At 38.0% G+C, this 118,586-nt stretch overlaps 5 protein-coding genes, 4 long non-coding RNA genes and 1 other non-coding gene across 20 annotated transcripts in view; 4 read left to right on the top strand and 6 right to left on the bottom strand.

Annotated features, from left to right (window-relative positions):
* The first annotated feature begins 26,482 nt into the window (after positions 1-26,482).
* LOC112186844 (auxin-induced protein 15A) lies at positions 26,483-27,499 on the top strand. Its single transcript, XM_024325383.2, has one exon. The coding sequence runs from the start codon at positions 26,813-26,815 to the stop codon at positions 27,110-27,112; it is 300 nt and encodes a 99-aa protein (XP_024181151.1). The 5' UTR covers positions 26,483-26,812; the 3' UTR covers positions 27,113-27,499.
* A 563-nt stretch (positions 27,500-28,062) lies between these two features.
* On the bottom strand, positions 28,063-28,165 carry LOC112191101. Its single transcript, XR_002932821.1, has one exon. It is a non-coding gene; the product is annotated as a U6 spliceosomal RNA (small nuclear RNA).
* Positions 28,166-38,873: 10,708 nt separating this feature from the next.
* Positions 38,874-39,918, top strand: LOC112184252. The gene has a single exon (XM_024322519.2). It carries the CDS (start codon positions 39,358-39,360, stop codon positions 39,916-39,918), a length of 561 nt encoding a protein of 186 aa, XP_024178287.1. The 5' UTR covers positions 38,874-39,357.
* A 12-nt stretch (positions 39,919-39,930) lies between these two features.
* LOC112190665 lies at positions 39,931-42,641 on the bottom strand. Its single transcript, XR_002932509.2, has 5 exons — positions 42,423-42,641; positions 42,267-42,329; positions 41,460-41,511; positions 40,831-40,910; positions 39,931-40,716 (listed from the first exon to the last, which is right to left on the bottom strand). It is a non-coding gene; the product is annotated as an uncharacterized LOC112190665 (long non-coding RNA).
* A 988-nt stretch (positions 42,642-43,629) lies between these two features.
* On the top strand, positions 43,630-86,297 carry LOC112190663. 2 transcript variants are annotated; one of them, XM_040514447.1, is made up of 7 exons: positions 43,630-43,817; positions 83,656-83,768; positions 84,255-84,972; positions 85,245-85,393; positions 85,472-85,528; positions 85,812-85,892; positions 85,992-86,297. In XM_040514447.1, the coding sequence occupies exons 3-7, from the start codon at positions 84,929-84,931 to the stop codon at positions 85,997-85,999; spliced, it is 339 nt and encodes a 112-aa protein (XP_040370381.1). In that variant the 5' UTR covers positions 43,630-43,817; positions 83,656-83,768; positions 84,255-84,928; the 3' UTR covers positions 86,000-86,297. The 2 variants fall into 2 exon arrangements, with proteins under 2 accessions (XP_040370381.1, XP_024185902.1); XM_024330134.2 differs by lacking the exon at positions 43,630-43,817 and adding an exon at positions 83,283-83,345.
* LOC121051650 lies at positions 59,973-61,204 on the bottom strand. Its single transcript, XR_005806368.1, has 3 exons — positions 60,982-61,204; positions 60,608-60,658; positions 59,973-60,191 (listed from the first exon to the last, which is right to left on the bottom strand). It is a non-coding gene; the product is annotated as an uncharacterized LOC121051650 (long non-coding RNA).
* On the top strand, positions 82,168-84,039 carry LOC121048973 (transmembrane protein 45B-like). The gene is made up of 2 exons (XM_040513395.1): positions 82,168-83,345; positions 83,898-84,039. Exons 1-2 carry the CDS (start codon positions 82,759-82,761, stop codon positions 84,037-84,039), a joined length of 729 nt encoding a protein of 242 aa, XP_040369329.1. The 5' UTR covers positions 82,168-82,758.
* A 436-nt stretch (positions 86,298-86,733) lies between the features above and the next one.
* LOC112190664 (disease resistance protein RPV1-like) lies at positions 86,734-95,038 on the bottom strand. 10 transcript variants are annotated; one of them, XM_040514439.1, is made up of 14 exons: positions 94,352-95,038; positions 91,923-93,033; positions 91,482-91,766; positions 90,058-91,379; positions 89,833-89,951; positions 89,504-89,675; positions 89,222-89,299; positions 89,106-89,139; positions 88,932-89,027; positions 88,438-88,712; positions 88,264-88,333; positions 88,046-88,130; positions 87,756-87,958; positions 86,734-87,603 (listed from the first exon to the last, which is right to left on the bottom strand). In XM_040514439.1, the coding sequence occupies exons 1-2, from the start codon at positions 94,600-94,602 to the stop codon at positions 92,121-92,123; spliced, it is 1,164 nt and encodes a 387-aa protein (XP_040370373.1). In that variant the 5' UTR covers positions 94,603-95,038; the 3' UTR covers positions 86,734-87,603; positions 87,756-87,958; positions 88,046-88,130; positions 88,264-88,333; positions 88,438-88,712; positions 88,932-89,027; positions 89,106-89,139; positions 89,222-89,299; positions 89,504-89,675; positions 89,833-89,951; positions 90,058-91,379; positions 91,482-91,766; positions 91,923-92,120. The 10 variants fall into 10 exon arrangements, 9 of the variants coding, with proteins under 9 accessions (XP_040370373.1, XP_040370375.1, XP_040370379.1 ...); XM_040514441.1 differs by having other exon boundaries at positions 88,438-88,673; XM_040514445.1 differs by lacking the exon at positions 88,046-88,130 and adding an exon at positions 87,989-88,028 and having other exon boundaries at positions 87,756-87,910; positions 88,131-88,333; positions 88,932-89,139.
* A 1,640-nt stretch (positions 95,039-96,678) lies between these two features.
* LOC121051649 lies at positions 96,679-97,606 on the bottom strand. Its single transcript, XR_005806367.1, has 2 exons — positions 97,178-97,606; positions 96,679-97,030 (listed from the first exon to the last, which is right to left on the bottom strand). It is a non-coding gene; the product is annotated as an uncharacterized LOC121051649 (long non-coding RNA).
* A 17,756-nt stretch (positions 97,607-115,362) lies between these two features.
* Positions 115,363-118,586, bottom strand: part of LOC112184095 — a 6,236-nt gene continuing 3,012 nt past the window's right edge. The window contains exon 2 of the long non-coding RNA XR_002930009.2: positions 115,363-115,711. This is a non-coding gene — a long non-coding RNA (uncharacterized LOC112184095). The remainder of the gene's footprint in view (positions 115,712-118,586) is intronic.

The raw sequence follows: 118,586 nt of genomic DNA, 5'->3' as shown, positions 1-118,586 counted from the left end.
TTGTAAATGAGGCGCGAGTTCTTAATTGTGTATTAAAGTTCTATATTTTGTAATTAATACTTTTCTTGTGTAAATCTCATCATCCATGAGAGAATTACTCGTTTGACAATGCATTTTACAATAGATTACAACAATTGAGGTATAAAGTGGTAATTATGGTTGTTTTTATGATAATTACATGAAATATGATCCATTTACAAAAAAAAAAAAAACGAACCACTTACCAATGCTACAACAAATGATTTGTTTATATGGTAAATAATCATATTAGACCTAAAACTTTTCAAGTCCTTATTCTTGTAATCCAGTTGTTCTTTTTGTAATTAGAGTCCTTTGTTTTGTAAATTATATCATCGATGAGGCATTTTACAACAAAAGACCACATTGGACGTATTTAATGATAATTATAGTTGTAATAAAAGTAATTATTATATTTACGATATTCATTACAAGTTTTAGAACGATTTACGTATAAAAGAATAAATGAGTACTTAGTATGGTAATTTTTTTTTTTAAGTACACATGTCAAATTATAATTGGATAACCTGTTGACCTGTACAACAGGTTTCACCAACTAATTTAATTTAATATATATTAATTAAAAAGTTGATGTATGACAAACATCAACACACCTTGGACATCCCAACACACCATGGTATGTAAAGAGTTCGTAGTTGTTGTACTGTACACACCAAATTTGAGAAATATGATTCATTCTACTTATATATCTCCGATGAATATTTCAGTGAAAGTTTTATGTAGTTTAACAAATTGTGGTGTTGCTTAGAAACCCGAGTTCAGGTGGTTCTGGAGGTATTTTCAAATATGCTAATGGTCAATTTATTGGTGCCTTTTCTTTTAAAGTTAATGTGCCCAGTGCAGTTGATGCTGAGATTTTGGCTATAATTGAAGCAATCTGTGTGGCATGGGTGAGGAATTGGACTCACATATGGTTAGAAACTGACTCCATGCTCGTGGTGAATTATTTTGACTCTCCAAATTTAATTCCTTGGAGGCTCTGTAATCAATGGTTAAGTCGTCTTCATCAGGCTCATCAACTCAATTTCCGTGTTTCTCATATCTATCGAGAACGTAATGCAGTTGCCGACAAACTTGCAAACTATGAGGGGGCGATTTGGTGGCTTAATTAACATCCCGTCTTTTATCAAATACTTGGTTGTTCATGATTTATCCGCAACAGTTCTCTATGGATCATCTTAGTTTTGTATTATTTTGGGCTCATTACTTTTGAGTTCCTCCTTGTACTTTTCTTTTGTTGGCATTGCTAGCTTAAAAAATAATAATAATAACTTATAAATAAGTTTTGCTTAACACTTTGCGTGAATTTAGTGAAAGTTCGTATGTTATTAAAACATACTATAGAGTCGTGATGATTAAATTTTGTAACTTACAAATTAGTTTCTTATAAAACTCGTGTGAGTTTAATGAAATTTTTCTTGTGGTTAAACAAACTAATATGTAGTGTCCCTAGCTCTTAACTTTTTTTAAAATATACATGAGTTTCTTTGAACTCCCTTGAATTTAGTGAAGCTTAATTATTAGTACGTAGTTCAACAACGTTTCTAGCTATTTATTTCCCAACTTAAATGAGTTCCTTTAACACTCATGCAAATTTAAGGACTCGTTAGCGTAAACAAACTATTTTGTCCTCTCTTTGATGCTCTCTTGACTTTGGTGAAGTTTATTTGTGGTTCAACAACTTGTAACATTTATTTCTCAACTTAGATGAGTTCTTCTTACAATCATGTGAATTTACGTAAATATCACTAGTGTAAACATACTATAATGTCCTCTAACTATTACTTTTTACAATTAAATATGAGTCTTCTATAAATTTAATGAAACTTATAAGTAGTCTAACAATGTTATGTCTCTAACTATTTATTTTCATAACTTATAAATGAGCTTCTTTTGACACTCACATGAATTTACTGAAATCAATCTACAGTTAAAGAAACCAGAGTGTCGCTATCTATTAACTTTTTCTGATATATGCACCAGCTCTTCTAATGCTTGCGTGAAATTTTGTGAAATATTCTCCCTAGTTGAATAGACTTAAGTGTTTTTCCATAAATTAAGTATGCATTTCCTCTAACGCTTCTCTGAAAATTGTGAAAATCTTAACTGTAGTTCAATAAACTTCAATATAGCTTGCTAGTTATTTATTATGAAAACGGACGCATGCATTTTCAGGGAAGGTTGCTTGAAATTAGTGAAAAGCTTGTCCCTAGTAGAGTTTCTTTCTATCGGTTTTGCCGTCTTGGTATATATAAATATTACTCAACTTTCAGTACATTAAGTATCCCTTGTTTCCATATATAAGCTCTTTGCTCATAGTTACAATTTTTTTGGTTTTTTCTGAAACTCACATGAATTTAATGAAGTCGGTCTTTAGTTAAACAAACTAGAGTGTTGCTATCTATCAACTTTTCATGAAGTATACATCAATTTTGCTAACATTTGCGTGAATTTTTGTGAAATATTCTCCTTAGTTGAATGACTTTAGTATTTTCCGTAAATTAAGCATGCATTTCCTCTAACGCTCCTTTGAAAATTGTGAAAACCTTATCTGACGTCGTTCAACAAAACTTAAATATCGCTGTTTGCTAGCTATTAATTATGAAAACTGATGCATGCATTTTCTGGGAAGGTCGCTTGAAATTAGTGAAAAGTTTGTCCCTAGTTCAACAAACTCTAGTCTTACTATCGGTTTTGCCGTCCTAGTATATATAAATACCACTGAACCTTCAGTACATTATGTATCCCTTTTTTACATAAGCCCTTTGCTCATGGTTACCAATTTTCTTCTCTCTTCGTTGGAACTCAAATGCAAAATTGCATACACACCTCTAATCTCGAGCACATACCCCAAAAGCAGTATTGTAACATCACTATCGCAGAAATTAACCTAGTACTCGATAGAAATGGATGGCATGGGAAAAATCGAAGGGTGGCTATTACCGATCCCAATGGGAGGAGACATGGGAAGAGTTGCCGGGGCACTCTAAGGAGCTGTCATAGCTCTCCTTTTTTAGCCCAAGGTAAAACTTCTTTGCTTCTTATAGTTGCTTTCATATTTGTAGTCAATTTCTTCAAGTGATTGATCCTATTCCATGAAAAGAAGTTTGGTATATTTGTTAGTTATTTTTCCTAGTAAGCATTCATTATGACAACAACATTGCCTTTCAATTTTAATTATTCTTGCAGAGGTGTGGGGGGGGGGGGGGGGGGGGGGGGTTGGTGGTTTGTGTTTGTACCATATGACGATCTGCAATTAGAAGAGACATGATTTGAACTCAGGCCAGTTGATTTTTTATTTTTTTTACAAATATCATATGATTTATGCGAGCATTAAAATGTGCTAGTTTTACATATCTTTACATGCGAATCACACATGTATAATATACGATTATATATAGAATACTATGCATATGAGTTTCTACTAGCTAGCTAGTAAATAGTCATTTTACGGTTTGAAGTTAATATTTTACCCACTTTTATTAAAATTAAACACCTGCAGAAAAATAAAAAGAAATACAAGGAGCAGAAATGAAATTGCATTTTTAATTCATCTATTCTGTGGTTTGGTATATATGTCAGATCATGATCTGCAGGTGAGGAAATGGGGGTATATTGTGGCCAGTAGTATGCCTTCACTTCGATTCACCGTAGTGCGCCTGACAAAACCATTAGGGTTGTTCAGAGAGGTGACGAACTCGATGTACGCGCTTCTTCTGTGAAATTTTTGGCACTTGTAGCCCATCTTGAGGTAGTTGGTCATCACGGGATACGACTGCAGAGAGATTATCAAGAACAAGCGTAAGGCTCCAAATCTTAGACAAGGGAGATAGCCAGCAAAATATGAAGATTCATTTTCCTGCTCTTATACTTCCAGTAGAATGCAACTTTAATATAGTTGTAACATGCTAACATGTGATGTACTATATTTTTAACTCGCTATGAAAATGCACAACTATCATTGCATCAAGACAGGCCCAATCTTCATGAATTTGAAATAAGAGAAGATTGTGAAAGAGAGAACTCATCAAGCACAAACCATGTACACCAACATGTTCTAATGTTCTATAGACAGGATATATTCTTTAATTCGTGCCTTAGTGTTATAGAGTTAATCTGAGTCGGTATTATATGAAAAATGGAAAGCTAGATATCTCCATTTTACTAGTTTGATATCATCCAAATAGGCACATGCATGAACACATGCAACTATAGAAAAATATATGGAGACTGAATGAATGTTCTCATTAACGTAAAGGAGATTATATACAGAGTAGCAATCCCTACAGTTAGCAAATTCCTATAAACTAGGGATACAATGAAGATACAGTAAGATACAGGGGAATCTCTTAATTATACTAGAAATCTATTACATTAAATACACAATATTCTCAACACTCCCCCTCAAGTTGGAGAGTGAATGTCAAGAACTCCCAACTTGCACAATAAGGATCTGAACTTATCTTTGCCTAATGCCTTCGTGAACACATCTGCTAATTGCTGTAAAGAACCAACGAAGCGAGTTCTGACTGAACCATCTAATATCTTATCTCGAATGAAATGACAATCCATCTCAATATGGTGTGTTCTTTCATGAAAAACAGGGTTTGCAGCTATGTGAAGAGCTGCCTGATTATCACAATGCAAGATAGCTGGTCTAGGAATAGGTATATGTAAATCAGCAAATAAATATTGTAACCAAGTAAGTTCACAGCATGTACCAGCCATTGCTCTATATTCTGCCTCCGCACTTGACAATGATACTGTCTTTTGTCTCTTAGTGCGCCATGAGATTAAGGAATTCCCTAAGAAGACACAATACCCAGTTGTAGATCGACGAGTAATAGGGCAGCCCGCCCAATCAGAATCACAAAAAGCTTTTAAACTTAAATCATTGCTAGAACTTAAAAGCAAACCTTGACCAGGGGATGATTTCAAATACTTAACAACCCGAAGTGCAGCTGCCATGTGAGGCTGACGAGGCTCATGCATAAATCTGCTAAGGACATGAACTGAATAGGTGATGTCGGGTCTGGTGATTGTGAGATATATAAGTCGTCCAACCAAGCGCCGATATACTGCAGGATCCTAAAGCAACTCACCTTTATTTGACAATTTGGATTCTTCCATGGGAGTATCAACAGGTTTAACACCCAAGAAACCGGTGTCTTTAATAATCTCCAACGCATATTTACGTTGAGATAGATAAATGCCTTTCTGGGAACGTGCGATCTCAATTCCAAGAAAATACTTGAGGTCACCCAAGTCTTTAATGCGAAAGCGAGCATGCAGAAATTCTTTGGTAGCACAGATGGAGTCTAGGTTGTTCCCGGTAATAAGAATGTCATCAACATAGATTAATAATACTGTGAGGGAATGACCAACCTTTTGCACAAAGAGAGAGTAATCAGCCTTTGACTGAGTGAAACCGGCAGCAAGAATGACTTCTGTAAACTTGGAAAACCATTGCCGAGAGGCTTGCTTCAAACCATAGAGAGATTTGTTAAGGCGACATACATAATTCTCCCCCCGTCGCCGAAGACCAGGAGGAGGAGACATATACAGTTCTTCGTGCAAATCACCATGAAGAAAAGCGTTATGAACATCAAGCTGGGGAAGAGACCAGTTATGACAAGCAGCAATAGCAAGAACACAATGAACAGTAATCATCTTAGCAGTGGGTGAAAAGGTGTCATGATAATCAATGCCAGCAGCCTGAGTAAAACCCTTGGCAACAAGCCGAGCTTTAAACCGTTCAACAGAACCATCAGCCTTATGTTTAATTCGATATACCCATTTACAAGCAATATGATGTTTACCAGGAGGGAGAGGAACAAGCATCCAAGTGTTGTTGGCGATAAGGGCAGCTAGTTCATCATCCATCGCCAACGAGGGTCAGAGACAACTTCAGTGTATGAGGAGGGTTCTGTATCCCTGCTTATCGAAGCCACATAAGATAAATGCAACGGTGAATACCGTTGATAAGAAAGGAAATTGCAAAGTGGGTATCGCGTACCTGGTGGAGGACTCGGCACAGAAGATGACAGTGGATGTGGGGCCAGAATCACCTGCGAGCAAACATAATCTCGGAGACGTATATTGGGGGCACGGGAACGTTGAGAACGGCGCAGGACAAGGTCATGTGGAGGATCGAGTTGGAGTGGTGGAGGTGCTGGATCGACAAGAGTAGGGGTTGGGGAGGGCGGTGCCGAGAGCGGGGTGGAGTCGGCAGGGCTGGGAGATGTCGAGGTCGAGGCCTGGGAATTGTCTGTAGGAGGCAGGGAGGTCGGGGCGGAGATGTGGAGGGCTGGAGCAGTATTGGGCGAGCAATCTGAGGGAGCGGGAGGAAGCGCAGTGGGATCAGATGGGTGGGTGGTGTGGGGCGCTGGAGGATCGGATAAGTGGGGTGGGTTGGGTGCTGTAGGAAGCGCTGTGGGAGGTTCAGTAAAAGAGGTGGTGTCGCTAATTGGGGTAGGCAAAACAGAGAGAGGGTCGAGTGGGGAAGAAGAATAAGGTTGTGGGTCAAAGTGAAAAGTTTCTTCCAAGAAGAGAACGTCTCGATTGGTGAATATTTTTTGGTTTCTAGGTCATACAGTTTGTAGGCTTTCTGTCCAACTGGGTATCCAAGAAAAATACATTTGTGGGCCCTAGGAGCAAACTTTGAGGGTGATGAATAGAGGTTGCAAAAGCAACGCAGTCGAAGACACGCATACGAGAATAATCCGGGGGTTTTTGATAAAGAATTTCAAATGGAGTTTCTTGTTTAAAAGTGGTGTAGGGAGTCGATTGATTGTGTAGGCTGTTGTAAGAATGCATTCCCCCCAAAATTCGATAGGTAAGTGGGATTGAAAACGAAGTGCTCGAGCAGTGTCAAGGAGATGCCTATGTTTACGCTCGACAACACCATTCTGTTGTGGTGTGTAAACGCAAGAATGCTGGAAGATGACGCCATGATCAAGGAAAAAATTCTCTAAGGAAAGGAATTCCGCCCCATTATCAGATCGAAGTTGTTGAACAGTGGTTTGGAATTGGGTTTGAACATAGGCGAAAAACTTACGAAGCAAAGGTTGCGTTTCACTTTTATGACGCATTAAGAAAACCCACGTAAAACGAGAGAAATCATCCACAATAGTCAAAAAATAATGAGCTCCATTAAGTGATGGACTTTTATGACGTCCCCAAATGTCACAATGCAAAAGAGAAAAACATCTAGAAGATGAAATTGAACTAGAAGGAAAAGGATGGCGAGTTTGTTTTGCCAAAGGACAAATCGCACACTTATGACTAGAATCAAAACGAAAGGAAAGTGGTTTAGTTGCTAGATATTGTAAACGAGCTGGAGATGGGTGTCCCAAGCGGCGATGCCAAAGATCTGAAGAAACGGTGAGATGACCAATGAAAGGGTGTTTGGAAGGAAGGATGGAAGTCAACGCCACAAGGTAATACAAGTCTCCTCGTCGCTTACCCACACCAATCATCATCCTCGTAGCCAAGTCATGCAAAATACACCAAGTAGGAAAAAAAGTTACCGAGCAATGTAAATCATCAATGGTCCTTCCAACAGATAGCAGATTAACATTGAAGGAGGGCACACAAAGAACATCTCGCAAAAGAGCACTATTAATTGTAATGGAACCCTTCATAGATATATTGGCCTTCGCACCACTAGGTAAAGAAACTGACGGTGTTGAAATATTCTTGCTAGCATTGGTAAATAATTTGGGTGAATTAACAATATGATCAGTCGCTCCACTATCGATGATCCATCGATCGGGAGTAACAGGTAACAAACCTGAGGCAAATTCAGAGGCAGAGGCTCCATTGGCTTGAGGAGTTGTTTGTTTGGGATTCAGTACGGCAATGACTTGAGTATACTGATCCTCAGTAAGATCAGGAAGTGTGGCCTGAAGCTCTTTGAAAGATGGAGTACAATCAACGTGATTGACAGAGGAATTGGTGTGTGGCACAGATCTGCTGCCTTGTCTTTCATTGCGTTTATAGAGCCGGTGGCCAGGTGGATAACCATGTTTCTTGTGACAAGTCTCCTCAGTATGGAAATATTTCTCACAATAAGTGCACTGAACTGGAGGGCGATTGTGAGAGTTGCTGCCTTGGTCACCTTGATTCAACGGATGTGGCCTAAAAGCATGGGTATTGAGCACAGCCATAGCTGCCGTATTAGATGGAACAAGGGAGGTAGAGCCGAGTTCACGCTGCTTTTCTTCTTGAGTTACAGAAGCATAGGCCAATCTAACAAAAGACAATGGATTCATTAATAAAATTTGACCACGAGTACCTGCATACGATTCATTCAATCCCATGAGGAATTGCATGAGTTTGGTGCGATCATTCTGAGCTCCACAGGTACAATTTTCTGCAGTATTGTATGAGGCGAGTTCATCCCAAAGTGCCTTCAATTTGGTATAATAAGCGGCAATGGACATCTGCCCTTGTTCAATTCTATAAATATCTCGTTGAACTTGAAAGATGCGTGGAGCATTTCCCAAGGCAAATCGTTCCCTGAGATCCTCCCAGATTGCATGAGGAGTTGTGCAAGAAAGGACCGAATCAGCAAGGTCTGGTTCAAGGGAATTAAGGATCCAGGATAGGACCATGTCATTGCAGCGTTGCCATAGGGCATGTTCTTCGGGCTTCTTGATTGCAGAAGGCTCTTTTATCGTACCGGTGATGAATCCGGTCTTGTTCTTGGCGCTCAAAGATATCCTCATAGCGCGACACCATGAATTGTAATTGTCACTAGTTAACTTTTTTGATACAAGAAGCAAACCAGGATGATCAGAATAATGGAGAAACAAGGGATTCGCAGTCTCATCAATAGAGGAAGTGCTGCCATTGGTAGCAGGAGAAAGAATCTCGTCTTCAAGGGCCATTGGAAGAGGAGAGATGACGCTGCTACTGGTGCGGCAGAAAAACTAAGGATTTTTTTACAGGACCCACCCCGGATTTCACCCTGAAAATCCGAAGAGGCCCTGCGGGGCCCACCTTAGAAGAAATTCTACCAAAAATTTGACAGAACTTCCCCCAAAAATGGACAACCCAAAACCTGTAGAAAAACAATGACACTTCTAAATCATCCATCCTTATTCTCCTGGAGCCACCCTGCTCCCTATATCACAACATCTCTCATATCACAAAACAATTCTGAAACTTAAGAATATTAATCTCAAGAGTTATCAGAGCAATCTATTTCTCAGGCGTACAAGAAGGTAGAATACAAGATAAACGACCAATACTTTTATAATGCGGAAGCTATGACAGCTATGCCTCAACCCCAAGTACGCTCGACCTCAAGCTAAACTGGCCTGCAAACTGGGCATTTAAAACCGAAGGGCCCAGGGGAAAACATTTAAAATCCGTTAGAGTGAGTGGACGAAAAATAAGTAATTTCAAATGAATAAGTAAAACTTAATGTTTTCCCAAGTTATTCTCTAAAACCTCGCATGCAGTAACAATCTTGAAAACACTCTTAATCATCCTCTTTACTGAAATCCCAATCACGTAACGAGAACATCTTGAAACCTCTTAAAATCTCATCCTCAATCCTTATAAAAACATCCTTTTAATGAGGCTCGTTTGATGACTAGAAATGACTGCTGTCTAGTCATCTCATGCCATCTAGGAGGGACTGCCACCCAGATGACGCATCGGAAGGGACTGCCAACCGGGATAGGAGGCGGTGGATAGATGGGACTGCCAACTAGCCACATGTAGTAGACGGGACTGCCGACTAACCACAGGTAGTAGACGGGACTGCCGACTAGCTACCTCATGTCATCTGGAATGGACTGCCAACCAGGTGACGCATCGGATGGGACTGCCAACCGAGCTGTAGTCTGGAAGGGACTGCCAACCAGACTATTACCTAGAAGGGACTGCCAACTAGGTAAGATACGCATGCGCCAAAACTGGCCTCCTTAATAAACTGAATAGCCTCCTCAAGAACTGAACATAACCTCTTTCAATCACTTGCTTTCGGAAAGAAACTCGATATTACCTCAATAAATCAATAATAATTCACCGAAAGCATAACTCAGTAATAACTCACTAACTCAATCCTCGATATCTCAATAAATCCTCGAAAGCATAATCACATACTCTATAATTCAATAATTGCTTTCGGAAAGAAAGTTCCATCTAACCCAAGTCTGATAAGTGCGGAATTCAAAACCCAATAAATCTCGATAAATCAATCATGCTCAAATATTTGCTAAATCCCTCGCACTCGTATATCTTCATAAAAACTGATATTCGAAAACAATAATTCTCATAATATTTTTCCGAATCAGTCACTTCCCGAAAATCATTTCCCAACTCAATAACTCATGAATGACTATCTCAAAAATCTACTAAAAGCCCTCGGGAAGGAATTTCAATACTAATCTCGTAATCCATAAATAAATCTCGATAAACTAAATCTCAAATATTCAAAACATAATTAAATCTCATTGGAAGAAAATAATAATAATACTGCATGCGGAATTAATTTAAAAACAAATGTCCACTCACAGTACTATTTAGGCGACCATGCATACGAGTTCCTTCGTCGAGCAATAGCTCGGTACATCGCCCTGTACACAATTATATTCCGTGAATAGTTATTCGACAAATTAATACGATTCCTAAAATCAATTCCTCATAATTACATCTCCACTTCTCCTTGGATGCAACCCAAATTATACCACTAATACCAATTCGTTAATTTAAAGGTTCCAAGGCAGAACCGAGAGATATCCGACGGTCGGATTCTCGTAATTCGATAATCGAAACCGTAAACTTCAAAAATTCATAATTAAATCCAAGCTTCTCCAAAATTCACCAAATTTCATATACAAGCTCTATGATAATTATAGAATTTAACTAGCTAAAAATTGAAATTTATAAACTACCCTAGCCGCCGCTACCGCCGCCCACAGTGGCGGCGCCGCCGCCACCATCTCCGATGGCCACCAAAATTTGGTAGTAGCACCTTCTCAACACACTGATTCAACTTCTCAACTACAACATTCCCAAATAACAATTAAAAACGGCCGAAATCGATCAATGAACAAAAACCCAGAAATCCTCAAGAACCCTAGAATTTCAATTCGTCGATTCGGCATCTACACACTAAATCGTGATACAAGGCCATAGGGGAAATGATCAGTGATGAAAACCGAACCTTCTATGGCGAAATGGGGACCGGAGGTGGCCGGAATCGCCGGAAATCGATGAAACCTCCGTTCGGCTACAGTGACCGTCCTCTTCTTCTCATTGCTGCACCTTCCACAGTTCATATTAGGCTACCAAACGAACCCAGAAATCAAGAGAATGAAGAGAGCTTTCCAACGACACCTTACACGTCAAAATCCGTCGCCGGATGGAGGAGATATGGCCGGAAGAAGGTGACGAGGTCGGAGAGGAAGAGAGAATCGGGGAGAGAGAAAGGAGAGGGCTCGGTAAGTTTCCGAAAATGGAAACTTACCACAGTAACTCGTCCTATTTATAGAAACTTACTATGAACAGTAACTTTACCATTTCGCTTATAACTTTTGCATACGAACTCCGATTTTTACGTACCACATATGCACGCGCTCGGTTTAACGTCCTCTACAATTTTCATGAAGGAAATTTTCTCAAATTTTGACCCGAAGAAAAAGTCAACTTTTAGGGCCCCCTAAAAGCATTGAAACGACAGTAAAAGTGAAAGTAAAAGTTGTTTACCGTCCAAATGACTAGTAAACCGGTGAATTCGGGTTCGGGACGTCACATTTTTATTTAACCTGCTCTGATACCATATAGAAAAATATATGGAGACTGAATGAATGTTCTCATTAACGTAAAGGAGATTATATACAGAGTAGCAATCCCTACAGTTAGCAAATTCCTATAAACTAGGGATACAATGAAGATACAGTAAGATACAGGGGAATCTCTTAATTATACTAGAAATCTATTACATTAAATACACAATATTCTCAACAGCAACATCACTGTGTGCAGGGTTACAAACAACTTCAGTAATCTTTCATTGATTAAATGGAAAGGGTTACAAACAGAGGAATCATTGTCTAACAATTCCATAAGCCATGGTGGCTAAACTTCAATACAAAAGAGTAGAATTCTCTTTTACAATGTGTTCTGCCATTTGATGAGCAACTATATGGTATTCCCTAGCTAGGCTGGGAACGAACTGAGGTGGTACCAACCGCGTGCATTAAGGCTGCGTCTTCTGCCTAGCTAGTGGTAGGTGAGTTAACCAATCTAGGTACTATCAACTTCAATTTCCAGAGGGAATAAATTCATATCAAGAGCAAAACCAATGCCGGCTTTTAATGCCTGCAATTGCGCTGCAAAGAGGGGAAAGAAGAAGAGCAATTGATCGACGTTCCATAAGCTCCCATCAATTCTCCCAATTCATTCCTAATTACCATCCCAAAGCCACTCCTTTTCTGTATTTAGTTTGTAGAAACCAGTTGTTGGAGGGCACCGGCCACTTGTAATTTCTGTCATTTGTTCGTCTCCTTGTAGAAACCAGGGTCCTTTGGGTTGTGTGATCTTCCTGGCCTGCTTCACAAAGAAGAAACCCTGTTTCTCACCATCGAAAAATATCCTCATACTCAAGCTCAGATTGAGCGCTAGCAAATTCCTCATTGTGAAAATGCTCAGAAATTTGGCCACTTTGGTAAAACAGAGGAAAGGGAAGTACTTGAAAGCAGAGTACTGAAAACAGAGGATGAAAACAGAGTGCTTTGAGTGAATGTGAGGAACTGGAGAAACTTGAGGTGGGTTTAATAGCGAAACCCAGGAGATGAAAACAAAAGGTGTGAGTGCCAAATGAGTGGTAAAGAGTGAACCTTAACGCTTATACAAACGGGTTTTCTGGGTTCAAATTGAACAAACTAGGTCAGTCAATTCAATCATGACATTTTTGAAACTGATTCTCGGGTCATGTAGATGCGGTTTAATTGATAGTTTGGAAGGACACTCCAGATTCCTGGGGTTCTAGAGACTGTTGCATGTGGCTTTTTCAGAGACAGTAAAGTTTTTCCAAAAAAGAAAAGAAAAATTGTGAAATCAGATAATGGAAAACAGAAACAGGTACAGTGAAAATACCAGAAAGAAGAACAGAAACCGAAAGCAAAGGAGTTAACTCAATATCATTGTAGTTTCAATAACACATAATTCAAGGAATAATCCCACTTTGTACTCCACTAAATCATCCAATTGACTAAAGACAATCAAACAAGATGGATACTTAACATATCCCTTTCATAAACCAACTATAAATATTAACCAACTTATAGAATTAAAATTGTGTAACACATCATTAACAAGATAACAATCACCATTAAGATGAACTATATAGCCTGATTAGCCTCCAAAAGACATTTCATCATCACAAAAAAGCACGTTTTGCAACTACGTCCTCGGTGATACCTAGGGCCTCCCCCACTTGACCTATTCTATATCCTTGCTCTTGCAAACCATACATTCTAAGGCCCCTATTAAAAATCCAAGCAAAGCATAACATACATACAGAAACGTATGGAGTAACCTGCCAAACCATGAAAAGCAGGGGCGGATGTAGATTGAAGGCTATCTAGGGTCAAGCCTAGACAAGATTTTGGGTTGAAAACCCATAGGTATATATGTATCTCTACCTTTCATACCAGCCCAAAGAAAAAAAAAATTATCCATCACAGCAGCTCACAGACTCACCGCTCGCAGCCTCAATGCCTCACACAGTCACACTCACTGACTCACAGCAACCTCAGTGCCTCACACAGGTTTTCTGACTTTCTCAAAAAAAAAATCCCAGATTCCCAGAGGCCAGATCTCCTCTCGCCCAGTCTGCCCAGATCGAGAGTCTCGCCTAGATCAAGAGGCTCGCCGGACGCCGAATCTGTTTGCTACGGTGCTACCAGTGGCGGAGTCGCGGAGAGAGACAGAGACAGAGATTCCATCATTTCCATGTTAGTTGAGCCGCTGAGGAGTGAGGAACTGCCGAACTGAGGATCTTGAATTCTTGATCATGGTCGGTCTCGGTGAGTCGGTGGATAGCCTATGAGGCTTTGATGAATTGATGATTGTATTTTAACTATTTTAAGTTAGAATTACCGACTGAATGACTGATGTCTTTGATGATAAGCTACTGGCTAAAAAAAAAAATTGTGCACTTCTAAGTAGCCTAGACAACAATTAAATCCTGGATCCGCTCCTGATGAAAAGAATGACTTTGCCTTGCTATGGGGCTATGGGCAGCTGAAGTGAAATGATACAATAGATAATTTAACTGAGACCAGGGTGGTAAACACAAAGTGTAGTAATGCATTCAATTTGCATCAGATAATAGACATCAGTTTTATTATCTATTTTTACCTGTATTTCTTAAACGTAAAACTTCTTTGCACAGCCATTGGTTATGAACATATTTCTACTACAAGAAAATCATTAGTACTATGCCTTTCGATTTGTTTAAATCCTAAAATCAATCAGTTCCAGTTATGTTCCCTGCATTGGTCTTGATAGGATTCAGGGTTCAAGTGAACTTTTAGCCGGTACAAACTAAAACTATCATAAACTTCTAGGAGATCTGAATAGATTAGTTAATAGAATATTCAACTAAAATTCAATCAGAGTGGTCACTCTGTGAACTGAAATGATTGCAATGGATAATAACAACAAAAGATCACTGGTAATATTGGTATGTGACTAATCATGTGAGTGTCCTGATTACTAAAACATTCTAATCCGGATAGGAAACGAGAGAAAAAAAACAGAAATCTGTTGTAAATATTTGTGGATAATCATGTAAATAGATGATGAGTAATAGGTGCCTATCTCTATAGATTGGTGATTGATAGGTTGTAATTGTAGGAGTGATTGGATTGTAATTAAGCATTACCCTTTTGTGCACACCATGTAGTCCTATATAAGGCTCCTCATGGTGAGATGAATAACACACATAATCTGATTCTCTGTGTCCAAACTCTCTCTCTCTCTCAAAAACTTTTTTGTTTTACAACACGTTATCAGCACGAAACTCTAACCAAAGCTGTAGCCAAGAAAAAACCCCCCCCCCTGCTGCAGCCTGTTTGCACGCCCCAAAACTTCTTGATCGGGACCTCAGATCAAAAACTTTCCTTCATCAAAGTTGTCCGTCTCTGCCTCTTCTATTTGCCCTCCAAATTTCAGCCCTATTGGAGTAGTTTTGAGACCTGTACACCATTCGAAGTGGGAGCTGTCCAGAAGAGGCGAATAGCTCTTGGATTGGCTGAGAAGACAACCTTCTCAGTTCTGCACACATAAACTGAAGATTTATCCATCCTTCATCAAGTAATGTTTTCCAAAACTAATTTTATATTCATGCTTCTTGCTTATTGAGCCTATTGATTGAATATGAAAAATCACCATAATGCATGAACCCTAGCAAATCCTACATGATTTCAAATCCTACATGATTTATTTACGTGGTATACGTATTTGTATATATTTGTTCATGTGTTTGGGATTGTTTGATTGGAAAAGAAAAGAGAAAAATTTATGGACTGCAACTATATATGTGTAGTACTTGGTCCAGTAGTACCAAATCAATATCAGTAACATCAATTCAACAAGAAAAAAAAAACAGATTATGCAGTTGCTGGAATTCGAACCCAGCTAAAATAGGTACCAACTCAACATGTTGTCCGCTGTACCACTATGGCAAGTTAGTATGTGTTAACACTAATTAGTATTAATTCTGCCAGAAGCAGATTTGAGGCCAATTAATTGGTGATTGATCAACCCGTGATTTGATTTTGATTGATTTTATCCAAAAGCAATTACTATAGTAATTTATGCTCATTACCACAATCACTTCATTATCACATTGAGACAATTCTGAATTATTGCCTGAATTATGATAGAAGAATTATGGGCTTCAATTTTGGTTACACAAATTTGAATCTGCCATTATAATTCTTTATGCTAGAAGCATTATGGGCTAAATTATTACGCGATTATTACATAAATATTGTACCAGGAGCATTTGCCAAATTTATTACCTGTACATAATGCCAGAAGCATTAATGGGATTTGAACCCATTTCCTTATGTATATAACCGCTGCATTAATTTATTTATGTTACGATTTAATAACATATATTGAATTTGGTTATGTTATAATTGTGAATATTAATAGAGGCTGAGTCAGAAGCTCAAATCAAGCCCAAAGTCATAACAACAAATTCGAGCCAGAAGCTCAGGCCCAAGTTGCAAGGCCAGAATAGAAGCTCACTACATGTTACCATGACAAAAGTTATGAATCTTCTCAAACTAGGCTCATCCAGTTGGATGCGATGTCTAGGAAAGGTTCAGATGAGGCCGTGTACTTAAGCGAGCCTCGCTCCACCTAAACCTCATCTTTCCTTACCTGGTCGTATTCAATTGGAGTTACCAAAAGGGTTGAGTAATAACTTTTCATTCCTTGGCAGATTAGCCTGAGCCCAGCATGCCCACTCTCCCTCTGCAGGACCTAGCAGCCCAGCAGGCCTCACATACTCTTTGACTAGCGCATGAAAGCCTACGTCACGAGCCCGCAGACTAAGCCCGATAGGCTTCACTATCAAGCCCACTCCTTTGGTCCATCAGAATCAAATAAAAGGAAAAATGATTTGATATTGTAAATAGATTCACCATATTTAATATGTGTAATTAATTGCCAGAAGCATTTATTCACATAATTGTGTGATAATTAATCTGTTATATTACTAGCATGCAATTAATATCTCAATTGATTTGTGATTTCCATTTAGCCAATTTGTGAGATATTATTACAATTTGCTCTATTCAATATCATTTTGTTACTTGCCAAATTTTCACATTAGAATATATGTGTAGAAAATGCAGGTATCTGATGAACCAGTAGTTCATACATAAATCGAACTTGTAGTTTCGATAATGCCATTTAAGAAACTTGAAGTTTCCTTCATAAATTCACCACACATGATAAAACCAATAGATTTTACATGTCTAATCCGATTTTTCATACCACGTTATAGAACCTGAAGTTCACATTACTTGTTTATGGATGATATTACCCGAAGCACTAATATTATTTGTTCCTTTCCTGTAAGAAATGTCAAATCTCAACATGTTTGACTTTGTTGCTTTGGATCTCCAGAAGAAACTATCTAAAGTGAACTCAAGATGTGAAAATTCATCTGACTGCAAAGAACATGAGATCAACAATCGATATTGACAATGTCGTCACTGAGGCTTTTCAGGCGAGTGCCATAATGTTCATAAAGAAACATATGGAGAGAGCACTCTAAGTTAAGTACCTGATTAAGAGGATACATAGACTCTTTGGGTTGCTCTGGAAGAGCACTTTCACCATCAGATGACCATTTTCTTGCTTGAAGCAAGACATGATTGGCAAAATAAAAAAACCCATATGACCGTCATCCACGTGGCCAAGGGCCACGTTGTGGGAACCGTGATGCCCTAACTCAACAAGCCTGAGTTGAAAGGAACACTAGTCAGGCCTGTCGCCACCAGAATCAGCATGATCTTTGTTATCGATGTGGAGGAATTGACTGCTGGTCCCGCACCTGTTGTGCGATAGCCGAAGCAATAGATGAGTATTACGCCGGTCGCGGAACTCGAAATACCAACTTTATTAAAGGGTCATTTTCTATTGATTCCACACTAGAGATCACGAATTTTCAGGCAGTTACTGAACATACCGAGGATTAGAACTCGAAGACATGGGTATAATTGGCCCCTTGTGCCATATCTATTTCATCTTAATGAATGAAACATCTTCGGATTTTGGTGATTTATGTTTTCAATTATTTTGGATTATAGAAATGTGGTTATGTTCGAATATATTTAATTCAGTAAACTTATTCATACATGTGATCCATTGAATTAAATAAATGAATAGGCATATTCTGTGGGGAAGTTTGTTGTCTGGTTAAAAGTGCTATTGGAGATATTTTTCAAACTTATTGTCTATTCATACCTCTGTGACAGCCGTATCAGGGCAATCCAACCTGATAGAGGGCTATGGCAAAGCCTACTTTATGTTGTCCAATGGTACTGAACTTACCATTAATGAGGCCTTATATTCTCCACGTTCCAGAAGAATGTTATTGAGTATTAAGGATATTCGAACCAACGGTTATCACGCTAAAACCACTGAGAAAAATGCGTGGAATATCTTTGTATAACCTCCGAGTGTGCAGCCAGAAGCATACATTGGAGAAATTGAAATCTGTTAGCTAGAAGCTAACTAATTCAAGCAACTACTTGCTATGGCATGACCTTTTGGGACACCCAGGTCAAAGTATGATGCACTGTATCCTCAACTCATCGTAGGTGCAACCCCTTCTGAATAAGGGTCCCGTATATAATGACACACTATGCCATACTCGTTAAGAATATTTAATACTAGACCATCATATGCAAAGACTAGTACATACACCACCATTTTTCTGCACAGAATGCAAGGGAAATTTGTGGACATATCCAACCACCATGTGGACCAGTTAAATATTAATGGTTTTGGTTGATGTATCGACAAAGTGATCACATGTTACACTACTGTCCATAAGAAAATACTGCTTTTGCTAAACTCTCACCCAGATCATGAAATTGAGGATTCACCACTCGGATTATCCCATAAAGTCTATAAGACTTGATAATACCGGAGAGTTTATATCGAAGTCTTTCGATGATTATTGCATATCCCTTGGGATTGATGCTGAACATATAGTTCCCTATATTCACACCCAAGATGGTCTCGCAAATAGAATCTTGGTAATGCGCACCAAGCTCCTAGTTTTTGTGTGGGGCTATGCAATCTTGCATGCAGCTATGTTGGTCTCGTTGAGGCCCACTGCTACCCAACCTTACTCGGCGTTACAGTTGGTGACTGGGTACGAACCTGATGTTTCGCACTTACACGCATTTTGGTATGCAGTCCTCGCGCCAATTGTGTCGTCACAACGTACAAAATTGGGTCCTCAACAAAGGATGGGCATACATGTCGATTATGAATCTCATCCATTATGTGCTCTTTCGAGCCCTTGACAGGCGATCTCTTTACCGCTAGATTTGCGGATTGTCACTTTGATGAGACAGTTTTCCCGCCGTTAGGGGGAGATAAGAACGTTACCGTTCCTGATGAACGACGTGAATTGACGTGGAATGTCCCCACTATGTCTCATCTTGATCCCCGAACCGCACAATGTGATAATGAAGTGCGGAGAATTCTAGATCTACAGAGTGTAGCCCAAAATATGCCAGACGTTTTCTCTGATCTAGCTAAAGTGACGAGATCATATATACCTGCTGCAAATGGGCCTGCAAGGATAGACGTCCCTGTAGGATGTGTCGTCCCAGATGGACGAGGTACGACTATGGCGGCTAACCAGTCATATGTCCCTGCCCAGAAGTGAGGTAGACCATTAGGTTCGAAGGATTCTTATCCCCAGAAGAGGGTAAACTTGGCACAAACGAATCCTCTTGACATCGCAATCTCAAACCGATTCATCTCACGAGATAAATCCGGATTATGGGTATGTCCTAGAAGAGACTATGTTGGGGGACGCTCCAACATTTGAACCCACTCCCGAGAATAGAGAAATCTCGGTAAATTTAGTGAGATTTGGGATTGGAATGAGATCATCATCGATGATATATTAGTATTTGCGGTGGCCACCGAAAATATAATAAGCGATGACCTCGAACCTTGCTTTGTTGATCAATATCAATGAAAAGACGACTGGCTAACAAGGAAATAAGCAATACAGGTCAAAATAGATTCCTTGACAAAGAGAAAGGTGTTTGGACCTGTTGTTCCTACACCTCCCTATATTAAACCCGTAGAATTTAAATGGGTATTTGTAAGGAAGCGTAATGAGAAAAACGAGATTGTGATACACAAGACTCGTCTAGTGGCGCAATAATTTTCTCAACGCCCTGTGGTTGATTACGAGGAGACGTATTCTCCCGTAATGGACGTCATAACGTTCCACTACCTTTTCAGTTTGGTAGTTTCCGAAAAACTGAATATGCAGCTTATGAATGTGGTCACAACTTATCTCTATGGGGATCACGACACAGAGATATACATAAAAGTTCCATAAGGACTTAATATACCCGATGCAAATAGTTCTAGACCACGGAACACGCTCTTCATTAGTTTTGAGGCGTTCACTTTATGGATTAAAACAATCCAGACGGAGGTGGTATAACCATCTAAGTGAATATTTAATCGGGATGGGATATGTGAATAATAAACTATGCCCATGCATGTTTATTAAGGAAACAAGTTCCTAGTTTGGAATTGTGGCGGTCTATGTCAATGACATGAATTTGATCGATACTCCTGAAGAGATCAAGGAAACCGCAAAGCACCTGAAGTTGGAATTTGAGATGAAAGGCCTTGGGAGAACAAATTATTGTCTCGACCTGGAGCCCGAGCACAGTGCAGATGAAATTTTGGTCCATCAACCAAATTACATCCAGAAGATGTTAAGATGCTTTAATGAGGATAAAAGCAAGCACACCCATGGTCGTCTAAAGTCTAGAGAGAACCGTATCGTCCTGCAGATGATAACGAAGAGATATTGGTGCCAGAAGTCCCATATCTAAGTGCAATAGGCGCATTATTGTACTTGGCTTAATTCCCTAGACAAGACATCTCATTCGATGTGAACTTGTTAGCTAGATATAGCTCTGCGCCAACACGCAGCCACCGGAATGGCATAAAAGACATTTTTCGCTACCTTAGAGGTACAGCGGATATGGGCTTATTCTATCCCTATGCATCAAGGAATGGATCAAACCCCCTTGATCCTCAGAATGATGCTCGCCTTGTTGGATATGCTGATATAGACTATCTATCAGACCCGCACAAGGCATGTCCCCAGATTGGTTATGTCTTTACCATTGGGAATACTGCAATTTCTTGGAGGTCTACGAAATAGACACTTGTTGCTACCTCTTCGAATCATGCTGAGATACTAGCTCTTCACGAAGTAGTATGTGAATGTACATGGCTGAAAGCCGTTACAAAGCATGTTCGAAGCACATGTGGACTGCATTCCACCACTGATGAACCAACCATTATCTACGAGGATAATGCTGCTTACATAGAGCAGATAAAGATGAGTTTCATCAAAGGAGACAACACCAAACATATTGTACCGAAGTTCTCCTTCAATCAGCAACAACAAGAGCATCAGAAGATTGAAGTTAAGCAGATTTGATCTGAAGACAGTCATGTAGACCTCTTTACCAAGTCACTACCAAAGTCTACATTCCAGAAGCATGTTCAAGGTATTGGTCTACGTAAACTATCTGAATTACCTAACATGTAATTTTCAGGGGGAGTCGAAATCAGGGGGAGTATCCTGAAGCATACCCACTTGACCATCGTGTACTCTTTTTGTCCTTCGTCCAGGGTTATTTTGTCCCACTGGGTTTTGTTACCTGGCAAGGTTTTAACGAGGCACATCTTTAGCATGGTCACCCCAATTATAGTACATCCTGAAGATGCTTTGATTTGACATATATGCATTTGCTCATCTTTTCCCTTCGACCACGGGTTTCTCCCACTAGGTTTACCGGGCAAGGTTTTGGTGTAGCAACTCTAATGCATCCCTCTCGTAGACATACTACCTACTTATGGTGCTGATAAGAAGACTTCACCTATCTCTAAAGCTGTGATACTGCCACTCCACACTCAAGTGCGTTGTGCTCTTTTTCTCCTTCAACCAAGATTGTTTTTTTTCCCACAGGGTTTTTATTACTTGGCAAGGTTTTTGACGAGGCAACTTAGAAGCGCTCAGCCTATGCAACACTATTGACATGGAATATCCAAGGGGGAGTGTTGTAAATATTTGTGGATAATCATGTAAATAGATGATGAGTAATAGGTGCCTATCCCTATAGATTGGTGATTGATAGGTTGTAATTGTAGGAGTGATTGGATTGTAATTAAGCATTACCCTTTTGTGCACACCATGTAGTCCTATATAAGGCTCCTCATGGTGAGATGAATAACACACACAATCTGATTCACTGTGTCCAAACTCTCTCTCTCTCTCAAAAACTTTTTTGTTTTACAACAAAATTAAAAGTAATAAAAAAAGCACCCTGAATTAAAAAGGACAACAGCAATTAATCCTTATGCTGATTCAAGGAGATATTTCTACATCTTTTAGTATCTTCTCAATTCTAACATACTATGTTCTACGTCTGAAGAGACATAAATTTCAACATATCAAAATGGACTTATACCTTTCTCAATTTACATACATCAATATGGTAGCCAACTCCTAGTCTCTAGTAACCTTACATTAACCAAGACATCATATTAATCCCTTAAAAACTGATTATCTGAGGTCAAGGGTGTAAAGCCTCTCTGCATAATAAAATGTATAAAATAACTCATCCTGTCATAAAGAAGATGGGACTGATTCAAAAACATGTTCTAATTTTTAAGAATATTGAGTAATCAATAATCCTAGATGATGAAGAAACAAACAAATCAGAAGCACTAAATAAAATAAATAAATAAATAAAACATTAGTTTCCAGGTTGTGTTAAAGGACATACACAACAAAACAGAGGTCACAGCAACTCCATATAACCAGACAATAAGCAAGCAATTAGTGAAAACAAATAGAACTATAGTTTTCATTAGTTATTGGGTGATTCTTTCAAAAGAATCTAATAGATGGAGTTCATTCTAATCATTAAAGAATCAATGCTCCTCATTTTCCCTACTGATTCTGAAGTATTTAAACCAGTACCTGTCCGATTTTCTCCTCATGCTTGACCATCAAAATGAACTTTCTAGACTGACCAAACAAAACCAATACTTTCCCAGGTTGTTGAAACCAGAGTTCATAAATTGTAGATAAAACAACAACATAATGCTAAGCTGGCTCCATACTCCCATTCAAGATATATAGCATGACTACATATCTTAGCACCACAAATTCTTGCTGTGACTTGTGACCAGCATTAATTATCAATGTTGGACAGAACTGTGTGTCTAGAGCCTGCCACTTATTTCCTGGATAGAAATTTTACTTCTGCTAGTCGCTTTGTTGTATTTTCTGTATAGAGTGTTGGGACGGCATGTTTCTACAATATTGGACAGAGTTTCATCAGTAGCATATATATGTGAAATTGATGGGAGGATACTAACTTACGAGAATGGCAAGACAAACCATGTGATTTCATGATTTCTCAAAAGCTAGTGACCCTCATTCGACCACTCATTTCATATACCTTCTTCACCACTTGCATGCTTCATGCATGTGGCAGATGATCGCAACCTCTTATCATAGCCCTGGCTTATCATTCAAAGTAGTTTGGTAGATGGATTGAAACCGGTGGTAGCCCTCTTCTTGTCTGCTTTATATGTCATTTCAGTAGGAAGACAAGCCCATGCGGTTTCTCACAAGCTAACGTTCCTACTGGAGCCCATGTCAATTTCCCTTCACCACTAATTTCATGTAGCAGATGATTTTCCGCATACCATTTCTCTATATATACACACATAATCAGGTTTATGAGCAAACTCATCAACTCCTCTCCTTGCAAACATCAAATTAAGATTTCTCTGTTTCTCAAGTCCTTTGAATTCTTTTCTTCCTTCTTTGATCACTTCAATATACATAAACCATGGGTTTTCGATTACCTGGAATTGCTAGCACAAAGACATCAGATATCCCAAAAGGCTACTTTGCAGTCTTGTTGGAGAGGAAAGATCCCACATTGGAAAAGTGACAAATAAAATATAACTTATAAGTGGGTGGATCTCACCCAATTGTACCGAGGCCTTTTGTGATTAAAACCCAACACCTATTGGGTGGTTAAGTTGGGACAATATCGGTACAATGGTGGGCCACGGGCCACGCTTGTCGCTGTTTAACATGGTATCAGAGCGGGTCCTTCTCCAATTGCGTCTCCACGTAGGCACGTATCATGAGCCCAAATTAGGGTTCCCTGTATTGCCATTGAAATTACCAAGTGTCCAATGAATGTGGGCCTTGGATTGTATTGACCAAGTCTCTGATATGAGGCTTGTGTCCCAATTTCCAATATGGGAATTGGATGAATGAATTTCACGTGCAGACCTAGAGCTAGGTTGCACGTGAGGGGGCGTGTTGGAGAGGAAAGATCCCACATTGGAAAAGTGACAAATAAAATATAACTTATAAGTGGGTGGATCTCACCCAATTGTACCGAGGCCTTTTGTGATTAAAACCCAACACCTATTGGGTGGTTAAGTTGGGACAATATCGGTACAATGGTGGGCCACGGGCCACGCTTGTCGCTGTTTAACAAGTCTATGTTGGAGAGAGCCAGAAGAAACGATTTGTGGTTCCAATATCATATTTGAACCAACCTTTGTTTCAGGATTTGCTGAAGCTGAAGAAGAATTTGGATACCATCATCCAATGGGCGGTATCACAATTCCTTGCAGTGAAGACACCTTCATTGATCTCACTTCCCGCTTAAGTGTGTGAGTAAACACTAATGAAGCGGATCTTGGGTCCAAAACATCCTCATTTTGAAACTCGCTGCTGAGTCAAGATGAAGAAGAGGCTTCAGTTGATATTTGATCATCCACTGAATCAAATCACTCTTGTGTTGAGGGGAAACCGACCTGCTGTATTCTTGAAGCTGCTTCTGAGCTGAAGAAAGATTTCCAAATTTTGAAGAAGAATCAAATCACATCTTATGAAGCAGGCAAATACGAACATTGTATATACACTCTAAGCAATTAGTCTAAAGTCCATGAGACTCCAAATTTTGAACTCAATGACAGTCAAGTGCTGTATTTTTTATCCTATGTAAAACTTTCTTGTTCTCTGCAATATATGGGAATGTGAAAGAATATGTTTCAATTGAGGATAAACTTTCTTGTCTTATTTTTCATTCTATCATTTATCTTCTTGTAGCGATAATTACCCAATCATAGCATATGTTGAAAAGGAAATAATACTTGATGATATAATGGCTTATATGATTTTTGATAATGGCATGCCTAATATCAGATGGTGTCTTCGATTAGGCACATCAAAATTACCATTACCAATAAAATGTCTGCAGATAGAGCCAGAAACTGTCAATATGGTACAGGATAATATCGCAGAAGATGAAAAAATAAGTTAAGAAAAGTAAAGAATACAATAGCTTTCTATTTTCCCGATAAAGAAAAGAGAAAACCAAACCTAGAAATACAAAAAGAAGCGAGTATGGAGCGGTTTCCATTGATCAAGTTGGGCAATTCATCTTTGATAGCATTTTCAAGTACAGATCAGCTGCATGACAATCTCTCAGAATTAAAATGCTAGTAAGGTAATGGTACCACAATTTACATTGATGATGTAAACTAAAGAAAATAAATGCAATAAGTATCCACATTGATATATTAGTATATTACTGTAATACATATGAGTATTGGTAAAGTTTTAGATATGATACTAGCCGCACAGAAATGACTAATTGTTCTACTTTAGTCAAATTTCACAGCTGAGTTGGAAAAAAGAAACTGCGATAATATCTAGAAGGTTCAGTATTAAATAGACGACTAATTTGAAGTCTGTTCTGGAATTTTGGAGTTGAATACATGGCTGGGAAGCCCAATCTTTCCTTTTTGATGAGATTATCAACATCTTTGAAGTTTACGAAACCTATACTAGTAAGCGTTTGGTCACATAAAAGGACTTCACATTCTCCCAAAGAAACACAAATATGACAAGGCTCGGTTTACATAGATGAATTCTTTGTAAAGGATACAAGCAGCTCAGAATGACTGGTTAGGGAAAGTTGGTTATGAAGTTGGTTGGTAACAAAATGAATAAAAAGTGCAGCAACACATCTATAAATAAGGGAAGATATAAACCATTATACACTAAATATCAGTTCAAATAGGAGTAGAAAAAGGATTATCTGAATACCACTCTTGAAACCCAAGTAATCAAAAGATTAAAGAATTTCCAGTTCAAACAAGGAAAAAGTACAAATGTGTGTGTGTGTGGATTTGTACCTGTAATGGTCCAAATTTTTTAATGGCAGGGTAAAAAGAGTCAATTAAATAGCTTGAAACTCATTTTTAAATCAATACTAGGGATGTGTTCTCTCATCATGGTTGACCATCAACCGACTTTTTTTGTTTGACTAGACAAAATGAAATTATTCCTCAGATTGTTGGAAGTGGAGATCAGAGATATCATACGTGACGCGGCAAAACCACATGCTAGGTTGGCTTGATCATCCACCATTTCTTGTCTGTAAAGAAACATTATTCACCAGTGGTCCAGTGCAACTCTGTATCATGGCTATTATGAGTCCTTATCTAATAGGTTTTATTAGACAGATACCTCACTTCTGGTCCCTGGCTCCCTGCGACCCTTCTTGTCAATCTTGTGCGTCTTCACAAGGAAGTAGGGAAACATGTTTGAAAAAAAAAAAAGACAGCAGCATATGCATCTGCTGGGGTATGAGTTAAGTACATGGCAAGGCAAACCCATGTGATTTCTTGATTTGAAACAAGCTAGTGTCCCTCATTGATGCCAATGTTAACCACTCATTTCATGTAGCAAATGATCTTCCACATACCCTTTCTTCATCTATATATGCACATATGAATTCATGATCAGTAACTCAACTCCTCTCATTCAGTAAACATCAAAGCTTTCTCTCTTTCCCAGATCCTTTCAAGTCTTTTTATTGTTTATCCACTTGGGAATATAGAAGCCATGGGTTTCCGGCTGCCTGGAATTGTTAGCCCCAAGAGAAGTCTTACCCGATCTTCATCGAATGCGAACAAGACAGCATCAAAGACCTTAGATATCCCAAAAGGCTACTTTGCAGTCTATGTTGGAGAGAGCCAGAAGAAGCGATTTGTGATTCCAATATCTTACTTGAACCAACCTTCATTCATGGATTTGCTGAGTCAAGCTGAAGAAGAATTTGGATACGATCATCCCATGGGCGGTATCACAATCCCTTGCAGTGAGGACACTTTCCTTGATCTCACTTCTAGCTTAAGTGTGTGACTGAACGATGAAATGAAAATGGGATCCAACTTCATATTAAAAAAGAATCCGAATTTCGGACATGCTGCTGAGTCATGATGAAGAAGAGACATGGCCATGATTGTCATTAACTGAATCAACTCACCTCTTCTGCTGAGAGGAAGCTTCTGTGGCATTTAAGCGGCAAAGGAGCTGAACTGAAAGATAGAAAAGTAATGAAGCAGACAAATGGCGGTATTGTATGAATCTTGTACAACAATTTCTGCAAAAATCTCGGTTCCAATATTGAACTAAAAGAAAGTTAAATTCTGTATGCAACCCATGTAAACTTAGCTCTTCCAGGATAACACTCTGGGAACAAATAATGTAGTCCAATTCTCATCAACTAGTCTTATTTTTGCGACACCATTACCATTAGTTAGTAACTTGCAGCAGACTTTCACAACAAATAATGTCTAATGGCTTACAACCTCTTGCAGCCTACAGTAAATTTTGACATCCAAATCATCCAAAATCAACAACGAGAAATACTTCTTCATTAACATACATGTGCAACATCCAAGACCGAACTGGTGTGTTTCTGATATTCGTAACCAAAAAAAGAGGGCTACTTGCAGGTTTTACAATATGAATAGGAAGAGTATGAATGCAACAAGTTGAACTAACCTTTTAAACCCAGGAATATAAACCCAGCAAGAACAAATAGTGATGTTGTTCAAGTAGCTCAGTCAAATGCATTAAAACAAAAACAAAAAAAGTTTATCTGATTACCATTCATCAAACCCAAGAATAAGGAATATTGAGTTCAAGCAAGCATCAGAAAGAGAAGAGGTTTTCAGACGCATTTCATCAAACAGGTGGTGTGGGCAACATCTCAATTTTTCATGTGCATTCATATATAGCCAAGGAAACGAAGAAAAACAAAGACCCAGACGACTACCTGGAATCAAAAACATGCAAAAAATTCCCAAAAAAATTTGGACCATTTCTCGATTTATGCGTGTCATCCTTGCGCAGGGGCCATGCTAATCTTCTCTGTATCGTTCCAATTTTATCGGATGTCCCCGAAGGGACGAGCTCTACTGCGAACCATTCGTATATGAAGAGCATTAGGTTGCCACTGTTTCCGGATGTGGGATTCTTATCACAAATGTTTTAAAACCGCACGTGCCTCACGTGTCCCGTCTCAAGTGCGACTCTATGCGTAAAGGTGAAAAAACTAATAAAATGCTTATACGTGAAAGTAGAACAGATGAATTGATTATACATGTTTTGAATTAATAGAATCCAAATTAGTGAAAAGCTTGTCTATTAGATGAAGGTCACATAAAATTATACAAGCTTTTCACTAATTTGGTTAATTGAATTTTATAGGGAAATAGATGAAGCTCTAAGACCTGGAGTATATATATGCTTTGATAGATGTCTGCTCAGCAGATGATCTTCAACGTCTACAATCCTAATTTAGAGGTAAACACTTTAGGCTTATTAGGGATAAAACATATGATCAGAATTTTGTTCGTGGCTCTGATTTACTTCATGTCCTTCGCAGAAACACCTTGGCAACCTTGAAGCATGACTACGAACTCAATTTCCAGTACCAGCGAAAAGTCTAAGTGAAGCTTATTCATATGGTGGGATATGCAACAAACTGTGCAACATATACTTGGATAGCTTCTGTAATAGGGAATGTGGTTAAACAAATAGGTAAAGTATATTAGTGTAGCTCTATTTCTAGTTATTTATTTCTTCTTTGGCCTGATATTAGAGTGACTTGAATTGACATCTCCATGGTCAATTATACATTTGTGTACTGTAATTTGATTTCAAAGTCGCTTATAATGTGCAACTTCAAAGTCATAGTATGCATTTATATTTTTCATTTGCAGTCTAAGAGTTAGTTTCTTCTAACACTGGTGTGAATTTAATTTAAGTTTTGCTAGTGGTTTAACAAACTATATATGTAGTGTCCCCTAGCTCTTAACTTTTATAAGATGTACATGAGTTTCTTTGACGCTTCCCTGAATTTAGTACTGAAGCTTATCTATAGTTCAACAAATACTAATGTCTCTAGCTATGTAATTCTCAACTTAAATGAGTTCCTCTAACACTAATGTGGAGTTAACTTTTGTGACTTATATATCAATTCTTCTAACGTTTGTGTGAAATTTTGTGGAAATATTGTTGCTAGCTATTAATTTTTGTAAATTAAGCATGTGTATCCTCTAACACTCCTGTGAAAATTGTGAAAACTATATCTGCAGTTCAACCCATTTCAATGTCACTCTTGGTTAGCTATTAATTATTAAAACGAATGCACGCATTTTCTGTGAAGGTCACATAAAATTAGTGAAAAGCTTGTCTTTAGTTCAACCAGCTTCAATGTCACTGTTGACTATCTATTTATTTTGAAAACGGATACACGCAATTTCTATGAAGGTCACATGAATTTAGTGAAACAAACTCTAGTCTTGCTATTGTTTTTGCCGTCTAGTCACTCAACCTTCATAATTTGGCACGTTTACTTACTTGGAATGGAAAATAATCATGAATCAGAGACAAATAGAATAGGAAAAGAAATGAATCGGTATTGATTCCGGAGGATTGATTCCTAAACTCATCTCCCTCCTTCGTAATCAAATTCCTGAATATTCAGGAATCGATTCCTGATAAATAGGTGGAACCTACACCCATTCCGATTCCTTCATGTGTTAGTAAACACAGGAATTCTTTTACCCGGAATCATTCCGATTCCTTTATGTGTTTGTAAACATATGAGTGTTTTTACTCCGTAATCATTCCATTCCAAGTAAGTAAAGGTTAAGTATCCTTTGTTTGAATAAACCATTTGCTCATGGTTACCATCTTTTTGCTCTATTCATCGGAACTCGATCAAATGCAGAAATGCAAACACAGTTCTGGTCTTGAGCGCATATGGGATCGTGGAGAGCAGTATTGTAACATCACTCATAGAGATTTAGTACTTGATAGAATTGGATGGCATGGGAAAGACCGGTGGGCGGCCATTGCGGATTTTAATGGAGAAGACAAGAGAAGAGTTGTCGGGGGGCGTTCAAAGAGACATCCCAGCTCTCCATTTTGAGCCCAGGGTAAAACTTCTTTGCTTGTTATTGCTCCTTTCATTTTTGCAGTTAATTTTGTCAACTGATTAATTCTATTCCATGGAAAGAAGTTTGGTATATTTATTAGTTCTTTTACCTAATAAACATTCATTGTCACAACAACATTGCTTTGAAGTTCAATTATTGTGCGTACCATATGCGTATCTGCAATCAGAAGAGACATGATTGAACTTAGGCCCGTCGATCTTAAATTTTTTACATATATCATAAGATTTATGCGAAAATTTTCATATATTTTGTATGTGCTAATTCTGCATATCTCTACTTGTATATGTGGTATATATGAGTGTCTTTAGGAGGGTGTATTCAATCTAGGGTGAGTGAAGCTGATTGTATGGTTAGAGAAATGGAAGAGAAGGGAATGGTTCCTGATGCCATTTCGTATAATATCCTGATTAATGGCTCAGCTCAGGTACCTATCGCATTCAATTGTATTGTTGAACTGATCGGGTTTATGCAGAACGTCTTATTGTAAGATTATGTAACCTCTTCTGTGTAGTTCTTTATTTCTTTGTTGGCACTGAGCTACACCATGTACACACATTATACTCGAGTTTTCATATGATTGGAATTGATGAAAATAAGGTAATCTCCATAAAGACAGTAATTTTACCAAGTTAATTATAACCGGAGAATCTGCCATTTTCTGCAGTAAATGTGTTTTTGCTATTTAATTGTAGTTCAATAGCTTTTATAGATCTTGATACATGCTTTAGAGCAGGCATATCCAGTCAGTTGTTTCCTTTCAGTTCTAACTCTAATAACACGTAACTGCTTCAAAAAGAGTATAATCTGGATTAATTGCGATGAGTATATGACTCTTGTCAGACTACTTTAACTTGACTGAATCAAGTTATAACTTGAAACAAATTAAACTATTTCAATGACAATCATGATTTCCAATTGCCTCCAGATGGTCACCTGGTAAAAACAGGGGAATCCTAACATTTCCGACAATAAAAAGAAGGGGTTTTGTCCATTTACCCCATTTCTAGGGATTTTTTTCTCCCTTACCCAATTAAGTTTTTTTAATTCTCTCTTACCCAATACACTCTAAGGGAGTCTTCCCTAATACCCCATTAAGATTTTTTTTTTTGTTTTTAATTTTTTGTTAATACCATTTTACCCCTCACTCCTTTGTTACTTAGAGAGAGAGAGAGAGAAAATGGAAGAGAGAGAAACTATAGGAGACTTCGCCGGAGCCCGTCACCGGCCGCCGGAATCCGGCCAACTTTCTCCGGAATCCGGTCACCGGTCGCCGGATTCCGGTCACTGGTTGCCGCCCACCGGAAATTACTGAAAATCTCACCGGAAAGTTTTTTTGCCCCCAATAGACGTCTATTGCCCCCTAATAGACGTCTATTGGCCCCCAATAGATGACTATCAGCCATGTATTGCCCCCCAATAGACGACTATCAGCCGTGTTTTGCCCCCCAGTAGACGTCTATTGCCCCCCAATAGACATATATTGCTTCTCAATAGACGTCTCGATTACCGAAATGTGAACCAATCTTTTTTTAAAATTATACAAATAAAACTTTGATTAAAGAAAAAAAATGAGGAGATTACATCAATTCAAAACGTCTATTGCCCCCCAATAGACATATATTGCCCCCCAATAGACGTTTCGGTTACCGAAATGAGAACTAATTTTCCTAAAATTACACAAATAAAACTTTGATTAAAGCAAAAAAAATCAGAGATTGCATCAATTTAAACGTCTATTGCCTCCCAATAGACATGTATTGCCCTCCAATAGACTTTTATCAGACATCTATTGGGGGGCAATACACGTCTATTGAAAGTACAGGATGCTATGGAATAGTTCGAAATAGTTCACTACACATAACAGAAAGCATCTCTACATGTCAAAGTTACCTTGTTTTCTTAGGAGCATCTTCACTAATTCATGCCCAATCTGATACTATACCCTTTTCCTTTCCAAGTCTACATTGAGAATCAATATAAATCAGCCAAGTCGCAGAAAAGCTACTGAAGTAACACACAGCAAGCCCCTCCTTTTAAGTTGTTATACATTGAGACACAAGCAGTCAACACAAAAACCAAAAGAAAGGCAAACCATGAATAGAACATAAACCATAAATGTCCAGAGGAAGAAGATAACACCCAAAACAAAACCATTACAATGGCAAATGCACCATTTCAAAAATCAAAGACAAAATTCTGATCGGTGGCTATTTCTATTTCATACCCAATTAACCTTCACTCATTTCGACTCTTCATCTTTGATAAGAAATCAAAGCACCGAGTCAACTCAGACCTAGTTCACCGAAGAGAACGCCTGCGAGCTCTTAGGCGTTTCAGAGACGAGCTCATTCGCCGAAATCAAAGCGTCGTTCCACAAATTGGCGAAACAGACTCACCCGAACCTCGTTCAGTCCGATAACGATTCCGATGCTTCTCGCCGATTCGTTCAAATCCTTGCCGACGCTTCTCCCCGGCTGGATAAAAAACACCGTCCTTCTGTACGGGCGCAAAACTCCGATCTGATCTCGGCAAGAACTCGCCGTTGAAGTAAATCGATGCCGCGCCGGAGGTGGTGATTGGGGAGAGAGAGAGAGAGAGAGAGAGAGAGAGAGAGAGAGAGAGAGAGAGAGAGATCGGTCTGCATAGAGATAGAGGAGAGAGAGTCTGAAGCTGTAATTTTTTAATTAATTGAAGGTTAAAATTGTCATTTCGATTTATATTGGGTAAGTGAGAATAAAAATCTCTTGCTGGGGTAAGTGAGATAACTTTGGCTCATTTTGGGGCTTTTGGTCAATGACCCTAAAAAGAACTAGGATCAAGGATGTATGCAAGCATTAACAATTTAACATTATTAAAAATAAACTCAATAACGTGATTTTAGTTCAGCTTTCTTAATTGTTCCGACTTTTTCAACGATAATGCTCTCAATATTTAAATTTTGTTGTTTTTTCAGGTGCTAAGTAGTTTAGCTTATTGTGATTTGGACTCGGAAATCAATCATCTATGGTACACTCATTTCGTGGCAAGGTAATATGCCAGGAATCTTACGACTTTTACCATCACTATACTATGTTTTGTTGAATAATGTTAGCGTGAGTCATGGCTTAACGTTAGGAATAGAATATATTGTAATTATGTGGTAGTTAGTACTTACCTGTTGTATTTCTGTAATCTTCTTTATATACCTCCACTGTGAGATGAATAATATCATTAGAAAATTCATTCTCTATCTTGTCTTCTTTGACTTGGTATCAGAGCAAAGATCCGAGAGGACTTTGTCTCCTTAGTTGTCCAATTTTTTCCTAAAGTCCGAGGAATTGATACAAAACCAAACCCCTTTGTTAGGGTTGTTTTTGTCGTTCTCTATCTTTAATTCAAGACTGGTCTTCGTCTCTTTTTAGAGACCGACCTTCAAGTAAGACCAAGGACGAGCCCAGGCCGCGTCGCTCTTCTCTCCCTGCTGCCCAATTCGACTTCGCATCCGGAGACGCCGTCGCTGCCCAGATCGACGCTGTGCCTGTTTCGCCCAGCCTCTTCAGTCCGCTCAGAACAACCCAGTCCGGTCATCTTAGCAGTAGCTCCGATCGATCCTCCAGTCTCCGGCCCCGGTTCTTGTTCCCGGCGTTGTTCTCATCCATACCAGACCGTCATCCCCTCCGACCGGTTCTCATCCACGCACCAGTTTCCACCTCGAAAGACGCAGCAACAAACCCAGGCTCGAGCCTTGTCGCTTCCGTCATCCCCTCCGACAGGTAGCCATCGACGACATCTGCTCAACAGCCTTCAACCCCTGCCCAGTCTCACATACCAGACCCGTACCAAACCGGTCTTCCATTGATCTCATACCAGACTGACGCCGACTCTCTCTTTCCGACCATCGCCCTTGATTACCAGATCGCCGCCCAAGCAACAAGTCAACCTGCAACAGGTTAAAAAAAAAAAAAAAGATTCTCTTATCTTTGATAAATTGCACTTCTGTCTCTTTCATTCCGCTGCATATTGTGTGATTTTACTACTGTATTGTTGCAATGGGTGGTGATGATAGTGAAGGACCGAGTTCTAAGGTCAATGAGGTCCAAAAGATTGAGGTTTATGTTCAAAGTTCAGATGGTGGTTCTTTTGGTGGTCCGAAACTCAATGGTACCAATTTTCGAACATGGAAGAAGATTATGTCTGTCCATCTTCGTGGCATACACAAGATGGGGCATGTGAATGGAACAACCAAAGCTCCTAGTGAGACAGATGTGGAAGCCTATGCTAAGTGGGAGGATGATGATGGATCGGTGATGGCTCTTCTGTTCAAAGCCATGACTGAAGATGTTTTACAGTTGGTGGAAGAGTGTGAGACTGCTGAAACAATATGGAAGACATTGGGGGATCTGTATACCAATGAGTCTGATTTTATACAGGTTCATGAATTGATGTGTAAAGCTGCTAGTATGCAACATAATGGGCAACCAGTAGCTGTGTATTTCACCAAGCTGAAGAATGTATGGGCAGAGATTGATCAGAAGCGTCCTTGCAAGATCAAGAATCAGGAAGATCTTGTGTGGTACCAGAAGGAGAAGGAGCTAGAACGGGTTCATGTATTCCTGAGAGGGCTTGATGAGAAGCATAGCAGTGCCAAGGGAGAATTGCTCAGAATGATAGACCCTCCTAGTTTGACCACAGTTTTTACATACATCCGCAAGGATGAGTCTCAGCAGGAAAGTGTCAAACATGCACAGGTTGAAGTATCTAGCCTAGCCATTCAGGCCAAGTCACCAGCACCTTTCCTTCAGCAGCAGAGTTCAGCCCCACTTCATCAGCAAGGTTTCCCACAAGGCTTCACCAACCGCCCTCGTCCTCAATGTACTTATTGCAACGACCTTGGGCATGTTCGGGAGAATTGTTGGAAGTTGAACCCACACCTTAAACCTAAGAAGCAAGGTTATCGTCCTAAAGGGAAAGCGGCTGCGGTTCAGTTGGTCCAAGAACCCGATTTCTATGGAGTGACTGGCCAAGATCATCATACAGCAGGTGGAGCTACTCCTACAACCTCTATAGCTGGTCGAGGTAAAATTGGTATGGCTTTAAAGGTTTCTAACTTTGTCGGTTCTGATACGTGGATTATTGATTCTGGTGCCTCCGATCATATGACTAATGACAAATCATACTTTACTAAATTGTCTTCCCCACCAGTGTCCTATGTAACCAATGCCAATGGTGAGGCCTTTCCTGTGTTAGGGTCAGGGTCAGTTCGTATTACTCCCACCTTAGAACTTCACAATGTGTTATATGTGCCTGATTTGTCTCACCATTTGATATCTGTTCCCCAGTTGAATACTGAGTCTAAATGCTCCGTAACCTTTTATCCTATGTATGTGATTTTTCAAGATCTTCTCACCAGGGAGATAATCGGTCGGGGGTATCTGAGGGGCAGGTTGTTCCATCTGGATCAGACATACGCAGGGGAGAAACCAGGAGCACAGTCCTACGCCGCTTTGACTTCGAGTTCTGATAAGCTACGTGAAATTTGGTTGTGGCATCGCCGATTAGGGCATCCCTCTTTTAGTCTTATGAGAAAAACCATGCCTACCTTGTTTATTGGTGTGGATGAGTCTATTTTACATTGTGAAACATGTGTTTTGGCAAAGAGTCATCGTGCTAGTTATTCTCCTAGTATTTCTAATAAAAGTGTTACTCCTTTTGAGCTGATTCATTCTGATGTTTGGGGACCTTCTAGAGAACCCACTGTATCGGGTATGAGATACTTTGTGTTGTTTATTGATGATTGTACGAGATTGTCGTGGGTTGCTCTTCTTAAAACCAAAGATGAAGTATTTCCAGCTTTTCAAACCTTTCGCACTCTTGTTCAAACACAATACCATAGCACCATTAAAGTCCTTCGTTCTGACAATGGGGGAGAATATGTTAATCATGTTTTCCAAGCGTTTTTTAAAACTCATGGGATTGTTCACCAAACTACATGTCCACAAACACCAGAACAAAATGGCGTGTCTGAAAGGAAAAACCGTCATTTACTTGATATGGCTCGCGCCCTCCTCTTTAGTGCTCATATGCCTAAGTATCTTTGGGGCGATGCCATACATGCTTCCTCCCATCTTATCAATCGTCTTCCATCCAGTGTCCTTCAAGGAAAAATTCCATTTGAGGTTCTTGCATCTCATGTCTCCCTACCTTCATTTCATAATCTTCCAGCTCGTGTCTTTGGTTGTGTTGCTTTTGTCCATATCCCTAAAAAGCAACGGTCTAAGTTGGATGCCTGGGCACTTAAGTGTGTGTTTGTTGGTTACGGAGGCTATCAGAAAGGGTACAAGTGTTATCATCCCCCATCCAGGAAGTACTATGTCACTATGGATGTTACCTTCTTTGAGGACATGAGTTATTTTTCCTCTTCAGATACAGCCCTTCAGGGGGAGAATTCATATTTTGAAGAACTGTATCATGGAGAGGGGGAGGAATCAGAAAGAGGAGAAGAAGAAGTCACACAGGCAGGAGGTATTTTGACAGATCTAGATGAGACCATCAGCTCGCCACCTCTTGAAGCAGTAGCTCCAAACATCCACACACCAGTTTCTATGGCTGAAAATGAAGCTGAAGACGCAACTGCCCCTCCTGCCATCGCTTCTACCCCTGATCCACAGCTTCCTGGTTCTGAAGATCACTCATTTGAGGTATGTCTACCCACTAGTACTAGTAGTAGTGAGTCTAGTATTGAGCAATATGTGTTACCAAATAGGATAACTCGGGGTCAATCAGCCAAAAGATATGAACCTACTCTTACTGCCAAATCAAAATACCCAGTAGCCAATTATATGTCCACCAGGAGGTTGTCTAAGTCATATGAATCATTTGTGAATCAAATATCTGTTGTGTCAGTACCTAACAAAGTGGAGGATGCGTTGGGGAATCCAGAGTGGAGGAAGGCAATGGAGGAAGAGATGGAGGCGTTGCAGAAGAACAATACTTGGCAACTTGTGCCTCCACCACAAGGCAAGAAGGCTGTAGGTTGTCGTTGGGTGTTTACTGTGAAGCATAATGCAGATGGATCAGTGAATCGGTACAAAGCACGCCTTGTGGCAAAGGGGTTTACTCAGACGTATGGTATAGACTATGATGAAACATTTGCTCCTGTTGCCAAGATGAACACTATTCGGGTTCTGCTCTCATTTGCTGCTAGTTTAAACTGGCCTCTCCGACAGTTTGATGTCAAGAATGCGTTTCTTCATGGAGAGTTAGCCGAGGAAGTGTACATGAGCCTTCCACCTGGGTATGTAGTTGCTTCTCCTGGTGATTTTGTCTGCAGATTGAAAAAATCTCTGTATGGTCTCAAACAGTCACCTCGTGCTTGGTTTGGAAGATTTTCACAATTCATGCGGAAAGTTGGTTACAGACAGAGCAACTCAGACCATACCTTGTTCCTCAAGCATCAACAAGGGAAGGTAACAGCTCTAATTATTTATGTTGATGATATGGTAATTACTGGCAATGATACTGTTGAGATGGATAGACTACAGAGACAGCTAGCCTCTGAGTTTGAGATGAAGGACTTGGGTGAACTTAAGTACTTCTTAGGGATTGAGGTAGCCAGGGGGAGAGAAGGAATCTATCTGTGCCAGAGGAAGTACGTTCTTAACTTGTTGACAGAGACAGGTTTGTTGGATTGTAGACCGGTTGATACTCCTATTGAGCAGAACCATTGTTTGGCTGAGTATCCAGATCAGGTACCTACTGATCGAGCTCGCTATCAGAGGTTAGTTGGGCGCTTGATTTATTTAGCCCATACTAGACCAGATGTTGCATATGCAGTAAGTGTGGTGAGTCAGTTCATGCATAATCCGAGTGAGAGTCACATGGATGCTGTTATGCGGATTTTAAAATACTTAAAGTCAGCTCCAGGAAGGGGAGTATTGTTTTCTAAACACAACAATATTCTTGAGGTTTGTGGCTTCACAGATGCAGATTGGGCTAGAAATATTACAGACAGGAGGTCAACATCTTGTTACTTTACATTTGTGGGAGGTAATTTAGTTACATGGAAGAGTAAGAAACAGAAAGTTGTGGCACGTTCTAGTGCTGAGGCTGAGTATAGAGGTATGGCTCACGGAGTGTGTGAATTGCTGTGGCTGAGAAATCTGTTACGTGATCTGAGTTTCAAACTCAAAAGTACTATGCAGTTGTATTGTGACAACAAGGCAGCCTTTGACATATCACAGAATCCAGTAAAACATGATCGTACTAAGCATGTGGAGGTTGATCGTCACTTTATAAAGGAGAAGCTAGATGCCAAAATTATCAGCTTTCCTTTTGTTCCGACTGAAGAGCAACTTGCAGATGTACTTACCAAGGGAGTCTCCAGGAAGGCGTTCTATGACTCACTAAGCAAGTTGGGCATGGTTGATGTGTATGCGCCAACTTGAGGGGGAGTGTTAGCGTGAGTCATGGCTTAACGTTAGGAATAGAATATATTGTAATTATGTGGTAGTTAGTACTTACCTGTTGTATTTCTGTAATCTTCTTTATATACCTCCACTGTGAGATGAATAATATCATTAGGAAATTCATTCTCTATCTTGTCTTCTTTGACTAATAAGTCCACGAGATCATAATATATATCGTGAACAAGTGGGAACATCGTATTTGCCACACTCATATATTGAAACAGCTTCACTCTCCACTACTTGCACTCCTATAGTCCTTACACCGTTGAAGAGTCAGGAACTCTAATTCCTAAAGATCGAGGATAGTCTACATGCTTGAAAAGAAAACCAAGTTATAATAAGAAACAAATTAAATTAATCAGCCTGGAATCCAAACAACTCCATTTAATGGCCTTGACAGTTGAAAGTAACAGTAACACCATTAATCTTCTTCGTCAGGGGACACTTCCATTTAGGATATCCATTGTTTGGAGTGTCACTTATAGCTGAGTGTAGTCTTGTGCAATTATGTGTGTGAAAATACATGCATCAGGCACCAAATGCTTGAAAAATTACCAGAATGTACGTTTTCTGCTTTTAGTATTCAGTGCCACTGCAATGGCTTCATGTATTTAAGCTTTATTTGGGGATTTTGAATTAAGCATCTCCAGATCATGTACCAGTAACCCTGATCTGTGGAGAAAAGCTTGCTATGGGCACATTTATTGGGCACGTAGTACCTGGCTTTGCCCTCACCCTACTTGGTTTATGGCACACCGTCAACACTATCAGATCTAATTTTCTCAAAGGCCCTAGTAACTTTAGAGTAAGGTTTTGGTACCCATTGAACTGCCCTTTTCCCAAAATTAAACACCTTGAACTCATTTTCATCTTATCTTTCTCTGTATTTGCAATTATCATGCAAGTTCGAGAATTCCCGTTTTTTAACTTCTCCTTCAAGCTCCATAATTTGGAGCATGCAACCATGTTCCTTCACCTTGCCATATTTGCAGGGTTTACACTTTCAGCTGAGTTTATTAATTCGTTTCAAATCATATTTGGGGTCGTTGGATTGCTTACGGCCTCTGTTTTCTGCCAAGAGCTTTTCCTTCTGCATTTCCTCTCCACTGACCATGTTGGTCTTGAAGAGCATTACCATTGGTTATTGCAGCTCATAGTGTTTGCTATGCGGCAAGGTTGGTGCTTTACTATTTGCTTTGTGAATGATCCAATTTGCTCCATCATTCTTGTTGAAACAAAAAAAGAAAGGTAGATAATAAAAAAGGACGGACAATGCGTGAAGGTCAATTGCCCATAATTGCACATGAGCTTATTAAGTATTAGAGTTTGATTGCAACTGATGCACGGTAACTCCCTGATAGGGATCATAGTTATCTTTTGGTGTTTCATGTCATGTCAAATACAAGAGTCTCTCTAAAACTCAACCGTACCGTCAGTACACTATATAAGAAGCCAAGAAGGCCGTACAAAAGGGCCAAAAAAAAAAAAAACAGAGGCAGAAAAGGAGACAGAAGAAGCCGCAACGTGTTCCATAGGAATCAAAGGTGGAGGATCCGTCTGCATCTCTTTATGGTTTTACCACTTTCAAAGCTCCAGTGGCGGTACCTTTCGGTGCCAATACTGTTTCAGAGATTCATTCGGCGTGCCTTAGGGTGCCGAAACTGCTTTCAAAGCTCCGGTGGCAGTGCCTTATGGTGCCAATACTGTTTCAGAACTTTGATACAGCGTGCCTTAGGGTGCCAATATTATCCTCAAGTTTTGGCTGTTTAATACACCGAACTGTCAGAGGGCCCTTTATGAATCACCATAGGGTCGTGGTTCAATATAAAAATGATAACAGGAACTCTGTCAATTCCACTTAAACACCACATATAATTCCTCCCTGCATCTTTTCAAAACTCCGTAGCCAAAAAGAGCCAGTCCCAACCTCCGTTCCGAAACACCTATTCTAAACAAACCAGTGGGTAAATAAAAAGAAAGCCTCACCCTTGAGTTTGAATCCTGGAGTTCCGATACTTGGCCGCACTATAGTTACTGTTCTCGCCTCCACCTGCATAAACTCGGAAGGAAGCTGTCAAAATAAATACAATTCTGCAGCAGACTGTAAGCTTAATGTCCACAGATAAGTTGAAATCAGAGTTACCATCTTAAAGAAGAAGCTCACCTTTAAAAAAATAAAGCTTCGAAAGGCCTCTGAGGCTCTGATAATTACTGCTTTTGTTTACACCGGCACGTCAAACTGTCCTGTTAAAATCAAATACAAGTTATGTTCAGAAAAGAAATTGTTCCTGTCCAAAGCTTAATACCAAAGGTCGACAGCTGTGTGTTTCTGAGGGCCACAGGTTAAGATGCAGAACAACAACAACAAAAAAAAAAGAGAAAGCAAGGCGGTGGAATGGCAAAATGACAACTCAAAGCTTTAGTCAAGTGCACAAGACAATTCGACACATTATTTGTCAAAGATGTGTTGAAGTGCAGTATCATCCGAGGCATATTTTGAGGCCAAATTACATTTATTCCAAAAAAAGCTTTGAGCCAATATTGTTGCAAGAGGCTGAAGAGGTGCTGACATGAGAAAGTAGAGAAAGAAATATCTTGGCTTGTGATCTTATAAACCAAGTATGAATGCAAAGTGTGCTATGAGAAATGACACCACAAAGAAGCAAGGATAAAAGAAGCAAAATTGTTGAAAACTAGTTTTGTTTCTCTACAAATAAAGAAGCCTTTACACTGAGACCAAAAGCACCAGCTCAGATAGCACGAGGAGAAAGAAAAAAATAAACAGAGGCTCACCCCAAATTGATACTCTGGGATCTTAACTGCAGCTGCTGTCCTCGCCTTATACCTGCACAAAGGGTTTATTAAATTTAGAATCCTCAAAGTTACATTAGGATTTGACAAAACACCAAGATACATGTTTTCGGTGCAGAGAAACTAAAAGAAAAGGACAGAAGAGTCGCTGCAGAGGGGAGAGTTCAATCAAATTGTGCAAATACAACAACACTGACAAAAGCAAAGTGACAAGTATGTGTTCGTGGGTGCAGCGTGTCAAGAGAAGGGAGAGAGATGAAAATTTGAGGTGGACTTGACTAAACAAACTCTAAAATTCAATTCTGTGCAGCAGCTTTAGAGCATTTCTGGTCCAAGAAGCTTCAAAGCGGTGCCAACAAAAAAAAAAAGAACTAAAAGAAGAAAAGTCTTAGCGGTGGCATCCTCGTATGAAGATGAAGCTTGAGCCCAAGTCTTGGTCAATGGCAACAAAACAATCCCAAAATTCCATAAAAGCACAAAGCAATATAAAAAAAAAAAAAAAACAAAGAATGAGTATTCTGGTGATATTGCAGGCCACAAGATAATTTAATTAAGCTATATGCACAAGACAAAAAAGCTTAATTGACAAGGTGCCCAAGGCAATGGTAGAAGGTGACAAAGTGCAAGGCAAAAATAAAAGAAAGGAAAAAAATGGGTGGTGGCGTTCCAGACCGTCAATTTATGAAACAAGAAAAAAGCTTAATCAACATGTTCAAAGCAAGAAATGTCAAGATTCAGCAATTCAAGTCAATTGGGTATAAGGAAAAAAAAAAAAGGGTTTGGCCTCACCCACAATATGCGGACCTTTGAAGATGGCTCCCCGATGCACAAAGCTCCTCTTTTTCAAAATCACTGTGAAATGTTGTGGAAGAAAAATGGGCGTCAGTATGTGGCCTTCTGGATCATAGTACTAGCTAGAAGCGAAAGCAGGGAGAAAGTCTTCACCTGATTTCTCACAGAGAGAAGCAAGGCGCCGAGTTTCAAGCTTCCACCACCCTGGGACTTTTCGTTGAAGACCCATGTATGGTTCCATCTCCGATTTGGCCTCTGTCTTCAAATCCATCTCCAATTCGACCTCGCAGAAGATCAGTATTGAGCTCGTGTTCTACCTGATTTGGACGGAGCGATATGCCTGGAGAGAAAAAGGAATCAGAAACAACAAAAAGAAGAGGAGAATTGAAAGTAAAAGGAAAATGAAATTACGGCTGGGTGTCCTTATCAAATTTGGGACTCTGGGGCGATTGGGCCTTTTAACAGTTTGATGGGTGTCTGGGCCTTTGAAAAGTCTCTCTGAATGCCCAAAATAGAAGTTTGATGCACTTTCTCCGTATTCTTTTCAAGAAAAATTGAGACTTGGATCCGCTCGGTACCTTGAGGGTGCCAGTATTAAATTTGGGGCCGAAAAAAAGCTTTATGGATCGAGGAACATGATTCACGAGGATGCAAAAGAAGCCCGTTTCCAAATTTGGGCCCGTTGGAAGAATTCAGCAAAGCATGACGCAATGGGTGTTCGTTGCAAAATACCTGAGCTTCGGTTTCGTTAAAAATACGTCCGAACCTAAAAAACTATATCCTTTTGGTACAAAACCAAGAAAAATCCCAAATACCCCAAAAAACTATGAACTACAATGGTTTGATCCCTTCACTAGTATGTAGGCAATCTTGTGACCCACTAGATGCAACCACAATTTCAAATCGAATCCCTGACTCCACCAGGATGCAAAAGAAGCCCGTTTCCAAATTTGGGCCCGTTGGAAGAATTCAGCAAAGGATGACGCTATGGGTGTTTGTTGCAAAATACCCGAGCTTCGGTTTCGTTAAAAATACGTCCGAACCTAAAAAACTATATCCTTTTGGTACAAAACCAAGAAAAATCCCAAATACCCCAAAAAACTATGAACTACAATGGTTTGATCCCTTCACTGGGTATGTAGGCAATCTTGCGACCCACTAGATGCAACCACAATTTCAAATCGAATCCCTGACTCCACCAGTCAAATTCACCCAAACACCAGAAAAATAAAATCATTTCCAAATTATCCAAAAGCAAATGCAAGGGCTCTAAACTCTCACAAATATCCCAAACACAAATCCAAAAATAAATGGGTCATCTCCCCATATATTGACTTTGTACTCGGAATCAAAGGTTTTCCCTTAAAGTGAGGGATTGTAATTAAGAGATTATTGTTATCTTGAATGGACCTGACATAATAAAAGTTCTATTTTGTCAATAAGATAGAGCGAAATTGTGTTGGGTATATTAATTTATAATTTTTGCTCAACAATTCTTTTTGTGCAGAAAGATATTCACCGGAGGCTTGACAAAGAACACCACCTTGGGTAAGAAATTTTGATTTTTTCTATGGTATCAATTAACTTCCGACTTTTAATTAAGTATGAAAATTGATATGGGTCTATGATCGAAAACAATTATATAGATGTTAACAACTTTGAAGCTTGATTAGGGTTGATAGTTTTGAAGTCAAGAACTGTATATATATAGCAATGTGCAAAGCAGTTTCCTGGCACCTTCAACAGTTCAGAATGGCTGCAAACTTTTTTTTCCCCGTTCCCATGTACTATTGGGTCCCCTCTGCCTTACTAATTTTCTTATCTCAACACTGTTGTTTTCTGTCTTCTGTCGAGTGAAGTTGTATAATTCACGTACACGTACTGAGACCTTCTATGGGATCTTAAATTTACCACATGTACTTTCATTGTTACAAACCTTAGCACTGTCATTGATTTGAAAGTCAAGCAAAGAAAAAGATAATAAGCAAAAAGCTAAAGAAATAAATTGACACAACTACCCATCGTTTAGCCCGGCCTTAAACCACTCTAAAAGCATGGAAACTGAGGCTTCAGACGAATAGTGTGTCAAAAGTGAGTTGACACGCACGACTCTGTCGAAAAACAGGAGCTAACAAGGTTGACGAGCTCATCCTTCCTTTCGCTTGGTTAACTCCAACATTAGTGCTTGATGAGGCCGAGGCATTCGACCAAAGGGTTTGATCCTTCTGGCTCTGCTCCTTGTGTAGGACCAAGTGATGTAAAGAAAACAAAAACAATACATCAAAAGAACACAAAAGTCAATAGCTACAGTATATAAATCTCATAGTGGGTCATTATGATTACCATTGTTTAGAGGTTCACTGTATTGTCCAGCAGCCATCTCTTCTGTTCTTCAGTAGCAAAACCCAGCAACACCTTGACAACCACAACGTCCCTTGTCTGCACTCTGCACAGCAACTTGATGTCGCTCGAAGCAAGCGCATAATTTAACCCTGAAAATATCGTTAGTAGTATAAGCAAATAGGGATCGTTCTATTCCGGGGATTGAGGGTACACTTGTAATTGTGAAACAAATAAAGAAAAGTATTATTTACAAAAATAAAATAAAGAATATAAATATATACAATTGTATAAACAAATAAAGAATTAAAATAATAAAGTATTATTTACAAAAATAAAATAAAGAATATAAATATATACAATTGTATAAACAAATAAAGAATTAAAATAATAAAGTATTATTTACAAAAATAAAATAAAGAATAAATATATACAAGTAAACACAAATAAGGGGGATTAGGATTCTTAAAATTAAAATTAAAATAAATAAAATAAAGAAAACGTAAAAACATATATACAAGGGTGAAACATAAGGAACAAAGATCAAAATCAATTCCATGTAATCAAATTCGATTCAAACCCTATAATTGTTCTTCCAAGTCATGAGAAAGGAGTTGATCATGTGAAACATTCGAAAGCAAACGATTTCCCATATTTTACTTTTCAATGCTAATTAATCTAAGCGAAAGCACCTAGATTAATCCTATTAAACATGCAATCAAACCCTAGAAAGCTAGTCAATCATGTCATGTTTAATGCATTACACATAGAGAAAGGCTATCAACTCAAGTGTACAACTTAGTATGAATAAGTTCACCTAATTGCAATCCTCTTCAATTGAATTCGATTTTTGTCCAAAACCTTTACTACTTTGATTCAAGTTTACACAAAACGAAAAGTCGATTTCATGTTCTTAAACCTAGCACCAATTACATGCAAATCCTATAAGTGTCGACCCAAATAAGATAAACATATAAAAGTTTTCTATCAAGCAAATTCAATCGAACAATCACACATAAGCAACTTTGGAATCACAACATAAGAATCGAAATTCTTTATTCAATCATAAAATTTCAGAATATAAACCTTGTTCAAACATAAATGTTAACTAAAAACAATTCTCACGAAACTAAGCAAGATTACAAAGAAAGAGGTTGAATTACACCGTGAGATGGAGATGGGGATGAAGGATGAAACGTTATGGATTCTTGAATCTCGAAAGCAAGCTTCAAGGTGGAGGATGGATGATGATGCTCACGGCTCCTTCTTCTTCTTCTTCTCCCTTGCTTGAAACGTTGAATGCACTAGAGGATGGAGAGAAAAATGGAAAGGAAATGGAGAGACAAAGAAGATGAGATGGATGAAGGAATTGGTGATTGAGAGTGAGAGGAGAAGGTGTTTAAATAGGGAAGAAAAAGAAGAGTGAAATGATGAGATGAAGAAAAATAATGAAAGTGGAGTATGAGAGTGGTTTGTAAAATATGTAAAAGATGAGGTAATGATGAAAGCAAAGAATGAAGGTGAAGAAATGTGGAAGTGATGATGATCTTTTAGGGTAGAAAAATTGTATCCAAGGAAAAAGAAATGCTTTCTTCATATGGGTGGGAAACATGAATATGTGGTGTTGAGTTGTTTTCAGGTCAGTTTCTTCCCTTTTATTCCTTCAATTATTTCTCCATCAAAACTTCAGAATGAGCCTTCGACTTCTTCATAAAAAATGTTCCATTATGAGTGTATATCATCCTCACAAATTTTCAGAGCTTTATTCCATGTGGTTGGGCCGGAAATTCTGCTGGACCTCTTACAGGTCCAGTTTTCCGGTTTTGCTTCTGTAGAAAATTGGGCTGATTGTTTGAAGGCCTTCCACTCATATTTTTCTCTGACACTCTTCATAAGAAATGATCATTTGGGTGTCTAGAATGGATCTGGAGAGTTTCAGCTCATTTCGAGTTCATTTGGTCAGGTGGCCGCTCCTTCTTCCTTGCTTGGCTCTGATTCTCCTAGCCGGAGTAAGAAAATATTCAAGGTTGACTTTTTAGTGCATTTTCATTCTTCTCCATCATTTCTAGGTAATTATGGACGTAACACTCATTTCTTCTTCATCTACTCCAATGTACCTAAAATTAGAAATTAAGTTAAAAATCGATTCGTTAAGGAATAACTAAGCAAAATGTGAGGAATTAACATTTAAAATATCACATTAAAATGCGCCTATCAAATTCCCCCACACTTAGCTTTTGCTAGTCCCTTAGCAAAACAAAACAAAAAAAATCCAAAACAGAACAAAGACTTGACAAAAAGCAAGTAAATGACTCTATTGCTCCTAACTGTTGTCTCAGAGATTCCGAACTCATGGCTTTCACGTTAAACACTTAATCAAAATCACAAAGATAATTCCATGGTAAATAAACCTGTGACATTCGTATGACTAAGCAAGATATGGAGAACTTAAGTTATACAGTGAATGATAACATGTTTCGAACAAGTCCAATCCAAACTCACAGGGCATACTCTCGATTTTTCTCTCAGAAATGGCTATGCTTAAAAGCTTCACACTCAAGTATATGCAAGAGAACAAATTGTAAGGCAACAAACAGCTTGCATATTTCATCAATAAACACATTTTGTGAAGAATTTTTAAAGACCTCATGAAATGACTAAGTGCACAAATGGACCTAAATCATAAGCTCGACTGCGTAACTGACTCCACTAACCAAAGACTGCCCATCTCAAGGATCAAGTCAGCACTTAAAACAGGTTGTAATGGGGCTAAGCTAGGGTTTTCGAAATGAAGATTAAGGATACAAAAAATCCTAAGGACCTAGCAGAGCATATAAGGACCACCTTATGTCATCATTTTTGTAGACCAAATATCATTGTTTTGGGTCAAACCTTCACTCTAACCAACATGGGAATGGACAAAGGCATAATTTTCAATTTTTGAGCCTTCTACAAATTTGAAAGTCCAAAACCATACTTCAACAATTTCCCAAGAGTTTTCTTTTCAATTTTTCTTCTCTTTTGCCGCTTTTCTTTCTTCTTTTTTTTTTTTTTTTTTTTCAAGGCAAAATTTTTTTTTTTTTTTTTTCTTCTTGGATTTTCCCCACCCCACACTTGTCTTTCATCGTCACCCCTACATACTATGTCATGCTCTACTAAGTCCTTAAGACAAGGGTAGAGATATCCTGTACTAAGCTCATGGTAGGGTAGTGAGGGTGATGAAACAAAGGTTTTCAACGTAGGCTCAAAGGGGTTCATTCTAAGGAGTCCCACGACGGGCACAATTGGGGACACATGATTGTTTGGCTATGGTGGTTACCCTAATGCCTTCTATCCTATCCAGGATCAGTGCATATTATGGCATACAAGTTTTGACAGTCACAACAGCCGAGTTCTAGTACTCTCTAGTCCATTAAAATCTATGGCACATGATCATTGGATTTTCAAAGAAAGATGAGGTTTTGCAAATACAGCCATGATATTCTGAAATTATCAGTAAGCACTCAAAAAGAAAGTATTTTAGCTCAACAGCTCACTTGGGTCAAATGAATCAGACTTAATCCTAGCATGCTTAATGAACCAAGTTACAATCCTATCTCAAATCTTCATACAAGCATCACAATGTCGATTAACCACAGAATTCAATTAAGTCCTATTTTGATTATGAAAACCTTCAGCCATGAATTCGGAGACATGTTCATCCTAGACGTTAGGAGCATCCTAAGACTCAAACACACAAAAACACTCTAAAACCAACAATTTTTTTTTTTTTTTTTACAACACTTAGGTACGGGAACAGGGAGTCTCGATGTGCAATGGGACTGAAACAGCTACCCTTTTTCAAGACTATGTTTAATCCAATATACCTTAGTGTATCACAACATCAATTAAAAACACAATAAAAACACAATCCAACATCAACTATTTTTCATTTTTTTTTTTATATACTAACTACTAAAAACACAATAAAGCAATAATCCTTCCCCCATACTTAATTCATGCATTGTCCTCAATGTATAAACAAATATAAATCATGCAAAGCATAAATCAAGCATAGAAGAGAAAATGAACACAACGAAACCTAAAACAACTTAAAATTTAAGAAAATAAAATAGAAGGAAGAGTTCAAGAAAGCAAATCTGCGTTTGATGGCTCCTCCACAGCTACAGTTGAAATGGGTTGCCTCCCATGCAGCGCTTAATGTTTAAAGTCTTTCAGCCTAGACTTGTACCTCCATTTACTCCTTTGGAGGAGCGGTATGCGGGCGAGTGGCAGCCCTCTTGCTGGTTTCAGCCTCTTGAGGAGGGTTCTCATGTTGTGATGCAGTAGCGTCCTTGCGAGGAAACCCAGGAGGATAACTCTGCAAGTTATTGACTTCCTGAGCAAGCTTGTTTATTGCAGTGTGACAGCGGATCAAAGAGCAGTTCATCTCAGAGATGTAATCGATCATGCAATTGACTCTCCAATCTGTCACCATAATACCATCGCGGAGAGAGGAACGCAAATCATCAATCAAATCCGACAAGCTTTCCAGGGTGGCCATAGGCCGAGGAGCACGAGCAGCTGGTGAGGAAGAAGACTCTTTGGGATGCAGTCTGGGAGAGCGACGAGGCAGAGGAGGGGGACTGCGGGTACGCTCACGGATAGGACGATGGTCCCATGGACGAGTAAGCCCAGCTCTAGTGGCCGCTTGACGACCTTCTTCTTCCAAAGAGAGAACACGGCGTTGATTGACGCCCCTGCGAGGGGTAACCTTGGTTAGAGCCATGAGGAAGTAGAAGGAATTTGAAACTGCACGCTTAGACAAACCTTAGTAAAATCTGGAGGAGACAAAAAAGGATGTATATGTAAAGCACAAAATAGGGTAGAAATCTCAACAGGCACACGGTTTTAACAAAGCTTCTCCGGGAAGGAGAAGAGTTATGATAGTTCACGGCCCAAGAAACTCCCCCACGTGTAAATATTCCTTTCTTTTCCTGGATTTATGGCATGCTTTCGGCTATAGCTTGTCTATCACGGATCCTCGAGATTCGTTTGATTCCCCCACGCGTCCTTTCTTTTCCTTGATTCACGGCAATTAAACCTGCTTTCGGCTGTAGCTTGTCTGTCACAGCTCCTCGAGATTCGTTTGATTCCCCCACGTGTCCTCCACGCGCCAACAGCTTTTCCGTGTTTTCGGGTGACTTTAATCCAACGCGTAGATTTAGTCTCAGAGATCGTCGATCCAACGGTGGAGATCTGCTCACTCGTTCTATAAATAGGTGCATTCTGAGCGACTGTTCACTCCAAAAGAAAATTCTTCCGAGTTCCAGTCTTTCTCTCTCAACCCTTCAGCCTTTCTTTCGAAACTCAAATCCTTTCTTCATCAACATGGAACCACAAACTCTGCAACTAATGGAGCAACAGACCCAGCAACAAATCGAGGATGGAGGAAACAACCAAGCAGCCGGGACTAATAACCGGTGGGCTCCCACACCGCCTCAACTAAGAATCCTCAAGGGCCTTTACTATGATAAGGGTTTTAAGTACCCAACTCCAGAGCAGATTCAAGAGATCTGCCTCCATCTGAAACAGTATGGGCAGATCGAGGACAAAAACGTCTTCTTTTGGTTCCAGAACCTCAAGGCTCGTGAGAGGCAGAAGTTGAAGGAATTTCGGAACGTTCCGGTTGGTGGATCTCTCGATCTCAATTTTGGATCCACTAGTTCTACTGATGATGGTAGATCCATTGATCTAAACTTTGGGTCACGTGTCGGCTATGGTGTTGACCCATATTCCTCCTCACCCTTCAACACTAATACCAGTACTACCTCCTTTGGCACAACAGGAGGACAATCTTTCATGGAACAACGAGGAGGAGATCACCAGGAGATTGAAACCCTTCCACTATTCCCCATGCATGGTGAGGACATCTTTGGCAACATGAAGACTACTTCCGAGGGAGGTAGCGGCTATGGCGGTGACTCTCGCATTTCCCTTGAGCTCAGCCTCAACTCCTACGGAGATGCAGACATGGTTTAGTATAGAGTATTTTTATTATTATTATTTTTTTTTTAATTTTTTTTTTTTGTAAATAGCTGAATTTAATAAGACTGAATGAATGCAGTTTTTTTTTATTTTTATTTTTTTATATATATATAAAGGACTCAAAAAATAAAAGACAAATATAAATATATATTGGACTCAAAATGAAAGACAAAAATATAAATCTCTTCCCCCACACTTAAATATTGCATTATCTTCAATGTAATCAATTAAAAGCATGCAATGAAATAAGTAAGCATATAGGGATGAAATTTACGAAAATAACAACTAAAACAAATAAGCAAAAACAAAAAATAAAAGATAAGGATAAAGAAAGCAAATCTGATTTGCATGGGTTGCCTCCCAAGTAGCGTTTGTATTTTACGTCTTGCAGCCAGACGGTACCTACATTAAATAAAGTTAGTAACTATAATTAACAAAGAAATACAAAATAAAAACAAGTATAACTATTAATTACAAACTACAAGTAAAATTAACAAGTATATTGTACAAAAGACACAAGTTAAGTACAAGTGAGTATAAAACGTGAAAAGTATTTTTACAAGTATTAAAGTGTGAAACAACAAAATAATTTACACGTATAGAGTATTCACAAGTATTTCTTTTATTATAAACATTATTGATATCGAATCAAATTCCAAGCGGTAAATCAAGTGGACGTGCGGCCCAAGTATAGTCGCCTAAACACAAACTCCCTTTCAAATCGTTTGGGCAACCTTACTGAAATGGCCAGGTGGGGGAGGACGAACACGAGAGGAAAAATCCATTTTGGCATGAGCTACTCCCACATAGTGGTTTAGGCCCATTTGCAAGCACTTCTGGATTCAAAAACCCGTCATGAACGTTGTCCCCTTTCTAGACACCATTCCACATAGGCTATACTTACTAAGATGAAAAAGTTCATAAGTGTGAAGACAGTTCAACAAGTGTTAATAAAGGCCGCCCTCAACCTTAAGGGACCTGAGCTAGGTACCAGTAAGGGGTTTAGGCCAATATTAACAAAAGAGACTTCACCTATTCCTCTCAATTTACAACCTACAATTAAAATTCGTGTTCAATAATATAAATAATATTTAAACTAAGTTTTAAACAATTTATATACAACAAATATATACAATAAATGACACAATTAAGCAAGTGATTTTTCAATCCCCGGCAACGGCGCCAAAAATTGATGTCGCTCGAAGCAAGCGCATAATTTAACCCTGAAAATATCGTTAGTAGTATAAGCAAATAGGGATCGTTCTATTCCGGGGATTGAGGGTACACTTGTAATTGTGAAACAAATAAAGAAAAGTATTATTTACAAAAATAAAATAAAGAATATAAATATATACAATTGTATAAACAAATAAAGAATTAAAATAATAAAGTATTATTTACAAAAATAAAATAAAGAATATAAATATATACAATTGTATAAACAAATAAAGAATTAAAATAATAAAGTATTATTTACAAAAATAAAATAAAGAATAAATATATACAAGTAAACACAAATAAGGGGGATTAGGATTCTTAAAATTAAAATTAAAATAAATAAAATAAAGAAAACGTAAAAACATATATACAAGGGTGAAACATAAGGAACAAAGATCAAAATCAATTCCATGTAATCAAATTCGATTCAAACCCTATAATTGTTCTTCCAAGTCATGAGAAAGGAGTTGATCATGTGAAACATTCGAAAGCAAACGATTTCCCATATTTTACTTTTCAATGCTAATTAATCTAAGCGAAAGCACCTAGATTAATCCTATTAAACATGCAATCAAACCCTAGAAAGCTAGTCAATCATGTCATGTTTAATGCATTACACATAGAGAAAGGCTATCAACTCAAGTGTACAACTTAGTATGAATAAGTTCACCTAATTGCAATCCTCTTCAATTGAATTCGATTTTTGTCCAAAACCTTTACTACTTTGATTCAAGTTTACACAAAACGAAAAGTCGATTTCATGTTCTTAAACCTAGCACCAATTACATGCAAATCCTATAAGTGTCGACCCAAATAAGATAAACATATAAAAGTTTTCTATCAAGCAAATTCAATCGAACAATCACACATAAGCAACTTTGGAATCACAACATAAGAATCGAAATTCTTTATTCAATCATAAAATTTCAGAATATAAACCTTGTTCAAACATAAATGTTAACTAAAAACAATTCTCACGAAACTAAGCAAGATTACAAAGAAAGAGTTTGAATTACACCGTGAGATGGAGATGGGGATGAAGGATGAAACGTTATGGATTCTTGAATCTCGAAAGCAAGCTTCAAGGTGGAGGATGGATGATGATGCTCACGGCTCCTTCTTCTTCTTCTTCTCCCTTGCTTGAAACGTTGAATGCACTAGAGGATGGAGAGAAAAATGGAAAGGAAATGGAGAGACAAAGAAGATGAGATGGATGAAGGAATTGGTGATTGAGAGTGAGAGGAGAAGGTGTTTAAATAGGGAAGAAAAAGAAGAGTGAAATGATGAGATGAAGAAAAATAATGAAAGTGGAGTATGAGAGTGGTTTGTAAAATATGTAAAAGATGAGGTAATGATGAAAGCAAAGAATGAAGGTGAAGAAATGTGGAAGTGATGATGATCTTTTAGGGTAGAAAAATTGTATCCAAGGAAAAAGAAATGCTTTCTTCATATGGGTGGGAAACATGAATATGTGGTGTTGAGTTGTTTTCAGGTCAGTTTCTTCCCTTTTATTCCTTCAATTATTTCTCCATCAAAACTTCAGAATGAGCCTTCGACTTCTTCATAAAAAATGTTCCATTATGAGTGTATATCATCCTCACAAATTTTCAGAGCTTTATTCCATGTGGTTGGGCCGGAAATTCTGCTGGACCTCTTACAGGTCCAGTTTTCCGGTTTTGCTTCTGTAGAAAATTGGGCTGATTGTTTGAAGGCCTTCCACTCATATTTTTCTCTGACACTCTTCATAAGAAATGATCATTTGGGTGTCTAGAATGGATCTGGAGAGTTTCAGCTCATTTCGAGTTCATTTGGTCAGGTGGCCGCTCCTTCTTCCTTGCTTGGCTCTGATTCTCCTAGCCGGAGTAAGAAAATATTCAAGGTTGACTTTTTAGTGCATTTTCATTCTTCTCCATCATTTCTAGGTAATTATGGACGTAACACTCATTTCTTCTTCATCTACTCCAATGTACCTAAAATTAGAAATTAAGTTAAAAATCGATTCGTTAAGGAATAACTAAGCAAAATGTGAGGAATTAACATTTAAAATATCACATTAAAATGCGCCTATCACAACTCCAGAAGCCAGGAACTCCAAAAGCTTGCTAACTCCAGAAACTTCAATGCAGCAACACCGAACCAGAAACAAAACGAGAAGAACAAGTCTTCTATGTTATACTACTCTTAGCTTTCAGAATGGGACTGAACTCAATGCTAGAAACGTGTAGTTAACACAGGGACTTAATCTGCTATATATAGGGGCCAATATCAATCTTGTGCTCATCCCATAAGGAGTCCAAGATTTCCTAAAGATTTCATCTGCAGATACTTAATGTTGATCATGTATATATCCTTAATGTTAATCAGGTTCATTAACAGATAAGTCTCCTACTTCAAATGAGACATAATTTCAAATTGATAATAGAATAGAGTTTTAGATATGCATTTCTGTTAATCAGTTTCTCATTAAATCAAAACTATTATATGAATACTTTTAGATAATGATAAGTTCAAAATATTTTCCAACATTCTCCCACTTGAACTGGCATTATCTTTATGCATAGCATTTGAACCATAATGAGAAAATAATCAACAAATGAAGTGTGCACTGAAATACAAGAACAAACTCATAACTTATCTAGCTTGGTCAATGTACAGAACTAATGCAGAATCTAGAACTAATTTTGATCAACGTGATCAAGTCAGTTAAAGACCACTAACACAAAACATAAGCTTAAGATGATAAACAGAAGAGCAATTGGAAAAATAATATGTCTACCTGTAAGGTTCCTTGCTCATAGTCCAACATAATGATTTCGACAACTCAAAATCTCATTAGCAAGCACTGAAAATTAGTGAATCTGTTGCTTGCTTCCTTAACCTGAAAAGATTCACTTGATAATACACAGACATAATAATTTCAATATTTCCAGTGAATCAAAATGGTACCGTAAACAAAACTGTAACTGGAAAATTGTATTTTATTAATAAATTACACAATGAAATTTACAAATAAGCTGAGGAATGAAAAACAGTTCAAATAGAGCTCATTACAAAAATTTGAATTCTAAAAATGAGAGGTGACTCCCACTGAGCTCAAGAATCTAATTGTGATAAAATTCCCAGATTCTTAATGTGCTTTTGAAAACTTGCAACTGGTAAGGCTTTAGTGAATGAATCAGCTAGCTGAGCTTCTGTATTAATATTCTAAACTTCAATGTCACCAAGGTCTACCCTTTGTCTCACACTATAGTATTTGAGATCAATGTATTTAGAATTATTTGATCTTTTACTGTTCTTTGCAAAGAAAACAGCAGCTTCATTATCACAGAACACTTTGAGTGCCCCTGAAACTATAGTTTTGAGAACTTTAGTTTGCATCAAAAAATTCTTAATCCATAAACCCTCACAAACCCCTTCATAAACAGCTATGAATTCTGCTTGCATTGTGGAGGTGGCGATCAGTTTTTGTTTCATGGTTTTCCATGCCACAGCACCTCCAGCAAGCATAAAAACATAACCACAGGTGGATTTCATAGAGCTGGGATAGTTACCTGCAAAGTCTGAATCAGTGTAACCATGTAACTCTACGTTTTGCACTCTCTTATAAACTAACATGTGAGCTTTTGTTCTCTGCAAATACCTAAGGACTTTCTTTCCTGCAACCCAATGTTGATGACTGGGATTAGACTGAAATCTGGATAGTATGCCTACTGCAAAAGATAGATCAGGTCTAGTACAAACCTGAGCATACATTAAGCTACCAATGAGTCTAGCATATGGTCTGCTTTCCATGTCACCACTCTTCCCCCCATTTTTAGAATTTTTCGAAAATTTATCTCCTTTAGACATAGGGACTTCACCAGAAGCACAAGATTCCATGCCAAATCTTTTCAAAACCTTACAGATGTAAGAATTTTGAGATAAGCCTAAAAGACCTTGTTTTCTGTCCCTCTTTATTTCAATTCCCAAGACATAAGATGCTTCACCTAGATCTTTCATATCAAAATTGTTAGACAGAAAAGCTTTAGTGTCTTTCAACAATTTCATATTAGTACTAGCTAACAGAATATCATCTACATACAGTATGAGAAAAATAAATTCATTCCCAACTGTCTTTAGGTATACACACTCATCTACAATGTTTTCTGTAAAACCAAAACATGAAATTACTGAATCAAACTTCTTGTACCATTGTCTCGAAGCTTGCTTAAGTCCATAGATTGATTTCTTGAGTCTGCATACATGATTTTCTTTTCCGGTTTTTACAAATCCTTCAGGTTGTTTCATATAGATTGTTTCTTCTAATTCTCCATTCAAGAATGCAGTTTTTACATCCATTTGATGTAGCTCCATATCAAAATGTGCTACTAGGGCCATTATGATTCTGAATGAGTCTTTAGTGGAGACTGGAGAGAAGGTTTCTGTATAATCTATTCCTTCCTTTTGTGTGAAACCTTTAGCTACAAGCCTAGCTTTATGTCTTTCAATGTTTCCATTTTTATCTCTTTTGGTCTTGAATACCCACTTACAACCTATAGCTTTGTGTTTTGGATCTGGATTGACCAACTCCCACACTGAATTTTGACTCATGGAATCTAACTCAACTTCCATAGCCAACTGCCACTGTTCTGAATTTAGACTTTCAACAGCTTGCTTGTAGGTTGTTGGATCATTATCCTCTGCAAGAATATCATCAGTTTCTTGTAGATACACAAAATAATCACTGTTTTCATCATAAGTAGGTTTTCTTTGTCTTTGAGATTTTCTAATTTGGGGTTCAGGTAATGCATTTTGCTGTAAATCTGGATTTTGGTCTAAATCCATGTTTTGGGGTAATTCTGCTGTTTGTTCAACTGCAGTTATGTTTTGTGGTACTTCAGTTACCGGAATAAGTGTGTTTTGATCTAAAACTGTAGTTTCTGTGAATTCAGTAGTTGTAGTTTGGTTTTGCATTAAAGGTAGATATTGTACTAAGGTTTCATCACTTGTGATTTCTTCAAAAACTGAAGAAAGATCTTCAAAAATTGAGTTACACACTACTTCATCTAGGAATTTTGCTTGATTTGTTTCAAAAATTCTAGGAGTGTGATGAGCTGCATAAAATCTAAAACCTTTAGACTTTTCACAATATCCAATGAAGTTACAACTAACTGTTTTTGACTCAAGTTTCTGTGTTAATGCACTTGGCATTTTTGCCTCAGCTTTGCATCCCCACACATGGCAGTGATGCAAGCTTGGCTGCCTACCACACCAAGTCTCAAATGGTGTCTTTTCTACAGCTTTACTGGGTGCTCTATTGCAAATATAATTTGCAGTCTTAACTTTAAGGCTTCACCCCATAAAAATTTAGGCAAACCACTAGTGCACATCATACTCCTAACCATATTTAGAAATGTTCTATTCTTCCTTTCTGCTACTCCATTTTGTTGAGGGTTATATGGAGTGGTATACTGGGCCTTAATGCCTTGTTCCTGAAGGTATAATGCAAAAGGTCCCTTTTGCTGGCCTGCCTCAGTGTATTTTCCATAAAATTCCCCTCCCCTATCAAATCTCACAATCTTTATTTTTGTTTCTTGCTGTAGTTCAACTTCAGTTTTAAAAATTTTAAAAGCTTGAAGTGCTTGTGATTTTTCTGATAGTAAGTAAACATAGCAATATCTAGAACAATCATCTGTAAAGGTAATGAAATAGGAATTTCCATAGATAGTCTTATGCTTAAAAGGTCCACAGATGTCAGTGTGTATGATTTCCAAGAGTTTTTTACTTCTTACTGCAGTTTTCTTACTTAAGTTAGTCATCTTACCCTTGTAACATTCTATACAATCTGACAGATCACTAAAATCTAGTTCAGGTAGAGTTTTATTCTTTATCAGTGTTTTGAGTCTATCTTTTGAAATATGCCCTAATCTTCTATGCCACAGATATGCAGATTTATCATTAAAGATGGTTCTTTTAACACCAATAACAGTGTTATTGCTTAATGTGTTTTCACTATTTTCAATCAACATGATTTCTTGTTTAGCTATAGAACAGTTTAACTGCAAATAATCATGCATAAAAACTCCACATCCAAGAAAATCTGAACCTTGAAAAATCTTTATTCCATCAAAATCAATCATAAGTCTGCAACCAAGTTTTACTAGCAAGGAAACTGAAAGCAAATTTCTCTTAAGAGAAGGAATGAATTAAACACTATCTAAAATAAGAAACTTTCCTAAACCCAAATCTAACTTCAAAGTACCAATGGCCTTGACGGCAACCTTCATGCCATCACTATGTCAATATACCCATCAGACAACAGCCGAGAGCTGTTGTCTGATTCAGAAAATTTATGTTGTCTAGTAGCCTGATATCTCTTAGGCCTTCAGACGACAGATATTACCCGTGATCTATATTTCACTCAAACAACATAGGTCGGCCAATAATCTGTTGTCTGATTGTGTCGAGATATGCCGAATTATGAATTTATGTGGTTGCATATGTAACAAGACGACAGTTATATGTTGTTATAAAGGTTTATGCACAACATCTTTTCATAAAACTCTATCGTATGTATTTCATTAAGATGACAGAAATCTGTTGTGTGAATATATAGAGATTTGAACTATCTTGGATTTTTTCTGTTGTGTGAATTAATTGTGGACAACATATATTTGTTATGTTCTGTTGTTTCTTTTTAACTAAAATGACAGAAATATGTCATTTGAATATGTAGAGGCGTGAACTTTCTTGGGACTTTCTGTTGTCTGAGTCAATTATGAACAACATATATTCATAAAGTTCTATTGTTTCTTTTTGACTAAAATGACAGAAATATGTCGTTTGAATATGTACAGGCGTGAACTTTCTTGGGTATTTCTGTTGTGTGACTCAATCATAAACAACATATACTCATAAAGTTCTATTGTTTCTTTTTGACTAAAATGACAGAAATATGTCGTTTGAATATGTAGCAGCGTGAACCTTCTTAAGTCTTTCTGTTGTCTGATTAGCATAAGGACTACAGTTAGCCTGCATCATCTGTGGTTTATGGTGATTTCAGACAACAGACATTTGCTTGAATTTTGTTGTTTGATGTTGATTCGGATTTCAGCTTGTTTTTGTTCTCATGCCTGTTAACTAACACCTCCAATCTTGACATAATAAGATAAATACACAAGTACTATAGGCAAAGAATCAGTTATATATCTATATTAACAACTCCATATGTACAAGTCATCAGTACATTATCTTGACATAATAAGTACATAGAAACAAGTAGTTAATACAACCTTGTGCCTTGAGCAGCTTCAGTTGTCAGCATTTTCTTTTACTACTACTGTTCATTCCAATTCTGAAGCAGAGGCTCTTCTCACATGGTGAAATGCTACAACATTATCGCCCGCTACGAAGTATTTCATGAGAGTTTACTAAAAAGAAGGACCATAGCACTCACATTAGGCTGATCTCCCTGTGTTGAAATATTGCTTGTGCAATGATTATGAGTGGAATCAGCGATCCTTTATATGCTGCAGCCATATATTGCAAGTAAACCTTCATGCTGACTCTTTCTCTTCTTGTACAAGCTTCTTGTTTCTTGCACGCTTTGCCTTTTATTTCTCTTTAATTGATTTATGCTCTGAAGGTGATGGACCTTCTTGCACTTCCTTTGCCAAACCCAACAGAGCCATCTGGGTACAAGCTGTGATCTAAGTCGCTTGATGAATAATTGGGAATATCCATAGCTTCAATTGCATCATGGTGAGCTGAGACTAGTGTCTTAAAATCAGTTACTGCCTATAAAAGATCATCAAATTTTCCTGCTTGTATGATGCGCCCTTCTTTAAGAACCTACAGATATTGAAACGAAAGTTAGAAAAGACTTCTCATACATTATGTATAAACAGATTTATGAAACTAAACTGACAATAAATGGAAAAGGAAGAGCAAGGTACCCCAAAAAAGAAACATGGGTATACATTCTCCAACCAACCAGTGATACCATCACTACAGCTGACATGTATGAAACAACTTTAAAACTGAAGTCAACAATATGTTAATCAGCAGAAACAATATGTTACAAGTTTGCAGACTATACCAGGATTTAATCAGCAGAAGGCAGAAATTCAACTTGATGGGTCACGAAAACAACAGTTTTGTCTTCTAATGCTGTTAATATGTATTCTTGCATTTCCATATTTATAAATTTCAGCCATAGTCAAACTAGCAGAAACATGATATCAATGATACTATCAGAAAACTCTAACCTTAAACAACTCTAATCCAGTGTGTGCATCAACTGCACTGAAGGGGTCGTCAAGTAAATAAATGTCACTGTCTTGATACGGTGCCCACCATCTAAGTATTCTTGGAAGCAAACCAGGAGAGAACCAAAGCTTTCAATTTTTATTAACTCAAATCTGACAATAAGAGACTACAGAGGCCTCTATATATAGAGACTAGGATATAATTCATGACCAAAATGTCAACACCACCATTACTAACAGTAAGCAAATTCAACAAAAATATATGCAGAAAAAAGGAATTCAGAAAGAAACAGTGGACATTAATCTTTGTTGTTCCACAGAAAAAGCAAAATTTTCCCGAACTTTTCCATCACCAAAACATGAAATCCAGATAGTAATAGTAGTCTAGTACCACCCGATAGAGGAACCACAAATTGAGTCTTCATATAATTGCTCTTAGAAAAAAATCAAAGCACATAAAGAGAGAAGAGAAGTCAATAAGAATTGAAATTTAGGGTTTATGCTGACCTTGAAATCCCCAATTTTGTTGGTGTCTTGACTTGTGGTAGACATCCGTCGCTGATCGAATTCACAAAGAGACAGGTAATTCACAAGAAAAATCGAAAAATCGTGAAATGACACCCCAAATGAAAGACTTTAACTTTGAAACCATACTGTTCCCGAAATCAAAGAATACCAATTTGGCAAGAAGAATAAGCGATAGACAAATCGAGAAGGAGAGAGAATTACACATACGCATCCCTAATTCAAACAAAACCCAGGAAACTCAAATCGAATTTCAAAGGAAAATTTCCAAAACCCCAAATTGAATTCCAGATAAAACCTTAAAACAAAACCCAACAGAAACCCTAAATCAAATAACAGTGAATCAAAAAACTTACCAACAATAGGGAACCAATAGGTTTGACTGGTTTAGAGAGACTGAGATGGGGGATTGTGATGGTTTGGCTGTATTTGTCGAAGAGATAGAGATGTGGGATAGGTGGTTCTGCGTTTGTCGAAGAGAGATGAGAGATGGAGATTGGCTTTTGATTAGAGAGATTGGAGATCCGGCAAGAAATTTGCCCGAGAGTTTTGTTCTGGTGCTCGAGGGAGAAAGCGAGAGTTTTCTCATTCATAGTTCCGCTGTTTGTTTGAGAAAGGGGAGTCAGAAAATGCTAAATGTTAAATTTTTCGGGAGGAAAACACTCGCCCTTCTCGTTTTAGTTATGCCAAAAAAAAAACAACAACAATGTAACAAAAAAAAAACAACAACAACAACAAAAAAATAGGGGCACAATCAGCTCCATCTATTGCACAACAGAAAACTGTTGTCTCATACATAACATTTTCAAACAGTTCCTTTCAAAAAAACTAAAAAATTTCAAACAACCAAAACTAAATCAATCTCAGTTTAATGGACAACAGATTTCTGTTGTCTGAAACAAAACATTTTTAAGAAAACTAATCTACCATGGCATATCACTATATTCAGACAACAGAATTTTTTCATTCCGTCGTTAAAATTTTTCAGACAACAGAAAACAACCATTCTGTCGTCTGAGCTCTGTCGTCTGATGAGTTTATTGACATAGTGCATTGCCAACATGCACTGAATCTTCATGCTTCCTTGGAGCTCTCTGATAGGAGCATTTTAATGCGACGTTTTAACTGCATTTCCCTACATTTCTTACGTTATTTCCTTATTAAAATCCTGTTTAGGAAAGTTTCCATTCTTTGATTGGGAAAGTTCCTATTTGTAGAAAGTTTATATTTTTGTAGTTTCTATTTATCATTTTTAGTAAGTTGCCATTTTTCATTTTAGGAAAGTTTCTATTTTTCTTATTAGTTTCTATTTTTAGGACCTCCAAGCAAATGGAAAATCTTGAGGAGGAAAATCAAAGTTGCAACCAAGTGGAAAATCTTGAGGAGGAGAATCAAAGTTGCAACCAAGTGGAAAATCTTGAGGAGGAAAATCAAAGTTGCAAGCAAGTGGAAAATCTTGAGGAGGAAAATCAATTCAAGTTGAACAAGTGATAAACAAGTGGGAAGATATTTTTTACAAATTTGTCTAACATATCTAGCCCTTCATTTATGTTCATCTCCACCCTCCATTCATCATTTTTTGGGCTATAAATACACTTCTCCTCTCACTCTCAAAATACCTTCCTTCATCCATCTCATCTTCTTTGTCTCTCCATTTCCTTCCCATTTTCCTTAGTCACCAATTCCTTCATCCATTCCATCTTCTTTGTCTCTCCATTTCCTCTCCATTTTCCTTAGTCACCAATTCCTTCATCCATTTCATCTTCTTTGTCTCTCCATTTCCTTTCCATTTTCCTTCTCCATTCTCTAGTTGCAAAGTTGTGCATTTTCAAGCAAGGAGAGGAAGAAGAAGAAGGAGCCGTGAAGATCATATCCTCCATCATCCACCTTGAAGGCTTGCTTCCAAGATTCAAGATCCAACCATCTAGCTCTCCATCTCCATCTCCACTCACGGTGTAATTCGTTCCTTTTCCTTGTAACCTTTTTGGTTTCCTTGTTTGATTTCTTATGAACTTGTTTCTAGTTAACAATAATGTTTAGGGCAAAGTTTAAGCCCAATTTCTATGTTTAAATAAAGTTTTCGAATTCTATAATTGTGATTCTAAGTCGCTTATGTGAGTTTGTTCGATTAAATTTGCTTTACAGAAAACTTTTATATGTTTATCTTATTTGGGTCGACACTTATAGGATTTGCATGTAATTGGTGCTAGGTTTAAGAACATGAAATCGACTTTTCGTTTTGTGTAACTTGAATCAAAAGTAGTAAAGGTTCTGGACAAGAATCGAATTTAATTGAAGAGGATTGCAATTAGGTGGACTTTTCCATAACTAAGTTGTACACTTGAGTTGATAGCCTTTCTCTATGTCTAATGCGTTGAACATGTCATGATTGACTAGCTTTCTAGGGCTTGATTGCATGTTTGATAGGATTAATCTAGGTGCTTTCGCTTAGGTTAATTAGCATTGAAAAGTAAAATATGGGAAATCATTTGCTTTCGAATGTTTCACATGATCAACTCCTCTCTCATGACTTGGAAGAACAATTATAGGGTTTGAATCGAATTTGATTACATGGAATTGATTTTGATCTTTGTTCCTTGCGTTCCACCCTTGTATATATGTTTTTACATTTTCTTTATTTTATTTATCTTAATTTTCAATTCTATAATTCTTAAACCCCCCCTTTTTATTTTGTTACTTGTATATATTTCTATTCTTTATTTTATTTTTGTAAATAATACTTTATTATTTTAATTCTTTATTTGTTTCACAATTACAAGTGTACCCTCAATCCCCGGATAGAACGATCCCTATTTGCTTATACTACTAACGATATTTCAGGGTTAAATTATGCGCTTGCTTTGAGCGCGTCAATTTTTGGCGCCGTTGCCGGGGATTGAAAAATCACTTGTTAAATTGTGTCATTTATTGTATATATTTGTTGTATATAAATTGTTTAAAACTTAGTTTAAATATTATTTATATTATTGAACACGAATTTTAATTGTAGGTTGTAAATTGAGAGGAATAGGTGAAGTCTCTTTTGTTAATATTGGCCTAAACCCCTTAATGGTACCTAGCTCAGGTCCCTTAAGGTTGAGGGCGGCTGATAGGAGCATTTTAATGCGACGTTTTAACTGCATTTCCCTACATTTCTTACGTTATTTCCTTATTAAAATCCTGTTTAGGAAAGTTTCCATTCTTTGATTGGGAAAGTTCCTATTTGTAGAAAGTTTATATTTTTGTAGTTTCTATTTATCATTTTTAGTAAGTTGCCATTTTTCATTTTAGGAAAGTTTCTATTTTTCTTATTAGTTTCTATTTTTTTAGGACCTCCAAGCAAGTGGAAAATCTTGAGGAGGAAAATCAAAGTTGCAACCAAGTGGAAAATCTTGAGGAGGAAAATCAAAGTTGCAACCAAGTGGAAAATCTTGAGGAGAAAAATCAAAGTTGCAAGGAAGTGGAAAATCTTGAGGAGGAAAATCAAAGTTGCAACCAAGTGGAAAAACTTGAGGAGGAAAATCAATTCAAGTTGAACAAGTGATAAACATGTGGGAAGATATTTTTTACAAATTTGTCTAACATATCTAGCCCTTCATTTATGTTCATCTCCACCCTCCATTCATCATTTTTTGGGCTATAAATACACTTCTCCTCTCACTCTCAAAACCAATTCCTTCATCCATCTCATCTTCTTTGTCTCTCCATTTCCTCTCCATTTTCCTTAGTTTTCATTTTCCCACCAATTCCTTCATCCATTCAATCTTCTTTGTCTCTCCATTTCCTTTCCATTTTCTCTCCATCCTCTAGTGCATTCAACATTTCAAGCAAGGCCAAGGGAGAAGAAGAATTGCCGTGAGCATCATCCTCCATCACCATCCTTGAAGCTTGCTTTCGAGATTCAAGAGACCACATCCTCAATTCGTTCATCTCATCTCCATCTCACGGTGTAATCCGATTCTCCTTTGTAACCTTTGCTTTGATTTCGTTGGTTTTGTTCTAGTTGACATATGTGTTTGAATGAATATTAATTTCTGGAATTTTATGATTAATTGAGAATTTTTAGATTCATATAATTGTGATTCTAAGTTGCTTATGTGAGTTTGTTCGATTAAATTTGCTTTACAGAAAACTTTTATATGTTTATCTTATTTGGGTCGACACTTATAGGATTTGCATGTAATTGGTGCTAGGTTTAAGAACATGAAATCGACTTTTCGTTTTGTGTAACTTGAATCAAAAGTAGTAAAGGTTCTGGACAAGAATCGAATTTAATTGAAGAGGATTGCAATTAGGTGGACTTTTCCATAACTAAGTTGTACACTTGAGTTGATAGCCTTTCTCTATGTCTAATGCATTAAACATGTCATGATTGACTAGCTTTCTAGGGCTTGATTGCATGTTTGATAGGATTAATCTAGGTGCTTTCGCTTAGGTTAATTAGCATTGAAAAGTAAAATATGGGAAATCATTTGCTTTCGAATGTTTCACATGATCAACTCCTCTCTCATGACTTAGATGAACAATATTAGGGTTTGAATCAATTTTAATCATATGTTTCGGTTTTTGATCTTTGTTCTCTCACTCTATTTTATTTTTATGTTTTTGCATTTTAATTATTTTGTTAACTTAGTTTTATTTTCGAAAATCCAAAACAAAATCCCCCCTTATTTTTGTTCACTTGTATATATTTATATTCTTTATTTTATTTTTGTAAATAATACTTTTCTTTATTTGTTTCACAATTACAAGTGTACCCTCAATCCCCGGAATAGAACGATCCCTATTTGCTTATACTACTAACGATATTTCAGGGTTAAATTGTGCGCTTCCCGAGAGCGCATCAGCGGCCTTTATTAACACTTGTTGAACTGTCTTCACACTTATGAACTTTTTCATCTTAGTAAGAAAGCCTATGTGAAATGGTGTCTAGGAAGGGGACAACGTTCATGACGGGTTTTTGAATCCTGAAGTGCTTGCAAATGGGCGTAAACCACTATGTGGGAGTAGCTCATGCCAAAATGGATTTTTCCTCTCGTGTTCGGCCTCCCCCACCTGGCCATTTCAGTAAGGTTGCCCAAACGATTTGAAAGGGAGTTTGTGTCTAGGCGACTATACTTGGGCCGCACGTTCACTTGATTTACCGCTTGGAATTTGATTCGATATCAATAATGTTTATAATAAAAGAAATACTTGTGAATACTCTATACGTGTAAATTATTTTGTTGTTTCACACTTTAAACTTGTATAAATACTTTTCACGTTTTATACTCACTTGAGTACTTAACTTGTGTCTTATGTACAATATACTTGTTTATACTTGTAGTTTGTAATTAATAGTTATACTTGTTTTTATTTTGTATTTCTTTGTTAATTATAGTTACTAACTTTATTTAATGTAGGTACCGTCTGGCTGCAAGACGTAAAATACAAGCGCTACTTGGGAGGCAACCCAATTCAGAATATAATCAGATTTGCTTTCTCTTTCCCTATTTCTTTTTATTTTTCATTTTTTCTCTATTGTTTTTATTTTAGGATTTGTTTTCGTAAATGTCTTCTATCTATGCTTACTTATTTCATTGCATGCTTTTAATTGATTACATTGAAGATAATGCAATATTTAAGTGTGGGGGAAGAGATTTATATTTTTGTCTTTCATTTTGAGTCCAATATATATTTATATTTGTCTTTTATTTTGAGTCCTTTATATAAAAAAAAAAAAATTTAATGTAAAAAAAAAAAAAAAAACTGCATTCATTCAGTCTTATTTAATTAAGCTATTTACAAAAAAAAAAATTTTAAAAAATTTTTTAAAAAAAAATAATAATAATAATAATTCTCTATACTAAGCCATGTCTGCATCTCTGTAGGAGTTGAGGCTGAGCTCAAGGGAAATGCGAGAGCCACCGCCATAACCGCTACCTCCCTCGGAAGTAGTCTTCATGTTGCCAAAGATGTCCTCACCATGCATGGGGAATAGTGGAAGGGTTTCAATCTCCTGGTGATCTCCTCCTCGTTGTTCCATGAAAGATTGTCCTCCTGTTGTGCCAAAGGAGGTAGTACTGGTATTAGTGTTGAAGGGTGAGGAGGAATATGGGTCAACACCATAGCCGACACGTGACCCAAAGTTTAGATCAATGGATCTACCATCATCAGTAGAACTAGTGGATCCAAAATTGAGATCGAGAGATCCACCAACCAGAACGTTCCGAAATTCCTTCAACTTCTGTCTCTCACGAGCCTTAAGGTTCTGGAACCAAAAGAAGACGTTCTTGTCCTCGATCTGCCCATACTGTTTCAGATGAAGGCAGATCTCTTGAATCTGCTCTGGAGTTGGGTACTTAAAACCCTTATCATAGTAAAGGCCCTTGAGGATTCTTAGTTGAGGTGGTGTGGGAGCCCACCGGTTACTACTCCCGGCTGCTTGGATGCTTCCTCCCTCCTCGGTTGGTTGCTGGGCTTGTAATTCCATTTGTTGCTGGGTTTGTAACTCCATTAGTTGCAGAGTTCGTGGTTCCATGTTGATGAAGAAAGGATTTGAGTTTCGAAAGAAAGGCTGAAGGGTTGAGAGAGAAAGGCTGGAACTCGGAAGAATTTTCTTTTGGAGTGAACAGTCACTCAGAATGCACCTATTTATAGAACGAGTGAGCAGATCTCCACCGTTGGATCGACGATCTCTGAGATTAAATCTACGTGTTGGATTAAAGTCACCCGAAAACACGGAAAAGCTGTTGGCTCGTGAAGGACACGTGGGGGAACCAAACTGATCTCGAGGAGCTGTAACAGATAAGCTACAGCCGAAAGCAGGTATGATTGCCGTAAATTAAGGAAAAGAAAGGACGCGTGGGGGAACCAAACGGTTCTCGAGGAGTTGTGACAGACAAGCTACAGCCGAAAGCAGACCTAATTGCCGTAAATCACGGAAAAGAAAGGAATATTTACGCGTGGGGGAGTTTTTCATGTGCATACGTGTTTCTTGGGCCGTGAACTGTCATAACTCTTCTCCTTCCCGGAGAAGCTTTGTTAAAACCCTGTGCTTGTTAAGATTTCTACCCTATTTTGTGCTTTACATATACATCATTTTTGGTCTCCTCCAGATTTTACTAAGGTTTGTCTAAGCGTGCAGTTTCAAATTCCTTCTACTTCCTCATGGCTCGAAACAAGGTTACTCCTCGCAGGGGCGTCAATCAACACCGTATTCTCTCTTTGGAGGAAGAAGGTCGTCAAGCGGCCACTAGAGCTGGGCTTACTCATCCATGGGACCATCGTCCTATCCGTGAGCGTACCCGCAGTCCCCCTCCTCTGCCTCGTCGCTCTCCCAGACTGCATCCCGGAGAGTCTTCTTCCTCACCAGTTGCTCGTGCTCCTCGGCCTATGGCCACCCTGGAAAGCTTGTCGGATTCGATTGATGATTTGCGTTCCTCTCTCCGCGATGGTATTATGGTGACAGATTGGAGAGTCAATTGCATGATCGATTACATCTCTGAGATGAACTGCTCTTTGATCCGCTGTCACACTGCAATAAACAAGCTTGCTCAGGAAGTCAATAACTTGCAGAGTTATCCTCCTGGGTTTCCTCGCAAGGACGCTACTGCATCACAACATGAGGACCCGCCTCCGAAGGCTGAAACCAGCAAGAGGGCTACCACTCGCCCGCATACCGCTCCTCCAAAGGAGTAAATGGAGGTACAAGTCTAGGCTGAAAGACTTTAAACATTAAGCGCTGCATGGGAGGCAACCCATTTCAACTGTAGCTGTGGAGGAGACATCAAACGCAGATTTGCTTTCTTGAACTCTTCCTTCTATTTTATTTTCTTAAATTTTAAGTTGTTTTAGGTTTCGTTGTGTTCATTTTCTCTTCTATGCTTGATTTATGCTTTGCATGATTTATATTTGTTTATACATTGAGGACAATGCATGAATTAAGTATGGGGGAAGGGTTATTGCTTTATTGTGTTTTTAGTAGTTAGTATATAAAGAAAAAAAAAATAGTTGATGTTGGATTGTGTTTTTAATTGATGTTGTGATACACTAAGGTATATTGGATTAAACATAGTCTTGAAAAAGGGTAGCTGTTTCAGTCCCATTGCACATCGAGACTCCCTGTTCCCGTACCTAAGTGTTGAAATTAAATTAAATTGTTGAAAAAGAAAAAAAAAAAAAATTTTACTTTTGTTTTTGTTTTTGAGTCTTAGGATGCCCTTTCAACTGTCTAGGATGATTCTATATCTCTGAAATCATGATTAAAAGAGGATCACAAAATTGAGATGATTTTTAAAATGGTATTCTTTGGTTAATTGAGATATATGAAAAATGCATGCATGTGTAGTGGATATGAATTTCGTAACCTTGGTACAGAATATGAGCATGTTAGGATGAGTTTTGATTCATAAAAGCCCATGTGAGATATTTGAGCCATGTCCCTTTTTCTTGGAGTGATAATTGAAAAATATATTCTTAATTTCTTGGCGATGTTTTGATGATCTCATTACTCTTTCATTTGATTGATTGCTTGCCATAGATTAAGTTTGATGGACTAGAGAATGCTAGAATTCGCTCTTGTGCTTGTTGAGACGTTTGTCAATACATGGCCCTGATTCTGGAAGGGATAGAGGCAACCTAGGAATTATCACCATTGCCAAATAAGCATGTGTCCCTATTTGTGCCCGTCATGGGACTCTCTTAGATAAACCCCTTTGAGCTTACATTAAGCCTTTTCTTTCATCACCCTTAAATCCTTAACCCTGAACTTTAGTATATCTACACTCCTACCCTTTGTTCTAAAAACTTAGTGGAGCTATATTTTGGGACTTTACTTGAGGATTTGGCATTGAGAAAGAAGATTGAGAAGAGGTGAAAGTTCAAGTGTGGGGGTAGACTTGTCCATGAGAAAAAAAAAAATTTATGTGAAAGCCGTGAAAAAGAAATGGAAAAGAAAAAAAAAATTGTGTACGGCTAGAAAAGAAAAGAAAGAAAAATGTTTATGGATTTTAGTCCTCCATACTTGGTGAGTTTGGAGTTTGTTTTGAATTGAAGACCCACTATTGGAAAATTTGGTCTTTGTCCAATTCACTAGTTCGAGGGAAGTTTAGAGTGAAGATTGGGCCTAACATGAAGACATTTGGCCCTTTCATAAAACCTCTATGGGATGTGACGTTTTGATATATCTTGGTGGATTTCTAGAAGTCTCTACATCTACATGAGCTCTGCTAGGTTTTTAGGACACTTTGTGAAATTCCTTACCTTTCGTTTCTTAAAACCTTGAGCCTTGGCCCCATTACAACCCTAAATAAGACCTTCTTGATCCTTAAGATGGGACAGCCTTTGATTTGTGGAGATGAGTTACAAGAGTTGAACCTATGGCTTGGGTCCATCCGTGCAAGTAATTGATATCCTTCATGAGATCTTTTCAAAAAAATTATATTCACAATGTGCTTTTCGTTTCTTATATATGTGAGCTATTTGATTGCCTCAAAATATTTTCTCTCACATATAATTGAGTGATTATAAGCTTTTAAGCATTGTCTTGAATTCTGAGAGAAGAAAGAGTGGATATACCTTGTGAGGATATGAATCATACTTGTTCGAAGCATGCTTAACAGAAACCATCACCATTATTACAACCAAGTCCTACTTGTGTATGTGTGGATTATATGTTTTAATTAACTCTTGAATATCTACATATTGATTCTTGGTTGAGTGCTAATCTTGATGTTGTGAAAGTAGGAGATTTCTGAGACAAAAAGTTGAAGGGCAATAGAGTCATTGTTTTTGTAGAGTCTTTAATTTTCGTTGAGTCTTAGTGTGTGTCTTAGTGTGATTTTGCTAAGGGACTAGCAAAAGCTAAGTGTGGGGGAATTTGATAGGAGCATTTTAATGCGACGTTTTAACTGCATTTCCCTACATTTCTTACGTTATTTCCTTATTAAAATCCTGTTTAGGAAAGTTTCCATTCTTTGATTGGGAAAGTTCCTATTTGTAGAAAGTTTATATTTTTGTAGTTTCTATTTATCATTTTTAGTAAGTTGCCATTTTTCATTTTAGGAAAGTTTCTATTTTTCTTATTAGTTTCTATTTTAGGACCTCCAAGCAAGTGGAAAATCTTGAGGAGGAAAATCAAAGTTGCAAGCAAGTGGAAAATCTTGAGGAGGAAAATCAAAGTTGCAACCAAGTGGAAAATCTTGAGGAGGAGAATCAAAGTTGCAACCAAGTGGAAAATCTTGAGGAGGAAAATCAAAGTTGCAAGCAAGTGGAAAATCTTGAGGAGGAAAATCAAAGTTGCAACCAAGTGGAAAATCTTGAGGAGGAAAATCTTGAGGAGGAAAATCAATTCAAGTTGAACAAGTGATAAACAAGTGGGAAGATATTTTTTACAAATTTGTCTAACATATCTAGCCCTTCATTTATGTTCATCTCCACCCTCCATTCATCATTTTTTGGGCTATAAATACACTTCTCCTCTCACTCTCAAAATACCTTCCTTCATCCATCTCATCTTCTTTGTCTCTCCATTTCCTTTCCATTTTCCCACACACATTCCTTCATCCATCTCATCTTCTTTGTCTCTCCATTTCCTTCCCATTTTCCTTAGTCACCAATTCCTTCATCCATTCCATCTTCTTTGTCTCTCCATTTCCTCTCCATTTTCCTTAGTCACCAATTCCTTCATCCATTTCATCTTCTTTGTCTCTCCATTTCCTTTCCATTTTCCTTCTCCATTCTCTAGTTGCAAAGTTGTGCATTTTCAAGCAAGGAGAGGAAGAAGAAGAAGGAGCCGTGAAGATCATATCCTCCATCATCCACCTTGAAGGCTTGCTTCCAAGATTCAAGATCCAACCATCTAGCTCTCCATCTCCATCTCCACTCACGGTGTAATTCGTTCCTTTTCCTTGTAACCTTTTTGGTTTCCTTGTTTGATTTCTTATGAACTTGTTTCTAGTTAACAATAATGTTTAGGGCAAAGTTTAAGCCCAATTTCTATGTTTAAATAAAGTTTTCGAATTCTATAATTGTGATTCTAAGTCGCTTATGTGAGTTTGTTCGATTAAATTTGCTTTACAGAAAACTTTTATATGTTTATCTTATTTGGGTCGACACTTATAGGATTTGCATGTAATTGGTGCTAGGTTTAAGAACATGAAATCGACTTTTCGTTTTGTGTAACTTGAATCAAAAGTAGTAAAGGTTCTGGACAAGAATCGAATTTAATTGAAGAGGATTGCAATTAGGTGGACTTTTCCATAACTAAGTTGTACACTTGAGTTGATAGCCTTTCTCTATGTCTAATGCGTTGAACATGTCATGATTGACTAGCTTTCTAGGGCTTGATTGCATGTTTGATAGGATTAATCTAGGTGCTTTCGCTTAGGTTAATTAGCATTGAAAAGTAAAATATGGGAAATCATTTGCTTTCGAATGTTTCACATGATCAACTCCTCTCTCATGACTTGGAAGAACAATTATAGGGTTTGAATCGAATTTGATTACATGGAATTGATTTTGATCTTTGTTCCTTGCGTTCCACCCTTGTATATATGTTTTTACATTTTCTTTATTTTATTTATCTTAATTTTCAATTCTATAATTCTTAAACCCCCCCTTTTTATTTTGTTACTTGTATATATTTCTATTCTTTATTTTATTTTTGTAAATAATACTTTATTATTTTAATTCTTTATTTGTTTCACAATTACAAGTGTACCCTCAATCCCCGGATAGAACGATCCCTATTTGCTTATACTACTAACGATATTTCAGAGTTAAATTATGCTCTTGCTTTGAGCGCGTCACTCTCCTCCTTGTTAAACCCTGCAAGGAATTGGTTATATGAATTGGTGAGCCTGAATCCAACCAATATGTATGTGGTTTAACATTAATGAAGTTTATTTCCAAAGAAAACACTGAACTATGTAAAGCAGAATTATTTAAAACAGAATTAGAATCAATTAAGTAGTTCTTACCCTTTTTGATCATCCACTTTTTGAAGCCTTCACACTGCTTCTTCATGTGCCCAGTTTTCTTGCAAAAATAGCACTTAATCTTTAGTAGTTTTGCAGCAGCAGTCTTCTCAGTGGGTACCTTAGCAATGGTCTTTTTGGGTTTGAACTTGTTCTGATTCTTTCCCTTACCTTTTCCCATCAAATTCACAGCAGTGGTGGGTGCACTTTCCTTCCTCATCCTATCCTGTTCATCAACACAAATGGAAATGAGCTCATCAGCATCCCATTTCTCCTTGAGAGCATTGTAGGTGGTCCTCAGATTACTGAAAGTATTGGGGAGAGAATCCAGGGCTACATGAACGACTTGGGCATCATTGACACCCATGTCCAGATCTCTGAGTTTGTTGTTGATGTCAATCAACTCCATAATGTGGGTTCTGACACTCCCCACTCCACTGAATTTGAGATCATTGAACCTTTTGGACAGTATTGCAGCTTCACCCTTGCCACTTTCCCTGAATTTTTGAGCTATGGCCTCCAGAAAATCCACTGCATGTTCTGGCTCCTCAATACAGCCTCTAACGGTGTCAGAAAGGGTGGTCCTGATGACATTCTTGGCCATTTTGTTAGCCCTGTGCCACTCTTTATAAGCCTTTTTGTCCTCTTCAGTGCTTTCTTCATCCAGCTCATAGGGCTGTTCTTCAGTGAGACACAGATCCATGTTCTGATTCATTGCCAAATAGAACTCGACTTGGTTCTTCCACTTCTTGTAATTCCAACCAGTCAAAAGCTGAATCTGTCCTAAGGTGACAACCTCAGTTCCTGAAGTAAACCATTTGTAGGACCAAGTGATGTAAAGAAAACAAAAACAATACATCAAAAGAACACAAAAGTCAATAGCTACAGTATATAAATCTCATAGTGGGTCATTATGATTACCATTGTTTAGAGGTTCACTGTATTGTCCAGCAGCCATCTCTTCTGTTCTTCAGCAGCAAAACCCAGCAACACCTTGACAACCACAACGTCCCTTGTCTGCACTCTGCACAGCAACTCCAGAAGCCAGGAACTCCAAAAGCTTGCTAACTCCAGAAACTTCAATGCAGCAACACCGAACCAGAAACAAAACGAGAAGAACAAGTCTTCTATGTTATACTACTCTTAGCTTTCAGAATGGGACTGAACTCAATGCTAGAAACGTGTAGTTAACACAGGGACTTAATCTGCTATATATAGGGGCCAGTATCAATCTTGTGCTCATCCCATAAGGAGTCCAAGATTTCCTAAAGATTTCATCTGCAGATACTTAATGTTTATCATGTATATATCCTTAATGTTAATCAGGTTCATTAACAGATAAGTCTCCTACTTCAAATGAGACATAATTTCAAATTGATAACAGAATAAAGTTTTAGATATGCATTTCTGTTAATCAGTTTCTCATTAAATCAAAACTATTATCTGAATACTTTTAGATAATGATAAGTTCAACAATCCGGCCCATGAAATCCACCACTTGGCCCATGAAATCCACCACTACACCCACAAACTGTTGGTCCATTCATTCTAATATAAACAACATGCCACTCTATATCAGAAAGAACATACTAATGTAAACAAACATGGCAGGCAGCAAGAGTACTACACTCTACACTCAAAAAGGTGTTGGTCTATTCATTCTATGAAAAAAATTGGCCAGCATCTTGAAATTCCAAGATCAAACCCTAAACAATAACACACTAATAAGAATTCCCAGAAACAACACTAAAAGCAAATCAACAATTATTCGAATATCAATGCCATAAAGAAAATGAATGCAAAAATTTCTTCAATTTAGGTGTGGCATCCAAAACCACCTGGAGAATTGAACCCCAAGGGAACACTCGTTTCAACGTATTGGTTGTTATACTTGAAATCTAACTTCAATTTGTTCTTCCCATAGTTTCCATTTTCAAAACACTTTGTGCAAAGTACAAAATCACCCTACCAATATGAGAATCATAGCAGATACATAAATCAATAAGCTTCAGGACAGAAAACTATGAACAAAATCAGAATGTCTGCCATAATTGGTACAAATCAACTTGTCTTTCTTCAACAACAAAAATAATAGCAGTTGAAAATCTAAACCTATTGATATACCTGCATTTTCCCGGTTAGATGCAGCGGTAAGAGACCATAGAGCAATCTAACCAAAACCCTGTTTCATAACTTACAACTTCAAAGAAATTAATCGTCTAGAGATCTCAAAAAAAGAATCCTTGTCAATATCAAGAGAAGTGATATACATTTATAAAATTATAGTAAAAGAGTTTCAAGACAATTGCGTAAAGTAAGAGTCAATATCAATTTCCAAAGTCCAAACAAACAAAACAGTGAAAAAGCTCCAACCCAGACCACCTTATCAACCTAAATTAAAATGGAAACAGGGAATACTAATGAAGTTGTAAAAATTGCAAGATTATATGCAGATTAGCATCACCTTAAAAACTGGAAACCTTAACTTCTTACGGAATTCCTATATTACTATTTACATTGTCTTAAAGCTTTGTAGTAGTGCTAACCTTGACTCATACTTCTCCCAACTTCAATAGCTATATATAGTACCGAGCAGTTGTGTATCCATTTCAAAATATACCTCAATATTTGAAAGCTCGAAATCAAAAACACATCAACATACACAGCCACCACAAAATTTCTTCACTCTTTCAAAATTGTTCCAGGCCAAAATCTCAAACTTAGTTTGGATGCTTCAAGAAATAAAAAGAAAAGGATTCAAATAAAAAAGCAAACACAGTGTATAACTATAAGTAATGCATCTAAAATAAAAATTACGAAGACTAGACAAATTGCTGCCAAACAAACAAACAAAAATTACGAAGACTAGACCATGGAAACAAAAATAATACACAAGGATACCACAAAGTCTATGAAAACAGTACACTAGATAAACTGATAAAGTGATGCCAAAACTGAAAATATGACTACCACAACAACCAAACAAAAACAAAATAAAAACGACCCTGTTTTGGGTATGGGCTCTCACAATAAATTGCTCAAACTGTCATTTAATTAATACTTAAGACCAAGATATAACCTAGACGTCCTTCGACACATGATCTCGCCGCTTACGGTGGCTACGAAACTTTCTTCCGGTTGCTGGAAGAGGAATATTTTTGAATAGCTCACTTTCACCTATTGGCGGCATCGAAGCTCCTGCTGCTGCTCCAATCAATATTTGACGGTGTTCATTCCTTGGATGAAGAACAATTTCAAGTGCCAATCGAGTACGCTGGTCCTCCGAATGAAACTGATACCAAAGTACAAAAAGTAAATATTTAATCAGTCTATTGCATCAAAAAAGTCGTTAGGTAAGTTGCAGTACTAACCGTTGTTGACCACATGCCACGGTAGTACTGCATGTGCCTTATAACAAATACCCCACTCTCAGACCTTTGTTCATGCGTTGGGTTAAAGTCCGAAAAGTTAAGAGTGAATGATGGAAAGTGATATAATTTGGAGTTTGACCATGTTGTTTCACTACCAAATACCTTCTGCAACATTGCCATCTGCCCACATTGATATCACATCATAATCATAGACAAAGAATGAAATTAATAAAAAGGGGCATTGTCTCTGTGGAACTAACCACATCTCTTGCATGATCCATTTGCCTCTCACGTGACCTTACATCAGGGAAGCTGTCCAGCACCTCTGCCTTTTTTTCAGGGAGGTGCATGACCAACAGAATCCAGTGGTCTTCCATATTGTCGTGCAAGGGAATGAATATCTACATCATAGTCCTCAATACGGTAAAGAATATACATTCAACAAAATTTCAGGTATAATGGAACTATGGTTGCAGAAATTTACCTTGCAGCATTGTTGGAGACGGCGATGAAACCTCTTCAGACCACACATCTCAATGGTTGATGTGAGCCACTTAGCATAGCTACATGATTCATCTTTTACCCTCGCAGGAACTCGTTCCTGCGATATGAAATGATTTGTTAGCCAAACCATGTGGATGCAATAATCTCAAATTTTCTAGCAATGTTTTGGGCAAGAGATGTTCATACCCCAAAAAAGGAAGGGAGAAACCAATGTTCTGACTCCGGCTCATTCAAATACGCCGCAGATATGTTTATGACCTGGTTATAATAACTGGACATTAAATGAGTGTGAAAAAAATATCTAAACAATTATATGTACAATGGGAAATAGATGAGAGTCTAGCCTTGCAAGATAGTGGAGTTGCTGGAGAGAGACACTGAAATTCCTTTCTAGTAACGGCGTAGTCACCATAACTAGCTACTACTTCACTGCACGAATATTTAAGAGTGTTTAGTGAGGAATATAAATCTGACCCTGTATTGATTAACTGAAGGCCCCTACTCCTACTTTCAGTTTGATAACATGACCGGGTTCCAACACACACAGATGAACTTAGATATAGTATTATGCTATTAAATCCAATATTAGTTTGACAACAGTGGATAAAATTTCATGAATAAAGAGATAACTAGGTTTATATCAGACTAAACTACAATTACAATAACTTAGGAACATATATCAGAGCCTACAATTATAATGATAAGTAATTACACAAAATAATAGGATAATTTTTTACCTCCACTTGTCTTCTCCAATTCCATTCTTCCTAAATAAAAATTTCATGAGATGTGCATTCTCAGGTGTGATGAGACCGCTTATTGCAAAAATTGGGGCTTTGGGTTTACTCCTTTGTTGCTTCTGAGAACGAAGAGTCTTTTGTGGCTGCTGTTTAACCCTCGTAACGAGGTCAGGTTTGTTCTGTGTTCACCAACAAATAGAGTTTGCAAGTTAGAGCGGCGTTGATATGATGGCGGTGACAATATAATTTTCTAATAGTATCACATAATTTTAGTTGAAAAATAACTTAAAAAGAATATAGCATTCTGTACATTAATCAGTTTATCAAGGGGGTGGGAGTGTTCACGAAGCTACCTCATCATGTATGAGTTCCTCATGGGGTCCCTCATCAGCATAGCCATCCAGCACTGGTGACTTGGTCAATTTTTTTAGTGGGTCTTGACTGCTTCTCCCATGTTCACCAAACAAATCCTCATCCATTTGCTCCACAAAGGTTGTACCAACAGTTCGACTCAACAGGTTATGAGTCTTATTGGCCTTTAAACTCACAATTTCGACAACCTCAGAAACAATTTCCTCAATACAATCACCCTTCAATATTTCAAGCATCGCATGTTCTAAGTTAAATACATGTAATCTTAAATCCTCCAACTTGGGTTCCATGCAATCAACTGTGTATGTCAACCTCCCAATTTCTGTTTCTAAACATGCGACATCCAAATTAGCCGAATCCACCAAATGTACCCCTTTTGGTCCTGAGTTGGACTCTTCAAAATTCTTCTGATTATGCTCCTCCATCATAAAGCCCATCACCTGTTCAGTAATTCCGGTGATACATTCTGGTAAAACTCTAATTCACTATTCAATATTTATGATACGCAGGAACAAATATAAACAAAAACAATTAACTATACAAAAATCACAGATGAATAACCTGCTAATGTTGTTCTAGTCCTGAAAGCGCAGCCCCAAAGATCAAATCGCCCAAAACCCAGTAACCCAAATAATGAAATCCTTCACAATTCCGGTGACTCGAACTCACTCGGATTTAATTTACGCCAACTTGCGATTGTTGCCGACGACTATACCATTGACATAGGATCACACCAGACCGACAGAGGGGAATCGGCGGGGCAGTTTTAAAAAGAGGGGAAGGGGTCCCTGATTCCGGGACGGCGTCGACTTTAAGAAACAGGGGAATCGGCGGAAGGCACCGAAGTAGCCGGAAAGGGGAGGTCCTGATTCGGGAACGGCGGCGTCGACTTCAAGAAACAGGGGAATCGGCGGAAGGCACCGATGCTGAGGTTTAATCAGCTTGATTCGATCTCTCCTTCCCAATTTCTGCGTTTCCTCTTCTCATTTGGGTTCTAACCGTTCTATGAGGCTGAAAATTCTCTGATCTCTTTTTGTTTTACGTTATCCCATATATCACGTGCAAGGGTGAGTGTAGTAAAACTTGTTTTACCGCGACCTAGACGTTTTTTTGGCTTAGGATCCTAACAGCGCGTATATTACACGCACCGTTGGAGACCCTAGGTGAGCACCCACCTGGGTGGGTAGAAGAAGCTCCGTTGCTTTAGTGGGTATAATTTAGAGATGCCAGGAGGACTTGATATAAATTTTAACCGATATATGTGATGGTTTGCTAGATAGTATAGTTGAATTGCACTCTGGGAAGGGAATTCTTTTATAACAGTATTTCATTTCCCCAAGTCCTTCATCAGAACTAAAATGATTTAGAATGTTGTTTGGGTAAAAATTATTATAATTTGTTAAAGCATTTTCAGCACCAAAGCAAGAGAGAGCATTTTCAGCACTGCAGGTAGCCATTTCTTTCTTCTTTTCCCTTTTAAGTTGTGCTACAGCATTGAGTTTGATGGGAAAATTTAAGCTGATGTAGAATGGGACTAAACTGGAAGTCATTATTTCTCGGGGGAAACTTATAAATTAGGTCATTGGTGCACTACTCATTAGATTTCCTGCAAGTTCAAATTTGGTATACCTACAAGCACACTACTGATTCTGTGAATGCTTTGTGTATTGCAGATGGCCTTGTATGGAGGTGGCCAAGTGGTGGAAGGATTCGTCCAAAGTTTTGTTAGATTTTAACTCAATATTAGGCGTGCAAGTAGGGAGTGAGAAATTTTGTATTCAACATGAAAATGAATTGACTTGAGATACATTGAGGGCAATCTTATAATCATTATTGAGCCTATTAACCTTATTGTGTGACATATTTTTTACTGAATACATGTAATGATGCTAATATAAAAAAGGTATCACTTTAGTCACTTTCTGCAAATGTTTTTAGATCTCAATGTAAAATGGAATTGCTGAACTTTTTCATCATTGTGGGTTAGCAGTCAATAGAAATCCTGGAGGAGAACACTGGTGGAAAGAGTGGTGATGACCCTGAAGTATAAGAAGGTTAAGCTAATGGGTGAACATTGTATAGATATTTGACTTCAATTCATCTCTTGAAACTGTCATCAATAAAGTAAAGCTAACCTGTTCCATGATTGTCTGAATTTAACTCACATTTTTGGTTGGTGGTGAAACTGGTTGGGACATTTGTACTTCATTAGCATAGAATTAAGTTAGAATAGGAGTTCATTAGAGTGGGGATTCGATTTTCTTCCAATGTAATGCAAAAAAAGACTTGGCAACGAATGATATGAAAGATCGGCGATCACAATTTCTTCTTGTAACTTTTTTTCTCAAATTTAGTTTTAGTTCTAAATGTTTGAAAGATCGATAGACAATGCTTTCACGGTTAGTATTTACATCATAATTCATAAATTAAAATTAAACGATGTCTTACTTTTGTATTATAAATAAAAAAAATAAAAAAATTCACCTCTATGGAGCCATAAACTCCCTTTCCTCCGTATCTCCTCAATCATATCCTCATTACTCTACTCTCCCCTTCACAAAATCTTACAAACTCCAAAACCCTCAGACCCTTAAACCCCAAAATCTCACACCCATTTTCCTCACATGTCACAACCCAATCTATTTCTTCACTCACCGAACCAGACTCTCCACCCATCACCCACCACTCTCTCCTCAACTCCATCCAAACTTCTCACTGTCATTTCATTCAACACCTTCCGCCCAACCTCCCAAACCCTCTTCCATCTCCACCAAATCCCTCACCTTGTCCATCAATTCACATCCCACATCGACTTTGCCCGCCTCGAAATCCAAACCCAATGCCTCGGCAGCGGCATTGCTCCGATCTGAGACGTTTTTGACTCGCTCGCTCGTGCCCGAGTGTGCTTGAGTGCGCAAAGCGGCGTCGTTTTAGACTTGCTGGTAAGTTCTTGCTGTGAATTGAAGAGTGCCGATGAGGCTTTTGAGTGCTTTAACTTGATGACGAGTGGAAATGTTATGCCTGAGACTGAGACTTGTAATGAATTGTTGAGTTTGTTTTCGAAATTGAATCGAACCGAGAGGGCTTGGGTTTTGTATGCTGACATGTTTGGGTTGAAGATCAAGTCCAGTGTTTGTACTTTTAACATCATGATTAATGTGTTGTGCAAAGAAGGCAAGTTGAACAAGGCAAAGGAGTTTCTTGGGTTTATGGAGATTTTGGGGATTAATCCTACTGTTGTTACTTATAATACTATCAATTCATGGGTTTTGTTTGAGAGGCAGAGTTGGAGGGGCTCAGATGATTTTTGGTGCTATGAAAGGGAGAGGAGTTCAGCCGGATTCTTACATACTGGCGGACCCAGCTTTTGTTTTCTATGGGGGCGGACCCAATTATATGTATATATATAATTGTTAGAGGTTAAAATGTTAGATTAAGTGGGGGCAAAATGATTATAAACTAGGCTATAAAATATTGTGTATAACTGATCAAAAAGAAAAAAATGTTGTGTCCAAAATATGAGTGGGTGCGTGAGCCCCCACTTGCCCCCCCCCTGGGTCCGCCAGTTACATGTATGGATTGCTTATTAGTGGGATGTGTAAGGAGAGAAGGCTTGATGAAGCGTCTGGTCTTTTTGATAAAATGCTGGAAATTGGGCTGCTTCCGAGAGTGTTGTTACTTATAACGCCCTGGTTGATGGTTATTGCAATATGGGTGATCCGGAATTGGGCTTTCGGTTATAGAGATGAGATGGTGAAGAAGGGTATAATGCCGACGGTGTCAACGTACAATTTGTTGTTTCATGGATTGTTTATGGAAGGTAGGGTGAGTGAAGCTGATTGTATGGTTAGAGAAATGGAAGAGAAGGGAATGGTTCCTGATGCCATTTCGTATAATATCCTGATTAATGGCTCAGCTCAGGTACCTATCGCATTCAATTGCATTGTTGAACTTGATTCAGAATGAACTGATCGGGTTTATGCAGAACATCTTACTGTAAGATTATGTAACCTCTTCTGTGTAGTTCTTTATTTCTTTGTTGGCACTGAGATACACCATGTACACACATTATACTTGAGTTTTCATATGATTGGAATTGATGAAAATAAGGTAATCTCCATAAAGACAGTAATTTTACCAAGTTAATTACAATCGAAGAATCTACCATTTTCTGCAGTAAATGTGTTTTTGCTATTTAATTGTAGTTCAATAGCTTTTATAGATGTTGATACATGCTTTAGAGCAGGCATATCCAGTCAATTGTTTCCTTTCAGTTCTAACTCTAATAACACATAACTGCTTCAAAAAGAATATAATCTGGATGTATACCTGGTAAAAACAGGGGAATCCTAACATTTCCAACAATAAAAAGAACTAGGATCAAGGATGTATGCAAGCATTAACGATTTAACATTATTAAAAATGAACTCAATAACGTGATTTTAGTTCAGCTTTCTTAATTGTCCCGACTTTTTCAACGATAATGCTCTCAATATTTAAATTTTGTTGTTTTTTCAGGTGCTAAGCAGTTTAGCTTATTGTGATTTGGACTCGGAAATCAATCATCTATGGTACACTCATTTCGTGGCAAGGTAATATGCCGGGAATCTTACGACTTTTACCATCACTATACTATTGTTTTGTTGAATAAGTCCACGAGATAATGAAATATCGCGAACAAGTGGGAACATTGTATTTGCCACAGTCATCTATTGAAACAGCTTCACTCTCCACTACTTGCACTCCTATAGTCCTTACACCGTTGAAGAGTCAGGAACTCTAATTCCTAAAGATCGAGGATAGTCTACATGCTTGAAAAGAAAACCAAGTTATAATAAGAAACAAATTAAATTAATCAGCCTGGAATCCAAACAACTCCATTTAATGGCCTTGACAGTTGAAAGTAACAATAACACCATTAATCTTCTTCGTCAGGGGACACTTCCATTTAGGATATCCATTGTTTGGAGTGTCACTTATAGCTGAGTGTTATCTTGTGCAATTATGTGTGTGAAAATACATGCATCGGGCACCAAATGCTTTGAAAAATTACCAGAATGTATGTTTTCTGCTTTTAGCATTCAGTGCCACTGCAATGGATTCATGTATTTAAGCTTTATTCGGGGATTGTGAATTAAGCATCTCCAGATCATGTACCAGTAACCCTGATCTGTGGAGAAAAGCTTGCGATGGGCACATTCATTGGGCACATAGTACCTGGCTTTGCCCTCACCCTTCTTGGTTTATGGCACACCATCAACACTATCAGATCTTATTTTCTCAAAGGCCCTAGTAACTTTAGAGTAAGGTTTTGGTACCCATTGAACTGCCCTTTTCCCAAAATTAAACACCTTGAACTCATTTTCATCTTATCTTTCTCTGTATTTGCAATTATTATGCAAGTTCTAGACTTGCCGTTTCTTAACTTCTCCTTCAAGCTCCATAATTTGGAGCATGCAACCATGTTCCTCCACCTTGCCATATTTGCAGGGTTTACACTTTCAGCTGAGTTTACTAATTCGTTTCAAATCATATCTGGGGTTGTTGAATTGCTTACGGCCTCTGTTTTCTGCCAAGAGCTTTTCCTTCTCCATTTCCACTCCACTGACCATGTTGGTCTTGAAGAGCATTACCATTGGTTATTGCAGCTCATAGTGTTTGCTTTGCGGCAAGGTTGGTGCTTTACTATTTTCTTTGCGAATGATCCAATTTGCTCCATCATTCTTTTTGTGCAGAAAGATATTCATCGGAGGCTTGACAAAGAACACCACCTTGGGTAAGAAATTTTGATTTTTTTTTATGGTATCTATTAACTTCCGACTTTTATTTTAGTATGAAAATTGGTATGTGTCTATGATTGAAAACAATTATATAGATGTTAACAACTTTGAAGCTTGCTTAGGGTTGATAGTTTTGATGTGTTTTGTTCAATTTGCTCATAATTTACTGTGTTTCTTGTGTAATCTGGTTGCAGAGAAGCTCAGAATGCCTTTGGTTTTTTCTTTATCAATAAGATTGTGATTTTGTTTACATGTATGGAGGTGTTTTTGGATTGAATGTTTGAATTGTGTGTCTGGTTACTTTAGGTTCGTGGAGAATTGCTGCTTCCGAAGTGTAGAGCCTCTTTGGATTAAGTGGAGTTCTCCGACAAGAGCTGGCTTCAAGCTTGGCAGATAGTGTTACTCAAATGTCTCAAGATGTGAGTTCTGTAAATGGCTGTTGATGCTTGGAATTTGTTATATGCATTTGTTTCGGTGCACTCTGATATTGCTGTCTCTAGATAGATTGTGAAATAAAGGTTATTTATGTATTTATTTTTTATATGAAGGGATATAAAGGGTTTTGATGTTACTGTTAGTGGTGGGGATCATAATGCAAAACATTCAGTTGCTTTAGTCCTCGATGTTACTGCTAGTGGTGGGGTTCATAATGCACAACATTCAGTTGCTTCAGTTACTGTTATGGTTTAGTTATGTTCATACTTGCTTATGGTCTCATAAGAAAAAGCCCTCAATGCCTTTTTCTTTTGGTCTCTTTCGAGCTATTTTTGGTTAAAATGGCTTTTTTTTTTCTCCCAAGTTCTTAGCAACTTGATTTGTGATGAGTAGACGAGCTTTCATTTCAACAATGTAAAATTTAGTGTTTTCCATTTACTGATCATTTTATGATACTCATGCTTTTGCAGTGGCTAATTCTATGATGAGTAGAGAAACTCATACTAGAGACTGTGGTGCCTGATGCTAATGGAAATGGTCCAGTTGACAACTATAGCTATGCAGAGCAAATATTGCCGTAGGTTGTCGAATCTAAGTATATCATGGAGGATCCTTCTGCAGAACCGGTTCATTTGAAAGTGCAATGAATGTTGTACAAGATCACCTGCCTTCATCTGTTGAGGAACATATTTAAGAGCCCCAGAAGCAGACCTATGCTTCAAAGTTATGCGTTGCTAAAGGACAACCTGCATTATCTGCAGCTCCTCAGCATTCAGTTGACAGGAGTGCACCACTGGCTTCAGATTGGAATGATCGTCCGATGCAGTTGAAAGGCCTGTAGCAGAGTCCCCATGCCATTCCCCTAGGTATAAGAGGCGATCCTAAGTCTGCGCCCCATTTTTTTCTTCCCTTTCGCTCTACCAGAGTTTCATAATTCTCTCTTGCTCTGAAAACCGGAGCTAAGGAACCTCGCAGTCCAGCCCTGGCTTGGTCAGTGACGCTGCCGCTGCCATCAAGGTTTTCCTTTCCCCTTTGACTCAATCTTCTCAAAGATTGAAGAAAATAACCTTAGGATTGTTGAATTTTGTACCCAATTGAGATCAAATTTCAGTCTTTTTGTGATTCTTCTAATTGCGGGCAGGATATGGGCATATTGATTGGGCTCCACTCTATGGCAATGAGGAGGAGGTAATTTTAGTTGCTTTTAGTTGCAAAACCCGGTCATGCCTGATTTCAAGGGCCAAAATGGTTCAAAGAGAACGAATATGCATTGCATGCTGATAGGATTTGGTATATTTGGAACTTTATATTCACACTGGACAGCTGGTACTATTGACAAAAAGTGTGGCTCAATTAGTTGGATATTGGGTTGGGTTCATTTGGAATTTGATTACTGAAAATGGAAGTAAAGGTGGAGTCTTTTTGTTTTGTTTATTGATTTTTATGTGTTGGTTTTGAAGGTATCAATTGGAACTGTGTATGAAAGCTTTGGAGAAGAACATAATTGTCTATCTGGAAACTGGTTGTGGAAAGACCCACATAAGCGTGTTGCCTATGTATGAACCTGTTGATACTCAAACCTCAGAAGAACATGTGTGTTCTGTGTCCTGTAAGTCAAGTCCCTAGTTACTCACATTTGTAAACAAAGGGAAAAATATTGGATTTTTATATGTTTCAATGCTTGCAGGGAGATCGTTGTGGTATATATGGATCAAATTGCTCCCAATGGATTATTGCAATAGAGGTAATAATAATACTGTATTTCTTTCTTTCATATTTTATTGAATAACTGAAACTGAATAATTGGGGCTGAATCTTACCAGAAAAAATGAGGCTTTTTACTCTTATGCTTATGTTTTGATGTTTGCAGTACTAGAAAGAATGTGGCTATCAAACTGAATAATTAATCTTATGATTTCTGAACTATCTTAAAAGGGACATCTAATAAACTTCATGAACGTATGATAATTGCCCCAGTACATCAAATGGTTACTACTAGCTGCGTGATTGGCTGAGACCTTTTAAAGCTGTGTTCTTTCAGATTTTGAAGCCTGACATGTTTCTAAAGAAGATGGAGAGAGAGGTTAGAAGAAGAGGAAGAGGAAGAGGTTTGTTTTCCATCATCCGTTGTAGCTTCAATTTGGTTGAATCAATTATAAAATGCATGATTTCCTCAGTCCTTGATGCTTTGCTTTTGTTGAAACCAGGAGATTGAGTGTCATATTATGAGAGTTGCTAGGACTGAAGACCACTAAATGCTGAAGAATGGAGTGGATTTATGTTATTATGCATATATATGGTCAAGTAATGTTTAAATGTACTGTTATGAACGTTGTCAAATAGCATTGGTAGTAGTATATATGTCAAGTTCGCTGATTTAGTTTCCTTTTGAGACATTGGACTGTAAGAGTTTGTGTGACATATTAGAATCTTCTTCTTATTGGCCCCGTGGCTGGCAATCTTAAATAGATTCGGCCGTGTATGCTAGAGCTATTAGTTGATTTTCTGCCTCAGATGATGTTTTTAAACCCTTCAGCTAATGCTTTTTGGACTATGATTGTTACTCTATTATGTATGAAATTCAGAAAAATAACAAACCCGCAGCTAGTGCTTCTGAAATTAGACGGGAATATTTTGAAGGGATTCTTTTGTCTTTCAATGAAGGATATTTAGAAGATCTGGAGGTGGGATATTTTGAAAGACGAGAACTTTCGTAAGGTGCGACTGTAATAATACTTGATACGTATATCTGTGAGCTTTTGATACAAAAAAGCAGAGCTACAATGGTCAGTTTTTGAGAGTGAACATTCTTTTCTGTCTCGCCGTAACAACAAGAAACTTCTAAAACCACAAGAAGCAAATGGTATTACAAATATATGCATCTGATCTGGGAATAATTCTTTTAGCCGGCTGTGTTTCAACTTCGGAGGTTTAGTTAGGTGGTGCTAATTTTTTTTTTTTTTTTTTTTTTTTTTTTGGGATACCGGACTTAGACAGAGCAATCCCAAGAAGATGGAATAACTGAACCCAAACTTACAATGAAGGAAAGATGGCTCCCAAACTTGATCAACAACGATCAAGGAAAAATGAGACTACTCTTAGAACAGAAGAGTTAAAAAAAAATAAAAATAAAAACTAAAAACTAAATGTACTACAAAAATACAACTAAAAATTTTGAAGGGAGAGAAAGAAATCAGTTTCCCATGCCAAAAACGGTTCATGGGGCACACAAGATAGCTGAAATTCAACTACATAGGGTGCAATACCCTTTTTCTTTTTCTTTTTGAAGTCTGGCACCGAAACGTGAAAGAAACTAGCATTGCATTTGCAATATTGCATAACCCCAGTCTTTACAAATCCATACTTCGTTAGCCAAAAGTTCCAAATCAATGGCTAAGGATGCTCGAGCTTGGCAAGTTATCTGCTGTTTCATCAACTTCCTTGTACCTAGACATGAGTCACTGAGATGTCCCAGCTAGTGTCACAGAATAGGCTCTTTGCAGATTAACTAAGCTGGAATAAGAAGACCCTTGAATAAACCTAGACTTCAGCTTTCATGATTGTACCAAGAGCAAGGCTTACAGAAAAACCTTTGATCCAGTTGCTAAACTCCATCATAATATTCTCCCGCACCAATTCTTCCAGAGACAGAGCTGCAACATTCTGTCAGTAGTTAACCTTGCACCAGTTGGGACAATTTGTGTTGGAGATTTGGGGTACATGAGTATATAAAGTAGTCATGCAGGTCTCGTATTCCTACTGCAGAGGTAGGATCATGGTCTCTCTAAGACACCAGCTGTGCAAAATCGAACTGATTGCCTACACAATGAGGTAGACAGCAAAAATCAACGATTGCCAAAAAGACTGGACAACTTTGCTGAACATATATACTGTCAAACACCTACAGTAATTGTGGAAGAAAGAATTGCAATGACAAACTGCAACAGAACAAAGAAAAACAGTGTACTCACATTGGTATTCAGATGCACGATGCAGGATCCATGTTGGCATTTCCAGACTGCTTCTGGTAATGCTGAGAACTGACCGGAAAAGTAGGGATGTAATACACCATGCAAGGCAGCTACCAAGAATCCAAAATCTTCTTGCAAGAACTTTACAATGCATTCTGCATAGAGCCATAGATCATTGCGCGCATGTAATTAGGAGACAGCACCTTCAAAAATTCAAATCCCATAAGACCAACCTTTAATACATATTGCAAAGATTGTCTGCACTAGTAGCTCCTACAAAAAGAAGTTACCTAAACTCAGTGACTCATTATTGTCTCGACCAGATCTCTAGATTCATCTTAGCTTGCCTTAAGACGATAGCATGCTGATTTTCACCTTGTCAAATATCAAGAGAGTTGCAAAGATGAGTGTAGAGTAGAACCCAGTACTAAACTAATTAAATCTCGATCAGTTTGGCATCCCAATGATTAGATCAGTCTGTCTACAAAATAAACAGAGAAGTCTGTACCACAGTTGAACAGAAAAATTCCTTCCTCAAGTTGAGCATATCACCCTACACTTGCTGGGCCCTTAAAAATCTGTACTAGCATAGATAAAGATAAGAATTTAGTCATAATTAATCAGATGATAGCAACTCATAAACCATCTCTAATTGTTAATTCAAAGGGAATATACAGTTCACCTCAGCATCTTCTATATGTTGATCGATCACCAAGTTGTTCCACTATATGCTCTAGGTGAAATGCTTCCACCCGCCTGCAACTCTTCTGCATCAATGTCCTCCTCAATCTGGGCAGACATTTTTAAGAGGCCCACATGCTGTTGTCCTCAACTCTTCTACCCCTTTGAACCTTTTTATCGAGGATGACTCAAACTTGCAACAGGCATGTATTGGATTCTTCTTAGGAGGCCCAAATGCTGTTTTCCTCTCATCTTAATCAGATTATTCATCAAGAACTTCACAGTAACAAAGGTAAATTAACTCACAAACATTATTTCCCATACTAAAAGAAAATGAAAACAAGCGAAAAGCATGCTGAACTAATTTCAGGTGGACATCAGAACCCAGAAGGTCTGGAAAACCTGGTTGAACAAAGGCTGCCTTTAGTTGGCAAATTTTTCTTCCCCAGTATTATTTTTAAAGATAAACAGAGCAAAGACCAACTGTGCACTCACATTGGAAGTAAACTTGTGAAACAGAATCCATTACACTCGCAAATGGGATAGTGACAATTGACTGGAACAGGGCCGGAATTCACTATGCTACCAAAGCTGCAAAGAGACCAAACCCTCTTGAGGTGTGTCTGACTATGCATGGAAAAACTGAATGAAATCCATGGTATACCCAACCTTGCTTACTAATGAAGTACATAATCCACTTGCTCTGAATACACACAAAAGTTCCATTGTTAATAAAATTCATTATTAGCAACTAGCTAACTAATTCACCCAAAAAAAGCAATTACCTATTGTATCAGCCATATCTGGAGCATTGAGTTCCTTCGCAACTCAACTTAATACAGACATTGGATAAGGATTTTTACCTACAAAAAAAAAAAAAAAAAAGAGATACAATCAAAAATCAAAGGCTACAAACATGAGTGCAGAGGAGGTCCAATTACCAAATACAATCTCGAGCAATTTATAAGCAGCCCACTTATTGGATGTTACTAGCAGATCGAAATTAAGCCAAGCTAAAACGTGATTTCAACCAAAAGATCAGTTCAAGTGTAAGGCTTTTTGTGTACCTGTCCTTTTATTTCTGAAATATTGACCAATGTGTGTGTCTTTACTGCTCTGGAACAGACAAGGAATTCAGACGTAGATACCCTCGGTGTAGGTCTTATCAACTCCATTGATCATGCTCTCGAGGTTTGATTCCAAAGACTCACTTGACCATTTCCTCTAAATTGAACACTCCTGAAGGAAGGAAGTCGAGGAAATTCATAAAAGTTTTAGTGTTCAACCTAGACTAGTTCTGTTCTACTACACATGGGCAAGTTCAGAACTAGAAACAATATATGATATATATACACCATATGCATGTGCCATTATCCCAAAGACACGGAAAACCTACTTTAACACTGTGTTACGATGATTGAGCATCATGCTTTTAAAGACGTAGTTCTTCCGAGGTAAGTGTTTTGTAACTCGGGTGTGTGAATGTCATCCTCAGTGGCAGCAGAATCAGCATACCTGGACAGCAGAATGCGTTTCAGATTCAAATATGATATTAATTTTGAGAATGATAGTAGGCTATAAAAGAAGCCTCAGAACACACAAAAAGAAAAAGATAATGAACCTGCTGGAAGTCAGCTGGACTATCGTTGACCTTCTCCCTCCAAATCTTCGATCAGGTGGACTCCCCAGCTTACCTTATAACCCAAAAAATTTCCAACATGTTTTTTATGACGAAACATAACTCGAAACATATCAGGTTGCGGCATCTCACTTTCACTCAACCTCTTTCTTACTGTAACGAATGGAATATAATGCACCCACACTTCATGCCGACCCACGCGTAATCCCTCATCAAACTTTATTCTATTGATGTAAACAAAATGAGTGACGTAATCAGAATCCGATTGAATACAGAGAGCCAACCCTTTGTTGTCCCGATTGAAGTTTTGAGGAAGTTCAATGCAAAACTCATGCTCTTCACTCTTCACATCCTGACGGCAGGTGAACCAGTTTGGAATCGGAGCTCTTGCAGGAAATTTTGCTTGGAATTCTTCAGATTTCGCACAAGAGAAAAACAGTCTCAACAGAGCCGTCAATTTGTCTGCCTCTCTCATCAACAGAGCCGTCAATTTGTCTGCCTCTCTCAAGATGATTCCCATCCAAGATGATTCCCTAGCCGTCAATTTCTTGGTTCTCTTCATGGCCAGAGCCAGATTGTCGCGGAGTCTCCGGCAGGAAGTCAAGTACAACTGTACAACACGCCGAACATTTTTGAATCTTTCCCCTCCAAAATATTTGACAGCTTTGAAATTCTTTCCAATGACTCACAACCACGCACAGATAAGCTATCTATTTCTCGTGGAAATTCTGAAATTTCTTTAAGCTGCGAGCATCCGTTCAGACGAACTTCTAATCTCGGGAAATTAGTTGAAAAGACCGGTGGAGGACGTGATTCTGACTGTGTTGGAAATGTAACAAGGTCAGAGCAGAGCTGTAGATCAAGATACTCCAGACGTTGCAATCCATAGAAAATGCTCGATGGTACATTTGTAAGATTAGGACAGTCAGTTAGAGACAAGGATTTAAGGCCAGTGAGATTTCCAACTGAGCAAGGTAACTCTTTGATGGCAGTCTTACTTAGATTCAGGTCTTTCAAAGACCTCATGTCTCCCTCAATTTCGGGGAAGAACTCAAGCGGGCACTCAGAGAGATCCAGAGTTTCCAAAGATTTCAAGTTGATCACCTTCGGAAACCTCTGGAGCTTTTTACAATTGCTGAGTCTCAAACAGACGAGCTTATCGAGACGGCCAACCGAAGGGTCAACTTCAACTAAATCTTTACAGTAAGGTGCAGCCCCTTTAAGCATGTTAATCCAGACAAGTCGGGAATTCTGGTTAGACCATGACAGCGCCACAATCTGATAGATTTCAAGTGTGGCATTTCCTGTTTGGGAGAAAGTGACAAAAAAAAATTAAAAAAAAAAAGGTTGAAATGATAAAAGTTATAATATGTGTAAAAAACAATCGAATTCTTTCTTTCGAATACCTTCAATTTCAATCCCAGAGGAGTCGTGCAGGGCCCACCCATTTCCAGTATACCAAGTTTCCTCGGGTTAAAATTCGTTGGCAGCGATCGTAATGAATAATCACCCCAGTCAAGGACCCTCAACTGGTTGGAGAGATAATCCACGCTCTTTCCATCAAGTTCCCAACCATCGACTCGAAAAATTTGAAGATTTTTCAAGTTTGTGAAGCTTCCGCCGTTTAACTGTATCTTATGTGAATTCCAACTCTCGCTTCTCAACATAATGGCTTTAATTTTATCCGTTCCCTAATAAACAACAATTGCGTCAAATTAAGTAATTTCTTCTCGTAATAAATATTTGCATTAAATTCTAAAATTCTTCAAGGTTTTATATTCTTCAAGGTTTTATAAGCAAGGATGTATTAAATATCATAAAGCTAAATAATTTTAAATATCACTTACTGTGTTTTCCTCAAGGACCTCGCGAACATTCTCGTAAAGCCACAGTCTACTACGTTTTCCTATCTCATCGGGAGACTCTTGCCGAACAATTTCTTTTCCCATGTCCTCTATAAGATCATGCATCCAAATCTCATTGCCTTTCTCAATTTTTATTAAGGCCTTTTCTATGAGGACTTTGAGAGCATTCCTGGCATTCAACTAACAGCTTTCCAGTACATCAATCACATAGCTTTTTTCGTAACCTTTAAAGAAACATGCAATATGAAGAAAAACTTCTTGTATCTTATCATGCAATCCATTGTAACTTCTTTGGAGAGTTTTTTGAACATCTTGGTTAGGATAGCTCCTATAATACTCTAATGCATCTCTCCATTCATCCTTATCCTTACTACATAGATCTGACCCCAAAACTTCCAAAACTAATGGAATCCCTTTAGCATAAAGTATTACCTCAGTTGCAAGTTCAAAAAAGTCATCCGGACATGTATCTTTTTTGAAGGCATTTAAATTGAAGAGCTTTGAAGCATCTTGATGATTTAATTCATTGACTTCATATATTGAATTGGTATTGACTCCATGAGCATGTAGCAAATTTTTATCTCTTGTTGTTATGATAATTTTACTACTTGGACCAAACCAATCACACTCTCCAGCAAGTGCTTTTAACTGATCCAAGTGGTTCACATTATCAAGAACTAAGAGAACCCTTTTCTGGCGTAGTTTTTGCTCCAGCACACGGATTCCTTTATCAGCATTGGACACCTGAGGTGGATTCCTCTCTATAATCTTAGAAAGAAATTCGTTTTGTAACGGGACAAGACCTCCATCTGAAAATGACGCTTCTTTACCAATAGTCAAGAAACAGCTATGTTCAAACTCATGGCCAATTGAATTATAAACAGCTTTTGCAAGTGTTGACTTTCCTATTCCACCAATTCCCCATATCCCTACCATGTGACGATTGTCTTTCCCTACATGTAAGTACTGCTTACGTATGTCTTCTACACAAGATTCTATTCCAACAGGATATTTTGCCACATTTAAAGGGTTGCATTTCATTATTTTGGTTGATATCTCTTTAACAATTTCATTAATGACATTCGCTTCATGCCTGCAAATATAAAAGCATGCATATGAAATAATTAGTTTAAACTTTCCAACATGTTCAGTTTTTTTGGGGACGGATCAATGATGGACTAAATCATATTCAAGATTATACTCTAATTCTAGTCCATTAGTTAGTGAAACTATTGATGCATGGGTAAGATTAAACATTATGTAATTTGTTAATTAAGTTAAGGGCAATGATATAGGGCCTCAATGAGGCCTAAGATTTGTAGCCTCAAATCCTAGGTGTCATGCCATGTAAGTAAATAAAAACTTATTTTCAATTCCATATAATATATCTTGCCACATCATACTATTTCAACACCAACTTTACCCTTTTACATTTCCTTTTAGATGTTAGGAGGTGAATCAATTACATTAATGAATTTAATTAGGTGAAAAAAAATATCAGCTATTAATTATATATTAATTTAAGGGATATGTTTACAGATTATTTGATCAATATTGTTCTTCATTTAATTAAATTTTTTCCTTTAATTTTTCTTCCCAAATGGCATTAATATATTGAATTATGTGTCAAGAAATAGACGTTAACTTTTCTTTCTAAATATTGATTAATTTCATCAACAAAAATATAGCATTAGTAAATTGAATTTGGGAAATACTTATGTCTAAATTAAGAGGTAAGAAAAAATTACACGTTAGCAATCATTAATTAACATCTACAATCTAAATATAAGGGAAAGACAAACAAAAAATAATAAATTCATATCTAACTTTTAAACCCTAGCTACATAAAGAGAAAAAAATGAACAAAAAAATAAATACAATTATATGAATATGTATTTTTCACATTATATTTTTAAAATTTGCAGGAACCCAACAAAGGTTGAATTCATATACATGTGTTATACAAATCTGTTAATCAAATGTACGTGCAAATCTATTGACTAAATTTCATGAAATTTTTTCTACTCTTGATTGAAGAAAAAAAAATTATTATTTAAATCTAACCATGAGTGTAATGAAAAAGAAATGAAAGAAAGCCATTTTTTTAGAAGAAAGCCAAAATAATTTTTGAGGTAGAAAACCAAAATAATTTAGAGTCATTAGATTTTGGAAGGATAAGATGGTCTTTTTCTCAAAAATTACGTAGCATGATTTGACAAATAGGTGATTTGTGTAGATGACATGGCATGACACCTAAGATTGAGGCCACAAATCTTAGGCCTCATTGAGTCCACAAATCTTAGGCCTCATTGAGTCCACAAATCATTTTCCTTAAGGTAACTATCTGTTGATGGTTGAATGTTACAATCTGCATTATAAAGTTGAGATGCTTGAGATAGAGCAATACGTACCCTCCATCCGAGATGTGCCACCCAGACAAAGTTGCTGCTTTTCTAAGAGCTGCCTTCCAATTCTCCACCTTCTCTAAGTTATCCTTGTGTTTGCTGAGGCGAGCAATTGCCTCACCAACGTGGCCATTCTGGTATCGTATCTTCAACGGATCTACCAAGCTTGTAGAAAATTGGGTAAACGATTTGGTGCTTGGATTCTTTGCATTGAATGATCTTGACAAGTTCATCCAAGCACCACTTTGAAGATGCATAGTTGGCAGAAAATACAACTACGGAAATCTTTGATCTCTCAATTACTTCGAGAAGCTCTTGTGATATATCTTCTCCTTTCGTAAGCCCATCATCTATGAAAGTGTCAATTCCCTTGTTATCCAAATTGCTGTACAAATGGCCTGTGAAAGTTTTGCGCGTATCCTCACCTCTGAAGCTCAGAAAAACATCATATGTGCATGAATGGTTGGAAGAAGAAGATGAGGAAGAGGCTCCGAATTGAGGTTTGCTCATATCCATGTTGTTCTTGTTGTTTGGTGATGCCGGTTGATCCTTGGACCTAGTAATTTTCACAAATGAAGCAAAGGCCACCAGGCCAAGAAGGGACCAGCGCAGATCCATGGTGTTTGATTGCAGGAGGATGAGTGAGGAGGCTGAATTGAAAGAATTTAGGATGGTATTGATATATATATATATATATATATATATATATATATATACACACACAAGCCTCTCGGTTTGGCGATGTGCAAAGGCGCAAAGCAGTTTCCTGTTACCTTCAGCGAAAGTGGGAGACAGACACCAGTGGAAATTAAACTTCAGTGTGAATGCATATGAGCGTTCACGTTAGTTAGCCAAGCGTGGCTGCAAACTTTTTTTTCCCTCCCTGTCTTAAACAGAAGTGTGTACCAGAGGCCAACTCTGCCTTACGTACTTTTCTTATAGTCGATTGTTGATTTATCTTAACACTTTTGTCTTTAGTTTTCCGAGCAGTGAATTTGTATAATTCCAGTAATAGGCTAGCTTAATTGGTTTGTTAGATTCTGTGATAGTGTTGAATTAATTACATGGTTCAGACTGATTTTCTCAAGTCAATAATTCCACAATATCACACTGAGACGTTCTATGATGTTTGATTGGCAATGTGCAGAGCAGTTTCCTGTTACCTTCAACGAAACTAATCGAGTTTTTTTTTTTTGGTTTGAGTCAACGAAACTAATCGAGTTGTGAGTCACTGGAACATCAGCGGAAACTTCAGTGTGAATACATATGAGCGTTCACATTAGCTAAGTCAAGAATGGCTGCAAATTTTTTTCCCCGTTCCCATGTACTATTGGGTCCCCTCTGCCTTACTTTTCTTATCTCAACACTGTTGTTTTCTGTTTTCTGTTTTCTGTTTTCTGTTTTCTGTTTTCTGTCTCTGTCAAGTGAAGTTCTAGTAATTAGCTAGCTTAATTGTTTGTTAGGTTTTTTGATAGTGTTGGCTTAATTACACAGTTCGGAATAGTTTTCTCAAGTCAATAATTCGACAATATCACGTACACGTAATGAGACGTCCTATGGGGTCTTAAAGTTACTACATGTACTTTCATTGTTACAAATCCTTACCACTGTCATTGATTTGAAAGTCAAGCAAAGAAAAAGATAATAAGCAAAAAGCTGAAGAAATAAATTGACACAACTACGTACCCATCGTTTAGCCCTTAAACCACTCTAGAAGCATGGAAACTGAGGCTTCAGACGAATAGTGTGTCAAAAGTGAGTTGACACGCACGACTCTGTCGAAAACAGGAGCTAACAAGGTTGACGAGTTCATCCTTCCTTTCGCTTGGTTAACCCCAACATTAGTGCTTGATGAGGCCGAGGCATTCGACGAAAGGGTTTGATCCTTCTGGCTCTGCTCCTTGGTCTCATTACTCCACATCTCCACCAGCGCAGACATGACTCGAAATCTCCAACAAGTATAGATCAAAGATAGAGAAATCTTCAACTTCAAGTACTTCCCGAAATTAGAGAGTGATCGAGATATTGTTCTGAAACTTAGGATTGTTTTGAAGATAGGAACTAGGTAAGGTATGGTCGATATTTATATAAGAAGCATGCACACAGTACAGGCACGCTTGAAGAAGAAATGCCTGTTGGCTTTGATAGAAACGAGCAACCACATTGGTCGGTTACGTGATGTGTCAAGTTTCTTGTTTCTTATCCCAAGTCGAAGTCCGAAACCACAGCCAGCTAGTGGTATTACCATTTTTTAAGAATGAATGGATAGAAACTGGGCCATTAGTCATTACCAAGAAGTTATACTTCTTCACTGCCCTCCAGTCGAAGACTAGTAAAAAAATTCCTTTATAATAGGACTAGGAATTTTTTTGGACCAACAAATTTGATTTACCAATTTACCTAGGACATACCCATTACCCGAGACTAAATATCATTTGTAATGTAAAAGGTATATCACAGAGAACCTTATTTAGGAATTGACCTCTCTTTAATAAGAATGCTACATTCTTAACTTATTATCAAACAAAGAAATTCTCAGACCAGAAAGGAAGAGGTGATCGGCAGATGTCATTGACGAAATCAAGAATTTCCTATATTGTGGATGTTTGATACTTCTGATATTCCTGTATGCTGAGGTAAGATCTTCTAAACCAAATGCAACCTGTGCAAAAGTGAGCTGATTGCCTACAAAATGAGGAAGACATCCTCTTATCAGTAATTGCCAAAAGAACTGGACAACCTGGCTAAAGATGTATTACCATTGAACACAAAAGAGCAATGCCAGAAAATGCAAGTACAAAAAGTAGAAGAAGACAGTAATCATGTAATCACATTGGTAGTAAACTTGTGATACAGACTCCTTGTGGGCAGTGGCAGTGCTTCTCATGATACTGAGAATTGAACTCAGACGGACAACTGTGTTACACCAGGCCACCTTGCTTCTAAAATCTGAAATTTTCTTCAAAGTGCTTCACATGGCATTCTCCTGCCAATCTGCCACAATGGTGGCTGCGAAGTTGTACCATCTTTATAGGGCATTAAAGCAGGGAAGACTGCTTAGAAATCACCAAATACGAACCAACACGAGTTCCACATGAGACTACTTCTCATGTGACATGCATAATCTTACCCAAGACACCACAATTTAGAGGGAGATAACACTTGAAAAATTTCAAGTTATCCTCCACCAAAGACACAGCTGGCCAGTGCAGAAAGGCAAGGTCTAATGAACCAGATATGCAGCTATTAGACATTGACGGCTTCATAATCACCATTGCTCATTTAAATGATCAGGATATATGAAGCCAAAAGAGACGGGATTGCTGAAGCAATTAATCCTTGCCCGGTGTAACCAACCCCATTCTCAATTAATCCGCCTCATACATATAGAAGGCAGTAGCTTCGCAAGTTCAAATCCATGGTGTCCAACCTTCATACATGTTGCAAAGATTGTCTACACTAGTGGCTTGCTTAAATAGATAGCCCACTTGTTCGGAGATACTAATTTCTCTGAGAATACACAAAGGTCCACAATCAGATCAATTATTACTAATAATCTAACATAATAAGATCTCCAGAAGAAGCAGTTACCTGTTGTTGGATATATCTCGACCACCTAGTTTCATCTCAACTCGTCTTAAGACAGTCATTGCATAAGGGTTTTTACCTAGTAAAAAGACCAACAGATACACAGATAAGGTGCGGCAAGACCGAATTAAGAGCAATTATGTATCTTCATAGTCTAAACGTTGACGCAGAATATTTACTCTTCGTCTAACAAAATAATGTTATATTCATCATGTCTCATTTCAAGGGAACTAGCTTTTCCCCCATCCCCGTTTTTTATTTTCTCAGTGGAATAAGTCATACACCTGTAAATGTAAAATCTACATTCCAATAAGTTTTCACAAATTTAATCTTGATTTAAATCAAGTATTCCACAATTTGTCACATGGAGGGAAGAACAAAATGCAAGTATAGAAGAGTTGGACAAGGAAACTTAGCCTTCAAATACAAAGTGATCTACTGTTGCACCCAATGTTTTAAAATGCTGAGGTGTAGGTCGACGCGTTTTTCAGTGAGCCTCAAGAAGGCGTTCGCCTTGAGGCGTAAGGCGTAAGGCGTAAACCTTACGTATAAAAGACCTATAATTATGTAATTATTACTCTTATATATACCACATTAAGAGTAACCAAAAGAACATTATTAATTGTCATTCACTCATAATAAATGAAGTACTAGAACTATATGATTCAATAAAATCACCAAACTAAAATGAAATCAAAGATCTAAAGTTGAAAGACCAAAGATGAAGCTTAATGGAATTTCATTTTGCCACACAGATAAAGACACACCAAAGAACTAAAAAGAAGAGAATAACCAATGCAACTGTGAACTGGGTAGACAATATTTTCATAATCATTGTAATTTCCCAATCAACCCAAGAACATTGAGCAATAGGGTTTGCAGACTACAATATAATCCAAATGAATTATTGCTATCTTTTGGGAAATAATGATAGGAAGAGTATGATGGATAGTAAACTGAATCTGACTTCCATTTCCAATTAAAATTTCAGGGAAGCTATAACAATCTAGCTACTTTAGCTAAAGAAAGCAGGTAATCTAACTCCAATTCAGCTCATGAAACTTGATAAGGCTCAAGGATGAACAAGGTAAAGGTACCTTGCTAGAGCTGCTCTTTTATGCTGCAGCTGCTACTCTGCTTCTTCTTCCTAACTATTTCGAGCTCTCATGCGATTCTCAATCTCATAGAATCTCCCTTGTCACCAAATTTATGTGCTCGAAAACGAGAGCCGAAATTGAATCCATTATTTCCCTCCATATTTACGGTGAATGAATTCAGAACCAAGCAGCAATCACCAATCTTTAGGCCAAAAGCTTTTACTTTTTACGATGTCACAACCCCATTATTAACCTCCATAGACCAAGTCCTGGACGTCCGCGCTGTGGAAGTTGGCCTCTTCGAGGAGCGGCATTGGGTGGCCTGCTTCTGCCATCGGCGAACAAAGTCTTGCAGTCACTCATTCAGTCATTGCTTGAGTCGAAATAGGTTGGGAGTTGTGCGATATCCACCGCCGCACAAGATGAATCGTCGCAGGAACTTGTCTCCCAGTTCTTGGAAACTATCAATGGAGTTGGAGGGTAGGTTGAGGAACCAACGCAGGGCCTCGTCCATCAAAGTTTCCTCGAATGCTTGGCAGGCCATGGCGTCAGTGTATCGGGTTCCATGAAGTATGGACTAGAAGACTTCTAGATGGTGGTATGGGTCTCGGGTCCCATTATATTTTTGGATCTTGAGGGGTTTGGCCTCTGGTGGGCGTTTCTCGGCCTGTATGCAGGTGGTGAAGGGTCCCGTCTTTCCCTGGAAACCAGCTGTGATCGGTTGCCACCCGGCTTTGCTTTCAGCACTCTCCACTCGTGCTTGTAAGGAGACAATGGCTTCGCTCATCTGGAGCAGTAGCAGGGTGTTGGGATCGGGTGGAGGTATGTTGGCAGTCGTAGCAGTGTGTGCACCCGAGGGTCCCGCCATGTCGACATTCTGCTGGGGAAGGGTGCAGCACCGAGGTGGCCTGAAAAAAGTGGGGAATTCAGGCAGACTACCTAGGGGTCTGTGCTGGTGTTATCGTGCGCGGGGCCAGCAAGGATTCCCGAGTGAGGTTTGGGGCATGAAGGTGCCAGCAAGGCCTGTGGCGGGGTATGCAGTGAGGACTGGTCCTAGTGTGGGGACACCTCCAATGGTCGGTATCGGGGTCTCCTACTGATGGTACCTGTCTAAGACGTCGTCATGCACTACTCGTCGCTGGAGTGCGTATCGTAGGGTGCGATTCTGGTTTGTCATGTTTTCGACCTCCTGACAGGCAGCCATGGCCGCTGTGCGCTTGGCCTCTACCTATGCACATGTCTCCACGAGGTCGCCCATTGCTATCTGTAGCGCTGTGGTTGGATCGGTGGTCATGACGGATCTCGTCTCGGTGTTTGGGCTCTGAAACTCGAGGGTACGCTGGACCTCGCTGGTCGTTGTCTCGTGAGGAGGATCCTCGCTGCTGGTATCGGGATTGCTAGCAGCCATCGATCTGTTGTCCTGCCAACAAAGAGCAAGGGGAGTCCTTCTAGCACCAAATGTTTCAGTGGTCTCAAGAGCTGTCTGGTCCAACTGAACACGAGTTGTATCAGTCTGCTACTATAGTTATCGGTCTCTATTATCTGCAAAACAAACGAAGGTCAGAGGGATGACAGGGTGTGCTGGCCTTCGATGCTCCGATGCCTAAGTCAGAATTAGATAAGATAATGATAATGGAAAGCGATAGTACACCAGTTACCTCCTTTAGGTCATTGGAGATGACCTTAATGTATCAGGTTTGTGGGAGCTTGGTTCCGTTCCTTTCAGTGTGGGACGCCTAGGATTTCGATATCACCCCGTGGCTATCGGAACCCTTGGCTGGGAGCTTACCTCGCTGGTATATTGGCGATACGAGTCTTGTGCTTCCGATACTTGTGCTTAGGAGGTATGTGTATACCAACAGGATGAATTGTGGAGTTGTGATTGAAATCGGATTATCTTGGTTGTGTGTTTTAGTTCATTAAGTTGTTGTGAGTTGATAACCTGATATGGTGTTATGCCTAGTTTGATCGAATTGTGCAGTTTGGTGAGTTGATTATTGTGTTGCTGGTATGTTGCTGTAATTGCAGTTGCGAATTGATTCTCCTGCTAAGGAAACTGGTCGTGGAAATTAGAAAGAGAATTGGAATTATGTTGGGTGTCCTTAGTGTTTTAGGCACACCCATTTTGAGTGGAATGATACGCTCAAAAGTAAGTGTATAATTTAACCCTGAAATGTCATCGTTAGTATACGGTAAATAGGGATCGTTCTAATCCGGGATTGAGGATACACCTGTCATTGTACAACAAGTAAAGAATTAAAATAAAAACAAAGTATAATATTTACAAAAATAAAATAAAGTATATATACAAAATAACCAAGGGGGGTTTTAGAATTAAAATAAAAAATTAAAATAAATAAAATAAAGAAAACGTAAAAACATATATACAAGGGTGGAACGCAAGGAACAAAGATCAAAACCACAATCATATGCATGAAATCCAATTACAATTCCTATAGTTGATTATCTATGTCATGAGAAAGAAGTTGACCATGTGAAACGTTAGAAAGCAAACGATTTCCCATTTTTTACTTTCCTTGAATAATTAATCTAAGTAAAAGCACCTAAATCAATCCTATTGAATATGCAATCATAGTCTAGAAAGCTAGCTAATCAAGAACATATTCAACGCATTAAGAATAAAGAAAAGATGTCAACCAAAGTGCACAACCTAGTTATGAATAAGTTCACCTATTTGCAATCCTCCTTAATTGATTTCAACTTTTGTCCAAAGCCTTTACTACTTAAATCTAGCTCCAATTACATGCATATATCCTAAGTTGGCCACCAAAGGAACACATACATATAAAAATTTTCTGTAAAACAAAATCAATCAAGCAATCTCACATAAGCAACATATAAATCAACATAAAGAAATCACAAATTTATTTCAAAACATATAAACGGGCTTTAAACTTTGCCCTTAACGTCATGTTAACTAGAATTCATAACTCTACAAATCAAACAAAGGAAACAAAAGAAAAGCATGAAATACACCGTGAATGATGGATGGCAAGCCTTGAGACGAAGAACTTGAAGATCCTTGAAAGCAAGCAATCTTCTAGGGACGACACAAGGGTGGATGGCGGCTAGGATCTTGATGTATTGCATGGCTTCTTCTCCTCCTTGCTTGAGACGCAGAGCTTCTGAAGACTAGAGAATTGAGAGAATTTTTCTAATGTTTAGAAAAGAATGGGAGAGAGGTGTGTCTGAAGTAGTGTGTTGAGATTAGGACTATTTATAGGGGAAGGCAAGGCTCCATGAATTTAATTTCCAAGAAATTTTCTGGTTGCACCACATAGCTCCAACCAATGAATTAGTGCCACGTCAGCTCTGTGTCCATCCAACCAAGCTCCAAAATCAATCCCTAAAATATTGTTGCTGATTTTCCCATGATTTAATCTGATTTTATTCACAATTTTCGGCCAAATATCTAGGCATAAACCTAGACAATGTATCCGGACTCATTTTGAACCTTTCTTCCCTTAAATCTCTCCATGGCTTTATCCTTAACATCCTCCCCTTGATTTTCTCTTGATTTTCACATTAAAACTGCATATTTTAATTCCTTAATTTCTGCCAACATATCTTGATCGAATTGAGGGATGAATCTGGACTTGTTTTGAGCCTTTTCTTCCTTGAAATTCTCCCTTGATATTCTCCACGTAATCTCCTTGATTTCCCATGCAAAAATCAGATTTAATCTCCCAAAATATCTCCCACGTCATCATGGGGTCTCCTAATGCCTTCAGGTTTCTTAGCCTCATCAGCATTCCTGCGTTGACTGGGATTCCTAGTCGGACCAAGAAAACTCTATTTCTTCATTTCAGCTCCATTTATTCCAAGGTACCTAGAAAATAGAAACTTTTATTAAAATTACTAAAACTAGAAACTTTCTAAAGATGGGAACTTTCCTAAACAAGAAGGATTTATTTAAGGAAATAACTAAGTAAATATAAGGAATTAAAACGTCGCATTAAAATGCTCCTATCATGGAATAGGTTGGAAAAGTATTGGGTGGCCTTAGTAAATTTCGGGTATGCCTAATATGTTTGAAATTAAGTTGTTGCGTGATTTACTTCGATGTAATGGTAATTGATCGATATCGTAGTTTCAATTAAATGTTCGGTAATTCGAGTTAATTATCGTGCCTGCCTTGATTGGTCAAACATTGGTCAAGGAATGGCCAAAATGGTCAATCCTGGTCAAACCAGGAAAGGGTAGTCAAACCGTGGTCAACTATTGGTCAACCCAGGAAAAGTTGGTTGTATGATTTTTTAATTGTCGAGATTTCAATTATTAATTCAATGAGATATTAACTGTCAGAATCTAGGACTCTAGTTACCAAAGGAATAGAAGGTTCGCGACTCTCGGAGTACGTGAGAAAAAGCAGTGGAATCTAGGTAGGGATTCAAGACTCTCCTCGGTTAGTGGTTTTCTTATATATTGTTATTAAAATGATGCATGTTAAGTGGTATGATTTGGTTATGTTAAAGTGCAATGCATACTAACCAAATCGTGAGAAATGTGATGGCTTGAGAGCGAAAGGGGCACTAACTTCCTTGGGTTTGATTCCCTAAACCTCCAGAGGGTTAGCTATACCAATCGTCCGAGTATCTGCAATCACGGATTCAGTACTTGTGTGTAGCTTGGTTGTGGACGCTCTCACTACGCTTACCTGGTGATAAATTAATGGAAAATTTTCAGTTTAGTACCTTGAGGTTTGGGGGTAACACATGTCAGTCTCTACTGTTTCAATTTGATCAACAACACCCCTGTGCTTTCAATTTCAATTAGCCATGTCCAAATTTTACTGTTCCGTCCAATTTGAAAGTTAACTTTGACGGAGACTAAAATGTCATTTCAAATATATTTTCTTCTTTTCTCCTACTCTCTCTCTCATCTCCGATGGTTTTTCTTTCTTTCTCTTTTCTCTCCTCCCTCTCTCTCTGGGCTGCACAACCTTCTCTCTCTCTCTCTCTCTCTCTCTCTCTCTCACCCATGCACTGCCACCGCCAGAAATCATGGAGTCCGGCCACCGATTCTTAACACTGCCACCACTACTTGAACCACAGCACAAACCCGACCAAACCCAAAGAGAATCGATGATTGGCACTAGCCCAGCCACCGTACACAGCCACCAGTCCTTGCAATCTTGCTTCCTCCAATTCTGGCAACTCCTCCATCTGTGCCACCTCCTCTCCAGTGACCGTTAGATCAACCCAATACTCAATCCCAACCTATCTCCTATTTGGTCATCAAAAGAAACCCATCTCCGATTCCACTCTCTCCAACCTCCAAACCCTTTTCGTCTCCAAGCTTGGCGAGCTCATTAAATCCGGCGAGTTCCGACGTCAAAACAAACCGAGGACCAAGCTAGGAGCCTCGGCATCCCTCTCCAGATCCTCGACGACCACCAGAAAATCGATCTGGCCATCGACGGCGCTGACGAGGTTAACCCCAATCTGGATTTGGTCAAGGCCTGTGGCAGCGCGTTGTTAAAGGAGAATATGGTAGAGGCCACATTGGAGAAGTTCGTGGTGGTCGCCTACGAGATGAAACTGGTGATGGGGCTGGGAGGAACCGGGCTGGCAATGGGTTGTTCTTGAATATGGCGACCGCGGTGATCATTGCAGGGAAGGATGGAGGGGATGTGCAGACCAAGTGATTGGCTTTTTTTGGGATTTTGGTGGTGGTGGTGTGGAGGTGAGTGCTAGAACCTCTGATGTGTATTTATTATGTGTGGTGCAAAATGTTTATTGGTGTATTGTTAGAATGGTGAAATGGATAATTGATAGATGTTTGGAGGTCGGAGGGAGTGGAATCGAAGATGGGAGGTGGGTGGAGATGGAGGAATAGGGTCCTCCGATTAGATTTTTTTTATAATTCTTTAATTTTTTTAAGGAAAATTGTGTGAAATGCCAAATTTAGCCCTTTAAGTGGGCCCATCTGTCAAAGTTAACGTTCAAATTGGACGGAACAATAAAATTTGGACACGGCTGATTGAAATTGAAAGCACAGGGGTGTTGCTGATCAAATTGAAACAGCAGGGAGTGACATGATGTTACCCCCAAACCTCAGGGTACTAAACTGAAATTTTTCCTAAATTAATTTGAGGTAAGGTCGTGTAGTAGGTCTATGGGACCGACCATCAGGTAATACTTGGATTTGGCGCCGTATTTATTAAAGAATTATGCATATGTTTTTAAGTTATAAAATCTTATAAAGTTTGTCAGTCCTTTAAATACCTGGTTTAAGCACGTTTTCATACTGAGGCCTCAATAAATTATTTATCGATTTTCAAACCTAGTCGAGATAGAGTTCATGTTGAGTAGCGAGGACGAAAGCTCACCCCTACAACAGTATGGATGCAGGTACTGATATGAGCATTTTAATGCGGTATTTTAATAGTTAATTCCTCACATTTTGCTTAGTTAATTCCTTAACGGATCGATTTTTAACTCAATTTCTATTTTCTTAGGTACATTGGAGTAAATGATGGTGAAATGAGCATTATGTCCACACTTACCTACAAATGGTGGAGATAAAATTGAAGTAAATGAGTAGGAAATCCATCATCATCATCACCCAAAAATATTCCATGTTTTAGGGTGTAATCATCATGTTTTCTCCATCATTTCTCACACTAATCCACCATCATCATCACCCAAAAACATTCCATGTTTTAGGGTGTAATCATCATGTTTTCTCCATCATTACTCACACTAATTTACTCCTTCTTTTCCAATTTCACTCTTCTTTCTCTTCCCTATATAAACACCTTCTCCTCTCACTCTAAAACATCTTCCTTCATCCATCTCATCTTCTTTGTCTCTCCATTTCCTTTCCATTTTCTCTCCATCCTCTAGTGCATTCAACGTTTCAAGCAAGGGAGAAGAAGAAGAAGAAGGAGCCGTGAGCATCATCATCCATCCTCCACCTTGAAGCTTGCTTTCGAGATTCAAGAATCCATAACGTTTCATCCTTCATCCCCATCTCCATCTCACGGTGTAATTCAACCTCTTTCTTTGTAATCTTGCTTAGTTTCATGAGAATTGTTTTTAGTTAACATTTATGTTTGAACAAGGTTTATATTCTGAAATTTTATGATTGAATAAAGAATTTCGATTCTTATGTTGTGATTCCAAAGTTGCTTATGTGTGATTGTTCGATTGAATTTGCTTTATAGATATCTTTTGTATTTTAATCTTATGTGGTTCGAAACACTTAGGGTTTTGATATGAATGGTGCTAGGTTTAAGAACATGAAATCGACTTTTCGTTTTGTGTAAACTTGAATCAAAGTAGTAAAGGTTTTGGACAAAAATCGAATTCAATTGAAGAGGATTGCAATTAGGTGAACTTATTCATACTAAGTTGTACACTTGAGTTGATAGCCTTTCTATGTGTTTCATGCGTTGAACATGACATGATTGACTAGCTTTCTAGGGTTTGATTGCATGTTTAATAGGATTAATCTAGGTGCTTTCGCTTAGGTTAATTAGCATTGAAAAGTAAAAAATGGGAATTCATTTGCTTTCGAATGTTTCACATGATCAACTCCTTTCACATGACTTGGAAGAACAATGTAGGGTTAATTCGAATTCAATGATAAACTTGGGTTTAATCTTTGTTCCTTATGTTTCATTCTTGTACATGTGTTTTTATATTTTCTTTATCTTAATTTTCAATTCTATAATTCTTAAACCCCCCCCCCCTTTTATTTTGTTACTTGTATATATTTCTATTCTTTATTTTATTTTTGTAAATAATACTTTATTATTTTAATTCTTTATTTGTTTATACAATTGTATATATTTATATTCTTTATTTTATTTTTGTAAATAATACTTTTCTTTATTTGTTTCACAATGACAGGTGTACCCTCAATCCCCGGAATAGAACGATCCCTACTTACTTATACTACTAACGATATTTTCAGGGTTAAATTATGCGCTTGCTTTGAGCGACATCAATTTTTGGCGCCGTTGCCGGGGATTGAAAAATCACTTGCTAAATTGTATCATTTATTGTATATATATTTGTTGTATATAAATTGTTTGAAACTTAGTTTAAATTAACTAGAATATTATTTATATTATTGAACATGAATTTTAATTGTAGGTTGTAAATTGAGAGGAATAGGTGAAGTCTCTTTTGTTAATATTGGCCTAAACCCCTTATTGGTACCTAGCTCAGGTCCCTTAAGGTTGAGGGCGGCCTTTATTAACACTTGTTGAACTGTCTTCACACTTATGAACTTTTTCATCTTAGTAAGAAAGCCTATGTGAAATGGTGTCTAGGAAGGGGACAACGTTCATGACGGGTTTTTGAATCCAGAAGTGCTTGCAAATGGGCCTAAACCACTATGTGGGAGTAGCTCATGCCAAAATGGATTTTTCCTCTCGTGTTCGTCCTCCCCCACCTGGCCATTTCACTAAGGTTGCCCAAACGATTTGAAAGGGAGTTTGTGTCTAGGCGACTATACTTGGGCCGCACGTCCACTTGATTTACCGCTTGGAATTTGATTCGATATCAATAATGTTTATAATAAAAAAAAATACTTGTGAATACTCTATACGTGTAAATTATTTTGTTGTTTCACACTTTAAACTTGTAAAAATACTTTTCACGTTTTATACTCACTTGAGTACTTAACTTGTGTCTTATGTACAATATACTTGTTAATTATACTTGTAGTTTGTAATTAATAGTTATACTTGTTTTTATTTTGTATTTCTTTGTTAATTATAGTTACTAACTTTATTTAACGTAGGTACCGTCTGGCTGCAAGACGTAAAATACAAGCGCTACTTGGGAGGCAACCCAATTCAAAATATAATCAGATTTGCTTTCTCTTTCCCTATTTCTTTTTATTTTTCAATTTTTCTCTATTGTTTTTATTTTAGGATTTGTTTTCGAAAATGTCTTCTATCTATGCTTACTTATTTCATTGCATGCTTTTAATTGATTACATTGAAGATAATGCAATATTTAAGTGTGGGGGAAGAGATTTATATTTTTGTCTTTCATTTTGAGTCCAATATATATTTATATTTGTCTTTTATTTTTGAGTCCTTTATATAAAAAAAAAAAATATTTAAAAAAAAAAAAAAAAAAAAACTGCATTCATTCAGTCTTATTAAATTAAGCTATTTACAAAAAAAAAAAATAATAATAATAATAATACTCTATACTAAGCCATGTCTGCATCTCTGTAGGAGTTGAGGCTGAGCTCAAGGGAAAGGTGAGAGCCACCGCCATAGCCGCTACCTCCCTCGGAAGTAGTCTTCATGTTGCCAAAGATGTCCTCACCATGCATGGGGAATAGTGGAAGGGTTTCAATCTCCTGGTGATATTCTCCTCGTTGTTCCATGATCGATCCATCAACACCAGAGCCGACACGTAACCCAAAATTTAGATCAATGGATCTGTCAGTACTAGTAGAACCAGTGGAACCAAAGTTCAGATCAATGGACCTACCATCATCAGTAGAACTAGTGGATCCAAAATTGAGATCGAGAGAGCCACCAACCCGAACGTTCCGAAATTCCTTCAACTTCTGCCTCTCACGAGCCTTGAGGTTCTGGAACCAAAAGAAGACGTTCTTGTCCTCGATCTGCCCATACTGTTTCAGATGAAGGCAGATCTCTTGAATCTGCTCTGGAGTTGGGTACTTAAAACCCTTATCATAGTAAAGGCCCTTGAGGATTCTTAGTTGAGGCGGTGTGGGAGCCCACCGGTTACTACTCCCGGCTGCTTGGATGCTTCCTCCCTCCTCGGTTGGTTGCCGGGCTTGTAATTCCATTTGTTGCTGGGTTTGTAACTCCATTAGTTGCAGAGTTCGTGGTTCCATGTTGATGAAGAAAGAATTTGAGTTTCGAAAGAAAGGCTGAAGGGTTGAGAGAGAAAGGCTGGAACTCGGAAGAATTTTCTTTTGGAGTGAACTGTCGCTTAGAATGCACCTATTTATAGAATGAGTGAGCAGATCTCCACCATTGGATCGACGATCTCTGAGATTAAATCTACGCGATGGATTAAAGTCACCCGAAAACACGGAAAAGCTGTTGACGCGTGGAGGACACGAGGAGTTGTGACAGACAAGCTATAGCCGAAAGCATGCCATAAATCCAGGAAAAGAAAGGACACGTGGGGGAACCAAACGAATCTCGAGGAGCTGTGACAGACAAGCTACAGCCGAAAGCAGGTCTAATTGCCATAAATCCAGGAAAAGAAAGGAATATTTACGCGTGGGGGAGTTTTTCATGTGCATACGTGTTTCTTGGGCCGTGAACTGTCATAACTCTTCTCCTTCCCGGAGAAGCTTTGTTAAAACCGTGTGTTTGTTGAGATTTCTACCCTATTTTGTGCTTCATATATACATCATTTTTTGTCTCCTCCAGATTTTACTAAGGTTTTTCTAAGCGTGCAGTCTCAAATTCCTTCTACTTCCTCATGGCTAGAACCAAGGTAACCCCTCGCAGGGGCGTCAATCAACGCCATGTTCTCTCTTTGGAGGAAGAAGGTCGTCAAGCGGCCACTAGAGCTGGGCTTACTCATCCATGGGACCATCGTCCTATCCGTGAGCGTACCCGCAGTCCCCCTCCTCTGCCTCGTCGCTCTCCCAGACTGCATCCCGGAGAGTCTTCTTCCTCACCAGCTGCTCGTGCTCCTCGGCCTATGGCCACCCTGGAAAGCTTGTCGAATTCGATTGATGATTTGCGTTCCTCTCTCCGCGATGGTATTATGGTGACAGATTGGAGAGTCAATTGCATGATCGATTACATCTCTGAGATGAACTGCTCTTTGATCCGCTGTCACACTGCAATAAACAAGCTTGCTCAGGAAGTCAATAACTTGCAGAGTTATCCTCCTGGGTTTCCTCGCAAGGACACTACTGCATCACACCATGAGAACCCGCCTCCGAAGGCTGAAACCAGCAAGAGGGCTGCCACTCGCCCGCATACCTCTCCTCCAAAGGAGTAAATGGAGGTACAAGTCTAGGCTGAAAGACTTTAAACATTAAGCGCTGCATGGGAGGCAACCCATTTCAACTGTAGCTGTGGAGGAGCCATCAAACGCAGATTTGCTTTCTTGAACTCTTCCTTCTATTTTATTTTCTTAAATTTTAAGTTGTTTTAGGTTTCGTTGTGTTCATTTTCTCTTCTATGCTTGATTTATGCTTTGCATGATTTATATTTGTTTATACATTGAGGACAATGCATGAATTAAGTATGGGGGAAGGATTATTGCTTTATTGTGTTTTTAGTAGTTAGTATATAAAAAAAAAAAAAAAAAAATGAAAAATAGTTGATGTTGGATTGTGTTTTTTGTGTTTTTAATTGATGTTGTGATACACTAAGGTATATTGGATTAAACATAGTCTTGAAAAAGGGTAGCTATTTCAGTCCCATTGCACATCGAGACTCCCTGTTCCCGTACCTAAGTGTTGAAATTAAATTAAATTGTAAAAAAAAAAAAAAAAAAAAAATTGTTGGTTTTAGAGTGTTTTTGTTTGTGTGTTTGAGTCTTAGGATGCTCCTAACGTCTAGGATGAACATGTCTCCGAATTCATGGCTGAAGGTTTTCACAATCAAAATAGGACTTAATTGAATTCTGTGGTTAATCGACATTGTGATGCTTGTATGAAGATTTGAGATAGGATTGTAACTTGGTTTATTAAGCATGCTAGGATTAAGTCTGATTCATTTGACCCAAGTGAGCTGTTGAGCTAAAATACTTTCTTTTTGAGTGCTTACTGATAATTTCAGAATTTCATGGCTGTATTTGCTAAACCTCATCTTTCTTTGAAAATCCAATGATCATGTGCCATAGATTTTAATGGACTAGAGAATACTAGAACTCGACTGTTGTGACTGTCAAAACTTGTATGCCATAATATGCACTGATCCTGGATAGGATAGAAGGCATTAGGGTAACCACCAAAGCCAAACAAGCATGTGTCCCCAATTGTGCCCGTCGTGGGACTCCTTAGAATGAACCCCTTTGAGCCTACGTTGAAAACCTTTGTTTCATCACCCTCACTACCCTACCATGAGCTTAGTACAGGATATCTCTACCCTTGTCTTAAGGACTTAGTAGAGCATGACATAGTATGTAGGGGTGACAATGAAAGACAAGTATGGGGTGGGGAAAATCCAAGAAGAAAAAAAAGAAGAAAAAATTTTGCCTTGAAAAAAAAAAAAAAAAAAGAAAGAAAGAGAAGCGGCAAAAGAGAAGAAAAATTGAAAAGAAAACTCTTGGGAAAATGTTGAAGTGTGGTTTTGGACTTGCAAATCTGTAGAAGGCTCAAGGTTGAAAATTATGCCTTTGTCCATTTCCATATTTGTTAGAGTGAAAGTTGGGCCCAAAAACAATGATAAGCCCATAAAAATGGTGACATAAGGTGGTCCTTATATGCTCTGCTAGGTCCTTAGGATTTTTTGTATCCTTAATCTTCATTTCGAAAACCCTAGCTTAGCCCCATTACAACCTGTTTTAAGTGCTGACTTGATCCTTGAGATGGGCAGTCTTTGGTTAGTGGAGTCAGTTACGCAGTCGAGCTTATGGTTTAGATCCATTTGTGCACTTAGTCATTTCATGAGGTCTTTAAAAATTCTTCACAAAATGTGTTTATTGATGAAATATGCAAGCTGTTTGTTGCCTTACAATTTGTTCTCTTGCATATACTTGAGTGTGAAGCTTTTAAGCATAGCCATTTCTGAGAGAAAAATCGAGAGTATGCCCTGTAAGTTTGGATTGGACTTGTTCGAAACATGCTATCATTCACTGTATAACTTAAGTTCTCCATATCTTGCTTAGTCATATGAATGTCACAGGTTTATTAACCATGGAATTATCTTTGTGATTTTGATTAAGTGTTTAACGTGAAAGCCATGAGTTTGGAGTCTCTGAGACAACATTTAGGAGCAATAGAGTCATTTACTTGCTTTTTTGTCAAGTCTTTGTTCTGTTTTGGATTTTTTTGTTTTGTTTTGTTTTGCTAAGGGACTAGCAAAAGCTAAGTGTGGGGGAATTTGATATGAGCATTTTAATGCGGTATTTTAATAGTTAATTCCTCACATTTTGCTTAGTTAATTCCTTAACGGATCGATTTTTAACTCAATTTCTATTTTCTTAGGTACATTGGAGTAAATGATGGTGAAATGAGCATTATGTCCACACTTACCTACAAATGGTGGAGATAAAATTGAAGTAAATGAGTAGGAAATCCATCATCATCATCACCCAAAAATATTCCATGTTTTAGGGTGTAATCATCATGTTTTCTCCATCATTTCTCACACTAATCCACCATCATCATCACCCAAAAACATTCCATGTTTTAGGGTGTAATCATCATGTTTTCTTCATCATTTCTCACACTAATCCACCATCATCATCACCCAAAAACATTCCATGTTTTAGGGTGTAATCATCATGTTTTCTCCATCATTACTCACACTAATTTACTCCATCTTTTCCAATTTCACTCTTCTTTCTCTTCCCTATATAAACACCTTCTCCTCTCACTCTAAAACATCTTCCTTCATCCATCTCATCTTCTTTGTCTCTCCATTTCCTTTCCATTTTCTCTCCATCCTCTAGTGCATTCAACGTTTCAAGCAAGGGAGAAGAAGAAGAAGAAGGAGCCGTGAGCATCATCATCCATCCTCCACCTTGAAGCTTGCTTTCGAGATTCAAGAATCCATAACGTTTCATCCTTCATCCCCATCTCCATCTCACGGTGTAATTCAACCTCTTTCTTTGTAATCTTGCTTAGTTTCATGAGAATTGTTTTTAGTTAACATTTATGTTTGAACAAGGTTTATATTCTGAAATTTTATGATTGAATAAAGAATTTCGATTCTTATGTTGTGATTCCAAAGTTGCTTATGTGTGATTGTTCGATTGAATTTGCTTTATAGATATCTTTTGTATTTTAATCTTATGTGGTTCGAAACACTTAGGGTTTTGATATGAATGGTGCTAGGTTTAAGAACATGAAATCGACTTTTCGTTTTGTGTAAACTTGAATCAAAGTAGTAAAGGTTTTGGACAAAAATCGAATTCAATTGAAGAGGATTGCAATTAGGTGAACTTATTCATACTAAGTTGTACACTTGAGTTGATAGCCTTTCTATGTGTTTCATGCGTTGAACATGACATGATTGACTAGCTTTCTAGGGTTTGATTGCATGTTTAATAGGATTAATCTAGGTGCTTTCGCTTAGGTTAATTAGCATTGAAAAGTAAAAAATGGGAATTCATTTGCTTTCGAATGTTTCACATGATCAACTCCTTTCACATGACTTGGAAGAACAATGTAGGGTTAATTCGAATTCAATGATAAACTTGGGTTTAATCTTTGTTCCTTATGTTTCATTCTTGTACATGTGTTTTTATATTTTCTTTATCTTAATTTTCAATTCTATAATTCTTAAACCCCCCCCCTTTTATTTTGTTACTTGTATATATTTCTATTCTTTATTTTATTTTTGTAAATAATACTTTATTATTTTAATTCTTTATTTGTTTATACAATTGTATATATTTATATTCTTTATTTTATTTTTGTAAATAATACTTTTCTTTATTTGTTTCACAATGACAGGTGTACCCTCAATCCCCGGAATAGAACGATCCCTACTTACTTATACTACTAACGATATTTTCAGGGTTAAATTATGCGCTTGCTTTGAGCGACATCAGGTACTGTGCACTAGTAACGGGGCAACAGCGAATGGAGTTGGGTGTGCAGAATAAGTTCGGTAAATTACCGTGTGAACCTTATTCTAAATTCTATTTCTCGAACATCATGTTCTAGAACTTGTTGATATTTAGTCTCGTGTCAAATTTAGTTGAACTCTTGTTCATTGGGATTCGTATCTCGTGTTAGCCTTCATCCAAGTTCTGGACGAACGAACTAGGGTTTAGCAACTCCAGTTTTTCACCTCAAAAATATTTGTAGCTTCCACTATGTTCAGACAAAAAGTTTTTCAAACAAAATGCCTAGCTGTTCTCTAGGATGTAAATCGAGTGTTTGGTTTATGTTTTAGAGACTTGCGGCACTGTGACGTGCTTAAGCTGGTGAGGTGTAGCTTGGGGAGTTACAGAACTCTTCTACCATTTGTCTTTTGCAACAATCGAATTCTTTTCACATTCCATTACGACGAGCAAAAACCAACTAACATAAACGTTTGCGTATTCATTATTCATGAGTTACAAATTCTTGCCTTCACGGCACTCATGCAACTTACACCTCATGAGCGTAACCCCGTCAACTCGACCTCGTTCCTTTTCTTGCGAGCATCATGCATGCATCATATGCAATTCATATGCTTATTCTTGATATGTTCACACAACCATATGCATTCTCGAGTTTGTACGTCATGATCGATCATACTCGGCACCATTCACATATATACATTATAATGTATCATGCACCTCGTACATTCATTTATGCCAATGCATATCAATGCAACTCACGTGCGTTGCCCAAAAAAACAAGCATTCTACGTGCGCATGTTCTTATATTTATTTTACAGGTTGAAGAGTCACTTCTTGCTTACGGAGTTCGGGGACTTGTAGGGGCTCGCACCGCTCGGACGTCATATATGCTTGATGACATCATGTGTATAACTCCCCAACCAAAAAGCTCCTCTCACTTGGGGAATTCGGGGACTTGTACATACCTCCACTATTATGGAGGATTTGCTATGTTACCAAGCATATGTAACACCCTCTTTGGGGGGCCCACAAGCTATGGTGGGACCTAACCGCGGTATGCATCCCGTAGCCCGATGTCCAAGCTACGCCATGATAGTCGGAAGTGCTTAAGAGCTTGCTGGGAAGCCAACTTCCCAACCATGCCAATATGCCTCCACAACATGCTTTGAAGACTAGAAGGACTTCTTGTCCCACATTGAAGAAAATGTAAAGGAGAGTGGCTTCCTTCCTTATAAAAGGGACCACTCCTCCCACGTAGAATCCATCCCATTACAACACCTGTTGTAATCATGTTGGGCCGGAGACGAACCACTATACATCATGTCTCTCACTTTCCTCTCTCTCTCTCTCTTTCTGTAACGTTAATTAGAGTGTTTGGTTTCTAACATTAACAGACCCATTGTTAGAAATCTAGCTTAGCGAAACCTTAAGGTCAAGGTTTTTATTTTTTTTAATTATTTTTTTTATTAAAAACCCTTAGCTCACCCCATCCCTACATATGTTAGTGAGAATCGAACCCATGACCTTTACAATATTGGAATTATAATTTACCGAAACCTTAAGGTCAGGGTTGATATATGAAAGATTGAGATTGTGCGGAAGAATGTTAACAGTATCATTAATAGTTTCCGTAACAATGTTACAACAAAATTTCTTGGAGAAAAAGCACTTATCAACATATTTTCTGGCAATAATTTACAAATTCATCTAGGCGTTCTATGTGAAACAGATTACAACAGGATCAAACACTGCTTACAGGACATACTTGGTCTTTTGGTTAATAGTTTTACATGCTCAGTTTTGTCACCAGTGAACTATATCTAACAAAATCTCCTACTTCTCGTAGCATCTCGTTCTTCAAGGCCTCTCAAGAATGATCTAGTTGCAAGGTGCTCCGACACATATGTCATGAAAGATGCCAAGATTAGGTCTCCACAACCATTAAAACTAACCTGTAAAAGATTATATAAATCTGTCAGTTCTTGTTCCTTACAGTGTATATGAGCCCACAAAACAAGCAACTGGATACTGCACTTCAGGTCTTTACATCAGAGGATGGAACATGAGTACAAACTTGGCTCATTAATGAAGACTGTTAAAGACTACAATGACGGATACAACTTTAAGAGCTGGTACCATGAGTGATAAGGTTACGCTATTAAGTCACATGAATTTAATGTATCAATCCCATTGACATATGCTTAAAATCATTTCAAAAGGATCAATATTGCAACTGCAACTCAAATTTTCCGTAGGGTAAACCAACAATATTCTTAGCATTGACATCAATAATTTGGTCAAGCAAATTACCTTTAAAATAGAGCAGTGATACCAAAGAGACATGGCAAAGATGGAACAAACCCACCAAACTCAACTATGGAAACTAGTTTCAGCATCCAACAAATATAGACAAGATGACCAACTCTAAGTATAATCAACAAAGAATTAACAGAGTAAAAGAAATGGTCTTGCATAATACAACAATTCAAAATAAATACAAACACTTCAGTAAGGATGTAATTAGAAACCAAGAGTTCCAAGAGTATTAACATAGAAAGCACGCAGCTATGTGGATCTGAAGAAGGCAATGTTACCTGCTACCAGCTTTAGAAAACCCCAATTAAACCCATGATAAAGTGAAAAACCATCAATCTAACAAATGTTAGTTACAATGTTTGTCACTAACCAATTTAGAAATGTTCCTACACGACCCAACTCTTTCCCAAAAACTTGTTCTATTCTAAGCAAATGGCAGCTGTTACATACAATACATACATCTCCTAAATCTTTCCTCAGAACCTGTATGAAACAGCAAATAGGTAAATTACAAAAAGCCAAAGCCTTCAATTGGGCAATCTAAGATAGTGATCCAACCTAATTTGTGCACAAGTTGACATAGTAAACCAAAAAAATGCTCAAATTGATGGAAATATAGTGACAATTGAAGAATTTCCTGATGCAGACCCTCAAATTCAAAAAATCATAACTTACTCTAGAAAACTCCTTTTTATGAGATTTTAATTCTGAATAGATCTTTAAGATGTCTACTAAAACTTTTATGAAGACACCAACTTCAAATACCCAGCCGAAATGTACAGTTTTTACTTTTTAGTAAAAAAGCAACTGGGTCAAAAACAACAGATTGCAGACCTCTGTTTTTGGCCTCAAAATTAACCGCTGCCTCTTAAATGAAATAGTACGAAACTAAACAGATATCAAGCTTACATTATAAGCTTTCAACACATGCAAATGGTTTCTGTAATGAGGGTCTAGATCAAAGGATATGGTTGCTCGAAGTTAACTAAACGATTATAATGCAGAAACTTGTTCTAGCTTTCTCCAATGCCTACAAACTAATGTTTGAGGTTACCGCTCAGTCTAAGGTTGTTAAACTGATGCATATAGGTTCTTTGATCAATGAAATCTCTTGTTGTGAAGTCAAAATAAGAATTCCAACCCAAACAGCAACCTAACAATTTGCTCAGGACACCCACTTTTAGAAAGCAAGTTTCTTATCATCTTAATTTGTTTCTATGCTTGCATTCTGTTTGAAAATCATTTAGGTTACTAATTGTGCAGAAGCTTAAACCAATTTAGACAAGCCATACATTTATGGCTTTCTGCATCGAACATGTATATATCACAACAAATGAAGCAAGAACACACGAACAAAATAGTTAAAAGATATCTCATAAACTTAATCTGAACAAAATAGTCTCTGTAAATTCTGTTGTACTTTTCGACAAACCAAAACAAAGCCCTCCACTTCAAAAACTTTCTGCCCTTTTGCCTTTCCACAAATCTGATCAAAACCAGCAAAACCAAACTCTCAAATATTCACTTTTGCTTCTGAAATCAATCTAGCATATAACAAGTTTTGCTTTAGAAATCAATCTGATCAGTGGCTCATATAACAAGTTTCCATTTCTGTGAACATCTCTAAGCATAATGTCCACCAATAAATATAGTGACTCAATACTTGTCATGCCCCGAATTTTGAATAACCAATTCAAATCCGAAACATGAATAATTACAATTACAAATACCAATCTAAAATTTTCTTTCAGAGTAACACACCTCACACCACTCAATATTACATAACCCAACTCCTCAATTCCTTATTACAGCACATTCTCACAATTTCCAAATTGTAAAGTTCGAATTGAACATAACAAAACTCACAATAATGCTGTGACTCGAATGCCACTGCCCTAAGCAGCCCGATCACCACCCTGTTTCTCCTGACCTGCAGGATTATCCGCTACACCGTTTGAATAGTGTACCGGGATTGCAACAACACAAACCCGGTAAGCTTTTGACAGCCCGTATGAGTAAACTTAAGGATTGCACAAATTTAAATTAACAATTTCAACTCAAGCATAGAAATTGTAGAAATATCACAATCACAACGACCACCACAAAACCACGTCACTTTCTCACTCTCATATATATATATATATATATATATATATATATATATATATATTATACACTTATGAGTCACTCCCCGTTACCCTCATAAGGTCACTCAACATTTGGCAGACTAGAGCTCTAACTAATCTTTTCCACCTACCCGGCGCGAGAGCGTGGTTCGCTGATAGTATGCCATGGTCACCTCGTGACCCAACAATTTATTGTTCCTCAACAATAAAACTCAACACCTCTCTCAATATATTGTTTCTCAACAATAAACTCAACACCTCTCACAATATGCTGCTTTTCAACAATAAACTCAACGAACTCTAACGATACATATTAATTCACAACTCCAACAATACATAATATTTCACATAAATAAAATATGTACATTGACATTCACACATGAAT

This window comes from Rosa chinensis, chromosome 2 (assembly GCF_002994745.2).
Source record: "Rosa chinensis cultivar Old Blush chromosome 2, RchiOBHm-V2, whole genome shotgun sequence".
In the NCBI taxonomy this organism is placed as follows: domain Eukaryota; kingdom Viridiplantae; phylum Streptophyta; class Magnoliopsida; order Rosales; family Rosaceae; genus Rosa; species Rosa chinensis.
Note: the sequence above shows the minus strand (reverse complement) of the source record. Positions and strands in the feature narration are given on the sequence as shown.

Bases quoted from the DNA above. Each gene is read 5' to 3' on its own strand.
- LOC112190664 (XM_040514445.1), bottom strand. From the start codon at position 94,602: ATGCATCTTCAAAGTGGTGCTTGGATGAACTTGTCAAGATCATTCAAT. The intron at 93,034-94,351 runs GTACGTATTGCT...TTATATTTGCAG, and splicing joins TGGCACATCTCGGATGGAGG to GCATGAAGCGAATGTCATTA.
- LOC112186844 (XM_024325383.2), top strand. From the start codon at position 26,813: ATGGGTTTCCGGCTGCCTGGAATTGTTAGCCCCAAGAGAAGTCTTACC.
- LOC121048973 (XM_040513395.1), top strand. From the start codon at position 82,759: ATGGGCACATTCATTGGGCACATAGTACCTGGCTTTGCCCTCACCCTT. The intron at 83,346-83,897 runs GTAAGAAATTTT...TTTTATATGAAG, and splicing joins GACAAAGAACACCACCTTGG to GGATATAAAGGGTTTTGATG.
- LOC112184252 (XM_024322519.2), top strand. From the start codon at position 39,358: ATGGGCACATTTATTGGGCACGTAGTACCTGGCTTTGCCCTCACCCTA.
- LOC112190663 (XM_040514447.1), top strand. From the start codon at position 84,929: ATGGGCATATTGATTGGGCTCCACTCTATGGCAATGAGGAGGAG. The intron at 84,973-85,244 runs GTAATTTTAGTT...TTGGTTTTGAAG, and splicing joins TCTATGGCAATGAGGAGGAG to GTATCAATTGGAACTGTGTA. The intron at 85,394-85,471 runs GTAAGTCAAGTC...CAATGCTTGCAG, and splicing joins ACATGTGTGTTCTGTGTCCT to GGAGATCGTTGTGGTATATA.